At 47.4% G+C, this 115,700-nt stretch overlaps 5 protein-coding genes across 16 annotated transcripts; 2 read left to right on the top strand and 3 right to left on the bottom strand.

The window, feature by feature from the left end:
* Positions 1–1,927: 1,927 nt before the first annotated feature.
* Positions 1,928–33,496, bottom strand: MYBPH (myosin binding protein H). Its single transcript, XM_072844893.1, has 14 exons — positions 33,250–33,496; positions 23,938–24,629; positions 22,534–22,595; positions 12,567–13,045; positions 12,194–12,328; positions 10,125–10,292; positions 7,401–7,489; positions 6,212–6,407; positions 5,733–5,872; positions 5,426–5,585; positions 4,452–4,588; positions 3,826–4,012; positions 2,642–2,683; positions 1,928–2,057 (listed from the first exon to the last, which is right to left on the bottom strand). Exons 4-13 carry the CDS (start codon positions 12,847–12,849, stop codon positions 2,673–2,675), a joined length of 1,506 nt encoding a protein of 501 aa, XP_072700994.1. The 5' UTR covers positions 12,850–13,045; positions 22,534–22,595; positions 23,938–24,629; positions 33,250–33,496; the 3' UTR covers positions 1,928–2,057; positions 2,642–2,672.
* Positions 26,487–39,708, top strand: DENND2D (DENN domain containing 2D). The gene is made up of 12 exons (XM_072844894.1): positions 26,487–26,624; positions 30,163–30,347; positions 30,884–30,996; positions 31,110–31,179; positions 32,313–32,390; positions 32,486–32,626; positions 34,560–34,708; positions 34,861–35,038; positions 35,549–35,590; positions 35,969–36,059; positions 36,510–36,749; positions 37,940–39,708. The coding sequence occupies exons 1-12, from the start codon at positions 26,570–26,572 to the stop codon at positions 37,999–38,001; spliced, it is 1,404 nt and encodes a 467-aa protein (XP_072700995.1). The 5' UTR covers positions 26,487–26,569; the 3' UTR covers positions 38,002–39,708.
* A 4,260-nt stretch (positions 39,709–43,968) lies between these two features.
* Positions 43,969–113,090, bottom strand: CEPT1 (choline/ethanolamine phosphotransferase 1). 4 transcript variants are annotated; one of them, XM_072844899.1, is made up of 9 exons: positions 112,771–112,911; positions 73,392–73,793; positions 69,496–69,643; positions 68,356–68,497; positions 61,009–61,093; positions 48,017–48,148; positions 46,993–47,151; positions 45,638–45,763; positions 43,969–44,889 (listed from the first exon to the last, which is right to left on the bottom strand). In XM_072844899.1, the coding sequence occupies exons 2-9, from the start codon at positions 73,785–73,787 to the stop codon at positions 44,773–44,775; spliced, it is 1,305 nt and encodes a 434-aa protein (XP_072701000.1). In that variant the 5' UTR covers positions 73,788–73,793; positions 112,771–112,911; the 3' UTR covers positions 43,969–44,772. The 4 variants fall into 4 exon arrangements, with proteins under 4 accessions (XP_072701000.1, XP_072700999.1, XP_072700996.1 ...); XM_072844898.1 differs by lacking the exons at positions 61,009–61,093; positions 112,771–112,911 and adding exons at positions 52,936–53,020; positions 112,961–113,090 and having other exon boundaries at positions 43,983–44,889; XM_072844895.1 differs by lacking the exon at positions 61,009–61,093 and adding an exon at positions 52,936–53,020 and having other exon boundaries at positions 43,983–44,889.
* Positions 75,656–90,926, top strand: DRAM2 (DNA damage regulated autophagy modulator 2). Of its 3 annotated transcripts, none has more exons than XM_072844900.1 (9): positions 75,656–75,713; positions 79,170–79,267; positions 81,734–81,891; positions 82,669–82,736; positions 83,290–83,429; positions 85,972–86,149; positions 88,969–89,051; positions 89,821–89,913; positions 90,588–90,926. In XM_072844900.1, the coding sequence occupies exons 3-9, from the start codon at positions 81,761–81,763 to the stop codon at positions 90,693–90,695; spliced, it is 801 nt and encodes a 266-aa protein (XP_072701001.1). In that variant the 5' UTR covers positions 75,656–75,713; positions 79,170–79,267; positions 81,734–81,760; the 3' UTR covers positions 90,696–90,926. The 3 variants fall into 3 exon arrangements, with proteins under 3 accessions (XP_072701001.1, XP_072701003.1, XP_072701002.1); XM_072844901.1 differs by having other exon boundaries at positions 75,687–75,713; positions 79,170–79,236; XM_072844902.1 differs by lacking the exon at positions 79,170–79,267 and having other exon boundaries at positions 75,667–75,713.
* Positions 100,951–113,095, bottom strand: LRIF1 (ligand dependent nuclear receptor interacting factor 1). Of its 7 annotated transcripts, none has more exons than XM_072844885.1 (4): positions 112,961–113,095; positions 105,597–107,112; positions 103,753–104,031; positions 100,951–102,488 (listed from the first exon to the last, which is right to left on the bottom strand). In XM_072844885.1, exons 1-4 carry the CDS (start codon positions 113,023–113,025, stop codon positions 102,024–102,026), a joined length of 2,325 nt encoding a protein of 774 aa, XP_072700986.1. In that variant the 5' UTR covers positions 113,026–113,095; the 3' UTR covers positions 100,951–102,023. The 7 variants fall into 7 exon arrangements, with proteins under 7 accessions (XP_072700986.1, XP_072700993.1, XP_072700990.1 ...); XM_072844892.1 differs by having other exon boundaries at positions 105,597–107,104; positions 112,961–113,085; XM_072844889.1 differs by having other exon boundaries at positions 112,875–112,995.
* Positions 113,096–115,700: the final 2,605 nt, after the last annotated feature.

Raw genomic sequence — 115,700 nt, 5'->3', positions numbered from 1 at the left:
AATGGCAAGGACAGGAGCAAATCCTTCCCTTGGTCCTCATTGCGATGGAGGGGCCCTGAACACCCTCCCAGCCTCCATGGGGTGAAGAACCCAAAATCCTTTATCAGTAGTGCCTGAGAATGCTGCACACCTGGGCTAGTGCAGAGAGGACCCCCTTCCCCCTGCCCATGGTCCCTTTGCACAGCAGGAGCTTGGCCTTGGATTAGGGCTGCTGTTTACCAAGCACAGGTCTGATTCCCACTTGCATCTTATTTCTGCAAGAGGCTGCTTTCCTGGAACTGATGCCTTTGCCTGATCCTTGCTAAGGTGCCCAGAAACCTGACAACTAGGATGCTCATAAACTAAAAGGCATGTGAATGATTGCTTTCAGAAAAAACATCTAGTGGATTTTTCCACTCCATGCTCTCTGGACCTTTCCCGGGGAGACCTCACTAAAAGTGGATGCAGTTACCCACCCCAGTCCCCTGTGGGTTTACAAACACAGTCTTTGCCCTGTAGGACTGCATTAAGAGTCTGGAAAGGGCACAGTGTGCAGCATGACACAGTCTTGGAGATGCTGCTTCTCCCTTGTGTTAGCAAACCCCCAGCTAACACAGCTGCTCCCAGCCCCTGTCCCCCAAGGCTCCCACTGGCCAAAGCCACATTCCAAGATGCCAGGGACATTAAGGGGGCCAGGACATCCCCATCAGTGTCCAAGGCCAGGGGTGAGCATGCCAGGGGAAGACCTGCTAGCTGGACTGCAACCTCCACCTTGGTGGCATCATCGCTAACCCCAACCACCTCAGTAACTAGCCTGACCATCAGCTGGGATAAAAATTAATCCGACAATGCCCTCTGATGGTGGAAACAATGTCTGGTGTGGACAGTGCTGAGCCCCTGGGAACAGCAATACCCCCATGGACTTCAGCTTGGGCATGGAGAGTAGGTGACGGGGGGCAGATGGGGACAAAGCAGAGGGGCTGCAGGAGAGATGCTGCAGAGAGAGGTCAGCTATTTTAGCCATAAGCATTCCCTGGCTTTGCTCTCCAGTGGCACCAAGGGCGGGCTGGGCTCAGATCTGCAGATGCCCAGGCTGGCTTTGCACCCACATTTGCAGTGCCAGGGCCTTCTGGGCTATGCCTTTCTCAGGGCAGGATCTGGGTCTGGCCCCATGACCGAGCTGGCACGCGGCTGGGAGAGCTCCTGCCCTCAGCCATGTGCCAGACTCGTCAGCCCAAGAGGGAGGTTGTGCTGGCGGAGGAGGTACACCGCACTGCTGACCCCTGCTTAACGATGCGCTTAGTCAACTTGATGGATCTGTCTGGGCTCTCTGTTAATAAAGAGCATCTGACCCGAGCTGTCTCAGAGCTGTAAGTAACAAGTCATCTTTCTGCATGTGAGCTATCAGTAGCTAACGGGGCTGATTCCTCCTCCTCCGGATAATGCATCGCCCTGTCCTGCCCCCGCCGTCTCATGCCGTGGGGAGGGGAAGCTGGTGGCAGCGCCTGGATGCAATGGCTGGATCATTGCATCACTGGCGTGGATAAAGAAATTGTGCTTCGATGAAGAAGCATCAGCATGCCACAGTTTTGATGTCGTTATTTTTTTCCCCCCAGCCAGAATCATTCTCCAGCTCCAGAAGGAAACTTTTCCCCATCCTCCTCTTCCTCCTTGTTGGGTTGCATCTGGTTTAGTCATCTTCATATGTGTTTTATAAAGCTGGTCCTTTCTGTCCAAGCTCAAAAACCATATCCTCCACCCATGGTTCAGTGGGATGCTATATGAACCCGTAGCATCCTTGGCAGCTTTCTCTCCCCTCTACCTCCTCCCACCCAAGGCAACCCCACAACAAGCAGGACAGAGTGGTTTGGGGTTTTTTATTAGGACCAAAGCCCCTCAAATGGGCTTGTTTTATTGTCACAGCTAAGGACACATTCAGAGAGGTCCATGCCATGGCAGGCTGAGGTGCAGGCCCCCCCAGAGCACTGCCAGGGAGCGGGCAGGCCAGCAGGCAGCAGAGGCCATGGCCAGGAGCATCACCATGTGCCATGCTACCGCACAGCAGCTGCAGCATCCACCTGGGGTAAAGGAATGAGATCTGAGTCCTGTGAGGGCACCACTGCCAAGAGACCAGTGGTCAGGGATGAGTTGGGAAACCACGTCCCAGCCATGGCTTTAATGCAAGACAAACCCAGCCCAGCTCTTCCACCCTCTCCTGCCCCACAAAATTCAGGTGCAACCCTTTAACTCTGCTCTTCCACCCCACAGCCTCATTTCACACCCCTTTATACCTGCCCCCAGCCCCAGTACCTGCCTCTCATGTGCATCCAGCCCCTGGTGCCCCAGGTCTCTGAGCCCTGCCTGCAAATTGGGGCTCTGCCTGCCGTGCTGCCCATGCATCTGCCAGGCACACCAGCCTCCACATGCATCTTTGTCCTCCTGGCCATATTTACAGCCCTCCCTCCGCCTTGCAAAGGGGCAGGCTTCTCACAGGCTCTGCAGCATCCCACCCCACCAGTGTATCTCCAGCCATGGGATGAGTAAGACCCAAGCTGGGGCTCCATCAGCAGGTGACACGGGCTCATCCAGGACACTCAACGCACTCCACCCCCGATGAAGTGATGCACCCTCCCTCCAACCTGCAGCCCCAACCCAGACCTACCTTGCTCTTTGTCTTGCCTTCTGATCTGTCTTCACTGGGGCACTGCAGGAGACCATGGGAGATATAAACCCCTTGAACCCCTCTCGTCTTTACTTCCCTTTTGACTTCCAAAAGTGAGCCAGGGCATAACCAACCTGCTCACGTGCGCACACCAACGTGCACCTACGCACACCATCTCTGAGCACACGTGCTCCGAGCAATCATGCATCACTGCCTGCTCCTGGCCAGCTTGCCCCCAATATCCCAGCCTGGGTGACTCCCAGGTGCTTTGTGTCCCCAGCACAACGACAAGCTCATCCTCCTGAACGACTTCACTGTGCTGCCTGCATGGCTGCACTGACAGCCCTGCCTGCAGGGCAGCGTGGCCGGGGCCAGCTGGGTCAGTGCTCGCTGCACCGCCTGGAAGCCCTGGCACCAGCTGCCGCAGAGCCAAGCACCAACCCCATGCCACGCTGGCAGCCCTGTAGCTTCAGCAGGGACCGAGGGTACCGGGCACCTGCTGGATTGGAGCCCTGTCTGCGTGGGAAGTAGGGCAGAGCGTGTCTCGGGGCAAGTGTGTGCTGGGAAGCCATGGGAGGAGAAATAATAAAAACGACATGTGTCTAAGGACACACCGCCACTTGAGGAACATGCGCATAGCGTGTGGGCATGCATCCTCCTGCATGCCGAGGTGGGTCTGCAGGACGCAGGGCAGGCGTCTGCGGGGAGCAAAGCGGGGCACCTCCATGCAAGGGCTGGGTGCTCTGCTGAGGCAGGGAAATGTGAGCTGGAAAGTCTGGGCAGTTTCCCGAGACATAAATCAGAACAACCCAGGTGCAAGTGGAGGGGGTTCAGCACAGCCCCCACACGCATGGCTTGTGGATGGCTTGGGACACAAGTGCTGGTAGATGTAGTGAGAAGCAAGCGATTGTCCCAGCCTCCACCAGCACCGCTGGTCCTTTGGCTCTGCAGTTTCTGGTTTCTTCCCCATTTTTGGCCATGAATGAGGGAAGGTGATTTCAAGATGCTTCAAGACCATAAACCCAAGAAGCTTGAAGCTCCAGCTCCACAGGGCTGCCCAGTGTCCTTAGGCCCCCCCATCGCCAGGATCAACACAAAACAGGGACAAACCACACCACTGTGAAAGTGGGACAGGAAAAGGCAGGCAAGGAGACCTGCTCGTCTATCTCCTCAGCCAATCTTACCTTTCACATCAAGCTTGCAGTCTACTGAGGCTTCCCCCAAGGGGTTCACAGCTTTGCAGGTGTAGATGCCCCCATCGAAAGGGCTGGGCTTGCGAATTTCCAGGGAGCAGACGCCCTGCTCTGTCATCGCTATGTATTTGGGGTCTTCCCGTATCTCCATCTGATTTTTCATCCAGATGATTTTGGGCTGGCAGGCAGCAGGATTTATTTAATTGTTTAAAGCATGGAGAGACATGAGAAATCTAACTGGCCCCAAAATGCAGCCACCTCCCTCTGCCTTTGCCTTGGCCCTGCCTGAAGCTGGTGGCCATGGTGGGATTCACAGTCAGAAGTAGTCTGAAGAGCTAAATCTCCCATTCTTGAGCCCTAACCACTGTTCCACACTTCCTCCCCCGGTGCAGAAGGAAACAGGACGTGGCTCGAATTAAGAAATGTCTCCCATCTCCATGCAGAGACACCCCAAACTTGCCCCAGTTTGACTCAGAGGGCAGCTGCAGCCCCCTAACCTCATCCAACCCTAACCCAACATGACCAACCACCTCCCAACACCTCCAGCTACTTTGCAAAAACCCCACTGGTGGCTGCCCACACGCTGAGGCGATATTGTCCATGGAGGAACCACTGACCTGCGGGAAGCCCCGGACGCAGCAGAAGAGATGTGTGCTGTAGCCCCGTGTGGTGGTTCGGTCTGTCAGGGGCTGGGTGAACTTTGGAGGCTCCATCATGTCCCGTTGGGGGATCTTCTTTGCCTGGTAAGCAGTTTCTAAGAAAATAATTAATTCTAGGTTGAGGCAGAGCTCAGGCTCCTGGGCTGACCAGCACATGGTCACAGGGATTCAGCCCAAGGTATCCCAAAATACTTCTGCTCCCTCACATAGCAGGCCAGTCAGCATCTAGCCTGACCTGAGGACCTGGCCTTCAGCTCAGACCAGCCCTGTCTATAAATCCCTTGTCATCCAAACATGCCATGTTAGTGCCCAGTCCCTGCAGGGGACAGGGGAGATGCCAGTCAGCAAAGCAACACCGCAATGCATGCTATGTGCAGCAGGTCAGATCCAGGCCAGGCACCTCTCTGGATCTCCTACTCCATCCCCAAAATTCAGTGCACAGAAATAGGAGCTGGAGGTAAGCTCTGCAGCTGGCAGAGACCCCAACTCACTGTGTGCTACCAGGGAGAAGGATGGAAATAGATGGAGGGAGAGCAGTGCTGAGCGATGCTGGTTTGGAGATTTGGCCCTGAGATGGACCACTGCAGGGGTCTCTTCTGCTGGCCCTGAGCTGCAGGGCCAAAGCCAGGGCTGTTCCTCACCCCTCCCAGCTCCTGCTTCAATCCCACCCCAGGGATGTCCACGCCTTGATTGCTCCCAGGGGGCTGACCATGGCACAAGTCTTCCTCAAAGGAGAAAGGAGGTATAGAAGGAGGGCAGGGGACCTCTGGACCTCTGCCTTGGGGATGCACAGCCTCACTCCTGCAGGGCTCGTCCTGGGGACCAGCCCAGCAGCAGCACCACAACACTGAGGAAGCCCTACTAGCCCCAACGGGGACAGGACCCCTCTTGCCCAACCACCCAAAACCCATTAGCCAGGGCCTTGTCCCCACTTGTCTTCTTGATGTGGGCCACCCCAGAGGTGACGGCTGCTTTCTCGCTCAGCCCGCAGGCGTTTTCCGCGAACACCCGGAAGGAGTAGGTATTGCCAATGATGAGGTCAGAGATGGTGCAGCTGGTGCAGGTGCAGCGCTCCAGCGCCGTGAACCATTTCTGGAAGGAAAAAAAAGAGTGCTGAGGAAAAGCAGGCTGTCCAAAGGATGGAGAAGGCATGGGGGGAGACAGGGGTGTGCAGCTCCCCTCTCCCATCAGGGCATCCCCAGCAGCAGGGCACAGGGGCCCAGGAGTGCCCAGACTCACCCCACTCTTCTTGTCTGACTTCTGCACCATATAGCCCTTGATCTCAGAGTTCCCATTGTCCATTGGGGGAGTCCACTCCAGGGCCACGTTAAAGCCCCACACATCCACCAGCTTCAGGTTCTGCGGGGGGCCCGGTGGCTCTGCAAATGCAAACCCTCACAGGGTGGCATCCTAGTTTGCTCCCCCCACATTCTGTGCCTTGACCGTCCCTTGCACCTTGCTTTTAATCTCTTCTCATCCTGTTGCAGCACACAAGGAATGAGAAGCTGCGATGGGCATGGGCTGGCAGAAACCCTGCATCCCCAACCAGAGGGGTTCACTTCCATGATCCTGGAGATGACCTCACTGGAAGAGGAACCCCAGGGTCCCTTGCCTTGTTGCTGGCCCTGTCCCATCCCACCCAGAACAAGAGCTACCCCCAAGCAAGGGGTAGAAATGAGCCCCAGAGCGACCCTGCAGGGTCCCATCCCCAGCCTTACCAATCACTCGGATGTCCAGGGTAGCCTTGTCCTCCACTCCATTTATGCGCACAGTGAGCTCGTACTTGCCCGAATCGCTGCGCTGCGCCTCGCGGATGTAGAAGATGGTGTCCTTCTCTGTGTTGCAGATCTTGATGCGGCTGATGTCCAGGGGCTGGTCACCCTTGGTCCAGATCACCTCGGGCTGCGGCTTTCCCTGGAGCAACCCGCACAGGCAGGTTAGGAGCCACTTGAGTGCACGGTCCCAACAGGTCCTGCTGGGAAGGACGGGTGGGCAGAGCCGCCCCGCTTTGTGCAGGCAGCAGTGGCCTGGATATGGCCTCTCCCATCCAGCAGTCCCTGGGGAAGAAACTACAGCCGATCCCTGGCAGCCCCACTGATGGGAAGCCATCAGGCTCCAGGGATGATGCTGGAATGTGCTGGTCCCCCAAAGTCCTCATGGAGCAAGCCCAGCTTTACTTGCCTAGGGCATTGCAGGCAGAACTGTGCTCCTGTTGCCCAGGCACTGAGCCCAGGTTCAAGCCGAGCAGCAGGGGCTTGAATTCAGCATCCAGGGCCAATTCATGCCTGAGTATGGCCAGCGCAGGCTCCCAACCGCCTACGAGACATGGCATGGACAAGTCCCTCATCTCAGGGGCAGCTTTCTGCCTCTTGCTTCCCTCTGCTTGGCCAGCGTGTTTCAGGGCTGGTTTTCTCCATCCCAGATGCTGTGGTGGAGATGCTTTGGTGATGCCCCAGACAGCATGCGATAGCTCAGTTGAGGAGAGGACCTTCAGCTTGGCCCATCAGTGTCAGCATTGCTCTCCTCATCACACAGCCTTGGGGCTACCCTGCTCCAAAGGCAGCTGCTCTCCCCAAGGGGACCCCCACTGTTGTGCTGTGGGGTCCTGTGGTATGTGGCCAGATCCCTGCCAGGCTCGGCCACGAGCATGAGCTGAACAGGGCTTGTGGGCTGAGACAGCAGCAATAGTTAGCCCATGCCCTAGTGTGTTTGGGGTTGTCCCATTGCCAACACCATCACTAAAGACATAGCAGGAGAAAAATGGGAGCTAGGCAGGAACAGGAGAGAGGTTCCCACCCCATGTCCCACCCTTGGCCCCAGGCATGTCACAGTGGCTAGAAAAGTCACTGCAGAAACTAACCTGCAGTGAAAAAGCCTGGGGGATTAAATCCCAAATTGTCCACCTACCTGGAAAGGGATCATCATGTTCAGGGCATCCCCAACACGCCTGACATAAGTCTGCCGCAGGTGACGGGGCATACGGATCCTCGGGAGCTCTGCGGACCAGAAATTCATACAGTGGGGCCAAGGAAATCACAACCCCCAACTGGCTGACCCACCCCACGCATCCCCCTGCTTGGCCATCAAGAAATCCCACCCAGAAATATGGCCACCTCTTCCCTCTCATCTTCTGGACAGTGCTTGCTTCCCTGCAGGGCCATACCATCCTATCCCATTGCCTGCACCCCAAAATTATACCCATCCTTGAGATACCAGGTCACCAACCCAACGGCACCACCCCGATGGACCATTCACCCTCTTCATTATACCCAGTCACCCTCTTCATTATACCCCATTATACTTCATTATACTTCATTATACCCATTATCTCCATGGAGACCAACATGGGCTTAACCAGAAGAGCCACAGCACAGACTACATGGTAGCAAGGCAGAGGACAGCATCTCCCAGTTAGGAAATATTTCTCCCCCAGCTCAGAAAGCAGACTTCCAGAGGCACACAACCCAACTTCCAGCAAGGACAAGGCTCGCCAGATCTCCACTTTCACTATGCGCTCAAGGCCATCGAGAGACCAAGGTGGTGCATGGTTACTCACAGCAGAGCTGTGAAAGCCCCAGGCTGAAAACGAAGGCTAACGTCCCCAAGGGAACATAACAAAGATAAGCAAAAAACCCACTGGAGAATGCTGATGGAGTGTGTGTCTCCTTCCCGGGGTGAAAATAGCAGCCGTGTAACCCTACCGGCTCAGTGCCACTGGGTGATCCTTGTGGAGAGGCATTGGGTTTACGTGAGCCCCTCAAAAGAGCTGTGTCTCTGCCCGGATTAAATGTGCTGCAGCTTAGCTCTGGGGAGGGGGCACGGCCAGAATTAAACCGGGACTGAGAGATGGCTAAACAGCTGTGAGTGTGAAACACCGGCAGTGGGCTGGGGAGGGCAGGGAGATGCCCAGCAGTCCCAGATGGCCCCACCGACAGCTGAGACGGTCTCTCCTCTGCTCATGCTGCTATTCGCTTCAGGGATCCATGCGTCGATGCTGCCACTTGGGCTCATCAGTCTCAGCGGGACAGAGAAACCTGACCTCGATGGAGGAATGTTAATTCATGGGTGTTTTCCCCAGCTCACGCGTGCCTTGCTCAGCCGCAGAGGGCTGGCCGAAGCCGGTGGCCCAGGTGACATGCTGCCACGGGTGGGAAGGCATTTTTCCTGCCCCAGCTCCCTGTAGAATGCGACTCCCACACCGTTTCTCGTTTCTCCTCATCTCTCTCCACTTCCCAAACCCACTCGTCCCACCTGTTTTTAAACTCTCTGCCATCTGTATTGTTGCTATTTAAAATCCCTTGTGATGCTATAAATGAACTGGTGAGAGGTACAAAATGCAGTTCCCGAATAAAATGTGAAGACCAGAAGGTAACAGATGGGGCAGAGAGGAGCAGACTCGTGCACCTGACACACACCAGTGGAGTGGACATGGGGAGCAGAGGGACACTGAGGGCTAATTTGTTCCTCAGCAAAGCCAAGCAGTGTGCACAGGGCTGTATTTCAAATGAAATGCAAAGGTAGGCAAGTGCTGTTTGCTGATGAAGAGTTTCAGTTAGCAAAAAGTAAAGAGAGAAGAAAAAAAACACACTAGCGTGGAGCAAGAGCAAGTTGTGCATGGGTCTTTCAGCTCTTTGGGTTTTATACCTCTCAGCTGGTATACGTGGCTGGGACAAAGCTCAGGCAGCAGGGACAGGGGGGTTGAACTGGTGGGTGCAGCACGGGTCTAGAATGGGAAACACGAGCTGTGCATTTGGCATCTCATGCCAGTCCCCCATGCCTCAGTTCCCCCAGCCCTACAAGGTATGGTGGGATGCCTTTGAGATCGGGAGGTGAACTTGACAGCAGACACCAACCACTAAGCCACGTTCACCTCCTCTGAGCAGACTGAGAGGACGGACCCTGCAGGACCCTTTCCAGATGCTGACAGCCTTCTCCAAGCCTTTTCCTATGAAAAGCTGATGGTTCCTGGAATAACTTTTGTTATTATTATTACTATTTTTAAGTAGCTGAAAAATCCAATGTGTTCTTTGAGTAATAGGAAAACTTGCACATTAATAATTCCTTGTAAAGGAAAAATAAGTCTATATTTGCTGTTTGATAAGTGAAAACCAGCCTTGCAATCATACATCAGCCTCAGCACATTCGCAGCACCCCAGGAGGAATTCGAGTCTTGCTAAGCATGGGAACAAGTCATTCATTAGCGAGTTGAGCATGATTAAAGTTCCCATGCTCCAGGCTACCAGCTCTTGACTTTCCTTAGCTAAATAAACAAAGCTGTCTGATGTGTATGTGATGGCATATTGGAGATGTAAGCATGGCCAAGGAGAGGAGATGTGCTCAAAGTGAGACTGTTTCTGAGCTCTTGAAATGAAATGGGAAAATGTGACTCTGCATTTTGAGTCCTTCACCCCCAAAGCTTCACCATCTGCAAGATCAGCGTCTTGAGGTCGGAAAGCTACTCCATCCCACCGCAAGGGAATTGGACACAGTTATTGAGAATAACTTCTCAGTCAAAGGCTGGATTGCAACGTGTGAGAGGGCAGAGGCTGCTCAGGCTGCAGGGATGGACTGTGATTCCCTCGTACCGCTGACAAAGCACACGGGAATTATGCACACAGGAGCAGTACTTACGGAGGATCTCTCTGATAAGGACTGGCTGCTCCAAAGTAGCTGGGACACTGGCACCACTGGCGCTGACAGCCTTCACCCGTACATGGATCTTGTCACCAGAGCCGAGGTCCTGGATTGTGTACCGGGTGGAAAGAAAAGGCTCCTTGTTCGCAGCTGTCCAGTCTGTACCTACAATGAACCCAGCAGAGCGCTTCAGGTGTGCAATGGACAGACAGACACACACCCCAAACAGCAGGATCAAGCCACCAGGGATGAAACCCAGAGGCAAAGAACCCCTTCCTTGCAAAGGCTAAATGATTTGGGCCACCAGCAGAAAAAGGTATCTTAGAGGGGTATCTTCGTACCCCACTCTGCCAAGGAGCGTGGGATACGAAATGCTGGCAGAAGCTCAACTGTTGAGCAGGAGGCTATTTGCAAGTAAGAAAAGGCATTAGACCAGTAAACATGGTCACTGCTGACCTTCCAGGTGCATTTCTGGAAGTAGTTAAGATCCTTTGACCACTCTGCCAGACAGTCTGCTCCTCTTACTGCCCCAGGATAACTTGTTGGGGCTCACCATGTTCCCCAGTGCATCCTCCACATCGGGCAAGGTCTGCTCATCACCTGCCACCAGCCAACTAGACCTCTCCAACTGTTCTTCCTGCTTGGAAGGGGCATCTTGAACTCACCCCACAGCCAAGATGTAGAATCCCTCCCACACCAGCCAGCTAACACAGCTTTGCAATGTACCGAACCTCTTAAGAGGTTTCTCCGTTAGAAAACAGACTGTCCCGGTCACCAAAGGACTGGGTGTCCCAGGCAGGCAGGTAGAGCAACCTACATGTGCCAGGGTTTGCTAAGCCACCATGTGCACCTTCAAAACAAGGTTTTCATGTCAATGCTGTCAGACCAGCCAAATCCCACCAGCTCCTCTTTCCCTTCACCGCTGGCATTATTCAAACCAGCCCTCACTCAAATCTCACCATATTTTAGCCAACCAGGGTCTTGCACCAGCCCAAATACAGCAGTCATGGAGCCCATGTGGTTATCACTAGCGCTCTCCTGTCACCCAGCCAAGCACAAAGCAAGCTAGGAGAGCATCCAAAACTGTGACCTTTGGGTGGCTGTCAGCCAGCACCCTCCAGGAATGGCTGCATCTTTCCTTGTCCCACACAAAGGCCTCCTCATGCATCCCATCCAGCCTTGGTTACCTCCCCAGTCCCCAGCCCAATGATGAAAGCCGCCCACAGCAAAGCATGTGTTGATCGTGCCTGCCACAAGCTAAACAGCCAAGGGTCATAGATCAAGTTCCCCAAGGCCCACGAACCACCTGGGTCTCCCAAACCACTCCAGTCTCATGCAGCACCCAGCCCACCAACCCCAGCCTCCCGTTGCAGATCCCCCCAGCCACACAGGTCATTCACTCTCACCCCAAAGTCAAGCAGGGCTTCAAGAGAGTGCCCAAAACACAAGTCTTATCCACCTACCCCATTCCACCAACCAGCAATGCAACCAGAGAACCACAGATAATTGTTGCCACCCACCAGCCCACCTCTATCCACCATGGCCATCCTCCTTCCAGGCATGTCGAGCCCCATCTTGCTGGGGCAAGGCTTGCCTGCTGATGCATACCAGCCCCTCTTGTGCTACCCAGGATCCTTTCCTCCCTCATCCTCCCACCTTATCCCCATTCCTTCTGCAGTTCATTTTGGGCAAACATGGGAGAATTGCAGCTTCTTTCTCCTGAGGTCTTGCATCACCATCCCAGCCACAGGTCTCTGCAGAGCTGGAGTTCATCAGAGACCATCCTCAGTGGGTATGCTGGTCTCTCCTCCACTCTCTAGCTGGACATGGCAGCGACTTTAAACCCAGTCCAGCCCCCTGCTAAAGACATCACTACTATCTGAAGCCAGTGGGAAGCCCCTCTCCTCCATGGAAAAAAAATTACCATTTAAAATGAACCCATTTGGGCAAAGAAAGGGAAATGGTGCCCAGGGAAATGCGCTGCCAGGTTCTGCCTAGCTCCATCCCCACCTCTGCAGCAACACACCATCTCTCCATGCTTATGAGGCAGGAAAGCCCAAGCCTACTTCCATCTTTGCAGATCTCCACCACGTATCCATCCAGGCCCGACCGGCCAGTCTGCTCCGGGGCTTTCCAGGTCAGCGTAACTGAGTTTTCGCTCACTTCTTCCACAGCCAAGGACAAGGGGGAGCTGGGCGGCTCTGTAACAAACCCAGTGGTGAGGACAGGCTCTCGAGTACCATGGCTGTTGGAGGGCAATCACCCAAACTCCATGCTGGTCTTCAGCCCCCCCCATCCTCCTAATCCCCCAGCCCTATCCCATTGCAAAAATATCCTCGATGACCTCATCTCCCCATCCCTTCAGCCCGGCACCCCCACATGCCCCCTCCCAGCCTTGCATATCTCCCCTCCCCACTTCATGTCCGGTCCCGTCCTCACCTGCCTTTGGTTTCTCAGGCTTAGGTTCAGGGGCTGGGGCTTGGGGTTCAGCTGGGGGAGCCGAGGGACCTTCTTCAGCGGCTGGAGTCGCTTCTGCCATGGGGACGGGAGCAGGCTCGTTGGCGGGGGCTGTGGTCTGCTCTGTGGCAGGGGGATGCTCAGGGGCCGGGGGCTCTTCAGCAGCTGGGGCTGGTGCTGGTTCTTCCTTTGGGGTTGGCACTGGCTCTTTCTTCCGAGCCACCGGATCCGGATCTGTGGCCGGAGGTGTGGTTTTGCCGGTCATTGCTGCAAAGCCTGGGGGCTGGGGAAGAGGATGTTTTGGGGTCTCTGCTCTGGGATGTCCGCTCTGTTTCGGGGTCCCTGCTCCAGACCAAAGCTCTCTCCTCCAGATCTAGGATCTCGACTCCGAAGCTGGGGTCCCTGCTCTGGACCAGGCGTCTCCACTCTGGACGGACAGTCTCTGCTCTGGGACGGCTGTGCTGGGAGGGGGGAACCAGGTCACTGAGCCAGAACAAGGGCTGGGAGATTTTTATACACTTCGGCTGGCACTTGTCACCTCCCTGCAAACCAATCTGCCTGCGCAGGCGGGGGCCGCCAGGAATAGCCACCCGGGACCTGCACATTCAGCAGTACGCCCTTACCCCCTCCTATGAGACTGCAGCACATGGTCCCGGCCCCCCCGCCATCCGCCCCGGGCTCGCACGGGACTGGGCAGGCCAGGGCCAGGTCACCTTTCTTTGGTGACATGGCTCCTGTCCCCAGCACCAACACCCCTCTAGCTAAGGGCTTCTCAACCCCCCCACTGCCACCTCCTCAGCCACCCACTGCCCCCCCAAGTCCTCCCCTTAGCCTCCCCATTGACCCTGCACCCCACATGCCTTCCCCCAGCCCCTGCATTAACACCAGACCCCCCCACCCCCATACTCCCTGTTAATCCTGCATCGACCCCCCAAACCCACCTGCTCCCCCCATGTCCTCCCCCAGCCTCCACCTCAATCCCAGAACTGTTGAGGTTGGAAGGGATCATCCTGGGATCATCTGGACCAACACAGCTGCCTGTACCCCTGACCCACGTTCCTGGAGAAGATTAATCACTGGCCAGCCCAGCACCATGTTCTCCAGCCTCTGCCCTGCCCATATGACCAGGACCTTGTCCATGGAGTCTGGTCACCCCAGGACTTGTGACCCACCACCCTTCTGTTAGCCCCCAAACTCAGATTCGCCCCAAAGCCCCCCCACTGACCCAGGAAAGCCCTGTGAGTCCTACAGGACGTAACCCCGCTCACCTCCTGCCTGTCCTTGTTTCCCTCACTTGCCATGCTATGCAATGAGATGCTACCAAAAAAGTCTCCATAACCTACGGTCTAATTCCGTAACCTTCCTCAAATTCGGGTTGACAGAGTGTTTTCTCCTGTTCCCCAGCTACTTGCATGTCTCCAGGGATGCTGCTATGGAGGAACCAAGCAAGCCCAGCTCTCCTAGGTGTTGGTCCAAAGGCTCACGGTTTTGTGGTCCCCAGGAAACACCTCCAAAGATGGACATCAGGGTCAAGAGGCATCTCTGAGACAGCCAGAGCATGAAGCTATGCACTCTGACAGGGCCAGATGATCTGAGCTTTGCTAACAAGGGGGTGGTTTTCCAGGTGGGGGGAGCTGTGGTCACCCAGGAAGGGGAGGGAGAGGAGAAAGACCAAAATCCATTGGCCAGGCTGGTCTTTAAAGGGATGGTGACATCCCAAAAAAAAGCCACAGAGCTCTGAAGGATGCATCCCAGCTGGAGCAGGAGCCATGGACCCGGTGGGAAGAGGGGATGGGGAGAAGAGGCCAGGGCAGCAATGCTGACTCTTTGGACCATCAGGGTGTCACAGAGGTGCTGGGCTTGGCCAGACACCAGGCTCATCTCCTGGCTGCAAGACAGCAACAGGCAAGCACTGACGGTTGCATGGAGGCATCGCCCCAAGGACCCCTGCCCATGGTGCTCTACACAGACAGACAGCGAGACGTGCAACTGCCGATCTCCAGAAAGAGCACAGAGACCCCACACTTTCTGCTAGCCCTGCTCCTCCTGTAAGCTGAGAAGAAAGCTCATCACAGCCACCAGCCTTGCAAGTCACATGGGGATCAGGTAACGTGAGAGCAAACCTGGTCCCCCATGGGCTCTGATCCTGCCTGGAGGCTGCAGCCTGGCAGCACGACCCTCCTGCTCCAGGGAGGGATTATTTTTTCTCTCCTGGTTATTTCATAAACAGCGTTTGGCAGCAGGACGAAGCCAGGACACCAAGAGATGGTATCAGTATCTCAGGGAGGGCATGTTTCCTCCAAAACTATGTGATAACCCAGATGTTCCTCGATTACTTTCGCCAGTGAGGAGCAATAAAGTGAGGAGCAATTATGACTAATAAAGGCTCCTCCTTCCCCAAAATACCTTTGGGATGCCTGAGGGATGAGATCCCTGAGGCAGGAGAGGGTGACATGGGGCTCCCAGCCGTTTTTGCTGCCTGCGGGCCTTGGATGGGTATTGGCAGTCCCTCCCGCTCCGCGGAGCAGCTTGGAGTGGCTCAAACTTGCCAAGTGGGTCACAAACCAGAAAATTTTCTGCAGCTGCTCTGGCAAAAAAGAAGACAGCCCTGCTCCCCAGCGCAGTGATGTAAGACTAGAGGAGACTGTCCATCTCCAGCTGCCTTTGGCTCCCATGTTTTGGGTATTCCCCATGGTGGGTCTGGCACCTAGAGGGGAGGATTGGAGAAGCTCTGTTTTCCCAATACCTTGACCCACAGGGATTTCATCCTGTCCTGGATGATCTTGGCACCTCCTTGACCCCTCAGCATTCACATGGCCCATGCCTTTATGACTTTTTCCATCAGCTCACAGGTGGCCACCTCCAGACTCCCACAACCATCAACTCTGCTCAGAAGTCTTCCATGTGTCTTTCCCAAAGGCAATCGTGATGTCTAATCTAAACCAAAAATGCTTTGCAAAAAGTGGGTTTCTTCTGATTATGTGTTAAGAAAAGCAATTTAAAGAGCTCTGGGAAAAAAAAATCAATACCAAAACTCTAGTTCATAAGGAAATGAGCACTCAGATTTCTCTCCTATTTCAATTCGGGTGAATGCAGTTGAAAATTAAACACTGTCCCCAGGAAAAGAACATCAATGCAATTATTTCGTTTGAAGTTCTTGATTTGAACAAAACTTGAGTTTTTCAACCTGCTCGATGACGTTTAGGTGCTGTTTTCTCTGTTGACTCACAGGATGACTCATAGGTTAAGAGCAAGTGAATCAACATGGTTTATCATCCAGACTTATCTGGGCCACGTTACTGTAGTATATTGGCATCTTGTTTATTCGCACATTGCCAGTAAGACCAACGTACGCTGAGCAAACCCAAGCATGGAAACACTACGCTGTCTGCTGTAGATGACAAAGACATCGTGGCACGTTGCCCAAGTCCAAAGTCAAAGGGTTTCCCTTAGGGACCAGATTCGGGAGATGAAGGTTTCGTTACCCACTGCAATGGCTTCACTTGTGGATGCATGATGGGGAGGGAGAAACTGCTCCCATGGCGTCATTTCACCAACAAGGACGGGAACAGGGTGTCTCAGCCCCCCGACTTTGGGGTGAGGGAGCTAAAATGAGTCTGGCATCAGAAACAAAATGAAATGCCCACCGGTGTGATTCCTCCACCTCGGCATGAAAACGAAGAGCACACCGAGTGGGCTGGGCTGGCTGTTCCTGCAGGCAACTGGGAGGCTTGAACATTAAAATTTTAGTGATAATTTAAATAGCAACACATTTTTTTGCCTGAAACTCCAAATATTTCAGGATTTAGCCGAAATACTGGGTATTCATGTTTTCCAGTGAGAAAAGATCTCTTCCCTACAGGAAGCAGATATTTTTTATAAATTGGTTTTGACTCACATTTCCAGCCCACTGCACCATTGATAGGTTGCCTTACTTATCTTCCAGGTAAAATAAGGTCTAAATAATGAAAGCCTCATTTCTTCCTCAGATTGTCCTCATGCCACTGTTATTCAAACCCACCAACGATGCATCATAGTCATCTTTCAGCTGACCTTATTGACAGGACCACATTGCAAAGAGATAAATCTGGCTGTACCCCAAAAGCATCGGGTCTACCCATTCATCCAGATTTGCCAGTTCAGGAAATCGCAGCATTGAGGACCTGCCAGGTGGGACGGGGGAAAGCCTCGGCAGCAACGTTCCCCAACACAACAGCTGATGTGTTGGTGCGGGAAGACAGAAGATGCCTCCGACAGCTGGGGCAAATCCTGGAGGCTTTCAGAGATTAGGACCAGCCCTAAAACAGAGCTCCAGGATTAGGCAGGAGGTGGTGAGGTCTTCCCACTTGCACATCGTAAAGCAAAGCAGAGATGCTAAAAGTCCAGAATAAACGAAGGGCTCCTTGAAGCTGTAACATCCTCTGCGCTTGTCCCCTCTTGCCCCTGTCCCCATGAACGTCTCTGGAAAGCCCGGTGGGCTCTTTGCACTCCAGGAGGACTGTGAAAGCAGCAGGGTGGATGTCACACGCTGTTACCTGGGCCACCACTGGTTCTGAGCACGGCATCATGAGGTCCTTGGCACAAGCAATATGCTTCACCGGGGCAGAGGAGAGAGCCAGGCTCCAAGGGATGGTATCATGGGTGTCAACAAGGAGCAGTCACCCATAGCCTGTATCAGGGTGGGGAAGGGGACACACAGGACTGACAAGGTCCCCACTGCCACCCCTCAGTGGGATATATTCAAAGCTACCCAACGGGAGAGAGCAGGAGCCATCCCCACCTCCCTACAGCCACATCCAGCCCTGCACACATTGTGTGGACGGTGAGTCCACGGCAGGCACCGCAAATGGCCGGAAAAATGCCCAAACCCCCTGGACTTCAGCAGAAAGGAGGTGCCCAAACCCCTTTTGGGGAGGATATTGCTGCCAGTTACTGATGTGGCTGGAGGTGGTTTCTGTGTGGGGCTGTCCCCTCCTTTCAGCTGCTTCCCCGCTCCTGCCATTGCCTGTCCCCTCTCCGGGGGGGTTAAGTCAGACCTCCAGAAAACCAGGGAGGTCATATGGAAAACACACAGCAGCCGACCACAAATGCCAGCAGGGCTGAGGCTCGGGGCGGCTTAGCGCCCTGCCTGCCACATCACATCTCCCCAGCTCCCAGCAGCATTTCCAGCCTCCGTGTCACCATGATATTCGCAGCGTGCTGAGTCAAGCAGCCAGGGCAGGCGGCAGGTGGGCTGGGATGCAGGCAAGCTTTCCATTTTGTGTGTCGCACACAAGCGGACACTTACTTCACCCCGAAGCAATGACTGCAGGCAGGGGGTCCCAGGGCCGAGCTGGGACACAGGCTTGACCCCTCTCTCAAAGCCCCCAGGGTAGCGCCTGTTGTGGTGCCGCCCTGGGGCAGGAGTTTTAAGGAAGTATTGCTTTAAAATGTCCTTGTCTGGTCTAGAAAACACAGCCAGGCAAAAAAGAGGCATTGCCAGTGTGATTCAGGGTGTCTCCAAGGGCCTGTTGGGCACCCCTTGCCAGGCGCAGAAGTGGGGTTCATGCAGCCCAGCCACACGCTCCAGAGTTATCCCCATTGCATGGGTGCACATCAGCTCACACCACCAGCACTCAGCATCACCACAGTTTGATTCACTGAATCATCAATAGCCCTTTCTTCTCCAAAAGGGTTATCAAGCATTGGAACAGGCTGCCCGGGGAAGTGGTTGAGTCACCATCGCTGGAGGTAGACGTGTAGACATGGCGCTTAGGGACACGGTTTAGTGGTGGACTTGGCAGTGTTAGGTTTATGATTGGACTTGATGATCTTAAGGGTCTTTTCCAACCTAAATTATTCTCTGATTCTATGATCAGTCAGGGTGAGCAACAGGTTCACTCACCACCAGGTCCCCTGGCATCGGCTCGCAGAGCAGCACAGTGGGTGCCTCGACCTGCAACCTGCCCACTGGCATCAGGAGCTGCTGGATGCGGGCAGGACTCACGGATGCAAACACCCAGCACCAACGGCCCCTTTGGGGTGTTATTTTGGGGCTGTGATGGGATAATTCTCCTCTGAGCTGTCAGGGGGAGAGAAATAGAGAAACCCACGCAGAGATGCCCCGATTTTGTCCAGTGCCTCGCTGGGAGCTGAGCCAGGGAGCTCAGTGCCAGCTCAGTGTCCCCTCCAGCCTGGGGACAGCACTGCAGGGAGAAAACCATCATGGAGTGGCATCACCCGCTGCCCTTAGCTGAAGTGGTCCCCGCAGCACTATCCATGGGGCCACCGCACATCACAGCCACGGCATGAGGTGGGCAGCACCCTCCGAATCGGTAGCTGCACCTGGGGCCAGCCAGGACAGGATGTGACAGGCTGGCAGAAGCACTCACACACCTTGGCACCGCATCAGCCACCTCCCACATCTCCAGCACCCAGAAGCAATACCAAACCCGGGGCATTGCTCTGCCCTTGGTGGGTGTTTTTACCAATCCTGCCCTACCTCTGGGGCTGCCAGCAGGAGCTTACCTAGGACAGGCAGACAGAGAGCCCGCTGGGGCTGAGCCCGTGCCAGCCCCGCTGTCCTCAGCCTGCCGGGGGTCACCTCTACCAAGGGCTGGGGAGAGCAGCTGGGGATGCCAATAAGGCTCTGTCACCACCTGCACTGCCTGGTCCCACTCTGCGGCAGGGAAAGGCTGCAAACAGCAGCTTGGGTTTTCCCTTCTGCATTAAAAGCCAGGTGCTCAGAAAGCCCAAAAATGTTGCAAGCCGCCTTTGCTATTTTATTCAGGACACATACACAGGGGTTGCACCCGGGGGACGCAGCTACACACCTGACTGCTTCTGGTGCCGAGCTGTGGCAACCCTTGGGCCAGCAAGCGGGGAGTCGGGAGGCTCTGCAAAAGAATGGGGAGGAAACAGCCCAGCCTTGGGCTCCACCAGCACTGAGGGCAAATTTCTTTATCATTTAGTATCAGCAGGGAGCTCATGTATTTGCTCTTTACTGCACAGGGGCAGACACCACTACCCAGAGCCCCACTTCGCTCATCTCCATGCCCACAGTCCCAGTCAGCACCTAGTGTCCCAGTTCACCCAGCAACCACTGGTCCCCAGGACAGTGTCTAGCCCTGATGTAAAGACTTCAAGGCACTGAAAGTCCTGCCAGGGTGCACACGCCGTTGGCCGGTTACACCCCAAGTACACACTTCTGGTCTCACTTGACTTTCAGCATCCCCTTGGGTCTCCTTACGTGCATCAAGGAGGCCACCTTAGGTGTCCTCAAGGCCATTGCTCCTCTCCAGCCTCCAGTCCCTCCTGCAGGATCAACACTGAGGGCTGGTGTCTCCACTTCCCCTCCCAGCTCCTCCCTCATTTTCTCACAGTCCTCCTTTCCTTGCCTTAAATGCTTTCACTGGCACCCTCACCTGCCTCCTTTCCCTCTGCTCTCCCCATCCCCTCCTATCTGCACCCTCCAACCTCCTCCCCACCTCATGCAGAGTCCTTGCAGGACACTGCCGTGCTCCACCCCACCGCAGCCAGAGCAGCCAACAGCTTGTTTGGCTGAAAGCATCACAGCAGATGGGGACCAGCACGATGTCCTGCAGCCAGACCTGTCCCAGCCCTGGTGGCACTGGGGCAAGCTGTGTTTCAGATGGGGCAGCCGATATCCCAGTGAGGTCTCCAAGGCCGGCGTGGTGGTGGCTGGCACCGCAAGGGCTGCCTGTACCCTGCCATGTCCGAGGGGTTTGCAGAGGGCTGTCCCTTCCCAGGATGCTCTGAAGCAAATGGGATCTGCTCCCTTAATGGGGCAGCACGTCCCAGACCCACCCCATGTCACTCTTTAACCCAGGCACCTTGTCCCTCTCTAACCCAGGCACCTTCGTTCGGGAGCATCCTTGCCGTGCCTCCCTCCCTGGAGAGTTTGCTGGATTGCAGGGGCTATGAGAGGGGTTGGATCATCCCCAAATCCCAGTGACTCCCTCCAGGCCCCAGTAAACTGGGAAGACAAACTGGTTTGTCGTTGTCCAACCGTGGCCCAGCTGCACCCTTCCCTGCTGCCACCAGGGAGCATCATGGGGACATTTAATCAGGCTGTCCTCACCCTGGGTCCATCTGAAACCCTCCAGATACTGTGCCAGGCTTTGGGAAGATGCTGTTCCCTTTATGCCTGGTCCTTAGTGTCCCTGGTGTCCCCACAGCCAGATCTGACCCAGCCTTGCTTTGGATGCACGGGCTCGACCCGCTGCAGGGTGCCTGCTGCCATGGTCAGGGCACCCAGCTGCTTCTCCCTGCCCTGCCCTATCTCTGCTGTCCCCGTGAGGCACAGTGTGACAGCCTGGAGGAAGCATCACCCCAAAGCACCTCCAGAGCAGCTGGGCCAAGACATGGGCTTCAGAGAGCAAATGGGTTTTGATCTGTTGACCCAATAACCTGCAAAGGGAACAGCCATGGAAAAGGACGCTCCATCCTCCTCCTCCTTGTCCATCTGCATGTCAACGCAGGAAGGACAGTCTTGTATTTTTGCAGGGGAAGGCCACCACCTCCAGCCTGTTGTGGCCAAGGGCCAGTGAGGGCCAGGGCTAAGGCTGGCAGTAGCTTTTGCCACGAGCGCATGTGATGGGCTTGTTTCCATCTCCTGGGGGTTAGGAGGTGGCAGGGATCCCAAAGGATCTGGGGACAAGGTGGAGAGATGGGGGGTTCTCGTGCCTCCCAAGTGCTGGCCCTTAGGAAGGAGGAGGACTTCGCCAGCAAACAGCGAGGCAGATGGAGAGACCATCCCCACCACCTGCTCCATGACGGAGCCCACCCTTTCCTCAGGCTGGAAATGCCCTGGGATCCCACCGGGTGATGGTGGCTGGAGGTGTCATTCCTGCCTGGCACCTGTAAAGCCCTCAAGGATCCCATGGGGTGGTAAAACACTGCAGGAATGTGAAGCGACGTGCAGGGCTCTCACCCAGTCCTGGGTGCCACTGAAGGTGAGAAGCTGATTTAATTTCACAACCTGCAAAGCCCCTGGGGAGGTGGACACAGCCGGGCCGGGCACCAGGGCTGGTTATTTTCTGTCCCTGGCAGTGTGACTTGCAAAGCAAAGTGTCAGGGCTCTCCGTGAGTTCACATCTTCCTGCAAGCCAGGCCACAACCCTCATCCCACCCCACCACCTGGACGAGGAAAAACGCCCTTGGTGGTCCCTTTTTTCTGCTGCTCATGACCGTGGTCACCTCTTCCTTGAGGGGCACAGGAGAAGCTGATGTCCTTTTGCACCCCGGCACGGCAACCAGGAGCGGGGGGGGGACGGAGGGAGCAGCCAGCGACCAGTTATCTGATCCCGGCAGCTCCAGTGTAAACTTAGCATGGCCTTTTGGAAAGTACTTGCTGTGGCAAAACATGCAGTAAATCACTGTTCTGAATGCCAACAATATTTCGAGATTAGCAAATCTTACAGAGCTCCTTGGGTTAAAGCTTGGTTTGGGGTCGTGGCTTGCAGCCCTGCCAGTGTGACTGGGGGGCTCTCGCCACCCCAGTACCCCTCAGCCCCCAAGGATTGCACTGACCTGCAAATGCTTCTTGTTCTATGGAAGAGATGGGGCAAGGTCTGGGGTCAGCACTGGGCGTAGGGCTGCAGGACCCCCATGCTCATGTGCGTGCCCAGCCCGTGCTGCCGAGGACCAGGACCGACCCTCTGATTTCCCTGCCCTCTCCTTCCCAGCCTGCTCAGCCCAGCTTGGAAAATCTCCAGTTTCCTCCTTTTTTTTATCAAGTAGCAAAACCAGCTCCCCACTGGCTGCCCTGGCCCTCTCCAGCATTGTCCCGCGCTCCCCAGGGCGAGCCACCGTGACCCCCAGCACCATCACCCCGGCCCCCAGTCCCCAGTGTCCCCAGCAGGTCGCTGAACCACAATGCTTCAGAGTGGGGATGCCCAGGACTTTGCAAAAGCCACTCAGGAGGCTGGAGCCCCGTGCCACCACCTACCTCCAGACGTGCCATGAGTTTTCCAAGCTCAGCCAAGGGCTAATTCTGCACCAGGGCCCTGCCTGTGGGACAAAGAGGAAGGAGAAGCCCTTTGAATTGAGCAGAAAAAGGGGCAGCAGTACCTGGGAGCCAAAACCAGGTGCATCCAGATGGAAAATCAGCCATAGGCTTTGCAGGTGATTAACCCCTGAAACACGTTCCCAAGGCCAAAGTGGCCCAGAGCCGGCATTTTAACCCAGGACGAGTCACTGGCTCAGTATGGGAGGGACTGGGGAAAATCCTGTGCTACACCTGAGGCTGGGCTCTGCGGCTCGACCCTTTCCATCTATGGATGCCCGCTTGCCAACAGCGATGCCAGCCTGGCCAGGAGCCTGTAAACTGAGACGTCTTTGCACCTCCTGACCGTCAAACAGTCTTGGAAAGGAGCAGTTTCCCTGCACTATATTTGCAAGGAGGACGCAGCCCAGCACCAGACCTCCCTGCCCACCCAGTGCTGCCCAAGCCCCTCTGCCGAACACCACCTCCAGAAATCCTAAAGGTGGATTGAAATGCTTGGGATTAAAACCATTGGGTGGAAGGAAAAGTGGCCAGATTAGCTTTGTTTTCTAATCCCTAGGAGTTTTGCAGCTCCCTCTGCAACCACTGGGCAAGCAATGGTCCCTAAAGCTTTTTTTCATGCAAAAATGAAACCCCAAAACCTTTGGGGTCTGTGACTTGGACTTGGGTTCTGTGCACCCCAGCAATTGGAGCAGGGAGGGCTTTGGGGGATAGGGGATGCACCTTGCTAAGAAGCCATGATTTTGGTGTCCCATAAGGATTGACATCTCTTCTCCTTGCCCAGTCTGGGACTGCTTTGCTCCTGGTCATGGGCCAGAGTGTCCCAGCTGGCTCTCAGCCCCCCCTGTCCCAGCAGGTCCCCCTGCACCCACAAGCATCAGGGGGAAGAGGAGCAGGCAGAGGATGTTACATGGCACCCCGTTTTGGGGAGCTGGGAGTGATCACCAAGCACCGAACAGGGCAGCAAGCGAGGCATCAGTGGCAGGAACGGTGCAAACACAAGTGAACTGAACCCGCACATCCTCGGCCCGAGCACAAACCTCCCTGGAGCTGGATAACCGGAGAGAAAAGCCGCTCCGGAGGAATGTCCCCTCTCCCACAAGGTCTCCCAGAGACGTTTCTTTGCTCTAATGCTGCCATCCAGTGGGAGGAACTCCCTGGCATGGGAAAGGCTGGAAACAAGGGCCTTGGGGTCCCCAGCCCCAGTGGGGGGGCACCCACCACCACCACCAGCCTTGGGCTGCCCTCGGGGACCTCCCTGCCAGGGATGCTGCCAGCAAACCTGAGCCTCCATCTCCAAGCCCCAACCCCAGCCTGGCTGCGATGAGCAAAATAAAAACCGCTCACATGCCGCATGCTTGAGCTGCTCCAGCACCTAACACCCTCCCGAAACGCAGCACCCAGCGAGGGGACGGGGAAGGGGTGAAGATGCACCGGGATGAAGCAAGGGGCAGCAAGCTGAGCCTTCCTCAGGAGGACGAGGCAGCTGAGGAGCTGCGGTGCAAGCAGGGTCCCAGCAGCGAGAACACCCCGGTCCCAGTGCGATGCGGGATGCTCACAGCGGTATCCCCCGGCTACGGGATATTTGCAGTCTGAACACACCACGCCTGCAGAAAGCCAAATTCCAGCGTGTATTCATCAGCACTGGGGCTGCAAGGAGTCAAAAAAAAACAAACACAAAACTCCCCGAGCTTGGTTCAGGAAAGCGAAACGACTTTGGCAGCGGCAACAGAGCAGCATGACGGCAAGTGTTGCATCCGCGGTGGCCAGCAGCCCCGAGGATCCCACAATGTGCCCGTTTGTTGTCCCAGTGGGCGGTTGGCTTCCCGCAGAAAGGAGCTTTCAGTAGGAATATTAAAAGTTCAACCTCTTTCAGCAGCGCAAGGTTTGCTGGATTGTGCGACGGGGACAAAGGGACAGTGTTTCCTCGGGAGCGGGGAGGTTTTGTGGCTGGGAACACGGCTCTTTTCTTCCCTGCACAGAAGCCGTCTGAGCAGAGTCAAGGCATTATCGAGGCAGGATCACAGTCAGAGACTTGCCTTAAAGGGAGAAAGCAGAAAAGATTTGTGTATATGGGAAAAAAAAAATCAAAGAATTTGGGGATTTCTTTTGGCTGAAGACAGCAGCTGTTTTGCCAAGGTGGCTCCAGTTTCCAGGAAAGCAGGGATTTTCCTCCAAAATCAAGGGGGAAAACCCCTTTTTATTTTCCTTTCGTGCCAAGAGGAAATTTCTCCTGGGAACAAGCCCTGTGCACAAACAAACACGCTGCCCTCTCCTCTGGGAAGCACAAGTGCTCTTCCACCCCCTCAAGATCAGCCAGAAACCATCCCCCGGACAAGCAATTCCCTGATAACCCCGACGAGGCAGCAGCATCCCGGCCGGGTCAGAGGCACACGCCCCATCGGGGACATGTTTCGAAAGCATCCGCCACCTCTGCAAGCTGGCAAAGGCCATTTCTCCTGGCTGCAAACTGCCCTCGAGCTCCAGCTCACACTCAGGGAAGGGAAGGGGATGGGAGGTGTTGCAAAAAATGAAAGGAGGATATTTGGTGTAGGAAATCTGATCTACATCTGCAAACAGCCATGCTCCAGCATTAGGGCTGAGAACTGTGCACAACTCATCACACCTAAAGTCCTCATGACCCATAGCTGTGCCCAAAGCCCCTTCTGTGTGTGTAATTACTGCATAAGCACTGCCTAAAAATGGCAGAGGAAATATTAGGGGTGTGGACAGGCTAAGGATGGGAAAAGGGGATTTCTTTTAAAGATATCGCTGGTTTTAAAGACACTTTCCTCATTGGTGGGTCTGGAGCGGTAAAACCAACCGGCAAAGCCAAGCAGCTCCGCAGGCGTCCCGGCTGCGTGCCCGGGACAGGGTGGCTGCCATATCGCAGCGCTAATGAACTGCTCTCCCTTCCTGTAACGAAGACGGACGGCAACCGGCCTTCCGAGCCGAGAGTTGGCCAAGGCACCTCTGAGTCACTCTGAGAGGGGGAATAAATCTCTGCTCGATGGAGAAACGCCAGCCCGAGGGAAAGCACAACCCGGCCGGCGTTCCCAAGCAGAGCCAGGACAAGCTCGCAGCCGATGGCCGTGGAAATGAAAGCCTGGTGGCATCTTCAGGGGGCTCAGCGGACTTCCCACCATGTTGTAGAGTGGGAGACCCCGCTCTAGGTTTTCTCCGTCCCCTGGAGGGGACAGTTCAGTGTCACCCCCGGCCCCGCAGCGGCTGCGCTGGGCACCGTCCCTGGCACCAGCGGGCTCCAGGGGAGAAAAGGGCTTGGAGGAGGCAGGGAGGCCAGAGCAGGGCTCAGGCAGGGATGCTGGAGGTTTGGGGCAGGGCGCTTTGTCCCCTGTGGTGTAGGGCGAAGCCACCCCTTGTCCCCGGGGTCCCTGCCCCGTTTCCCGCCCTAATCCGGGTGCCGGAGTGGGGGTGCTGGGCTGCCTCCGTCCCCGGTGCGCCCAGCTCCCCCTCTGCCCAGGGGTGCCCCTATGCCCGCCCCCCCCGCGGGCAGCTCCCCCCTACCCGGGCTGTGCCCGGCTCCCCACCGGGATGCCCGGTCCCGTGCACCGGGATGCAGCCCCGCTCGCCCCCTCCCTCTCCCCGTGCCCGGTGCTCCCGGCACCCCCGTATCCAGATCCCTCCCGGGACCCGCCGTGCCCGGTGCTCCCGGCTCCTCTGCACCCAGGTGCTCCCGGCTCCCCCCTTCCCGATGCTCCCGGGCCCCCCCATGCCCGGTTCTCCCGGCTCCCCGTGCCCGGTTCTCCCTGCCCCCCGTGCCCAGGTGCCCCCGCTCCCGGGGCGGGCTCCCCGGCCGGTGCCAGGTGCGGCCCGGCCCCCCCGCTCCTCCTCTCCTCTCCGCCCCGTCCCGTCCCTCCTCCCCCGGGAAAGCGAAAGCGCGGCGGGCGGAAGCCGAGCCCTCCCCGCCGCGCCGCGCCGCACCGGGGCCGCACCGGGGCCGCTCCGCGCCGGGGCCGCCATGGCTTCCATCGGCAACTTCTTCCGACGGAGCCTGCGGCGCTCCGGCCGCAGAGGTGAGGGTCGGGCGGGGACGCCGGGGAGCACAGCCGCGCGCCGGGCTCCGGGAGGTGCCGGTGCCGGTGTCGGTGCCGGTGTCGGTGCCGGAACCGGTGCCGGTGCCGGTGCCAGCCCCGGGGCCGCGGCTGCGGGAGCCGACGGCTGCCGGCGGAACGGGGACTTTCCCGGGCAGCGCAGCGCGGCCACGCCGAGTGGGACCGGCGGTACGGAGACGGGCACCGGCACCGGCTCGGTCCCCTCCAGCCCTGCCCGTACGCGCTCGCCCTGCGGAGCCCAGCTCGGGCCGCCTGCCCCCGGGGCTTACCGCATGTCCCGGGGCTTGCTCCGTGCTCAGGGGCTTACCCCAGCCCCCGGTAGTGCCCCCCATCTCCCAGGAGCACCCCCATCCCCTGGGGGGTTCAGCCCATCCCGGAGCTGCAGCCCGTCCCCCGGAGCCTACCCCGGCCCCTGGGGGTTTCCCATCCCCATCCCAGGGGCAGCCCCCCAGGCTCCCTGTCATCCCATCCCCGAAAGCTTTCCCAGCCCCTCGCCCACCCAGCACAGCGTCGCGGGGCGCACCGGAGCGTGGCATCGCGGGCATCGGCGGGGGCACGCTGCCCCCCAGGCAGGTCAGTGCTGTGGAGCCTTTAGAGGACGGTGCAGAAATCGGTCCTTTGGGATTTGTGAGCTTTTCCAAGATACAGGATGGATCATCGGAAAAGCTGGCCTGCCACGCTTCAAGCCACAGCAGAGCAGGTTGGGGCAACCTGTGGATTTGGGGAGCTCACTGCAAGCCCCCCCTTCAGGTCTGTTTTGTGCTGGCCGGCTCTTGCTCTGGGTGTGATACGTGTTTTTCCGAGCTCAGCAGAAAAGGTTCGATAAAGCAAAAGCCATTTCCTCTCTGCTGGAGCAGGTGGGTGGCTGCACGGTGCGGGAAGCAGAGCTCCCCCGCAAACTGTCGTGCCAGGCCAGGAGATTTCAGCGTGCCACAGCCCAGAGCTTTTCCAGGAGGAAAGAAACAGGTTGTGCCACATCGCAGCGTGGGTCTGAGCGCAGCCCTCAGCTGATAAGAAAACCCCGGTCTGGTTGCGGAAGCTGGTCGTGCAGCAAAATGTCTTTTTCTTTTAACACCAGCAGCCCCGGTGCCATTTCCTCATGGGCCAGGGTGCACCCCGGCAGCCTTTGTCCTCTCCATGCCCAGCAAAGAGATGGGTGAAAATCCACAGCACCAGCAGCTGCTTTCCACCCAGGAGCTGCGTGAGCCCCGACGGCTGCCTGGCTCGTTCCCCTCCTCACAGCAGATGCTCCCGCTGCCGGGGGGGGCTGTGGGGTGGTCCCCAAGTCTTCCCCACTTGGGCTATGGGAGAGTCGTTGGCCGAAGCTCCTGTGACCGTGGCTTGTGTCCCCAGGACACACGAGGGACTGCAAATCCTGCCAGTTCTGGGAAGTGCTGGGACCTCTGATGCCACATTAAACCCATCCAACGCTGCACGACAGTGCATGGCCCCGTACGTCCCCAGAGCTCGTCTTCCAGCCCAGGGATGGGTATCGTGGTCTCAGAGCTCTGCTTAGGCTCTCCCAGCGAGGGCTTTGCAACCAGACCTGGCGCAGGGGAGCGCTGCCGGGTGACGCCGCGCTGTCGGCAGGTTCACTGCGCTGGGTCGTGCTTTGGGCAGGTGTGTGGGTCCGTCTGCGAGAGGCAGACCTGCAGCCCGGCATGACCAGCCTCCCCGGAGTGGCAGGTTTTACTGGGGTGTTTGAAAATGCCACGGACACGATGCAAATCCAGCCCTTGCTTGAGAGCGCATCTTGTGTTCTCTGAAATGCAGGATGGGACTGGATAGGCAGGATTTAACCAGACTATCACCTTACCCTGGCAATCTGCGATGGGAAAACAACCGACAGCAGCGTCCAGCAAGGATGGGGGATGCCAGCAGCCCTCCCTGCTGCACAGCCTGGTTCCCTGGGGTCCCCCCAGCAACAACCTCCTGCCCTGGCCCCGTAGGTGAGGTTGGACCGCTGAAGCCATTGCTGGAGCATCCCAAGGAGGAGCAGGAGAAGCAAAGCACATCTTGTCGACCTTCTTTCCCTGGCCTGGAACACCTTGCTGGGCTGTCACATGGGTGATCCCCACCGAGGACAAACCAGAGGTGTCTGCAGCCGGGTCTCGTCCTCGGGATGCTCCTGGGCTTTCCCCTGCTGCAAAGGGGCCTCTTCGGGATGATTTTCACCTTGCCAAGAGGAAGGACATGGAGGTGGAGCGGCTTCGGGGTGCAGGCGGGGGCGGCTTTGTGCATCTCCCCACCCTGAGCTGGGAAAGGGACATCCCGTGATGGGACTGTGAGTGTCACCTCCTCAGATGAACTTTCTGCTCCCGTCAGCTCCCGATGACCTGGAACGAAGGCTGGAAAGGTGTTTCCAGACTAAAGGAGGTGGCTACAGAGCCAGGGGGATACGCGGGGTGGGGTGTCCACCAGCACTCGTTTTGGAGGAGGATGTTGCACACGAGGAAGAGGGATGATGAGAGCCTTGCCCCACCAAGCTGTGGCACAACCAAAAGAGCCCAGGGCCAAACTCCAGGATGCGGGGAAAAATTTAATCCAGCCACGTTATTTTCCTGCCTGTTATTCCTAGGAGCAGCTCAAGCATTTTCTGGTCCAGTTCCCTGCCGTAATCAGAGCCAAGACCAAGCCCGGGACAGTTTCAGTGCCAGGAACCGGAGATTTAGAGTCGCAAGGGGCTGCTGGGAGAGGGAAGAGCTGTGGCATGGCCTGGCTGCAGCCTCCTGCCGGCATTTAACTCCTGTCCTTCCCAGCCCTCAGATCTCGCTGCCCCACCATGATCATCCCAGGGCCCTTGGAGATGTCAGCTTGGGCTCTTTTCATTCTTATTTCTAGTTTTTCGGGTTGTGACAGCTGATGCTTCCCAGCTGTCCTCCCCAACCAGCCAAACAAGAAATGGGATGTAATCTCAGGGAATTGCTTTGCTTTGGGAGCTGTGGTTTAGGGAAAACCCTCAAGTACTTCATTTGCAATCAGCAGTTCCCAGGACTGAAGACATCTGGCAGGGAGAGGTTGGGATTCATCTTGTTGGAGCCTTTGGAGGTGCTCAAACAAGATCTGTGCTGTTTGTTCGCTGTTTTTTCCCCTAAGGGAATAAAATTAACTGCTATAAAAGCATTCCCACACCTTCCCGCAGATGCTTTCTGCAGAGACCGTCTGCACGCTGCCATCCCACATGCCGGCTTAGCTCTGGGCGTCCCTCTGCCCTCCCTGCGATGGGGCAAAGGAGGGCTGGGGGTGTCTGACAGCACTTTGATTTTCTCCAAAAGACTCATAAAAGCCATTTCTCTTTCCTTTCCGTGTCCTGTGCCCGCATGTCCCCAGCTGTGCACTGTCAGGGATCAAAATACCCTGTGCACCAGGTCCCGGTTCCCTCCAACTACTTGGGCTGGTTCATGTGCAGCTCTGCATCTCCTCTCCTGCCATCAGGACACCTCCTGGCCTTTCATTTCACTCTGCTCTGGTTTTGGGTTTTTCTTTTTTTTGGCTACAGGAGGAAAAGAGGAGGCCTCTGCTGCAGAAAACAACCCCTCACGGGTGCCACAGGGAAAACCAGGAGAGCGGCACTCCGTCCTCTATTGTGCTGGGCAGTTTTTCTTCGAGTACCTGGTGGTGGTGTCGCTGAAGAAGATGTCAGATGGACGTTATGAACCCAAGATAACCTACCAGTTCCCAAAGGTATTTAGTCCCGTGTTTCTGGGAAGATGAGTTTTCCGAATTTAGAGGAAAAGGGGATGTTGCTCTTTCCCCATCACCAGAGCTGGGGGAGGAGAACAGAAAAATACCCCGTGCCCCGGAGTCGCAGACCCAAACCTCAGCGCTTTGCCTGCCATGGGTTGGGGTTGGTGGGACCATCTGTCCCTCCCTGTGGTCTGAGCCCTGGGCCACAAACCCCAGGAGGAAAATCCCAGGGTGCTCCCTAGTCTCCTGTCCCAAAAAGGGAGACCACGGCAGCAAACTCACACCTTGGGGAGGTGGCACAGGAAGAGACCCCCTCTTTGCAGAGGAGCCTGGGTGCCTCTGCTTTCCCCCACTATCCATTGGGTAAAAGAGTCAAAAATTGGATTTTTGGGAGATGTTTGTCCAGGGATGTGCAGGCACCGTCCACTTCAGTCTGAGCCGGGGGTTGCTTTGGGACACACCCCATTCCACCCCATCCCCTGGGGCTATGGGCACCCTCCATCACCCTGACTCTTGGCATCGCTTCGTTCCAGCGCGAGAACTTGCTGAAGGGCCAGAAGGAGGAGGAGGAACGTCTCTTGCAAGCCATCCCCCTCTTCTGCTTCCCCGATGGCAACAACTGGGCCCCCGTCACTGAGTTCACCAGGTACCTGCCCCACTGCGGGGTCTTGGCCGTGGTTTCCCACTCCGTGCTGTCGTACCCCTGAGGGCTGCGGGTGGAAGAGCTGTCCCGTCCCCATGCGTTGTCTCTCCTTGCAGCGAAACCTTTTCTTTCGTCCTGACCAATGTGGATGGCAGCAGGAAGATCGGCTACTGCAGGCGGCTGCTGGTGAGCATCCCACCGCCCGTACACCCATCGGTGGTGGCCGTGCCACCCCATCCGCGTGGTGGGACACAATGCCTTCTGCCATGCCCGAAGTACAACTCTTGGGGACGTGCCCTAGAAAGCCACTTGTCTTGACAAAGATGATGACAAGCAGCAAGTGGGTGCCCAAAGGGAGTTTTTTGGAGCTTTCTTCTGCTGGGGCATCAGTTGGATGCTGGATGGAGGAAAGCAGCATTTGCTTTTCAGGGCTGGCCTGAAATGCAACCAGGAGATGCGACGGTTGGGAGGTGCCATTCCCCGTACCAGTGGTTGCTGCCTCCCCACCGATCTCCCGCAGCTTTCCTGTCTCCTTTCCCTTGGCCGCAGTGGTCAGGATGGCTGCAAACCCCACTCAGGATCAGGATGGGGATGTGCGTGTGCCCATCCCGGTGCCAAGGAGCTGGGTGCCCTCAGTCCTGTCCCCAAAAATTGCTTCTGAACAGTGTCTGCCTTTCTCAACTCAGGGATTTGGCCAGCTCGGGGGCTGCAAGGTGCAATGGAGGTCTTCCTTGGCTGCTGATTTACGCACAGCCTGCTTAAATAGGGACATAAAGCCACAGGGCCATATGTCACAGCTCGGTGACTTGCTGGATCCCACCACCCTTTCATTCCTTGGCAAACCTGCCCACTTCTGCATCCAGGGCTGAGCTCTGGCTGTTTGAACTGGATGTCTGGAGGGCTGAAAGCGCAGAGAGCAAATGGACCCAGAATAGTCCAGTAGGAAAGAGAAAAAAGCCTGGGCACTCATCCTGATGGTCCCTGTTTCAGCAGGAGGCAGGACTGGTGGGGCAGGTCCTGGTGGGGCAGGACGTCTCGGAGGACACAGGTCTGGGGGGCAGGAAAGTTTGTGAATATGCCAAAGGCCTTTGCACCAAAATGAGTAACAGCTTTGGCATCTGAATTGCCTTCTCCAGGCACCCTCTGCTTTTACAGCATCAACTGCATCCTTGGCCTGAGCCCCAGCTCTGAAAATCCCCCAGCAAGTGATTGGGTATTTTGGGGGGGGCGAGTGGGGCCAGGGGGGATCCCTGGGGAGAGCACAGAGCTGCTGCAGTGGGGCTGGGAGATGCTCAAACCCTTTTCCCATCCTCTTCCAGCCATCCGGCCGTGGTGTCCGTCTCCCTGAGGTCTTCTGCATCATCAGCTGCCTGGGCTGCTTCGGGCTCTTCTCCAAGGTAGGGATGTGGTGGCTCCGTCTGGTTCCATGGTGGCCCAGGCAGCCACTCCGTTGCCTGCCGGGGTTTCACAGCTCACTTTTTTTCTCCCCCAGATCTTGGACGAGGTGGAGAAGAGGCGCCAGATCTCCATGGCAGTGATTTACCCCTTCATGCAGGGCCTTCGGGAATCGCCCTTCCCAGCTCCGGGGAAAACCGTCACCATTAAAAGCTTCATCCCCGAGTCAGGCACAGAGGTTGGTGGGGTTCTCAGGAGCTCAGCAGCACCTCCTAGACTGCTCCAACATGAGGAGCCCAGGCTATCTCTAGGAGCATCCTCCACACCTGCAGCACCCATGGGTGCTCGCTGGAGCAGTGGGTGGTGGGTCGGGCTGCCAGGGGCCTCGTACCCTGGGAACATGGGCACCGCCACCTCCCTCCTGTCCAGGAGCAGGGCAGCAAGCAGTGAGGATGAGGATGGAGCCCATCCCCAGGTGATGCCCCATCTTTGCATCCTTGCAAACCAGCATCTTTGCAGCTCCATCCGCCTTGAGCTGGAGCTGCCAGCACAAAACCTCCCCGGACGCCGTTTCTTAACACGCCGGTGCTTGCACAGCCTTTACGTCAGAGCGGTGCATCACGCTGGGGCCGCGGAGCGGGGCTGGCTGCACCCCGCTTGTGAGCCGGCGTTCGCACGTCTGGGTGCAGCACGCGGGGCCGTTGGGGTGCGCAGTGGCGCTGGGGCCATTGCGGGGTGTTGCAGGCTGCAGCTTCCCCTCCGCACCGCAGTGCTCAGCCCTCAGCCTCGACACCCGCCCTAGTTTAGCACCACGAGCAGGCAGCCGGCGTGGCGCAGGCATGCGGCAAGCCAAGCCCTTACCTGTGAAAGGAGATCTGATACGGGCACGGTGCCCACGGGGCTCATCTCGCCCACGCACGGCCCGGGCTCGCACAGACAGAGCTTTCTCTTTTGCTTTTTCTTTCTTTTGTGGCAAAGCTGGGGTGGAAAAAGGGGGAGGATCTGCCTTGGCACCAGGCAAAATAACCTCAGTGCTGAGCATCCCAGGGCTGCGTCCTGCCAGGGTGGGTCTGAGAGCAAGATTCCTCCTCTCTAGTGCAATTTAGCAGCTGGCTATCAAATTGCAAGAGATTTCTTCATCCAGGAAGGCTTGTGCAAGGGCTTTGCAGGTTGCTCAATGCTCTGGCTGCGGGCCAGGCTGCAGGGAGCGCAGCTGGGGGTGATGGGAGGGAGGATTTGAGACGAGGAGGACGTTCTTCGAAAGAGCTGCACTTTGGGGCTCTGGGCAGGGGCTGGAGCAAGCCAAAGAGATCAGTGAGAAAACAAGGAAGGGGTGAAAAATAAATCTGGAGTACTGCATGAGCTGGGAGCCGGGGATCGTGCAGGATTTGTGCTGGAAAGGGGCTGCGGAGCCCAGCCAAGTCCTGTGCTGCTGGCTGGGAAGATGCTGCTTGGCTGGAAAGGCAGCTTGGCACACGGAGGAAGGGGATTCCCCCCACCCACCCACCTCGGTAAAGCTGGGGAGAGGGGCCAGGACTGTGTCATGAGCTGCACAGTCCTGTTAACCCTTCAGTGGTCACCGTCTCAGGGCTGCTCACAGCAGGGCAGAGGTATTGACCGGGTTTGGGAGACTCTGGTCTGGGGCAAAGCCAGCAGAATAGGCAGACCACCTGCAAATATCCATTAGATAATTCACTTTTGGGCCATCCTAGCTAGGATGAGGTGAGCTGGCCCTCCCAGAGAGTCTTTTGAGGAAGTTTTTGTGGTTTTTATAGTATGGTCACATATGGTATGGTCACACAGTCACAGTATGGTCACAGTATGGTCACACACGAGCTGTCAGACGCTACGGTGGGAGCATGTCCCTGCCTGTTTCCTACCAGGGACTTGTGAGAACTGCAGAAAAGAGGCATTTTGGTTAAAAATCCAGTGCCACAATAAATAAACCCCACAGCGCACATCGCCGCTGGCTTCTTCTGCATCCTCAGTGCTGCACAGCCCAAATCTCCAGGCAGGACAAGATGAGGTTTGTCCTTTGCAGAGGGATGTGATGCAGATGCTGCAAACTCTGGGTCATTCATTGCTCCCAAGTCACCTTCTCAGGGTGCCAGGGTGGCGCGGGGGGAGCGTTGCACCTCCTAAGCCGGGGTTTGGTGGCTCTCCCTTGGCAGCTCATCGAGCTCACGCGGCCCGTGGACGCCCACCTGGAGCACGTGGAGTTTCAGGCTCTGCTGCAGCGGCTCAGCCCCCACCTCATCCTGCACATCTTCGCCTCCGCCGTGTTGGAGCGACGGCTCATCTTCCTGGCAGAGGAGCTGAGGTGAGTCCTGATCTGTTTATTTAAAAATAAAACAAAAAAAAAACCCTTGAAGGAGCGCAGGACACAGCTGAGCTCAGGGTGGGATGTTCCCTCCAAGCAGTGAAATCCTCTTTCCTCATGCAATGCCACCACGATGGCTCCTTGTCCCGCAGTGTCCTGTCGCAGTGCATCCACGCAGTGGCTGCTCTCCTCTACCCCTTCACCTGGGCTCACACCTACATCCCCGTGGTACCCGAGTGCCTGCTCGACACCGTCTGCTGCCCCACGCCCTTCATGGTCGGCATCCAGATGCGGCACCTGGAGCGGGTCCTGGACCAGCCGATGGAGGAGGTATTTCATCCAGGCAGGGGAAAGCATCTGGATGGAGCCACCGTTTAGTCCATGACCCTGGCTTTGCGTTGCCTCCAGGGCTGAAGGCTCTGGTTGTGCCCTTTTCCCATCCAGGGAGGCTGGAGATTGGGGTTTCTTGCATGTCCCCTCCTGTTGGCACCTGGGGCAACACCTCCACGTCCCCCTGGGTGCTGCTGACCACCCCAGGACCTGCAGCCCTGACCCTGGGGGCTCAGGGAGCTGCTCTTGGCCAGGCTGGCTGTTGGCATCATCCCAACCTTGCAGAAGTAGAGAAAGGCTGCGTGGGGACAAGCCACCGAGCCTGGGGCAAACACGGTCCCTGGGCGGATGCCCTGGTCCCCCTGCCCAGGTCCCTCCAGCACAGAGGGACCGATCCTTCTCCTGCCGCCCTCGTGGGCTGCGGACACAGAGGTCTGATCGTAAAAGGGGTGGTAGGAAGCCTGGCTGCCTTGGTAGGGCTAAACCTGGTTGCTCTCTGCTCTCTTTCAGGCTCTGATAGTTGATCTCTGTGAAGGGAAGATCCTCCGGGCGGTAGGTCCCCCCGTGCAGGCTGTGGGGGTGGGGCTCGCCTGGCCTGCGTAGCCCTGGGAAGGGCCCCTTTCCGCCTTTGGTCCCAGCTACCTGGCGGCTTTCACATTTTGGGGGCAGAGACATCTCGGTGTCACCCATGCAGGGATAATGTCCCACAAAGGGATGGCTCCATCTGCTGCATCTCTTGTTGTGAGCTGGAGCAGCAGGGTCCGTGTGTTGGGCATCCCACTCCCAGCATCACTGCAGCACCCTGCAATGATAATTAATTAATGAGCTCTGCAGAAAGCCCCACTGATGGGCTGCACTGACCGTTGCCCGTGGCCATCTGAGCCGGGTTCCCACCAGCGCCGGGTGCTTCACAGCCCCGTTGCCTTCCAGGTCGGCGATGAGGAGGAGATCTTGCCCATCAAGCTGCAGAATGAGATGCTGACGTCTCTGAACAGGCACAACAACAACAACAACGTACACAGTAAGCACGTCTCTTTATATACGGTAAAACGGATGCAAGCTGCCTTCCACAGATGGCCAGATTCCTCAGCAAAATGGTTTTCCTAAAAGAGACCTGGCCTGGGATGTTTCTGCCTCAATTTGCAATAAAATGCAGCCACAGGAGAGAAATCCCTTGGCCTTTCCCCTGTCCTGAGAAACATGAGAGCAGGAACAATTAATTCTGCTAAAAAAAAAATCAGGTTTTGCCAATATTGGGCCTGCAAAGACACCACTCCTCTGGAATGCAAACACAGCCAGTTCTCCCTCAGCAAAATTAGTCTGATCGTCGTTTACTGGCAGAGGGAGGTTTTAAGCAAATAATTTCTCGGGATGCAAACGGAGACTGTGAATGGGCCAGGTTAAAACAGGTCTGTCCTTTCTATGCTCAGAGGTCCCATCCCCACCTCTCACGCTCCATGTCCTCTTCCAGCATCCGAGCAGGTGAACGCGCTTGTCTCTGAAGCCTTTGTGCAGTTCTTCGTCCGAATGGTTGGCCACTACGCCTCGCACATCAAGTGGAGTAAAAACGGCTCGGGCACCTTCCAGGAGCGAGCCTTCTGCAAAGCCATCACCTCCAAGACCAACCGCAAGTTTGTGAAGAAATTTGTGAAGACAAACATGTTTTCCCTATTTATTGAGGAAGCAGAAAAGAGCAGGATCCCACAGGAAGGTAAACAGCCCCATTTCTCCTGCCCTCTCTGGTCGGATGAGCTCTGCAAAGTCCTGGGCTATTTGGTTAAGGGAAAGAGATGCCCTGTGCCCCGAGAGGGCTGCAGCCTGAGGCTGAGGATGCTCAGGGCAGCGAGTAGCACCCATTTGCTCTCAACAGCCACATTTCTCTGTCCCTGTCAAGTGATCAAAAAAAATCCCTGTGCTCATTTTAGATCTTGTTGCTTGACTGGGGATAGGGCAGGCTTACTGAGGGCTCAGTGTTTAGGCAAACATGCCAGTAGCAGTGCAAATATTTGGCTTGGATGCAGGCAGCAGCTGGGAGCTGGCTCCTGACTGCGCTGCCTGTGAGCCCTGACTCATCTCTGCCACCGGCTCGGGTGCGGACCCGTGGCGGCTGGGTTGGTCCTTTCCCCTTCCAGGGGATTTACAGAGCACTGGGCAGAGCTGAGCCTCCTCCCAGCCGGACGAGGACAAACAGGGGTGACAGAGGTTGATGAAGCCACCCAAAACATCTCCGGTGGCCAGAGAGATCCTGGCCCGGGACTTGCCACCCCCAAGGTCTTGCTGCACTCAAGAGAGCGTGCAAGAGAGCGCCGTCGTCGCGCTCTGTCAGCGACTGCCGCGTCGAGCAAAGCAAACATCCCCCTGGATGGCACCACATGGCAGCAAGCAGCAGATGGTGCCCGTGGTGGGTCCCTCTCCAGCCCGTCTGCAGCCTGCCCAGGGGACTCAGGGCCCGGCACTGCCTCGGTTGCTGCTTTCGCTGCCCTTTTAGGTCAGAATTTGTAGAGCGGGCATGGACCTGGGTCTGCCCCGGGGTTGGGAGGGAGGGATGGCACAATCCCAGCTGGCTACGTCACCTTTTTGGCTATTCTGATTCCCAGGGTCTCCTGCTTTCTCTCTTCCTTGCTGGCTGGCAAGGAAACACAAAAACTGAACAGAAGCAAACATGTGGGTTAAAAACTTATGCTAACCCAGCATAATAAAGCCCATTTTGGGTAGGTGAGAGGGATGGGTGGAATTGCAACAACCCTGATTTCACCTGGGTCCTCACCTGGGTGCAGTTGTCCATAACCCAGGGTTTGCTCCCAGGGTGCACACGCACTCCCCAGGACTCGGGCTGCGCAGCCCTGTATCCTCCCCAGCCCGAACGCTTGCATTTCACTAACGACCTTTTCTCATCCACAGCATATTTCCAGCGGAAAATAACAGAGTACCACGAACAGAAGAAGCACCGAAGGGACTCCTGAAGTCCAGCCTGGGAACACGGGAGCAGGGCTGGGACCGAGCAGGTCCCTGCCAGCAGCACCACGCTGCGCAGACTCGACGCGTGCCCCGTCCAAGGGCAGAGCACGCCGGACTCTGCTGGATCTGTCCAGCGGTTCCTACCCATCTGTGACATGAGATGCACGGGCAGCACCGAACACCAGTTTCTACCCTTTCTTTTTTCCTCAGGGCATCATTGCACTGGAAAACGCTTTTGCACAGAGCTAGCAAGCAGGCTGTGATTTCTTTTCCAATCTTGCTAGCAACAGGGACAAACTGTGACGCACAGTGCCGGGCCCTGAGCAGAGTCTTTGGCCCCATCAGGACCTCACGCAGCGAGGGAGGGAAGCCAGGGAGCTGGCTGCAGGACAACAACAGTTGTAGAGTAATTGTTAGAGGAAAAAAAAAAAAAGGATGAGTAGGAAATAGTGTTATTTCTAATTAAAACAAACATAGGTTTTGCAAATAAGTAACATCCTATTGAATAAGTTTCTGAGGTTTCTATTATTAACAACTGTTTCACTTTATTTTCTACCAAGATATGCTCATTGTTAAATACAGGCGGGAACAGTCACGGTGGATTTCGGCGGTTTCCTCTATAGCGGCTGTCTGCTTTGTTGGTACCACTTAGAGCCCAGTTTAGCTGTTTAAAGAAACAAAAATATTCTTTTCCAACACGTTATTTATTTGTGCTGTAAGCAAACTGTGAAGGCCACAGGGCTGTGTTCTGTAGTAGAGGGAAAGGGCCAAGCAACAGCTTTGGGTAGGGAGGAAGTATTTGTTAAATCCAGTAGTAAAACATGTCGACATCCTCCTTGTTTCTTGTTTTGATGCCAACTTCTCTTAAAACCTTGCAGTTCATTGAAGCACTGTCTCTGAAATTTGATGCCTGCAGCAGATTTAAAGCTAAATTATGGTTCTCCCCCTTTCCTAACACACTCATCCAGGGAATAAATATTGCAGCAGGGGAAGCTGGTGCTGGCTGCAGATCTGCCTGGTTCGTCCCACACAAACCAGGGCCAGATACTTCTCCCAGCAAGAGCTGGGGTCGAAGGCAGAGCTTCATCCTCCTCTCTGGCATGTTACAGCCAAGCTGCCATATCACTCGGTACCCACTAGACGTGCGCACACATGCAGATGTTATCAAAAAATATAGTTTCATACAACTTTTACAGTGGTATTGAATGCCACAGTGAGAGATTTTACACAAACGCTAAAAAATAATCAGGCTGACTGCTAGACAGCTTTTGCTTTCAGAGCTGTTGAACATAACGAAAACAAGACAGATGTAAAGGGCATTTATTTTAGAAGTAACTATTTGTGCAGTCACGCACATATGTGACACACACAGTTAGACGGAGGATATAAACTGAACAGCAATGAAACGCTCTAGACCCGCTGAAAGAAAATTGTTGATTTTTGTTCAGCCCCCATGTGTGTTTGGAGGTGGGAACAAGAATTGTTAGAAAAAAGGGGATTTTTGGCACTGTGGATATCTTCTCTGGCTCCACAAGTTCCCCCTCATGGGTAGTGTGTTACAGGTTTAACTACAGGAAATTAAAGGTTAGTGGTCTTTTTCTGGTTTTTTTTTCATGTTTTTTCTGTTTTCATTTTTAAAAGTTCACCTGCCAGCAGAAAACTGTGTGTGTGGAAAATCAAGGGCACCTATCAAGAATTGTCCCTTTTGAAAAGACCACTTGCCTCCCCCTTCTCCTTCATTACCGTTTTGAGAAGACGATTTGTGGCCTTTTTGGTTGTGAAGCGTAACACCGTCTCATTGAGAAAAATGGGAAGTGGTCCTTGCTTTGGCAGTAGCTCTTTAGAAAAGAAGAATTAGAAATCACATAAGGGACTGCATTGTGTGGTTGCTTAATTCCTGCCAGAGAAAAATATAATAGAAGGTTATTCCTTAGCTGCTGAAAACATACACAAAAACTGATCCTTTAATTAAAAAAAAAAAGTTGTTCAACTGTGGCCAGTGCTATAGATGTCAGCAAGGGTTAACTACAGCAAGTTAGAAGGGTTGGTGCTACCTTTCCTGACCTGAAATACCTGTTAAGTTACTTAAAGCACTTTTCCTTTTAGCACTGTTATGGAAAAAGGGACCGAGATCCATTCCCAGTGACCAGCCCAGAAAAGCATCCTTTGGGAAGCACACCAGCTCTTAGCTCAGCTTCTCAGTTGGCTACAGGAAGACAAAAGGAACAGGTACAGAGTAACAGGAGCAAGCAGGCACTTTTCTGGCACGAATTTCTCTCCCCACCATTCAGCAGCAGCTTCAGAGCTGCAGGTGGTGGCTGAAGATGCTGGAAAGAAAACAAGGCCAGGGGCATAATCTACCCCAGGACCCCCAAATCTCCCCCCACCCTCCTCTCACATCTCTTCCCTTCAGTATGCTGTTACTGTTCCTGACAGCTCTGTCCTTGTTTCCTAAGCCTGTGTGACTGAAGTCATTCCTGATCAGCAAGTTTTAAAGGTTTCTTGAGTTGGGTTGGCCTGAACATTGAAAAGCAGCTTGATATTATCATGCTTGCTTACTCACCTGACTGGTGCAATGTGGCAAGAGCTTTAACGCCCTCCCTTTAATGCCCAGAGGACGGACAGACTGCATATTGCAAGAAGTATGCACATCCCTACAATCAATCAAGATCGGTGAAGAAAGACACCACCATGCTGAAAGGGCAGATCCTGAATAAAACACCCCATTTATTTCTTTGAACTCAGTCTGCCTCTCTTAAACCACCTGCTTGTAGGTGGGGGCACTGTGTCTGCTGCTAGAGACACCGGGGTAAACTCAGCTGCTGTTTGCGAGGAGCACAGACACATCCAGCTGGGCTCAGGTCACATGGCAGCATCTCAGCAAAACTTGCAGCGTATTTTTAAATCCTTCTTCCTGCTCAAGATTTGTCTAACACTTGATCTAAGACTACAACAGTAAATAAAACAGTGCCAGGAAGTTTCCCTGAACTGGAAAGTGCTCATTTATTCTGCTAAATTGTTAACATAGTTCCCAGCATAGTATTAGCCAACTCACACTCGTACAAACAACTCCCAGGCATGGTTTGGGAGTCAGCTCAGGAATTGCTCCCGATTTGTAGTTCAATTCCTGCTATGCAGCTGCCCTGCTTGGAAGATAAGTTTCATGTTATGGCATGTGGCACCCTCTGCCAGCTGGCCTCAGCAACAGCAAACAGTCCTGGGCATATTGAACCTACCAGGGTCAATGCAGTCATTATTGCTAAGTGCTTTCAGATCCCTCCAGAACAGTAACAGGCACAGCTCCTACCTCAGATCACTTCCCACCTGGCTATAATCTCTGAAAATTGCTGCAGTGTTCACGTCCTGCTCTCTGGAAATGATTAAACTTCTGTGCAACTCCATTCTAAGCTCAAAGATGGGGCATAGCAGCACTGGATGTACCTGGTGCATGCAGGGTACGAAGGAAAGAAGTATGAAACAAAACTGACACTCAGATGAAAGAGAAACAGACCTGTCTCTTAACCTGTGTTAAACTCCTTGCCAAAGCAAGGAAACTCCTTTACCAGTTCGTAGAAGAGGAGGCAACACTCCAACACCAAGTGGAAATTTTCAGCTTGCCTTTGCAGTTTTATGGGAAAACTTGCTTAACAGACAATGGGTTGTATTTGTTTTGAACGGCTCAGACACAGGTGTTCCAGGAAGCTCAACAGGCTGCTGTTGCAAAAGCTCTTCCTTCCAAGTGTCTTCTGAACGCAACAGAAAGTGAAAAAACATGTCATAAGATCAGGCTGAGCCCACGAAAATTCTGTTCCCCTTCTCCACTCCTTGAGCAGCCTTAGCTCTACAAGCATATCCACAATAACCTATGATCACAAGACAGTGCTGTAACGTACAAGTGTCAGGGGAAAAGTTCATTTATTCCCTTATTTATTACAGGCATTTATACAATAGCTATATCCATAGCAACACTTTATATGGCTTGGATTACCAGCAGTAACTATTCCCTGATAACACTGAAACTATCAGGATAGAAATGGGAATTTTTTCCTGGCTGGCTGAACATGGAGGGCATTCAAAAGCTCAGGAGAAGGTGCCCTATTGGACTTCCTGAACATCAACAGGCTTTAGACACGTTTTGTAAATGAAAGTTAGGTCCTAGACAACCCTTTAAAGACTTCAGTTCTTCACCAGTCTCAAGTACCAGTGACAAATTCTTTGGAGCAGCTTAATCTTAAAACCCTGAATACTGAGAGCACGATTCTCCTTGTTTGCATCTCTAGAAGACCACGTACACTCCAGGGACTTTCCAAGCAACTGAGTTTTGTCCCCACTTCATGCTGATGAAAAGCAGCACATGGTTTGTGAAAGGGGAGACAGGCCCTCGGCACCTTAAAATCCTTCCAGTCTTTTGCCTTGCAGACTTTGTCTTGCTCACCACTTGAAGGACAGCAGCAGAGGCTGGACTATCTAGATCAAAACTTCACCCAGCTGAATACAGTTACAACCAAATGAACTAGTCATCTAAATTCCAGTTATATCTAAAACTGATAGTATAGAGAGAGCTGCCACCTTATTCACCAGAGATGCTGCCAGAACCAAGGCACTTGGACTGTAACATTTCCAGGACACTTAAGAGCTCTGCCCCAGGTATGTGGTCAGGATGCAGGAACCAAACTCCCTCAGGCTTCAGCCTGGCAGGGACCCTCTGGGAACCCCCGATACAAACCCACAGGGCCAGGTCCCCCAAAGAGCCCTCAGCTGTGCTTGCCATAAAATAGCTGCTCACAAGCATGCAAATGCCTGAAGTTCGAGGGCAAGGTGGGGAAGCCTACATAAATTTCTCCTCATCCTGAGGACGTTCCTCCTTTCCCCAGTGCCCCAATCCTGAGGGACGACCTCCAACTCACTTGCTGAAATGGTATCACCCCCCAGGAAGGAACCAGAACCCTTCCAACCAGAGAAGACAAGACAGAGCACGTACACACGCTAAATGCTCAGCCGGAGAAGTCAGCATCTCAGTTCCACTTCCTGCAACATCTCAACCAGGGCAGCCCCCGTTCTTTCCTTGCAGACACAAACACTTCAACAACTGAACTACAGCCACGCTCCTCCCGTGTTCTCTCTCTAGCCCAAGCAGTCCTGTGTCTCTGCAAGGACACAACTTAGGAAGACTGACCTCTCTGTCTGTGATAGCCTGACACTGGGTACTGTCCCAGGGAGGTGGAAGAAGGGGTTTAAAAGCTCTCTGGTCACTGAAGGAACTGAATTTTCTTTCCACTTCCTGAGCATGTTTTCTAATCACTAGGGTATCACAGGAAATACATGTCATCACTTCCTGTGGCCAAGTGGGGTTTTGATTTATTGTTCTTGGGGTTTTTTAAATTTTTTTTTTTTTTTTTTAAAGTGAGCTGTGCTTAATCCCTTCAAAGAAGAGACACATGCAGATGTCTACAGGTACTGCTGAGGCTCTGGGTTCCCAGTAGACAGAGGCATTTGCTTACCATCTCGAGTGAGATGCTTCACGGTCAGGGGGCTAGGATTTCCACCACCAGGTTCCTAGCATTCCCCACCAACTGTCTCCCAAGCAGCTCCCCGATAGCCACGGCAGATCCTGCTCTGGAGACACTCCCTTTGCTCTGTACAGCAAGCCTAGGGTCTGAAGTTCCCCTCAGTGCCAGGGCCTGTGGCACACATTGCAGCACTTCACTACCGTGCAATTAAACCCTCCATTAAATCTAACTTAGCCTCCCTGATGCAGTTCACCACGTTTAAAATGGTATTAAAACAACAGCAAAAAAACCCCAAACTTACTGCATTATGTAGCAGAGAAAGCTCTTGGAGATCCTGGAATGACACCACTATACACAAAAGCATTAGAAAACTGCTTTCAAAATAGCAGGCAGGATTGTACTTCAGAAGTCCAAGTAGGACAGAGCAACACAAACATCTGAAGACAACTGTTGCTCTCAGAATTCTTATTTATTAAGAGCAGAAAGGAAATTTTGCTTAAGTTTTATACATAAAAAAGTAAACAGTAAAATTCTCTTTCTATAGTCTTTCCACTGAAGAAAATTGAGAAATAAGTTGTCTTTTTAGATAACGTTTATTTAAAAAAATAAAATTAATTGACAAAGATACCACACTATTTTGCATGCCGGTCATCCTTTCTGCTTGCAGAACCCTGTTCAACGCATTATTCTTTAGCAAGAAACCACTTTATCAGCAACGCATAAGCAAAAGAACCACATCAGTCTGGACTCAAACCTTGACAGCTGCTTCAGCTACACAAGCTAGTGCGATATCTCTGTTCTTACCAGCTCAAGTCTTTAGTAAATAAATTTCAAGTGGACACTAAACAAGTATTTCACTAAGAGATGATGAAATATTAAAATTAAAAGCAAGTCGTATTGCAGCTGTAATTATACTACATTAGAAACTTCAGTTGTTGGGGATCCATTCACCATATATAGATTATTTTGTAATCAAGGTGTAATTACAAAGACAGAGCATTACTCCCTGCATGCTTTCCTGGGCTTTGAACCAACAGAGTTGACTACATGTAGAGTTGACTAGGGTGTACTTGGAATTCACTCTCTCAGGCAGGAGACTAGTTAAGGAGTGTTACTGATAACAAAGAATAAAAGTTATACAACATTGATTATTGTAAATTACTTTGTTCTTATCTGCTTTTTGCCTTAGTCTCCTACATATCTTCACATCCGTTCATGTAGAAAACCAGCTCTTTCTTATTTCTCCTTATGGTGACTCCCCGTTTACTAATGGTGATTAGAATGCGTGGAGGACTTGATTCGGAATACGTGGATGTGCAGATGGGCAGCAATCTGATTGCACACACTGACACAGTATCGAAGCAAATCAAAGAGAGAAAAGATCTGCCAAGGGAAAAAATACACACATTTAGATCTATGTTTTCATGGAGTATAACACCACCCCCATACTTCAGAATAAAAGCACTGGGGTCTTCTTTTCATGAACTAAATCTCCAGCTCTGTAGGAATAATCACTCAGTGAAGAAAGAGTTTCTAGGCATGCTGGGCTTTCTTCTGGCTTTGTAAGAATACAGACTCTTAATTCTAGAGTCAGAGAGATGAAAAAAGTTATAGTAGCTACGCAGATACTGTGAAAAGCCCCATTAACTCTGAATGGTGATAACCATAAATTATCAATTTTATAAAAGGTTAACACTGTGTTTTTGGTAGATAACACTTGAGTGCTTGATAAGCACATGAGTTTAACTTAAGATATTTTTTCCTAATGGGTGCTGCTAGTAATGACAGGCATACATGCTTTCAAGAGCTTAAGGTACAGCCATACTACACTTGCACTGCACATAATATATTCCCTTGCTAACAAAGACATCAACACAAATCCTCAAAATATTCTATTCTAAGCTTTGAATATTTGCTACATTGCTTTAAAACTGTTTAAACTATGCACCAAGCAAACCCTGTTTACTTCTGTTTGCATGAGGTCTATTTGAAATCAACTCGGTAAAGTAGGTTCGCAGTCCCATCGCCTACTAGGTGAGTCAGCTAGGTTTAAACACCACAAACAATATTTGTGAAAGAGCACACAAATGCTTGCAATGACTACCAACAAGCAAAGTGAGCCCATACTTACCAGGGCAATCCAGAGTACAATATACTCATCAATAAAGCTGTTAAAATACTGGTCCAGAAACAATAGCGCTGGGCCTATGAATGCTGTGTCGTGCAGGTGCATTTCGCTTTTGGTCATGTGTGCAACCTACGTTAAAAAAAAAGGAAGTTTAAGAAATAAACATACGCCAGCCAAGGTAGAGTGATTTCAGAATACACAAAACCAAAAAAGTTAGTTCAAGCCACATTACTGTAAGATTTATACTTAAGTAGCAGCGCAATACTGTTTTAACCATGAAAGTCTACAGCTGTATGAGATGCCAGGTTTGCAGAGAAGTATCTTTTATTAGAACAAAGAATGTAGCTACAGGAAAAAACCTAACACATTTTCCAGCCCACAAACTTTTCCTCCTGCCAGAAACAAAACAGTAAAACGGACGTAGACTGGTAAATTTTAAGGTTTAGTTGAGCCTGGAAACCAAAATTCACAGCTGCTAGATCTTCAAAACTCAAGAGACAGTTGGTGTTCTTCTCACTCCACCTATTAGTTCCCATCCCATAAGGATCACCACCTCTCTCCGGTTACAATTTGATGATCGTGTCTTTTCGTGCTCAAGTGTGACCATCCCACCTCCCCCACATGGACAGAGGCTGTCCTACGCCGCATCCTTACTTTTACCAGCACAACTGTTGATGTGACTGCGTAATAAACTGGTCTTGGTAAGAATAACTCCCAATGGAAGAAAAGTTTATGTCCAACACTGATCCAGTTCATGTGGCAACGCAACATCTGCCTGCAGAACTGAGATGGTGTGGGGCAGCAGTTGTTTAATCCCTCATTCGCTCCCTATTCAACAGGGGCTCCTCTCCCGATAGCATTGCCATCCGTTCCCTGGTACAAACCTGTTAATAATTTTAACAACTATTTCTCTCCAATTGCTTAAGTTAAACCCTCAGCAACTGTCCCAGACTTCAGCAGCTCTGTCACCTCCTCTCCTTCTCCCAAACTTCCCTCCCCTCTGCATCTGAGGGGGGTTTTGGCCACCTCTGTTCCTGCCCAGCTCATCAGCCATCTGTACAAACACACTGCAAAAATGTGAACAAGCAGCTGGGAAACGGGGAGAAACAGAACTGTGGCAACTCTAAGCTGTGCTGGCACTGACTGTAACCATGGCATTAGCTTGAGGTTTACCACTCCCCTTTCAAACAGAAGAAAGGCTCTGCTGCACCTCCAAGCTACTGCAAATCAGTAACGCACGAGTATCACTTCAGTACACAAACAGATGCAAGTTAGTCAATGGAATAACCAGAGAACTTTAAAATCTACAGAAAGTTTTACTGCAACAACAAGAAACTCGAAGGTTCTGGTGCACTTACCACTAGTTTATTTGTTATCTTAGCAGATACAAAACCAAAAGTAAGTATATATAAGCAGGGGTGCCTTTCAAAGAGCTGCACAGCAGATTTCTTGTAGATCATTGCAGCCAATGCAATCACTGACCCAATATGAAGAAAAGGTGAAAGGACGCTCGTTCCCTACAGCAAGATTAAAGTCAAAGCATTAGGTTAACAAAACGTGCATGTTGCAAAGAAACCTCAATAAGCCAAACACTCACGTGGTATGCAATGGGTGGTTTCTAATTACAATCACATTAAAAACACATCTTTCTGAACACTGGTACTAACAGCAAAATAGGATGATGCAACTTGAGTGAGCATCAGCTGAGAATGTGGTTGAACCTTTCTTGTGCTGGGGGAGAAGATAAGGTTTTAGGCAGCAAGAAGTGCACAGTTCTGACACTTGTCACACAGGCAGTGACTAACACTGTTAGCAAGTGTTAACAACTTCTACCGTTTTTTCTGTGCCAGCTAGAAAGCAACTAAAACAGCCTTCTAGGTAGCAAACAATTATTAGGCCAGTGTAGGATTGCTTTTTGGAAAACTCCCAGGGCTCCAGAATGAATCATCATCTTCACTGAAACAGAAGGTACTTGTGCAGATACCTCCACCTGCACTTTTCACTGCTAGTGAGTAATACAGATCTTTTAGAAGGATCAAATCCATAACCAATCTTCTTGACAAATTTCATTCTGAATGGATTTTTGCACTGGATTTTTCTATGAACTCTTTGGGGGGGTGTATTTGTATAATCTGTTTTATGTGATTAATTCAAAAGCAAATATCAAAGTACCATGAGCACTTTTAATCACTCAAAAATTGTAAAAGTCTTCATTCCTAAAGCTACTATTCTTATGCAGACAATATTAACTTGTTTTTCCCAAGCCAGCAAAGAACTAAAAGGAAAATATTTCACATGTAGGAGGTATGTTAAATAAAAACTAAAGGCATGGCTGAAAAGCCACGGAGTGCTGGAGGGTAATCAGCAGAACAAAGTACTTACTGCTATAGTGGATCCATTTTTGCCAACTCCACCTGTGAAGATCACACCAAAGTAGTTTGTACAGGAGAATATGGTTCCTGCGACAGTACAGAGAGCCGGGAATATTTTCACCTGAATATTCAGTATTGGAATCTTAATGGAAGAGAGACAAGAAGTTAAAATATGCACAAGCAAACTAAAACTGCACTGAATACTTCTGGTGCACTCAAACACTCCACTTTCCAACACCACATTTGCTTTTCTTTCTCTGCTATACAGAGATTTAAATTTTTACAAGGCACAGAGAAATATGTATTTTTCCAATAATCCTTCCATCAAGCTTCCCATAAAGCCAGGCTTATCTTCAGTTACCTGAAAAGAGCCATCAAAAGCAGAGAAGTGGGCAGAAACCAAGAACTTGCTAGCTAAATCACCCAGCTATCACATGGAAGAGAAATGCAGACATCTTTCCTGAAGCTGGTTGTAAAACTCACAGCTGCAGCCCAAGATCAACCTGGGCACAGCAAGAGCCATTGGAGATGATTAAACAAAGCCCCTTAAGAAACTGGATACTACCTTATGGGCAAGACAAAGGAAGCAAACAGAGATCAGACAAGTCACCTCAGGGTCAGTGAGCCTAGGAGAGCAAGCGATGAGGTTGCTAAAGAAGTGAAAAATGAGCACGGGTAGCTTTGAAAGAAAGGCAGTAATTTTCTTCATTTTTTAAACAGTAGTGTTTCAAGCAGATCAGGAGAAACTAGAAGTAAAGAAAGAGTTTAAATCAAACCACAGCAAATGTCACAGAAGCAAGTGTTTAGAGAGAACTACCCAAAGCTTCCCAACTTTATCTATACAATTACAAAAGAAATCTTCACAGCCTCTTAATTCAGGAACTGCAGTCATAGCATTCAACTGCATAAACACGGTTGGCTCCCCAGCAGCAAGGAGTCCAACTACATACAGAAGCCCAAATGAGGTCAACTTGTTTCTTTTTTTTTTTTCAATTACATTCTCAATGTAGCTTTCAGCAGGTAAAGATCATTAGTTTTCTATTGTGTTCAATAACTTAATCTCTCAATCTTTTCAGGGCACAATTAAGAGGCAGAGCCAGCTTTAACTCTTCATGCCTTGCTCTTAGGCAGCCTACAGATGAGCACCCAGACCACCTCTCCAAATCACTGCCCTCCAGGCTTCTGGCCAGCTGGCATAGTTTCATGACACTCGAACATATTTCTCCCTTGCTCAGGCTGCACTGTTAAGTCAAAAAACATCTTCTGAAAGATCATAAAGAAAGAATAATGACAAGTAAACAAAAGGCGTACATAGCCGCAGACTGGAATACTAACTGTAATCATTCACTAATGTTACGAGGCACAGGACTTCTGAAGGTCTCTCCTCAGTCTTATAAAGGAAGGTACCTGTGCTGCCCTCTGCTTCAGTAACGATACTATGGTATTTAAAGAATGGAGTGAATTTGCTCTTCTACAGGAAGAAGAAAGCAATGGCAAGCTTCATATAGGAGTCAAAAGACATTAAGCTTGACATTTCCCAAAGGCAACAGGAGTTCGCTGGGAAAAACACCCCATGAACTCCAAACTACTAGCAACACATCTGAAAATGACGCTCAGGAAAGGCCAAAGGATGAGACCACACTGTTATAACATCCAGTTTGGCTAGTTATGCTTTAACAACACTCTTCTTGTTGCTTCCACTGTTAGCTGGATTAGTGATCAGTATTAGACTGCACTTATCTGGCAGAAATAATTAGCGGGAAACAAAGCTACATACAGAAATTCGGCAGAGGAAAATCAAAGGAGAGGTATAAAAAGGCAGCACCTGCTAAATTGCTTCGCATACAAAATGGAAGCAGCAAGGCCAAAAGCTGGAAGCAGCAAAGGCAAGCAAATAGCACGGAGAAAAAAAGGAAAAAAAAATCTGAGTAAAGGGAGAGAGGGAGCTGTACTCAGAAATCTTCCTACAAAGTGGCATTGCAGCCTCTGACTTTTTAAATAAGAGGACACTACAAGGCAAGCCACAAGACCTCCTTGTCTGGTATTCTGTATATCTCTACAGTCCATGCAATTATTCTGACCTTGCTGGTAACTGCATGCGTTTCAGCAGAAGTCAGATGCATGCAGAACTTCACAAGACTATGTCAATAATGCAGAGAAGTATCACAAGCCAAATCTTTTGCAGGTAAATTATGTTCTCTGTTAAACCCTTTGAAGTTGATTACAAGAGAAAGGCTACACTGCACGGAAAGCTTCCAAATACAGATACATCCTGGTAAAAGGAGCATTCCAAATTTTGTCTGGGAAAAAGCCATGCATGTTAATAAAAACAAGTGGCAGCAGGCAAAGGATGGATTAATGAGTTCTTGCCAGAGCCTGGATTAAAGCAAACACAGAATCATTTGCCAGAAAATTAACGCCAGGCCTCCAGACTAGATGCCGTCAGAGTTTTGTACAGCATGAATTGGGATTTTAAAAAAAAATACATAATTAGGAAACAGTCAGGAAAAGAGCACAGCTAAGGGCTCCGGGAAGCAGCAGTGAAGAGTGTGTAAGAAACTACAGATTGTAAGCGGACAGAGGCACTCCCTCCAGAAACTCTTCTTGGCTAGCTCCTAGTCACAAACACCACAGCCAGCTGGGCAGCTCATGGGATCCTGGGAGTCCTTCTCACAAGGCCGGATCCCAGCTGTAGTTTGGAGCTGTACGTACGTACGCTTCAGTCACATCTGCAAGAGGAATAACAACTCATAGCGGGCCAAAACCAAGCTTGCTTTATATTCATGAAGTGTTTGTGCTTTTAAAGATCACATTGTGGAATAAAACTCAAGCAATTGCAGCACTTTTCTCACTTCAAACAGAAAAAACCCTCTATATAATCAATGCATCACATAAGTTGCACCTAAGCTTGCTCAATTTACTCACATTTTCCAAATGAGGATCTCAGCTGCAGTCATACTCACCATCCACCAGAAATTACCAAGCTCCAGGAGCCTCGCAGAACAGCATTTTAACACACTTTAAAGAGAATCCACACTGACAGAAAGAAGGAAGCCAGTACAGGTACCCACCGTTTCACAGAAAAAAAGAAAGCTAATGAAAGCAACAATTGACAAAATACACAATTCTGCATTTAGCCTATTCAGATTGTTTTGCTTTTCGCATGTTAGCATAAGAGAGTGGAATGTTTGAGTACACAACCACATTTGATTCCATTATTTCCCCCCCCTAGATAGAAACAAACCAAAAATACCAAACCACCAATTTGTCTGTCACATAAAATATTAAAGGATTGGGGAAGGGGGTGGGGAAAGGAGGGGTTGCGTGATATATTTTGCTCTGCAAGTAGTAAATAACATTTATCTCTAAAGAAACACAAATCTCAAGTTGAATGAAAAAGGAAATTTCCTAATTGTCATGGGAAACCTGATCAAGTTTGTTCTCTGCAGAAATGCCTCCATTAATCCAACACTGGACTTCAAAATAGTTTAATCTTTTGGGAGCTGACTTAGCCAAATGCTGCTGCAACCCAGAACTTCTAATAGATTTCAAGATTTTGCTGAAAAAGGTTATTTAATAGGTTACTTAAGTTATTTAATAACAAAAGAGAACAATTTCTAAGGTCACATAAACATCACCTTGCACTGAACTGCACCAGAGGTTGCTGTGGCAGCATTTTTTCCTCATTTTTTAAAAAGGGAAAAAGGAAACCGAGAACATGAATTGGGAAATCCCTATTTGTAATCCCTATTTGTAATGCAGAATAATCGCTGCATGGGGATGTTAATCTCTCTGGAAAAGTTTGGCACCAATAAGCTGACTTGTAGCCTCATTTTTTTAGAATTAGTTCTATCCACACTCATTCTCTTTAGATGGTATTTACTTTGCAGTTTACATGATTAATTGGGGCAGTTGGGTTTTTTAAGCCTGAAAGCATATGTAGCAAAATTGGGGTAGCCAAGGTTAGCTTTTTTTTTCCTAGATACTCTCCACAATGTTAGAGGGTTCATTTCTCTAGTTATATGAAGCAGATTAGAAAGTCATCAATTTGGGGTGACATGTTTCAGTAATTTTTGACCATCTCTTGGTTTTATTGCAAATCAAGATTTCTTTACCCACCTTAATAATTGCATTTATCAAGTACACAAACAAGATCAATACTCAGGAAGGAAAACCTTCCAGGAAATCAATGCTTTAGATGTTATTTCGAGAAATTTGTTATATTTACGTATGCACATATCTGCTTTTCTCTGGGCAATGCTATTTCAACAGCACAACATGGCTTCAGTAACTCAAACATAAAGTCAACTTAAACAGCCGCCCATAAACTGCCAGATGACATGGCCTGGCAAGCCTATATAACAAATGCAGGATCTATATGCAGCCAGCCCATGATAGTCAGCTTGCTTAATTAGGATGCTCACTGCTAAAAAAAACCAAAACCCACCAGAAAAAAAAAAGGGATCATTTCTTTTCCCCATACAGATAAGAGTTGTCAGCCACATTCAGGCCAAATTATCTACTGATGGTTAGCAACTGCTCTCCAGAAGTTTCCCCCATATCCTCAATCCAATTTAGTACTCCTCCGTGGCTGACCTAGCTTGTTGCATGAAATTCCTTCAAGTTTTGGCCAGCTCTCTCAAAGGAAGCTGGACTTCAGTGAAGGTACATTTACATTTGTGCAATGTTTGATAACTTTCTACCTGCAAACACAAGATACAAAATAGCAGCTTGTTTTAATAACTCTGGTAAAACCAGAATGCACAGTTATTGACATGGGATCTATACTCAAGAATACATATTCCCATTTAAGAGGAAAAGTGAGACCTTCCCCTCACAAATTAAACTGTGCTACTGTTTGCAGGTAGTTCTTCCAGGTGTCTACTAGATTATTAAAAAGGGATAAAATAAGAACATGAACAAAATTACCAGAGATTGCCAAAAAGGTGGTCCTCCAATCACTGCCAGTAAATGCATGATTATTATGAAGATTTGCACTTCAGTCACATCAATTCTGATTAGGTACAAAAAGCCAAAAAAAGCAAAATTATTCAAAGCAATTTCAAGTCAGTTAGTTGCAAGCTCAGCAGCTCTCCTCTATCATGCACAGTATAAAAACTCCAAATACTGAGAAACCAAGAGGCAAAATTTATAAATAATTTAGAAAGCAAAAATATATTTTAGTTTTATTGTTAAAAGTAAGAGCCATGCTGTACTATACTTTTTGTTTTATTTCACAGTGCAATAAAAATCCATTTTGTCAAGAGGAACAGTTGGAACTCTTCTTTTAACTGAAAACTGTCGGTTGCAGAAATAAATATTCAGTTTTAACCTTGCCCACCAAAAAAAAAAAGAATTTATTTCAGATGGTGAAATTCAGGAAAGATATTTTTAATTCCTATTATATTCTTCCCTATTTTATTCCCTATTATATTTTATTTTTATTTTATTCCCTATTATATTATATTTATATTTAATATAAATATTCTCTCTGAATAGCATCAAACTTTTAAAAAGAAACCAATGTAAATGTTATAGTCAGCTGCATTGCTAAAGGTTACACAATTCAGTCTCCAGCATGCAGCAAGAACAGAAACCACTTCTGGTTCTAGCATAGCTCGTATGTTTTGTAGAAGGGCAAGAAGGAATGGCTTATAGAAAAGACAGTTTAAGACATTTTAAAGAGCATGCAAAAGTCTTGGAGCTAGCAAGAGGGAAAAACAAGGCCATACAAATCAACTCCAGAAACAGAAGTAAAGAAAAAATACAAGTGAAATACAAAGAGGCTGGACTTGCTGGTATATAACATGAAGCCATATAATACTGTCTCATACTGGAGTACTGTATCAAAAATAATCCTTCGAGACAGTTTGAAATATTTATGGCATATTCCTTACCTCCAATAATGCAATTCTACCTAAAGTACTCAAAATTGCTTCTTGTGAATACATGCCTTGCTGTTACACAAATACAGTTGGTATTATCAGCTGCACAGGCGTCAGGGAATAAAGGTTCAGGGAGGTTTTTTGCCTGTCTGCCTTAATTATATGGTCTTTTAGCTCATTTAAGTTTAATATCAGATCAGCATGCCACCAAGTTTTCTCTACAGCCTTTGTTCCAGCTTTGGAGTGGATCCTCTCATTTGAGCATCTCCAGTCTGGCCAAAATATAATTTTGTTTCAGCAGCAGATCAATATGCACAAGGGATAATTACGAGGCTGCATCTAATTTCCATGTAGAACATCCCCCAAAGCATAAGAAAGCAGAAGGGCAACAGTACGTGGTATTCAATGCAATCTCTTATCTTACGATAGATTCTCTAAGTGCTGGCTGCTGCTTTCAGCAGGCTGTAAAAACACTGCGTCCATCTCCCACTGTGCAACTTCACCTTTCCATCAGCCAAGAGACTTTCTCAACAACTCCCTAAGAGCAGGACACGCACCTACGGAACAAACAGCAGAAGCAGCACGTGGCGGCACCGTCGACAGCAGGCAAACGGGCTGTGAGGCACCCAAGCCCCGACTGCCGCAAACTCCTACTGCTCGCTCCCTTATAAAGTAAATAAGCTGTGAAGCAGCAGAGGGGAGCATAAAGGATAAAGAAGATGGGAGCAGCCACACCCATGAACTAGCCAGACTCAGCATACAATGGGGAAGTTCAGCCAAAGCTGCCGGAGGAAAGCTAGAGAAGATTCCAATAAAAGACAGTTTCCTTTGGATGTCTTTGCTTCGTAAATTTTCTTCTCACTACACCAAGCATGGAGAGATGAGATACACAGGAAATAACCTCAGGGATCCTCCTATATTCTGAGTTGCTCAGTAACAATCCCGTAAATTAATCAGAACTGGCTTGGGGAAAAAAAAAAATCAGTTTCCACAAAGAGGAAATAATGTTCTAAAAATCCTTATTTTCAGTCCTCATACAAACAAATTGAGCCATTGAGCTACCTTGCAAGAAAAAGCAAAAATGCTCAGCCATGCAAGAAGAGATACACAAAACATCTGATTAAATGCAAATTGCTTCCTCCTAGCTTCTGGAGTCAGCATGGAAATGTTTTCAGTGTGTCCAACTGAGGAAGGGCTGAAGCAGCTCCACGAACCCGCACAGGTTAATCAGGAATGCATTTTAGCCTATTTCACTGCTTCTGTCAATGACCTAAAAGAATATAAAGCAGTGGAGAAAACTCACAGAAACAGTGACTAATGACTAATGTAAGTAACTCAAGTTTATAGCTTTCCTTGGACAGTAAAACAGGTTTCTTCTGGCAGCAGTAATCTTAATGCAAAATAAAGTAACGTCACATACTTAAAAAAATTTCAGATCATAAAAGACAAGGTATCCTGAAAGACCAACTTTCACAAAACTGGGAGCCCAACCAAATCTATGGAAGCAGTGCCTGGATTCAGGTTAGGGAGACAGTGTTTTCTTCTTTACACAGCCATGGTACAACCTTTGCTCCATTGCCTGTAGTTCTGCCCACCATGACTCAAAATAAAAATGGCATCAGGCAGCTGGAAAGGGGTCAGCAATGAACTGCAAGGAGATTTGCTTAAAACTCCTCCCTGACTTATTATAAGAATCTCATATTGCAGAACAAATATGAGCCTTAACTTCAATTCTAAATAAAGAGAAGATTTTTAGCACTGAAGGGCTCCTTAAGACAGAAGACAAAGACAGAAGACCAAATGAGGAGAAACTAAACACCTAAACTATCACCTGAAGTAAAGCATAAGTTCTTAATACCAAGGATGAAAAAGGACTGGGAACGTCTTACCTACAGGGGATTCTCTTATCACCTATACTCATTGAAATCACTGTTGGATGACTTTCTAAAAGACACACTCCATAACTGCAGAGTACATGCCTGATGCTGGAATTATCCAGTGATTTTTTTTGCAGAATGTCAAACGGCCACTAGTTAGAAATCTAAGAATACAGGAATCCAGACAGGCAGCTCCTCGAAGCTAGACCACAAAAGGGAACAACATTTGGAAACAGAAGCTGGGTGAAAGGGAGAAGAGGTACACTGTTCCTCTATTCATTTAACCTGAATTTAAAATGACTGTGCAACTACAGCATTAAACTGGACTAAATCCATGCTGCTGCTAAAGGAGCAGTCATCCCGGCTTCTCTAAAGACCAACCACTTTCTCCCCCAAAAACCAACTGCTCAGCCCCACTTCCTCCCTTGTGCCAGCTCTACAGTCTCATGCCATCAACTGCATTGGGAAATTGGCTTCGCTAAAATGACCCAAACAAAAAAAAGGAGAAGAAAAGAAAGGTTCCTGTCCCAATTTCTAGCATATAAGCTTTCCTTAACCATTTTGTGTGGCCTCATGAATGATGCAAGCACAAAGGAGAGGGCAGTGGAAGGTCTGCACTGCCTCTTTTGGCAGCTGAACAAAACTGTGCTGAGTCAAAGTGGCTGTGCAGCTACAGGCTTAGACAAGGGAGTAAAAGAAGTAAGTGGGAATGAGTTAAGGCTTCCAAATGCAACACAAGTGGACTGCTATCAGTGTTCATAACAGTCCTAAACAGCCCTTAAAATGTAACACAGTAAAAAAGTGAAAGAATGCAATTAGAAAACAAAGCGACAATGGTTTTGTCAGGAAAGATACTGAGCAAAGGTAACGCACAGCACTACCTGGAAAATGTTAACACGTCAGGCAGTCTAGAGGACGTTCGTTCCTACACTTTAATGATTAACTTGTATTTATGAATTCCTTCAAGATAAAATGTGCTAGTAATAAAGATCCATAAATTGCCTCAGTCACCATATTGTTTTTAAACTCTGGTAGAACTGGGATGGTACCTTAGTAAGATGACAAGACAAAAGCAGGGCTGCATGGAAAGCTGCTTGCTCGGTTTGGACGCAGACTGACTAAAGCCTTTCTGCACTACCCACGTCGGCCTTTTGAGGAAAAGCATACATAGCTTGCTTTAGTGGCTAGGGAAATTATTTGCAAAGCAGGGTGGTAACATTCCTGCTTAAAAATTACATAAATAGTACCATATTTTTTTTCCACACACAAAGTTCCATTGCACATCAGAGTGCCTCTTCCTATGGTAAGGACTGTAGTGGAGTAGTGGATCATTTATCAGCTAATAATAGACAAGCATTTTTAGCTTCGATACAAAGAGGTAGGTACCATGAGGAAAAAACCCATAGCATTGGGAAATCAGAAGTGGGGAAAGGCCCTTTTGTACTGCAGACGCCCCCGTTTAATTACGGCATGCAAGCAGCAGCCTGGTACCATAAGCAGACCTGTAGGAAAGCAAAAACATTTCAAAGCAAGAAGGAAGCCAGCCAGTTCAAAGTCTGATTCTATTTTCTCCTTGTGTTTGTATTTATTTACTCATTTAAATGCTACATTGGACATCCTAAGAAAAAACAAATGGAAGGAGCTAGCGGCATGAATTCTGCAGCTCAAGAAAGGGGGTTTCTTAAAGCCTCTTAACTGGGATATTTTCAGCAATCACTTGAGCCACACTTCCCCTAACCTGACAGTTTTTTTGCCTGATGTTTCCTGACAAATTGAGTCACATCAGCATTGCCCAAACAGTTTATGTTGCTAGGATGATGCAGAGACACAGTGCACAGTGTGTGGCGGATCCCTAATACCTATGAAATGAAGAAAATGAAACAAACCGTTTCCCCCAAGGTATGCCCACACTACAACAGATGGACATAAAGTTATTGTAACAGTTCCTCAACAGACACAAAGCAGTCTAGTTCCAAAGACCACTTCTTCAAATAAACCAGGGACTTTTTCATCTTCTAGAAAATAAACAGAAGACCCTGAATTGAGTCTTTAAATCACCAGGAACATACAGGCAAAGAACCAAGGAACAAAGATCAGACAGTGAAGACAAAGCAACAAAGAACCTAGACTCGATAGTTTAACAAACTAAAGATGCCTAGACAGAACATCTAATTACAAGGCTGGGAAAAACATTGAAAATGACCCTGAAAAATACTGATTCTGCAGCAAACTGATGTTAGGAAAGAATAACAAACAGCAGCTCTGCAGAACTGAAGACAGCAAGCAGGGACGAGGTCAAACAATGTCACACTGCACCAGCTACCTTTGTGAACTAAAGACTGTAAACAAGAATATCTAAGTGTTTTAATTCAGATAAAGTTAGGGAAGCATAAAAGTCGTGAGGTTTTAAATGCACATTTCATCCCTCGCTCCCTATCTGCCTAAATTCACAAGACAGGAGAATGCCTACAGGGCTTCAAAAGGCATTCTCCCATCCTTGCAGCGAGGCTGCCGTGGGTGTTACTGCACACACCCGCAACACGTTTCCCTCTATTACTCTGTCCTTCCTTCTTGTGCCAAACTTGAATACAGATTACTTCCTAGTTTTCAAACTTAGGTCTTCTGACATAATAGAAGATTATCAGGAACGGTATTATTTTAACATTTTATTTCCTATAAAAGTCTGAGTATTTTCCAGATTCGTTCATGTTAAACACCTTCATTTGCGATACCTCTATGTAATATGCATTGTGCTAAACTGTATTAAAGCTGCCCACTTTTTGTCTATGGAAAATGCCAAAGTGTGAGGTGTTTACAAGCAAAAGTCACATTCCACCAGTACAAGTACTGAAGGGTGACACTGCAGAGCTAAAGGAAGAGGGATGCTGGGCTGAAGCTCTTCAGGATTCTGCACATTTACACTTTTTAACTTGATTCCCAAAATCTTTTTGTTTTCCGTTGGTTAAAGCCTTTTAAATAATTTCTCCATAGGCTAAAGGCATAACCAAAATTCATTAACAATTTAAGAAATTTTTTTCTGCTCCTTGCTGAATAAAAAGCCTTACTACCCAGACATGTAAGTACAAGATTTATCTGTGCTGCAAGAATCGCAATCTGTTCACTTAGTATTTTGCCAGATCATGTAGTATTTTCAAGACTACGTTATTATACTTTCTCACTACAAATGTTTGTCACATGAAACAGCTATCAGATGAAAAATAGCAGCATGAATAGCTATTTCCTGTAGCTTAACCATCTCAGAGATGGTGCAATATGGAAATAAAAAATCTATACCACCTGACCTCAAACTGCGTAAAGGCGGCGTGATGCTTTGTGTGTTCCGAGTAAGTGACTTAGAAGCAGCAGCATCTTTACTTATTAGTTAAGACTAAAAATGAAGATTCTAGAAGACATCTGAAACTACATATGCAAGAATTTAAGACGATAATTAAATCTATTTTGTAATTCAGTATGCCTAAAAACTGGTTAAAATTAGCACGCATGAGGGGACTTGTCGCAAGCAAACACTTGGCACTCTGTTACGGGCACAAAAGTGACAGAATGGTCTGCCTGGCTCATCCGCTACACACCAGTCCTACCAAACACTGCATTTATTTGTAAAACAAATTTCTTCTTGAACAGCAAAGGCATCCTTTCCAAGGGTGGAGACCGTAGGTGGGGTCTACAGTCCGACATCTCCATCAGCTCCAGGTCACCTGTGCAGAGGCTCAGAACTCCTCCTCTCTCCTCCATTAGATCGCAATTTGTGCTCATCCATTTTAAACAATTTGCTGTCATTACAGAATTTCAGTTGCTTCCTCTCACATAACTGTCATACCAATGGGTGACTTCGGAAGTCTCCAAATGTTTCGGTACTAAGGGATTTTTGGTTTTGTTTTGGTTTTTTTTTTTCTCCCTAAGTGACTTCTCAGGCAGAGTCACAATGCTATTATCACAAGCAGCTAAAAATCTTGATTAAGCTCTTCCTTCCTTTAAATTATTGCTTGCTACATTACCATTTCCTGACACTAAGTATTTCCAGCCTTTCACAGACTGTCAACAAAGTATTTAAAAATTATGTCATCTGACTATCTTCAGAGCACGCCTAACTGGCACTTGGCTTAAATTGTCAGATGCAGCCAGTGGATATGACATACACCATGATTTACCCGATTGCTGATATTGTTGGATCTAAAGTAGAGCTGGTAATTAAGGACTCTTTCTAATAGCCTCATGAAAGCAGAGATTGTGCTGAACCATTACATGGAAAAAAACCCAGAACAGCAGCATAATTTGCATGAATGCAAGTTTAACAAAGGGTATGTAAACAAGCCACCAAAAAACCCCACCCCCTCAGTTTTATTTAAAATCTGATGCAGTTCTAAGAAGGCTAGCAAAAAGCTATTCTTATATGCTCAAATATTTCACGGGAAACTCCCGGCTAATAATCCAGCAACTATGAGAAATTTCGAAGAACCCATCTTACTCACTTTTAATGATACCATTTTATTGGGGGGATGAACCACTGTATTAAAAAAGCTGAAATAAGGAAGAGAAAGTCCTTTCTAAAGAGTAGTAAGCCAGAGTGGAGAAGGATATATTTAGCACAGACATAAGGAAAAGCATTTTAAAAATAAAGACAACCAGGAAATGAAGTTACTTGACGATGAAGCTACAAGCACAGTTAAGCAACTAGACTACAAGGATGAAGTGGCATAGTTCAAAACAGGCATTTTTAACCAGTAACTGGTGACTTTTTAAGCTATTGCACAGTGTACAGTTCCCTGAACTAGCCAAGCAATTCTTTTTTCTGGTGGAAAGGTGTTTATACAGCAACAACAACAAAAAAATTCTACAACTTTAAAAAGCAGTTCCAACAAAATGACTCTACACCCACACTTATAGAGCTGCTTCCACAACCCTGGTTATCTTTTAGGTCAAGCCAGAACTGTGACAAAATAAAAAGAAATGTTTAAAGCAAACTTTTCTGATTAACAGGCAGGTTTTTTCTTTGTTTTCAAGTAAAACATGATGCTTTCAAAAAAAATTTATTTCCAGTTAGATCAGATTTTTACTGCTCATTCATACTTTGCAAACATTTTTTTGCCACGTATTAAAGCACTTGTGAAATACCCTGAGAAAGACATTTTTCATATACCAGTTACTATGTGCATGACAAAGGTGCTGTCTCTGCTTAGTCCATGCCATTGCTTGCCAGGTAGCATTAACGTTTGCTTTACCGTATAGTTCCAGAACCAGGGCCCCAGAGTTCCTGTGAGAAGCTGGATTGCTATTGTACAGAGCATAGACTCCGTAACATCAAATCTACGTGCGAGGGAAAGAAACATTTCAAAACATTTTCCTGAGCACTTCAGTTAAGTGGAACCATTAGAACAGATCTTCAGTCACAGCATAAAGAGCAAAATCCAGACAACTACTGTGCAGCATTGACATAATTGAAAGGGTAGGTCACAGGAAGGGAATTAATGACCACAAAAAAAATGAGAGTGTTAGTGAATTAACAAAAATATTGTAACCCACATAGTATTTTATACATTCAAAACTCCATTCAGAGCTTCTACAGTTTACAGTACCACTCCAACACACAGGCAAACACAATCATCAGTACATGCATGAGGAAACAAAATGAAATTCCTTGCTCCAAGTCACAGCAAATAAAATTCATAATCAAACACAGTTCAGGACCTCTCATCTCCCTACCCTATGCTCATATCTCCAAATGACACTGAATATATGAATTCTTCATCTTTAGATGTTACTGCCTGTTTTTTGCAGAGCAGAAGCGCAGACTGCATCTTCAGTTTGCCACCTCTGAGGGAAAGCAAGGAGTTACACCTCCCTGCTCACACAACTCCTTGGCTTTTTGGCAAATAATGCTAAAAGAAGTCAAGTGAGCTCTGGACCCCTATTCAGTGGCAATCGAACTCTGTTCTGTATACATTTATTTTTTCACCCCTGACAGAAAGGGATGAAAAAAATATGCTGTAGCCAACAGAGCCACAGCTACCACACATACTCCTTCTGGTAAAATGCAGATTTATAGCATTTTATAACTAAAGTATTTTAAAATGTGATCAAACTAAAATTACATTAAACCATCTAGTTAAAATATTTCAGCAATAACAGATTCAGCCATAACAGAGATCCTGTTTATTGCAGTGCTTGTCAAAGTATGCTTGGAACAGAAGCATGCAGACTGCCATCCAGCAACATGTCGATTGATTCAAAAGTACACCAGAGAAACAAAGTCTATCGTGATCGCCCCGACAGAGCTTAAGAAGTGCAGTTGCATGCCTGGCGAGAGGGTACACTGAATTTCAGTCTGATAAGCCTTCAGAGTTTAATTACCACAGCACATAATACAGTATATATTCAGTATTTTAGGGAATACAGGAAGAGAAAGTCACATACACAAACAACACAGGTAACTTTGGTACTTTTGGACAGCTGCAGGTTCTTTTCCTTTTTTTCCTCCTATGTTACTCTAAGTGATATTTGTAATTCAGACATGGATTCATTTTTTAAACATTATCCAGGAAAACTTAAGAGGGGGCCATCGACCTCGGCATGTGCTTAACTACTTAGATGTTGGCAGTGACAAGTCTTATTTTGTATGCTGTCTGCTCTGCTGGGTTCCCTTGTCAAGCTGGTGAGAGTCTTGACCCAATTAACATGCAATTGATTAGTCATGCATCCAGAATATACTCTTGTCAGTGCTAATTTATTGAGCATATTCCATGTGCAATTCTTAAAAGGTCCTGTTTAATTAAACAAGCCATTAGACTTTACAAGGGCCACCACTGAATCAAGTTTCAGAGTTTAGAAACAGCTGCAGTCAATTCTTTCCTTGTCCAGAACAGTGAACCGAAAGGATTTAATTCAAAGTTGAGAGATTTCCTGAGAAAGTGAACCAACCAAGAACAACAGGAAACAGATACTTAGACTGGAGATTGCTCTGAAATCAAGACAATCACTACCTATTCAGCTGATCTAATACAGCTTCTTTTTAATATTGGGTGAAAGTAAGCGGGGGATTTATGTACCTTCCTCCTCCCCAACACACAGAATTCCTTGCAACAGCCCCACGTAGCAAAACACAGCAGACAAGAAAAACACTCTTGCCTCATCAGAAAACAGAAGTTATGAGGCTGGAAAACTCAAGGGGATACGTCTACTATTTAATACTCTGCACAGCAGCACTCTGGTCTGAGAAATGATGGTTCTTCCATCTGTCTTATCCATATCTACCAAGCATGCAAGTGGGATTACTCAGGCTGGGCAATGAACTACAAATCTGAGCATGAGACAAAGGATTGTTTTCTTAAGGGAACCACTGCAGCAAAAAAAGAATGTTCCATCATCACAACATGAGAGAAAAAAGGCTAAAAGTCACATGCTAGAAGTCCAAATGCTTCATTTCAAAGGTTATTATGGAGTTTAATCTCAACTCATTCCAACCCAGCATTTTACTTGGACTTAATGAAATACAAATAGCATGAATAAAGCAAACTGTACAGAAGAAAGGAAAGCGTAAGCAAATGAAAACTATTCCCAGCTACAGGAAATTCATATTGAGGTAAAAATAATATTAAAAATGAGCCATAAGCTTTTCTCCTTTCCTTGCTGTAATACACTTAAGATACGTAAATTTTTCCTTTTGCTGCTCATTAACATAGATTAAAAGTTGTACAGGTCAGATAACGAAGTGAAGCATGTGGCTGTTATGTTGAACCTCACTATTTCACAGAGCAGTAAGAACATCTTTCAATGATAAAGGCAGAAAAATCAGCAGCAGCATCTCTGCACACGACTGCTTGGTTCCTGGTTTAAAACACTGTTACGGGACTTGTGAGAGGGAAAGGAAGAGGAGGAAGAGGATCAAGATGTGGAAAACCCCCTCATCATTTACGTCAGCCCTCAGCAATTTCAGCTGTATGTATTAATGCTGTAGCAAGGCACTTATACCTAGTTCTGAGACACACACCAAGCACTAGAGAAATGCTGACAGGTGGCAATGAGTGCCTGAAGTATGCAGAAGGCAGCAGGTTGCAAGCAGCAAACTTGACACCTACCACAAGGGTACTTCAACATATACTTCTTGCGAGCGTAGAGAAACTAATTTCCCTCTGACATCAAGAGAGACTCTACTGAGCTTCAAACTTTCCTCTGCAAATAACCAAGGTGTTAAAAGTTCTTCAAGAAGTGTTGGGAAAAACTCATAAAATTGAAAGTTTTAAGCCCTATAATCATGGAGATTACTGCCTTATCTCCTACCATAATCCTGAGATCCTGAAGCTGTTCCCAAGAGCAAGAACTCAAGGTGCTAAACTTTGACTTGGAAGGCTTCCATCTCTGTATTTTGATATTTGGTGTGAATTGTCTACCCAAGACAACACACTAACTCCTTTTCTGCTAACTGCTAAAGAGGAAGGCTTCATTTTAGCTGCTTTCTGAAATATGGCCTCATTTACTAATCTCTCCTTTATACCTCAGTGGTAGTACTCGCAAGAAGGCTCTGTTAACCAAATTAACCTTCTTCCCTTCCTAAACCAACCCATTACCAAATGGGCTCTTGCTTATGTACAACTGCTACAGTGTCACTGAACAAGAATGTTCCCCCAAATTCTCCATCATTCCTCAATAATGGCTGGTTTGTTAGGCAGCCTGAATGCTTTTGCTTTCTCTAGGGACTATTATTCAAACAATGAAGTAACATTTTTAACTTTTCAGTTATATGAAAGCTGGTAAGAACGGATCCTTCCTCTCAGTGTTTACTGATATGCCTTTATGAAGCATCCTTAGAAGCTAATTTCCATCTCATTGTGTGTATATATATATATACACACACCCCCTTATAATTTCCACTATCACCAACTTTCCATATTTCAATTAAGAAAGGTTGGGATAAACCAGATAATGCAATAACTCATAGGAGAAATGCAGCAACACCCTCACATCTCTGGGTGGACCCTTGATGAGTGCCCACTGGGTTTTTAAAGTACGACTTAGCACTTGCCCCAGTCCCGCATGGCCAAGCATACAAGGTCTTTACCTGTGCAGTGCTGTGTCTCATGTCTCTTAAGACAACACTCCAGTTGCAATGCGGAACCCAGCTCAGATCTGACAGAGACTAATAGCTCTAGCTTCACTTCCAACTATTCTGGATTTGAGACAGCTCCTGCAGAGCCACACTGTCTGTGCACTGACCTTGCGAGGTCAGATACAGCACTGAGCCTGCATAAACACAGACATCTCCTAATACACTTCCTGAAGCCAGAACAGTGAGCAGGTGCAGTACTGAATCCAAGTGGAGTAAGTTTGGATCTGGAAGAACCGGAACTAGTAATCACAACTGGGCTCCAACTAATGGCAGGCAAATTCCCTTTCAGGGTTTGTGCACCATATTCCCTCATGATTCCAGTTTCTGCACTGTGTTCCTCAAATACCATATCTGCTTCCACATGTCCATGTGGAAGTCCATTGGGGCTTGCCACGTTGATTTGTGTGATATGCAGAAGAAAATGTACTTTTTCCAAACCAGAGATGCCGCAGTTATGGCACAGCTGTACCCATACAAGACTAAGCCTGAAACAAAGCTCAGTCTGTATTGCAGCACAGCAAGTCCGCAATCCAGATAAACCAGTTACTGTGCTGAAAAACAGAACAGGAGAACAAAGTATTTGGACTGCTTTAATATTGAATGTTTTCCTGCAATTCAGAATCACCTTTTTGTTTCTTCAAATGTGCAGTATATTCCTGCTCTTTCACGAGCCCATTCCCAGGTCAGGTGTTTGTTCTTTAAACAAAACTTCTGCATATGATTTATCCACGCTGTGCCCTGCTGCCTTTGCAGTGTTAATGTTACTTATAGTGACTTTTACCATAGCCAACCCAACTTGCTTTGAGACACCTCCTGCTTCCTCACAGGGAATTTTTAAGCAATACTGACCTCTAGCTATTTTTTTGAGCTATTTAACCAACTTGAGTTGCTTCTTGAAAAGTCTGCATCAGCTGCCAAGATCTAATAAAATTATATGATCCTTTAAAGATGGAGACAGATCACAGGACATTAGCATCTTGACTGATTATTCTACAGTCCTGGAGTAGCATAGGGCAGCTCTCCGCAGTTGTCAGTGGGAAGAGAGAGAACCAGCACAGCTGATGTAATCAGTAATTGGGCATAATTAAACTAATAGTTTTCCTACTCCACCTGCAATACTCCACAGGAATTTAGCAGAAACGATCCCACTTCCTCCTCCCTCAGGGTGAACGCTCCTGCTCTGCAGACAGTCGGACACAAAGCTGTGCAGAGGCACAGCTTTAGTGAATTGTCAAGGCTGGTACAGTGACAGCATATACAAATCAGACATTCTGTTCCACAAGCATACACTTAATTTGACACACTAATTTATCTTAATTTTTTGAAGACAATGGACTTTTTCAGCAAGCAAAGTTGATTATACATTTGATGTTCCAGTTTGAGCTGTGTGGAAGGAGTAAAATATTAATCTCGCCCTTTAGCGGTCTGCTGCTCTTCTGAGCTGTTTCCCATTTGCTTATTGAGTTGATCTCTGTAATGAAATACAATTCCTTGGACATAATCTCATCACAGAAATACAATAAGCGATAACCGACTGCATGCTCTTTCCAGCTTCTTTGGAATGGAAGGCAAATTAGGAACGCTGTCACTTTTCCTAAAACATCACTACTTTTCACAGCCCCCTCAGCGTATTTCTGACAGAGTTACTACGTAGGATAGGCAGACAGGAAAAAGTTACTGTGCACTAAGACCTTCTCAGCTCCTTTCAACAGCTGTCTCCGATTCCACTTATTTGGGAGTAAGAATACCTAAGCCTGTGTGCTCCACTGAATCTGAAAGGGTCAATAAAATACAGACTTTTTTCCAGTTTTATGATCGGTGAAACAAAAGCTCCAGAGAAAACTAGTAGCAAACAGCGAGAATCAATTAACTGCATAAATAATCTCAGACTTTTTGCCATAGAAATGGACGTCAGTTTATGGCAGCCTATTAACCTTATGACACAGGGTAAATGAAGAAACAAATGTGTTTACTATACAGTGCTGTCCATTATCTAAAATAATGATACACACACATTTGTGTGCTTATTGCCTTCTCTAAATTAGCTATGTATTGGTGGATCATCAAATTCTCATGATATAAGGCCACGCAGAACAATAGCATCTGCTACAAAATGCTGTCTCCAAAACAGAAAGACTCCTCACAAAAGCAAAAAGCAGCAGTTAGTGAATACCAGGAGTAATGTACACATTTGTCTGGAGCACAGCAGCAAATTGGATGGGTTTGATACTTGCATCTGTAAAGTCAAGCACATGCCAAGGTTGGGGTTGTGTTCTCTGATCGATAACAGGAAAACTTAAATTATCAGGGGCCTGTAAAGTTCAAAGGGAGCTAAAAGCATTCAGTGTTGAGACCTTTGGTACAGCATGGAAGTCAGAGGCCTAAAACAGTACAAGATTTGAGCCAGATGTCTTACCTGAAAGATTTAAGTATCAGAGAATTGGCTGAAACTATCCTACCTGCTTTGGTGTAGTCAGGATTAGAATAGGGGTCTAGATTTTCTTTTTTCCTTCCTCCAATGGACACTGAAAACTGCTCCAACATCTTACATTTTTGAGCAGAAACAGAGAAGTTTCTCAAGAGAATCTGCATTAGTATTCTGCCAATAAGAGCTGTTATAGACAAGAGGTCCATAATTGTACTGTTTTAGCAACATCTGGGTATCCACAGATCAATAACAATAGACTGTAAATAAACAGCGCATTGTTGTAGCATTTTTTCAAAATCCCATACAAACTAAGGGCAAATTTCAGAGGTTTCCAGGTGCAAAATCATTCTGCAGTATATTTACTTGAAATATATTTGTTAGATCTATGAATGAAAACATAGAATAAACATACTTTTCCACATTAAGGCTAGTGAATCCCACAGCTCACCGAGTCCTTGTGTGCTGTTTCCCCACCTACCCTCACCCAGCGGTAAACAGGACTTTAGCTGTTGACTTTCTTGGCATTGCAGGTTTGGTCCCATTATTGACAGAACCACAGTTTACGCTAAGAGGGATTCAGAACTTTGAATTGTAGGCACCATGTCAGTGAGCACACTATATTTTACATGTTATGCTTAAGAGTAAAGGTTAACTATACAGCATCACAAGTCAAGCAAGATCAAGAGATAGGTAGTTAACTGAATACTAAAGCCAGACTGCCACCATCTGACAAAAGCATTCCATTCTTGGGGATGAAACACCAGGTACTTTTCCTTATTTATTTAGGTTTAAATCACATCAAAAGCTCCTAATTAACTAATATGACAAAAGGATATTTTACCACTCCTAAAACAAGCCAAGTAACATTCAGTATTAATTGCAGATCCAATAGGTAACAGCTGCCACAAGCTCTAAGTGTGTATGTATGAATATAAACAATTTACTACTGCTCTAAGTACCTGAACTACAATCACATAAAGTGCAACTTGACAGGAAAGCAGGCTCACTTTCAGTTTTATTTTCAGCCAAGGTACTTACATGCCAAAGCGCAACGTTCCAGAGACGTACGTCTGCCAATGCGCGCAGTAAAACATGAATGTTCCAGCAAAACAACAAAAGAACATCCAGTCAGGGTTCGTTCCCAGCTGCACAGCAATACAAGTTCCCAAAACCACAAAGACTGCAGAAGAAAATGAGTCACAGAGTAAAAAGATAAAGCGTGTATGCGTGTAAAGATCCTTACCAGAAACAAATCTAACAAAAGGACCCAGAGAAGGAGAGACAGCGTGAAGGTATCCTGATGTGTTTTATTTCAGACATAAGAGATTAACACTTCCATTTTAAAAAAGTACAGACTGTAAAATGTATATTTAAATTCACACCAGTTATCAGAAGTCCTCAATATTGAGGGTTTCAGTCTCCTGCATTTTTATTTAACTTAATGGGATTAGACATCAAGGGACCTGAATGATTTATGCAACTGCAGCCTGCAGCCAGAGTTTTGGCGTTTTCTCATGTATCCAAGATTTGCTGGACATATTTTTTCCCCATTTTCTGAGTTTTTATTATGCCATTAAGAAAATCCAAAGTCTGTCATTCAAGATTCATGCTTCCCACCCCCCCTTTAAATACATGACTTATAAAGTATTCATAAAAAGATAAAGCATAAGAGCTTTAGAATTTAAGTAACCAAAAGCATCTGACCATTCTTTTGCAAAGGGGTTAAACTTCAGGCTGGTTCAATGAACTCTACCTACCTAGAAATGAACTGATGTTGCTGATTCTAACCTTAAACTCAGACTTCTACTGTCCCATTGTTTAGGCTTCATACCTGTCTTGCAATCGCTCTATGAATTCAATCTAAAAATAATATAGAAGAGCATTTTGACAACTTCTTACAGAAATTTTTCTAGAACCAAGACTCTGATAAAGCATACACAGAAGGCTGCTGGCTCAGATTGAATTAGTCACATGCTTAATTCTTTTTTCAGTGTAATAAAGAGAAGATGTTTGGTTGATCAAGAGTACTGTCTATGGAAAGAAGGTTGACTGAAAAGCTATACATTCAGCAATATCAGTTGTCCTCTTCTTCAGTAAAGAAGCATTTTTCTGTATTCCAGATTTGATCCCTGAAATAGAGTCATTTAATCCTCATACTTCAATTAAAAATGACAATACCTGTGGAAAGTGAATCACAGCCATGATCAAAAAGTTCTCCTAACGGAGTACTGCTATTTGTCCTTCTTGCTTGTTTTCCATCTATAGCATCCAGAGACTGGTAGATGAAAAGGCCACATGCACAAGCAATGTATGCCCAGGGAGGTGCCTAAGAAAGAAAGTCAATGAAAGTAAAAGATTTTTTTAAACCTTAAAAACAAACAGAAAAAAAAGCCTGAAGCTGAACTCTCTTACACTCTCATACAGTAGTTTTTCATTTGCACACAATTCCTCATCACATTCACGGACCTTTCAGTAGCTGGTCCTTGCAGGGACAGGCAGAGGCGGTTATGACACATGAAATGTAAATAAAACTGTGACAAGAATTACTAGCTTAGGATTAACAGGTACAGCACATTTGCTAAAGCAGCAAGCTGCACTGTGCATCTGAAAAAAATTAGAGTACTACATCTGCAAAGTGGGGCACAATTAAGCTCATTTTGCTTCTTTTTCCTGTAGGGGTATATGTAAATTGTCCAAGTGATTTAGAAACTGGAAAACTTTTTTAGCCCCCAAAATGTGCAACTGTGTCACAAACACTGAGCTCATCTTCACAAGACCTCAGTGAGGTGTCACATACTAAAACACTGCCAAGTACAGGGTATGACCAGGCTGCAGCAGCATTTGAGAACTATGTCATTGCAAAGGGCTCAAACTGTTAGAGTTCAAGTTTAGCTATTACATTTTCTGAGATCTGTAAAGCTTCAGTGCTCTGCAGTACAGCACCTCCACCACCAATTGTTTTTTCTATTGCTAGGTAACAGCAGCTTTGCCCAATCTATGTTAATAACCCTTAATATTCACATCCTGTACAGCAATTTATTCCTACAGAAATACAAATGATACCAAATCCCTGCTAGACCAAAGACTACAATTCAAGCTTTTTTCAGTATTTGAAGCATAAACCATCATTACCACAAAAGCCAGCGGGTTACCATTAGTCTGTCTCAGTTTACACATCCATAAAACAGCTGTTATTGGATATTTTGCAATCTTCACATTTGACACACTTTATAAAAGTGAGCAGCTCTGTTTTACAGACCACAGCAATAAAGTCCAAATGCAGCTAAGTAGCTTAATCAAGCTGACTGGCCTCTCATAAAGCTCTGGAGTCCAGCTCCTTTTGGTCTACCCAGCCATGACTCATTTGTAGCACATCAACTTAAATATATTCTTTCTACAGCTTGCATTGTTCCTGCTACCGCATTTTACTAAAACAGTTCATTCTGCCTCAAAAGCTGGCACCATGCTCTGCTTTTAGGAGTGTATCTATACAACCGTCACAAGAAGAGAGGTAAGGGAGAAATGTGTCACCCAGAAGCAGAGGATCACATTTAGATAAGGTGATGCTACAGAATTCCATCCCATTATGATATTTCTATTCCTTATGGATAGATTTTATATATGAGGTTTAAGTTATCTTTCAGTATCATGCAATTTTTCCTCTATAAACTTTAAAAAAAAAAATCAGACTGCCGGCTCCTCTTTCTTAAACACTACTTTCATTACCAGTGTAGGTGTTTCCAGTTAGGTATTATTTGTATCTGCGTAAGATTTCACAGCTCCCTCTCTTATCCAAATCTTTTTTTTTTTTGTAAAAACAAAAGTTCAGGTACCAGTCCATTGCTCAGCACTTTGCTAGCTGGGGTCTCCCCAGCTAAGCAGGCAGTAGAACTATGCGTATCTCATTTTCATTTGGCTACCACTGAAGCTGTAAGGGAGAGCTACATCCCCTTGGCTACACCTTTCATCAACAGGAAGAGACAAGCGGCTTTTGAAAAAAGCAGAACCAAGACTGAGCTACAAGGAAGAGACAATTTACATCTGAAAGCAGTAGTGCTTTCAGGAAAAAAAAAAAAATCAGTTTCTGGAATTTCAAAGCCCCATTTTCTTCCCCAGACAGCTACCTGACACTTAGAAATCACAAGCTTACAGTTCCACCACTGAGATGGCATCCTCCTTGTCGTGCCAGCACATGGGGCTGCAGTGCCATATGGCAGATCAGATCAGGCTGAAAGCTACCTCAGCAGAAAGTTATTTTTCAGCTAAAGCGAGAAGACAGTCTCATTCACTTAGCACAAAGTAACTCTGAAACCATTAAACACGAAACAGTGTTTTAATACAGCAGACTACAGCTAACACTATGACGTTCTGACACCGACTGTAGCATAGTGCATACTTCAGTTTAATTACCAACCAAAATACAACTGTTCTCTCAATTTTAAATCATGCTCTGGTTCAGCGGCCTGTACCAGCTGCTAAGTTCCTGAAATACAGACAGGTTGAAGTCTCTCTATCAAACTGAATTTCAGAGTCTCAGCCCCCACATAGTACTGCTATGGGAGTACGCGGCAAGTTAAAACCAAGTTGTACAACAACGCCATAGTCTGAAAAAGGAAGGAGCTGCTCTAAGTATTCACTGCTCAAACTTAATATTCACTTTTTATCTTACACCTGCCAAATTCCACAAGTTATTGTGAAACTATCTATTTCAACAGCTCTCTAAAAGAGGCAAACATCCCCTTACTACGTCAGGTGGAACAGGGATGCACAACGGTGAATGTGCCAACCTACATGGGTTTTTGAGAGTCTGGATGGAAGCAAACTGATGCCGCTTGACTACGAAGCATCCTCCCAACCTCAGCTGGGAGACTTGGTTATGAAGGAGCGCAGATATTTTAAAAGCTAGAACTTGTGAGACATTCTCCAGCTATTTGATATGCAATACATTTTCTGTACCATACGATTCCCTTTTTCAGTGCTTATAGATATAAGCAGCTTTTAATATTCAACATTCAAGTGACAAAACTTTTCCAGTGCACAAAAAATGAAAGTCTTCAAGTGCCTTACGAGGTAATTCTAGTGAGAGAGAAAAGTCTTTGAAACTAGTAACTTGAAGTGCCTTGTAAAGACTTTTGTACCCATGCAACCAGAAATTACAGGAAGTTAAGATGGTTCCTCCTGAGGACAGGTCAGGAGCTTTTAGTGCATTCAGACCAAAGAATAAAACTACTGACTTTTATCCAGCCTTCTCACAGCACAGACTCCTCAGGCAGCACGCTGCTCAAGACAACAGCTTTGTGTTCCCGCAGCTCATCACACACTGTACCCGAGGTCCTGATCTGAGCTGCCGGGTAATATGAACTGCCAGGGCCCACAAGGGACGAAGAAAGGTGTTCCTTTATTTTAGTAAGCTGGGTTTAAGTCACACCAGCCACAGAGGCAGCAGCCAGCCTCGATCTCCCAAGCTGCACCACTTTGGAGCTCAATCCCTTGTCTGAGCTCGAGTTCCTCGCTGTGTTGCAACTCTAGCTGGGCTCGCAGGCAGACTCAGCTTGCTGCCAACCGAGTCACCTTGCACTTGTTATTGTGTGGTAACTCTGGATCAGAAAGTTTAAGGTGACTAACCCAGTCACAAGCAGAGAAAGAAAACGGGCAAAAACTCCACATGCCATGCAAGACAGCTGCAAATCCATTTCTTAATTGTCTGCACATGCACTCAAGCCTTGTGGGGCTGCAGCTTTCTTGCAGCAGGTCCTTCACAGCTGCTACCAGAACAGCTATTTTGGTTCTAGATCCCATTTCATGCAGTGCACATTAGCCAGAGGAACTGCTGTTTCACTCAGCAAGCAGCATGCTAAGCCCAGAATCCATATGTGCTCTTTTTGCATGCAAGCACTCACACAGAGGCACACACATTACAAACATTTATAGAGATTAGCTTCAATGTATGAGAACTGTGGGCTGGTCAACGAGAAACAGTTCTCCACAAAGACAAGAACCCACCAGAGAACACTGCCAGCTGCTACTAGGTGACAGTAGCTATGAACAAAGATTGTCAGAGGTCCACAACTTACCTGTTCCGTAGCTGTTGGGCAGTAATATACTAATAGCAGGGTTGTAAATATATTTATTAACAGTCCAATGATGGTGATCAGATTCGGGGCAATCCAGGCTGGAACTCTTCCAACTAACCACTCCCAGTAACCTTGCATTAGGGGTTCAAGCAGGGATCGTCCAGCACTCTGATATTTGTGTTCTTCTAACCGTTTCAGCTGGTGCTTTGACAAGGGAGGTGTAGGCAACTGAACTAGTTTGCTTAACACGCATCCAGCAGCGGGACCGTGACCGCAGCCCGCGGGGGATTCCAGGTGCGACTCCCCACATCGCCTCTTTATATTTCGATGCCCACTCATGGATTGGGCAGCCTCAGAATTTTTATTTGGCAGGTAGCAGCTGTTACGGAGAATCATAAGATCCTGCAACATAAAGGGTTGAGACATACTGAAGGTGAACAGCACAAATGAGATTACAATAGCAAAAGTTTCTAGGCACTGCTCTAAGGAGCATTTCATTTGCCATCAGCAGACCAATAAGATTTTATAAGAGTTCTCCCTTAGAAAAGACAGATATTTGGAGAATTGCCAAGGGAAAGACAGGAAACAAGTGTTCTCAATGCAGTTATAAAATGGTAAGTTGCACTTGTTTACTTTCCTTGCTGCTTACTGAAGCAAATATCCTGCAGCAACCAGCCTAAATATCATCAGCAGTAGAAACTTACACCACATCACTGACTTATGTTACAGACTCGGGCACAGTCAGTCCCCTCGCATCTCTCCCATAGGAGAGCTAGTTGTATGTAACCAACGTACACCACTTTAGCTTATCAACTGATGGCACTAAAGATTTCTCTGTATTTGCAGTGTTTTTAGTTTAACTGGTATGAAGAAGCTTTGTCTCTTTGGTGAAGCTGAACAACCACCTAAAGGCAGCTATAAGCATTTTTTTTTTCAGATCGCTGTTCCTTATTTCAGTTTTGCTGTGACTTTTTTCTTCTCCACATTTAACCCACTTCAGGTGAAAGCTCATTGTCTATTCAGCTTTTAAGATATGCAAGAAACATGCAGGAGCTAGGGAGCTTTAGCTGGTCAAAGACAGCCTACAGACACCAGCATGAGGCAGTCATGAAAAGAAAACACAGGGTCAGGAACAGTGTTTCCAGTGCAAACAAGGACCCTCGCAATGCTCCATCTCCCTTGAAGGCGGGTGACCAGAAACACGTAACTCTTCACATGAACTAGAGGAAAAGCAGTAGAGAAAGGAGACTAAAAAGAGAAGCTTGCTATTTATCTACGAGAGCTAACCAGGGAAAAAAAAGAAAAAAATCTAGTTGTGAAGTCTAGCAGAACAAAGCTAGAGAGGGAAGATAACAGCTACCTCTAAAGCCATCAGCAATGCACATACCATAGAGGGAAAATAAGCTATGTAAATCAAAGGTCAATACTGGCATAAGAACAAGTGCTCTCATTTCCACACCTCACAGCTTAATTAAGGCAATATCCAACAGTGAAAAGCCAGCCTCAAAAAGCCCTGTCAGTGGGAGGAGAGGAGAAAGCAAGCAAACAGGGCCTTGCGTATGCAGGACCTTGATAAGTTTGGGAGCAGGCAGACTTGCACCCATTCATTTATCAGGAAACCAGACTTAGTCACCTAGGAGGCCCCTGCGGGTGTTGTCCTAGATGACCAAAAAATTAGTTCCAATGCAGAAAACTATATGCTTTTCCTCTCTTCCTGAAGCATTGCTCCCGCCAAGGAGAGAAAGCAACCAAAGACCACCTCGTCCTCCAAAACAAACAACCCCACACTGCCCAGCTTCCGCAGGACTTTCACCCGGGCCTGGCTGCTCGCCCGCAAATACCCAGGGGAGGGAAGGGAGGACAAGGGCACCTCCCGGCCCAACCAACGGCCTCGCCCCCAGCCTGAAGGAGGCAGCCGCCGGGGCGGCCAGGACCCACCCGCACCCAGGCCGGGCGGGGGTACCCCAGCCCCCGGCCCAGCCCGCAGCACAGGCCCAAGCCCGACCTCAAGGACCTCCCCCCTCACCCACACGACGCCCTTCTCCCTCAAGGATCCCGTCCCACCCGGAGGGAGCGCGCAGAGCCGGGAGAACAGACCCCCGCCCCCCTCACCTCCCGCCCGCCACCGTGGAAATGCCGGCATTTACCTCAATCTCCCCGCACCGGGCGACGCTTTTACGCCCCGTTTGCGACGGCCGGAAAGGAGGTGGGCGGTGGCAGCGGCGCGCGCCGGGGGCGGGGAGGGGCGGCGAGGGGCGGGGTGGGGCGGCGAAGGGCGGGGCGGCGCGAGGCCGCCGCGGGGACGGCGCGGGAGCGGCTGAGGTAAATTGGGGGGTGGGGGTGGGGGGAACGACGGGACTCACCGCGTGCGGCCTCCCCTCCCCCCCGGGTTCTGCTCCTCCCGTGGCCTCCCCGGTTCTCCCCTCCCGCCTCCCTGTCACCCCTCAGCGACCCTCCGGTGTCCCGTGGACTCCTCGGTGTCACCCCCGGCCTCCCCCTGTCAGACCCGACCGCCCTCACCGCTGCCCCCCTGCCGCGCCTAACGACCCGCCGGCCGCCCTGGGAGCCCCCAACGCCCCTAGAGACCCCCGTTACCTCAGGTGTCCCCCTCCCTCCCCTAACAAATCCCCCACCGCCCCGGTGACACCCCCCGCCCCCGTCAGCCGTAGTGACGCGCCATCACTCTTCCCTGCTGCTCCAGTGACCCCCGATCACCATCCCCGTGGCCCCCCATCGCTCCCAGTGACCCCATCGAGCCCCTCAGCCCTCTCACCTCCCTGTGCCCAGGTCCCTTACCCCCAGGGCTCCCTATTTCCCTCTCTCCATCTCCCCTTCCTTCCTGCCCAGCTGCTCTCCTAAACCTTACCGCCATCCTGGTCCCTTTTCCCTCTCTCTGACCATCCTGAGCTGCCCCCCACACACCGGGTGCCTCCAGTCCCTCTCCGTGACCTTGCGGTAGCTTCGATTCCCCAGCTGTAACATGGGAAACTGTCTCCCATGCTCTGCTTTGAGTACTCGCGTATTTTTAGCTGCTTTTCTCCGGTTAGACAGGTTGGACTGACAGGTAGCGTGCGTTCCTCCTGGACGCTGAGCTCCTCAGTCAGCTGTAGCGACAGGCTGGTATCGTGGTATGCTATGTTTCTAAAACAGGTGTTGGTACATCCTTATGTCATGGTATCTTGTGCCTGGCTCTGTTTGGTTTGGTGCTGTGCCATTCTGCTGCTTCCCCAGCTGGGTAACAGGGGCTTAGCGAGGGCACAAAGATCCTCGCCTCAACTCTCTGGAAGCTGACCCCCATATCCAGAAGATTTAATAGCAACTTTTTTGGTGTCTGTACCGAGAAAACACTCAAAATGAGTCATCCGTCATTACACTGCAGTGGGAACAACAAAGGTGACACATTTCCTACTTTCTTACTTCGAGTCCTTTGAGGATTAACAACCTTTAACCGTTGTTATCAGTTTGACCCTGACAACAAGTTGCGCAAATGAACGTGTTCAAGCCTGACTCATCCCTATCCAACCTTCGTGTTTACTTAGGGATGCACATGGCAGATTGCTTTGTCTTTCTTCCTTCAACACAGTGTCTGTTGGAGTATTTGCTGGAGAGAAAAAGGAGCATCCCTTAGTACAGCTTTATCTCTGCCTGTCTTGCTGAGAGAGCAGGGAAGAGGCAGGTTCACAATCAGGGTATCAGCATTACTTCAGAAATTTCCCTTTTCCACACGTACTTTCAACCATCTTCTCAGCATTATCATTCTAGCTAATGTTAACCTTCTGCTGTTAATGGTCTTGGCCACCTTTCGTTTTCATTTTTAGTTTCTATTCTGCATGCTCAAGCATGTGCAGAATGCTGCAGCACACTTCCTGCCTTTAAAAAAATACCTCAGAGATGGTTAAAATTTCCTTTGCTTTTGAAACACATCCTTGACTTGCTCTTGATAATGATTTAATAACGTCTATCACAGGAAAGGTGTGATACTCAATTTGGGGCTTAAAAACCCCCTTAGGACACGGAAGTGCCTACAGATGAGGATAAATGTTTAAGAAAGTCATAGTTACATTGAAAAGAGAGGCTAGCCATTGCCATTATATAATCAGTTGGCGAAGGACCTTGTGAAAAAACAAGGAGCTTGAGTGCGTTTTCCTTCTCACTGTTGAAAACAATAGGACAGGATGAGGTGTTAATAATAATTTATTTCAGGACCTTCCAGCTGGCAAATTGTGAGGCAATTCCATCCTGCCTCCCAGTGATTCGAGGTGCCTCGTTATGCGCCTGTGCTTGCCCAGACGCTCCACGTTCAGAGCCCTGTGAGTTGGCAGTGTGTGTCTGCAGCACTGCGAAGTTTGGATGGCCTCGAGTAGACAGTGCCATAAATGTACACGGCGCTTTGCACGGAACAAAGCCTGTGTTTGGTATATACAGTCTGCCCACATAATAGCGTGAAAAAAGACTTGATTTCACTGAAAAGATTTAAACAGGAAGATGAAGGGAGATGATAAGAATGAAAGGGAGATGATAAGAATGATAAGATCTTGACAGAGCTAAGAAAGAGAATTTAGTGGGGAGAAAATTTACAAAACAGTTTTAAGCATAAGGAGAGTTTCTCAGGGGTCTGTGAAAGTAAGAGGAGCAGAGCTGCCGTTTTCTGACAGAGCCCAAACCAGCGCTAATCCCCATGCCGCTGGGATGTACCAGCCTGCAGCTATATTCACAGTAAGAAGTTGTGTCTCACCAGAGCTCTCAGGTTGCAACTGAAGCTACCACACTGCTCTTTACGCCTGACCACATGAAAACGATCGTAATTTGTGTCCAGGCCTTAGCTTTGGGCTAAGTGACAGCATAGGTTGCAGAGATGCCCGGTCTTGACTGATCGAGGGCTTCTCTGCAGCAGGGCTTGCTCTGGAGCAGACATTGCTGATGAGCTGCCTGTGTGGACGCATTTATTATGTAATAAGAGCAATATCCAGGGGGGAAATTTGGAATAGCTGTTCCACTTTACTAACCTTGACTTAGTCCAGGTAAATTAGTCTGCATACGCATGCAAATACTCCCAACAGGTGGAGAATCTGCATTGTCTGCGAGCCTTACCCGCGCATAGCTTCAGTCCCACTGCACCCACGTAGCAGCGGTACCCCAAAGCTGTGTCTGACCAGCCCCGAAACGTTGCAGACATCTGTGCAAGCTTATGAATATCGCCAGCTAACAGGAACGCAGCACAGTGTCTCCTCTCTGACGCCTTTGCCAGTGTGTGAAAACAGCAGCTGCTCATGTGAAGAGAAGACAGGAGTTGTGGGATGTCTGATTAAATTCAGGTTGCTTCAGCACCTATCCTGCCACACATTTAGTGCAGCACCAGCATCGCATTGGGATGCCCATCCACAACGAAACGGGAAGACTCCATGTTCTGTCCTCTTCCTTACGTGAAAGCAGGGATCGTAGCCACTGGTTTTAATTGCATTAAAACAGTTGCATTCATTTTTTTTCTTGAAAGCTTCTCACTTCAAGTTAAAACTTTGTGTAGACAAGTCCTATAAACCAAAGTCTTGAACGCCTGTTTTTCTGCATTTCTACCATCCCACCATACACAAGCTTCACTCCTTAAACCACTTGGAACATAGGAAAAACACATTGTGTCAGCCCAACAGTCTGTCTAATCCAATGTTCAGTCAGCAGCAATGCATAGAAACAGAAAATGCTAAGAAGGAGAACAAATAATATAGAGTAAGAGGTATAGAAGTACCTCACATTTTGATTATTTTCCTTTATATCTCAAAGATTTAGAAAAAAAAAATGAAGATACTCTGGAACTTCCCCAGAAACATGACTTTGGATTCCCCTTGAGGTGATGTTTCTTTTAATGCCTTTGTTCTCAGGTATGTGGCATATTGGTTTGTTTGTTTGTTTTGAGGCAAAAATCTCTTAGCTCAGAAATAAAGCGAAGGCACTGTTAACATTTAAATGCTAAAGGAAAAGTAAAATCTAAGCATCAGACTGACTGCTTGAAGTTTTGAATTACATGCCCAGGCACATAACTTCTATAACAGAGAACGCCATGCAAAAGATGCGTTCCTCTTTCAAATTCCCCATTTCTCTTCCAAATTACCCATACGAGAGATGGGATTGTGAAGGTATAGTCAGTACTATTTTTACTCCATTACAGTCTTAAAATGAAAGTCAACATTAGAGAGTAAATGTTATGCTTAGCTTCAAAATGAAAGCTTAAGGGTAGGAAAGCAAGCAACTTTAATTCTATCACTCTATTCTTATTCACTACATCTCCCTTTAGTCACCTTCATCTGCTACCTGACATCTTCCTTACAAGCAGCTGAACCTTTAATTTCATGAGGATGTAATTGTACATTCTTTTCAAAGGGGTATCAGTTAGAGTTGGCTTTTGTCACCTCCCAGGAGAATGCCAGAGCTCATTTGTTCTTTTCTGACCCGCTAATACTCTAGGCTTAAAAGCAGCACAAACACAAGTCACCAGTTTCTGGTAAATGAGCAATTCTCATTATGCATTGTTATGCATTATGTGATGAATCTATCAGCCTGCCATTGGGCAGGCTCTCCGAGACATGCGTGCTGGCAAAGGTCAGCAAAAAGATATGACGAAGGTCTGCCCGTGACTGAATGCCTGCTGTGTGCAGTAAGTCCATGTCAGAAGAGTGCTGAGGTCTCCTAAGTGAGATGCAAAGGAGTTGATCAGCTCTGATCTGTTGCAAGATTCACCCACTTTAGTTTCAACTTCTTTTTTCCTCCCATGAGACTTTCTAGTCTTGGTGCTTCCTATCTCCTTCTTCCTTTTCTCTTGATCCTTTCAGTCTCTCATGCTCTAGGCAATACCCACCTCCTAAAACCTCTCAGTGCTGCACTTCTTCCTATTTTGTCTCAACATTATTTTGCTTTTCTCACGTACCATTTGATCTTTGCCTGGATGCCCTTGGATCTGTACTCTTTATTATTTGCTCTTCACCTTTGTCCTGTTTCATATTCCATTTACAGTCTCCAGTTTCAACTGTGCTTAAATACTTTCTGTACTCTTCTCACCGGTGTAAATGTAAACAAATGCCATCAGTAAAATGGCATAAAACACAGGGACAAGTATAGCTTGGAGAAGAGAAGGCTCAGGTGGGATCTCATCTCCCTACCTGAAGGCAGGGTGCAAAGAGGACAGAGCCAGGCTCTTTTCAGTGCTGCCCAGTGCCAGGACCAGAGGCAGTGGGCACACACCAAAACACAGGAGGCTCTGTCTGAACATAAGAAAGCACTTTTTCACTTTGAGGGTGACTGAGCACTGGCACAGGTTGCCCAGAGAGGTTGTAGTATCTCCATCCTTCGGAGATATTAAAAAGCCGTCCTGCACAACTGGCTCTGGGTGGCCCTGCTTGAGCAGGAGGTTGGGCAGGGTGACCTCCAGAGGTCCCTTCTCACCTCAGCCATTCTGGGGTTCTGAAATCAGCTCTGCTTAACTTTGTATGTGAAGCTGATAGAAAATTACTTCCCTCTAGCAGCGAGAGTAGAGAAGAGCCACAGTTCTTTCTGTGTGAGCTCACCAGGGTAGCACAGCTGCACATTATTGCTCTTAGAGAGACAGAGGTAGAGGCACAGCTTTGCTGTCAGGCTGGGACTTCCAGAACTGGATAGCACGAGTACAGAGTTAGCCATTTCACTCCACTGTAAGTGGACCTTTTCCTCCCACCTGTAAAAACAAGGGAGCTGCTATACTGCCACCAGGAAAAAGTAGCCCTTGAGTTTGAAGGTTGTGGGTGGTAGCACTCAGCTCTTGCTCATAGATATCCATGAGTTTAAGTGATTCTTATAACAGATGCCGAGTACACCCAGCATGACAGGTAGTAAATGAGTGCAGATATTAAAGTAATTTTAGGTCATTTTCTCCCCGTCTGCCCAGTTGATTGTTAATGGAATTTGGAGGCTCCACAACAGCCACTATCAGTTAAACTGTCACTACTGGGACACGTTCTCTATCAGCCTCACTAATTCTAACATGGTGTTATGACACAAGGGTAAGAAGAAAATAGAGTCAGTTATTCACAGTGACCCGTTTGACCTTATTCTGGCAGCAACAAATGCCGAGACATGTAGTAAAGTGATGCTACCAGTTTCTTTTCTCATTGTCTTCTAAGAATTTCAGAATTAACATTTCTAGATGTTATTTCTGCTTATTTATGATTGCTCTCAGTCCTGTCCTGCAAACCCAAAGTGAACATTTGACTTCACGGCACAGAAGCAATGTCAAATTGCTGTACTTGAAGCAGCTTGCCTCAAGAAAAGCAAAACCTTTGAGAAATCTGTAAACCTTTGTATTTGATTCCTCACAGCGTTCACAGTTAGAAGTCAGCACTGACATGTGGTGGTTTCAGCAAGGCCTCTCTTTCTTGCCTGTGGCTTTGGTTGTTTGGTCAGCTGCATCTTTTGTGTTTTCATACATTACCGCAATCGTCCTGCACCACGTCGACCCTTTGGTGCCCTACATCAGGTCAGTGACGATCACATGCTTGCTTTGTGAACTGTACCATAGTATCAAATTGGCCTCTCACTCCTGTGAATTTTTCCCCAACTCCAAACTTTAAACAGCAGTTCTTACCCAACAGCTCCAGTTCCAAAGTTACTAGCTGTTCACAGTTAGTTGTCTGTAACTATTTAAAGCTGTCTATTTTTGTGCAAAAGTCTAACCTTTAAGCTGTGGCTTTGTGAACGTATCCTCAAAATGATGATGAACAAGAAAGCTGCGGGTGCATCTCCAACCCTGTGTTCAGAGTAAAGCATCTTGCTGTCACCTGGTTTGGTTGCACCAGTAAATCCGTACTATAATCTATATTCCCAACTGCATTGCATCAAGGCTGTACATGTGACCTTAGTTTGGGTCTTTCAGTTTTCCAGGTTCTTAATTTTTTCCAGTTTTAATACTCTATGCACCTTTTATGGACTCAAGGTCAATATAAAAGGAATAGTTACACCAAGTACGTTAATTCCTTGTTCTAAGGATAGCATGTCTTTACCATGCTTATTTCTACAGCTCTAAAACTAGCACAGTATAGTTTGAGTAATGAAAGATTCAGTGAAAAATATCTGGAAGGGGTTGGGGGAGGGGGGGGAGTGTTGGTTTGGTTTTGGTTTGGTTTTTGGTTTGTTTTTTTGGCTTTTTTACAAACCTGTTTCTTGTGGTTCCTTTGTAGACTGAAATAAGTACAGTTGTGTTGCAAGTACTTTTAGTATAGATAAATGGAGTGATACGTATCTATACCTCTTCCAGTGATACAGGGACAATACCACCTGAAAGATGCTTGTTTGGGATCATGTTAAACATTTCGGCTTTCTTGGGTGAGTATAGAAAGCTGTCCTTGGCAGACTGCAGGCAGTTCTGGAATGCACACATTTTTAAACAATTTAATTTCCTTATTCAGATCATTAGACAGCCCATAATTCTCAGTCAAAAAACTACATTCTAAGCAATCAATCTTAATTCTCTTAAGCAATTCAGAGGAAAGTGTATGTCAGGGCTGTTATCCACAAAGCCAGCATGACAACTGCAGATTCCAGAAGGCCAAAAATGTGTTTTAAAAAAAACCAGACTAGTAAAAGAAATAGAAATGCAAATTCAAGGCAGTCACCTTACTTGTGCTGTGATTATGGAGAGGGGAAAAAACAACCCAGTATGTCTTTCAAATGGAAGAGATCAGATAGTAAGTTGACTTGTTTGCCATTATATTTTTTCAGTTTTGGCTTCCATATTCTCAGCTTTCCTATTTCTGTGTATCATAAGACAGTTTTTGTATTTTAAATAGTTGCCTCTGTCACTCAGCAACTTCCCAGTTAAAAAAGGACACTACTCATCAGCTGAAAATCTTACTGCATTTGGGTTCTTCACTAACAGGTATGGCTACCATCTATGTCCGTTATAAACAAGTTTACGCTTTGAATCCAGAAAAATCCAAGATCATCAAGCTTAATAAGATTGGCCTTACACTAGGACTGATGAGCTGTTTTGGACTTTGCATTATTGCAAATTTCCAGGTTTGTGCTTTGCTCGCAATGTTCTGAAGCTGTCCAGAATCGTGTGTGTGTTTGTTTACGGAGATATCTGAGAAAATGGGGATTTTACTGAAAGCAAACCTTTTTGGGGCAAACCTGTTTTTTGTCAAATTCCTTACAGAAAACTGTTAAAAAATTTAAGCTTTGGTTTATAATTTCTTACTTATTTCTTATTTGCTTTATCCACTGGGACTTGTGAGCAGCCATTCATGAAATTTCAAAATATTAAAAACCCCACAAGTTTTGCAGAAAGCAAACTCATCTTGGATCTGCTCACAGGATATCTGAAAGCCCTAGCTCCACATTAAAAGACCACAACTATATTGGTTTTTGACTCAGAAGAATCAGGTATCAAATAGTCAAAAATTGTTACGACTAGAAGTAAAGCCAACAAAAACACCCAACCCCACAAGAAGTCCAGCTCTGAAAAATCTGCCCTCTTAGGTATATTTTCCTTCAAACCTGTGCAATTCTTGAAAATACTGCAATGTTAACCAACTTTTGAATTTCTCCATTCCAGTGTCTCTATTTTTTTCCTCCCCAATACTTCCCATCCCCTCCATAAAAAATAATCTGATATTCTCACATATCACACCATCAGCAGGACCGCATTCTACATCGTTGGCCGTTACATGCAAGACAGTTGTACAATTGCCAGCCTCATCATATTAGTTACCTGCTGGATTTTTTGGGGATCTGTAGTGGTGCCTTCAGCCACTAGAGGCTGCAGTGTCACCTTGGTCTGCTGCTGGATTAGGGCCAAGGAAAAGCAGAGAGGAAAAGCTCCTGGGAAGCTCCACCTTATTCCCTTCTCCTTTTCCCCTAGCACAGCTCTCCAAGTGCTTCAGCAGTCCCTCTTAGAAACCTCAGCACACTCACTTTGGGTTGTTTTTTTCTTTTTTTGAGGCCTCAATCTATTTACTTTTTTCTCGAGCCCTAGCTATACCCAGAGGTCACAGCCTCCCCTACCACACCCACCAAGCAAAGGCCTCCAGGCTGTGTTCAGCTCCATGATTTTCCTCCACCACTGGTCAGGAGAGGGTATGTCTACTTTCTGTAGATTTCCAGATAATCAAAATAAGAAGGTGCATGTTAATTTGTTAACTAGTTTGTGTAACATTTACTCTTGAGCAAGACAAAAATTAGGAGTGCTGGACCTGCATATCCAAGTGATGCTAAGGACTGGTTGAGGGCCACCCCAGAGGCAAAAGGAGCTAAAGCCCCCTGGAATCCAGTAGTTACTGAAGACAACTGAAGCATGAAAATACACGAAGAGTGTTTTCGGGGATGTGGGAACAGCCATCATGCAGAGAGCTCCAGGCAGCTCTCACTGCTGGGAGTCACAGCAATAGCACAGGGCTCATCCTCATGGGAGACTTAATTCATGCTGTTCAGCCAGTGCTATTGCTTTATTCTAGCTGTGGCTATTGATTTCCTCTCATATAGGGCAAAGATTTCTCTCTGATGACACCTCATCACTGAGCAGCACATGATTTTGGAGCACACGCCTTTGCAACATGGTTATTCACTATTTAAATATAAATTCCCACCTCTGTTATACTGTGGACTTTGTTATACTTTGTGTACTTCAAATTCATTTGTGCACATGGAGATTGTGAGGAAAGGGTGACTCCAATTCCTGATCTTAAGAGTTACTCAGTAAAACACAGACAGTCTCATGCTTTAGGGCATAAAAGATCACCTGCATGATTGGAGTGCCGGGAGGCTGCCAGGCCTTGCATTGCACAATTGACAAGATAACGCTTTTTAGTTTCTGTCTTTGGGTACTGTGCTTAGCCAGGGATGAGAGGAAAGGGCTGAACACAACGTGATTTTTCAGGGCATAAATTTTAAGTTGGGTTGTTTTTCTTGGAATAACTTCTAGTTTTAATGTTTTTTACTATTTGACAGTTGATTCTCCTATAGCGGGGGTTTTTTTAAGTTAAGAAGTATTACTGCTTGATTCAATCTTGTTCCCTCCGAGTATTCAAAGATACTAATTTGACATCAAGGCTTATTCAAACTAGAGTAATTCAGAGAAGCGCTAAACCTCGTTATTTTTAATCCCATTTTGGGTACTAGAACTGTGTCATTTTTATCCCGTCTTGCATTATCTTTCATAGATGTACAGATTCCTGGGACAGAACTGCCCAGGAGATAGCCTGTTGCCACTCTCAGTACCTGCAGGGATTCCTTCATCCAGTTTCTGTATTACTGTCCATTATGGCTAACAAGAACAGCTCTTATTAATTCCTGTAGTTAAGATATAGCTGGGACCTGTAACTTAGCCACAAGAACTTAACAAAAGCAGCAATACAGAGGGCTGGCAGGTGCTGGCTTCCAGCTAACTCTGTATGGGGTTTCCAAGAAAAACCTCCTAAGTACTACCATGTTCCCAAACTGCTTAGCTTGGGATGTGAGAAGGTAATTGAGTGGGTGGAGTGCCAAAGGTTTACAGAAGAAAATTGTTCTCAGAGTATAAAATGAAACCATGTTCTGTACAAGCAGTGCTTTCTTTCCCTAGAAATGTATTCTGTACTACATACACGTGGTTGGAGCCTGCCTGACATTTGGAGTAGGGGCCATTTATATGCTGGTTCAGACCGTCCTATCCTACCTGATGCAGCCAGAAGTTCACAGCAAAGACATGTTTTGGATCCGTCTGACCATGTTACTCTGGTGTTGTTCAAGCATTGTGAGCAGTATCCTTTTGCTATGCAGTGTCACCATAAAACGGAGCAGCCTTTGCAAATGACAGTATTTGCACCTACATTAATTTAACCTACCAATGTGAAAGGCCGTGCCACAGAAGGGCTGTCATCTTTACATGCACAGCCTGTGTCATGCTATCTATTAATGTTCTGTATTGCAACCTGGCAACTTTAGGAAAAAGGTTAAGCCCACAAGTGAGTCGCTGGATAATAAAAAAAGGTAAGAGGGATGGTTACCACCCTTTCTCCTCTCCTTTCCTTCTGCACATCAGAGATTGAAAATGGCAAAACAAGAGTTTATCACAAAGAGGTCTGACTGTAGGTTATGAAAGATGGGGAGAGAGAAGAGTGCTTAAGAGATGGGTGGTTTTAATGGGGGAAAGGAGCCAGGTAAGAAATAAAAGTGTCTGTTCCCCAGTGACAGGAATGCTGCAGCAAGTTTTATGGTTGGATACCACTAGAAGAGCAGTACAGAATGTAGCATAAGAGGAAATACTACTAACCTAACCGCGCGCAGCAGTGCTGCACTATGCCAGCTGGCTCCCAGAGCAGCTTGACAGTGCTGGTATTTGTCAGAGAGACAGTTCTGGAGCATATTGCCAAGGTTGAGTCAGAAGAGACATCTGTCCTCCGATCTCCTTCCCTGCCCATCCTGCAGTTCAAAAGACAAGGCATTTCTGACCAGCATTCCCTACAACCTCCCCTCAACTCTGGAATCCACCATCTCCCTTAACTTTGAATTCTGAGCGCTGGAAGCAGCTGTGGGTTTTACAGAAATATGGGCAAACCCATCCAGAAAGAGAGGCCTTTTTGCTGTCCACAGTCATTTAGCAATCAGGAAACTGAACCACAGCGGTTCCTCTGCTCACCCCAATGGACCTAAACATTGTCTTTTGAAAATTATGACCCAGTTTTGAGTCAAACAGGACTACAACACTAAAGCCTTCGAATTTACATTCCAAAGACATGAGTGCAAAAATCATTGCTTAAATACTGTCCCTTCTGCAGCTGAATCAAGGCCACCAATTTAATCCTCACCAATTCCACTTATTTCCAGGCAGGCAGCCAAAACCAGCACTAAACCATATGCCCCATTTCCCAGTGATGGAGCATCTCGCCGAGTTCCTGCTACTGCAAGACTATATAATCCATACTAGTCAGACAAGAAGCGATAGTCAGGGCACAGGCTGGTTATCTGTAAAGGAGCGAGAAGGACCCTTACCTGCTGAGGAGGCCTGACACAGAGGAAGGAAGTCACCTGTGAAACTTAGAGAATCGCCATCCCTAGCAGGAAGTCTTGGTGCTAGCAAAGAACGAGATTTTCAGCTTTGAACAGTTAGGAGCCAAATACAATTGGGGAAGACTAAAATGGAACGATATGAACTGCTGCAAATTAAGAGCCTTTCACAGTCACCAAAAAACCCACAAGCCCAAAATCTATAGAGGTTTTTAAACCAGTGTGGTCTAACCAAAATTAGAGAGAAGTAAAGACAGCTGTGGAAATAATGATATATACATACCTATGTATGGAAGGGGAAGGAAAGGGAAATTATCAGAGTATTTTCTAAATTAACAGTTCATAATGTAATAAGGGAAAGATGGTAACAGGCAGAAGTCTGTGGCCATAGGTGAAATGGTTGTAACTGGTGCTGCAGGACAGAAGGAAACCTGAAAATGCTCCTGATGCTCTGCTGGAGTGAAACAGCAGAATTGCCAACACAGAAAGAGGAAAGCAGTTAATTACCTGCTCTCTAACGAGGGGAGGATGGGAGCCAGTTATTTTTGTATCTCAATGATTAAATTCTTTCTATTGCAGTAGTAACTCAGCCAGGTAAGTAACAGCTACTAAAGCTGTACATTTTAATTAGCAGAGAATTGGGTATCTTGCATTCAGAGCAGTAACCAGAGCTCCCTGGACCACTCACATCAATTTTTTAATAAGCTTTGGAAGTCTGGGTTTTCAAAGACATGTTTGTGCCAGTAAGTTCAGCCCTGTTCACCACCAAAATTAATCTTCCACATCAGGAGGCTCTTGATGTTTAATCTCATTAATGATTGAAGAAGTTAATATCTTAATCCTATGAAAATCAGCTCTTCTATAACTTAATGCTCCAAGTTTCATTTATAAAGGCAGTAGCACTGATGTAGCGTACGTTCCTTCTGTAAGATGTTGAAAAAAGTGACATCTCAATCACTCCTGAAATAACCGAGGTCTCTGATCCAATGAGGACTCCTTGTCATGTGGGGTTTTTCCTTGGCTGCTGTACCAAAGTGGTTATAAAACCTTGAGTGAACTAAGAGGGAACCAGGAAAGCTAATAATCCTCTCTGGTGCAAATGATACAGTGTTCCAACTGTAACCCACATATCAAGAATTCAAGGTGGTTGAGAAGTTGAAAAGCAATCGGAGAAAGGTCCAGACACTGTTAGCTTGGAAAATACCACTACAAAAATTAAAAATGCTAAGTAAGTATTCACATTTGATCATAGTTTAAGTGCTTTTATAAGGACGCTATGTTTGATCAAGGAGGTATAACAAGATGCATCATACAGAGAACAGAGATAATCGATTTAGATTAAAATTAACCTTTTCACGTGACAGTAACTAGTCAGTTGGAACAACCTACAGGTTGAAGGGAACGATGTGAAGTGGTCTGCGTCACCATTACTGTTCATTATGCTGAGGAGACCTTGTGGAAAACACGCAGAGCTCTCCTTACAGCCTTAGCTTGGCACAATCCAGAGCCAAGTCTGAAATTTCCAAGTTGCTCATTCTTTGTCTTGAATCTTCCTTAACATATTTCTTTACAGTGTTTGTTTCCTCAGTTGTCTTATACAGTGGCCTGTATGGAACAAATCTAGTGCAGAAATTGCACTGGGACCCACAGGAAGAAGTAAGTGATTGAGCAGAGAAAATAAGCAGAGAACAAAAGCCAGCTACATTATTTGCAGTGACAAACGCATCTGGGCACTTACTGCAGTTGTGTACGCATGCTTGGGATGGGAGAGCACAAGTGAGCTTTACCAGTTGAGCCAGTATGCAGCTACTTGCTGAAGTACTGCTCTGAGCAAAACAGTTGCAGCTTCAAGCGTTATTTTAAATTAATCTCACTCATGGACAGTAATTGAACTGCCTCAACAAGATATCAAACTACCAGCCTGTCTGGTCTGTGCTGGTCAGTGATTCCCAGTCACTGTTACACAGTAACTGTAAAGAATGAATCTAATCTCACATGCCAGGTGGTAAGCAGGCTGGTTTGGAGGGCTATGCCCACCTCTCCCTTTATTTAAAGCATAAGGAGCCTCTTGGAGGTTTGCTTCCATCCAAGGGATGGCCTGGACCCTTACTTTTGTAAAGAGGTTTTGCTGCTAGTCGTGCCAAGCTCTTGACTGAGCCTTCAGGTTTTGCAGGTGGCTGTTAAATTCTTAGTGGGGGTCATCCCAGTTGCATGGAGCTGGTGTTTTCCTGGCCCTTCTCACTCTGCTGCCAAGTTCAGCACTTTATTCTTAGAGACTCCAGACAGGCTAAGAAATTTTGCTCTCTGAAGGGAACAGCTGTGGATGCGGGATGTCGTATGTGCAAGCCATCCTTGTGCCATTGCAGGTTCAAGAGGAGCTTTTCACACTGATTTTTTTTTCCCTCCCCCTCTCACTATTACACAGGGCTACACAGCTCACATCATCAGTACCGTCTCAGAGTGGTCATTAGCGTTCTCCTTCCTCAGCTTTTTCCTCACCTATATCCGTGACTTTCAGGTAAAATGAAGTTAACGTTAAGTGCTCTGCTTCTCCAAGCTCTAAATAGATGCAGGATGGGCTGCCTTATGTTATCAGTCATCAAGGCTGGAAGACTTGTAGCATAGAATCATAGAATCGTTTAGGTTGGAAAAGACCATTCAAGATCATCAAGTCCCACCGTTAACCCAGCACTGCCAAGTCTACCACTAAACCACATTCCTAAGTGCCACATCTACATGTCTTTTAAATACCCCCAGCAGTGGTGACTCAACCATGTCCCTGAGCAGCCTGTTCCAGTGCTTGACAACCCTTTCGGTGAAGAAATTGTTCCTAATATCCAACCTAAACCTCCCCGGCGCAACTTGAGGCTGTTTCCTCTTGTCCTAGCATGAACAGCATTAAGCAGCCCTCTCTTCCTCCATAGGATCTACCCCTGCTGTGTTAACACGTGGACTCCAGCATCCGATGAGCTTTAACCAGCTTCACTTGCCAGCTCAGCCACAGTCACAGGGGAAGTTTCCTATAGGATCGCAAGGCAGATGATGGAGTCAGTCCAGGAGAACAGCTTGAGAGTCAGGCTTATAGTTCCAGAGCCAACCTGCATTTTGGCGTTTTATCTGACTACTGAAATTGCCCGTGCTGGGACAGCAACCAGCCTGCTAACTTGAATTTTCTTTCTTTTTGCTATATAGAAAATTTCCCTGCGTGCAGTTGTCAGCTTGCATGGACAAACCCTTTATAACACACCGCAGAGCTTTGCCACCAATGAGCAGACATTGCTGATAGCGGGGAGCATCTAATGAAGGCGAAGAGAACATGTTCTCAGCATAACTCAGGAATTTAAAAGCAATAACAGTTGATATTTCTAAGCATTTATTTTATATAAAAAAATGTATGAAGTGATTGTATTGTACTTGACATAAAGGGCTTTGCTATTAACCCACACAGCAATGCAAGCGTTGCCAGTATTGTAAACAAGCCTGTAACATTTCTACATATGCCAACATCATGAAAGAATTAAATGAAGGTTATTAGAGGGTTGTATCTCCTCATCATTTCCACCACACCCGATTTGACCTCCCTCAGCCCCTTGACCCTGCTCTCTCCATGTTCCTCAGGCCAAGACCTTTTGGATGCACGGAGCCCCCAGCCTAGAGCTGGGCTCCAGCCTCATCCTTCAACACCTGCGGCCCCCTCCTTGGGCAGCTGGGGCTGACCCATACCCTGCACGCTGTGGAAGACCCCAAAGCCCCCTCACCCTTTGAGTGACCCATAAGGAAAGTCCTCTTTACACCACAACTTCCTCCAGAGGACAGGAGACAGCCAATAACTTGACCAGCTCCCCTCTTGCTGGAAGGGCAGCCATGCGTGTGCTCCTGGAGGGGAGTCACACAGAGCAGCAGCAGGAACAGTGACCTGCACAGGCTGCTCCAAGGTCAAACCACTCTAAAATTCCATCCTTCCTTCCATCCCTCTTCCTGGCAGCTGTTTGAGCCGACAGGCAGGTGCATCCAGTAGTCTGCTTGCAGTGTCCCTGTTGCGCAGGCCTAGGAAGAGTCAGGCTGCGCAGCCTGTGTCCTGCTCGCTCAAGGGGGAAGCGCCGACTTAAACAAGCGCAGAGCATGGCACGCGTCCTTGCAGCCCTGATGTCCCCAGTGCTCCCCTGAGACAGTCGCCAAGCCAAGAGCCAGCTGCTCATTCCTCCTGCTGCTTCCAAAAGCTGTCACATGGTGCGTGCCAGGGGGTTTATATGGAGTGTTTTCACAGGGGCAGCTTCCCACACACGGTCGTCATGTCCAGACCAAGCCAGAAGCCTTAAAAATACACACTCGCCCTAGTTCTACCAACATATAGCTAAGTAAAGGGATATTTGATTATGCACAGACCTACAGAATACATTATCAGCAGCTGCCTTTGAGCCCAGTTTAGCAGGAATAGCTTGGCTTCCTTCCTAAATTATTGTTTAAGTCTACAGCTACATAAGCGCTAGCATGTGTTTCCTCCCACACCAAAACATCTTATGCTGGCATCTTCCCTTCCCTGGAGGGGCAGGTAAAAGACCGGAGAGGAATTTAAACCAGAGGCCTCCTGGAAATCAACCACAGCTGCCCTGGACAACTTCTTTATCCCAGATTAAAATAGGATGTCTTCATCGCAGTTGGGCTTTATTCGCACTTGCAGCCTGGTTCAGCCCAGAGTTCAGACAGTTCACGTGGTGAAAACAGGCTTTGGAGCCAAAAACCTGCCAAACTACTGAAGCCAGTGGAGTAAGAGGACAAGTAGACACGAGTAACATGGAGTCACAGACACCCTAAGGGCTCTACGGCTCGGGGAAGATTTCCTCAAGTATTCTGTTTTAGCTGCCGATAAATCCCTAAGGATCAGAGATCCTGGAGAGCTGCACACTTGGCTACACGCTCTCTAATGAGGCAATACGCAAACTCCAGCTTCTGGTTGACTGCTACAGCCTAGAAAACAGGACGTTTCAGCTAGCAGAAACCCCTTTTCTGTGCCTCATTTAAGTCTCATTAAGCAAATGGCTTAACCAGGAGATTGACACAACAGTGACGTACTGCCTTGGGTTTGCAGAGCCCCAGTCCCTGCTGGGAAGGAGGGAGAGAGCCCTTTTCCTCGTACAAAAGGCAGAGAAACAAAAACCTCCCTCATGCAGCTTCTCAGGAAGGCTCTAGTAGGACCCTGCTTGCTCACAGGGCTTTCCTCTCCTTCCCCTTAGTGCCTGGCATCACCAGCCCTTCATCTCTCTCCCATGGATCACTATCAAGCACAGAGAGGCTGTTCCTGACACCAAGCACCAGTCAGGTTGTCCCCAAGAGCAATTCCTGCTCCAGAGAGCCCCAAATTTCACTGTAGTAGCAGCACTCTGATGAGCCAGCCAAAACAGACCGCAATCAGGAGTCGGAGCTCTGGGAAGAGCTTGAGTTCTACCTAAAACAGCACATTCCTGAGCTTGCAGTTCAAAACCCACAGCCCCCCACCAAACCACCCCAAGGCTCCCCCACCCAGCTCAGCACCACTTGTTGGGTTTCTTGCTCATTTGCAGATCCACAGAAGTTCAGCCTCAGAGCAGCAAACTCTTCTCTGTTTAACAAGCTCCCCAACACAAGGAAAACCCTCTTCCTCCTCACTCACCCTTTACCAAAGGGACAGGGATGAGCAGCTCCGTACTCCTGACTGACTGCTCCAGCATCACTTGACCCCATAGCATCAGTGCCCCTTCCTCCCCCTCCCCTGCAGTCCCACCAACACAGAAGAGTGCTCCTGGGCCTGGGCCAGGTCTTAACTCTCCTGCTAAAGACTTTGATGGCCAGTCCCCCTGCAGGAAGTTGGGCACAGTCAGACTGTACTGGCTGAGGAAAGGCTGAAGGCTCAAGCAGTCAACCCAAGGATCTGCTTCCCTCACTGCTACTGGACTTACAGGTCCCTGAGGGCATTAATATACCTTAATTGCCCTGACCAGCCTCACCTGCGACCTCCTCACACCCTTTCTGCCCATGGCCCAGGAGCTCCATGTAAGCCCAGGCTCGAGCACCCAGTGCTGGCCTGAGCTATGTTGGGGGTAGATGTGCCTTCCATTCTGCCCCTGGCTTTATTTTATGGACAGACATCGGACCTAGATTGTAGGTAACTCTCCTCCAACCTGATCTCCTCCGTGGACCTCAAATGTGCAGTCAGTCCTGTCTCCACTCCCATCTCCTGCTGCTCCTGACTGAACATCTTGGATGGACCCAAAACCTCATTCATTGTGTCACCTTGCCTGGGGCTGTCTATGGACCCTGTCATCACCACCCTGCTCTGTCTACCTGGCCCAGCTCCCTGGTTGTTGAGGGCACCGCTTGTGCCCAAGTGACCCCCAGCTCATCCTTCCTTGGGGAGTAGCCCCACTCCTGCTGCTCCCTGAGAAGTTCAGATATTTCAGTCAACTCCTATTGAGTTCATCAGCATTTCCTCGTTAAGGAGTGGCTGCATTCATACTTCTTCTCCTTGCCAGTTCCTCTGAACTTGTTCTTCTTCTGCTCCTGGCTGACTGCAGTAAACTTACAGGCTTGGGCTAGAGAAACTGCCACCTCGATGACACCAGTGTCCTCTTGTGAGACCATAACTGAAAACAGGGCTGACTTTCTCACCTGCTTGGTGTGCAAGGTGGCTCTAAAGCATTACTCCTGAAAGGAGCCCCACACCCCACTGCAAGGACAGCAAGGATGGAGGCATCTGTCAGCAGCTGAACACTGGAGATGAAGCATGCCAAGGAATCACAGCCCTCTTGGGAAGACTGACAGGAACGCTAACATAAGACTTCTATTAAAAATGGAGAAAAACCTGCTAAATGGCAACATCCAGCAGCCACTCAAATTCTTGGTGAACCCTCATCCTACCACCTGGACAGCTCAGGTTGTCAGATTGCGTTAAGCTTAAGCACCGCTTGTCAGGTGTGAGAGGTGGAGTACCAAAAGAAGCATGTATTTCCACCTAAAGCCAAATGGGAGGCTGCCAGCTTGGGGGGGGCAGCTTTGGTGAGAGAGAAGAATGTGCAAGAAAGATGTGGTAAAAATGTAAAGAAAAAAACCAACAGAGAACATGGCAAGGGCTGACTGTTATCTTCAGAGTAGCATGAGAAGATGGGGCAGGAGCTAGCTAGGAGCTTGTAGCGTTGTAGTCTAACAGGAGCTGGTGGAAGGCCAAGGCTTACATAAAGCTGATAAGGGATTCAGGCTGGAAAGCGGAACGTCTAAACAAGAATTACTGTCCTTGGGAGAAAAACACATCCTGGAGAAATATGTAAGCTAATCAAAATGTTTTGGGAACTATCATCTGAAACAACTAGTACAAGTGTGACAAGAAGCACCCTCACGCAAACTATCCTCATTATAATACTAAAAGTCACACCCCTCAAGCTGGAGACCCGGGCCCAAGCAGAGAGCCCTCACCTTTGAGCGTGCGCAGAATATTAAAGTAGCACTGTAGCTTTAAGTTGAAATAAGAGAAATGTAGACCAATAGAAAACTGCTTTGTGTAATTACTTATGCATATGCATAACTAGACTGTATAAATACTGCACCTGTATGACCAAACTTTGTGCTAGCTTTGTGAAGCTACCACCTAGCACCCACCTCTGCGCAGACATGAAATAAAATACCTCTGCCCTGTGTGTATATTGGCGTCTCGCACACCAGGTAAACGACCTCACAGCTGTGGGATAACAGTGTTACGGAAGGGAACTGTTCCAGCTGACTCATCCTTTATGCATTGAAACGAGGTCTTCATGGGTTTATTCTTTTTTTAAATTATTATTATTATTTAAAGAAAAATATTTAGGAAGTGAGGCCATCATCAATTAAAAAAAAAAGAAGAATTAAAAGGGTTAGCCCAAAGGGCAAAATCTACGCAAGTCACTGGAGACCGCTTAGAGAGCAAATGCGTGCTGCCTAGCCCAAAAAGACTTGGAGAGGGAGGGGGACAGCCAGCATGGCTGAACTGGGGCTATTAGATGTAGGAAAGAAGCCTTGGATAAATTGAACTTGCATCCAAATAAGCAGGTGACTTAAGGGACAACAAATGTGTTTTCAAACATCAGGAGGAAGTAGGCCAGAAGGTTTTTAAGATCAAGATATAAAATGAGTCTTCAAAGAAAAGTCTATCAGAAAAAATTAAGATATTGGTATCCATGACCACCACAGAAGAGCTCACAAAGGTTCCCATCCTTTAATCACAGGGAACTGACAGATCTGTCTGAGATGTGGGTAAGAAGTTTCAAAACAAACTGATGAACAGCAATGAGTTTAAGATTATACTCTCATGTTCAAACAGGAACCCTAAAGGAATAAAAGATGAAACAGCTGAAATAAGTTCTCATTGAGAACTGCTTCAGTACTGGAGGACAGGAGAGTGGCAAACACAACCCCAACTTTTTGAAGCGTTCCCAGGGATGTCTATGGAGCCATAAGAGCAGCACTTTCTTGTCCATACCAATAAAATAGGTAGAAATTATAATAAAAATAGAATAATGGAATAGCAATGCTCGACTGTGTAGGAAAATGTTGTGACATTGCAGAACAATGTAGTAAATTTCAATAGTAGATCTTATTGGAGAAGGTGATTTTATTTTAAATTAAAACCCTCTCTCACGCTCATAACCGCAGGCAGGTACCAAGGTAGGTGTCCATGTGGTCTGGCCAGTAGCTCAGTGCCAAGACACCTGTATCCAGGCGGTTTGTCAAGTGCTGCTTGCTGTGACATGGAGGATGACACCAGCTTCCAAATCCTCCTCACATCTCCTGGGAGGTTCTGACTTTGGCAACTACCTCTCGGCTTTGAAAGTACCTTTTCACACCCTTTAGGAGCTGGCAGATTGATCTTTTTTGTCTGTCCATCCTTCCCCACTTGTGTGAACCATCTGGATTTACTTACTACCTTCTTCCTTCTTGTCTGGGTGTCTTGTGACTCCTACCCTATCTTCCCACCATCATCTCTTAAAGGCTTGAGTTTTCATTTTAAGCTGTTGCCTTTTTTTTAGACTGTCATTAGTTTCCTGAGCTGGAAGTCCTCAGTAGCTGCCAACAGATGTGCTCGGATCTTGATGACCTGCTAATCTCAGCGCCATCAACCACTGCCATTCTCACAGCCCTCCTGCCGCTCGTTTCTTCTGCTGCTCCCATGGCTGTTCATTCTCTCTCCAGACTGGTCTTCTCTATTACAATTCTCTACAACCGAATAAAAGTCTCTGCAGGTTCAGTCAAGACAAGATCTGCCTCAAATCCAGTATCATTTCCCAAAGGAATTGGTGTCCTTGTAAACAGGGATCTATGGTCAATCATCCACCTGGACTTCCTTCACCACAGTTTTACAGAAACCAAGCTGCTATGGCAAAAGCGGGACTGTCCTCAGCTGTATAAATGGCTGCTTTAAAGAGAAGACAGGCTATTCAACAGTCAGTTTCTCAATGAAAGGAAGAAGTCCCAGAGACTCCTCTTGGAGCTTGTACTCTTCAATATTCACAAGTCTTTTAGAAAAGCAGGCGACGAGCAAGATGTCAAAGTTTGCCAGTAGCATAGCTCTCAAGAAAATTGAAAAATGCTTCAGAAGGTTCGCATAATACCAAATAACTGAGCAAGAAAACAGATTATGAAATTCAGTGCAGACGAATGAAAACCCTTGTGTTTCCATACACAATAATGAGCTCTGAATGAGCTGTTCAAAGAGATCAGCAAATTTAGTAGATCAGTCCACAAAAATATCAGCTCAATAGTAAAGAGCCATGGAATACAATAAATTATTAGGGAGGTATAGAGAGCAAAACAAAAAACATCAAAATGCCACTGTAACTCCATGATGCAATGACATTTTAATCAGTATAGTGGTTTTGGTCCATCCACCTGAAAAAGATTATGGTGGAACTGGAAAGCTATGGAGAAGGGCAAGAAAAATGGTCAAGAGTTTGGGATAGTTTCTGTTCAGAGGACGCCTACACAGAATTTCCCAGTCTAGGAAAAGAAAGACTGAAAAGTAAGATGAAAAAAGTCTACAAAATCATTTTTTGCTTGGACACGGTGACTTGAGGACTGGTTACAGTCACCTCAAGAAGTTAAAAGAAAAATATAACAGACAAAGAAAAAAACCACAAGGGGTATTAAACATAAAGATACCATGTCTTTTTCAGAGCTATTGTAGCTGGAAAATGAAAAGTACCAGTGAAGTCTTGCGTATGATCATTATGTCTTTGTACTCTTTTCTAGGCATCCACTATCGGTCTCCATTCTGATTTCCTTCCGCATGTTGGTCTCTGCTGGAGACACAATGATGGGCTGGATGGATCTTCAGACTAATCCAGCACTGACTACTTCTGCTTTTATGTCTTGCTTTCGAAAGCAGCGCCATCTACCTTCCCATTTGCCAGAAGCGCTCTTCGGACTTGCACTGTACCTGTTCTACGCCTCCCACATCCACAAGAGAAGGACAGGTAGGGCTCTGCCAAATTCAGCCTCCCACTGCCGACTGTGCCATTGGAAATCGGTCACAATTTGTCCACTCAAATCATGTAACTGTAGGAAATTCAGGGTTACTTCCACACTGTCCAAAAGTTTGAAAGCTGAATCTGCACATCCCTGATAACAAGTATGTGCAGATTAACTCATTTTCTAGTATTTTGGCACACCTCCACCCCAGCAGCTGACTGCTGGCTTGCCAGGAAGAAACTGGACCTGCTGGACACCAGGGTGCCCAGCTTCCAGGTGGCCTCTCAGAGGCTGGGACAGACCTCTGTGAAGATTTGTGTCCTCATACAGAAATGCCAGTGCTGTGGTGGGTTGTCCTCTAGCTGAAAAGTAACACCTTTGCACATGGTAGTTCTGTCCAGATACTCCAAGTCACCAGATTAGGTTGATGTTGGCAACTGGCCCAGTATTGTCTTTGCTTCCCAATCTGTTTTGTCCAGCACTCACTGCCACCTTTGCTCTTTCGACCCAGAAATTCCTAAAAGGTCTTCTACTGACTCTTCCTGAATATTTGCTTGAAAGTATTAGTTTTAATTCATAGCCTAAGTCCATGGTTTTCATATTGCTATGTACTTAACACAGCAAGCATGGTGTGTAACTGCAACGCCCTCTGCCATCCAAGGCTGCACACAATGATGGCTGCCAATAACTTTCACTTCTGGGTGACAGCCAACGTTCCCAGGACTCTAGTTTTTCTGTCACAAAGAAATTCTTAAAAGATCATAGGAGTGCAAGGATGAACAGTGCAGAAAAATAGAATCTGTGCTACAGATAATGTGTCAGGATGAGGAGCAGTTCCAACAACCTGCAAGGTCTTGGGCTGTTGGAAGTCCCTTTGCTCCTGCTGTTGGCGCAGCCTTCCTACATCAGCACACCAAGTGGCTTCTCTTGGCTCTCAGTGATCCTTTCAACTTTGCATTGATGTTGTTCCAAGAAAGACATCTCTTTCTCTTCCACAGATGGCTTGGCTTTGTCTTTCTGAATTGCACAGTGTCTTCCGTTACTAGATCGCAAGGAAACAGCCCATTCACTTTTTTTCCACCAAATCCTACTGGTCACATTTCTTCAAAACCTTGAAGTGAGGATTCTTCTCTGAATTTTCAATATCTTATCATTGTCTCTAGAGAAAACTCAGGCTAACAGACAACTTTGCTAAGGTAAAAGAGGTTCTGGAAGAAAGAAGGTGGTGTGTCATAGAATGTCAAACCTGGAATCCTCCCAGTGAAAGGAGAGGATAAGTGAACTCGGCGTCATTAATTTATTTGGAGATTGTTGGAAAATAGAGGAAATACTTTTGTCATAAGACAGTTAGGATAGGCAAGGGATGTCTTTTGGAAGAGTATCACAACAGGTGACTGCAGCACCAGATACAAGACACAATACTGCTTCAATCTCCTTTCTGATTGTTGTCCCGTCATATTGGGTCTGGCTGGGATGGAGTTAATTTTCTTCATAGCAGCCCATGCAGTGCTGTGGTTTGGATTTGTGAGGGAGACAGTGCTGATAACACACCAGTGTTCTGGCTATTGCTGAACAGTGCTTGCACGACATCAAGGCTTTCTCTTTCTCACTCTGCATCCCTCCCAGCAAGTAGGCTGGGGATGGACGAGAAGCTGGGAACAGACATAGCCAGGACAGTTGCCCCAAAACTGATCATATTCCATACCATATGATGTCATGCTCAACAAACAAAAGCTAAATGAAAGGAGGAGGATGCAGGGATGTTTATGGTTACAGTATGTGTCTTCCCAAGTAAACATTACGCACACTGAGACCCAGGAAATGGCTAAACATCTGCCTGCTGATGGGACACAGTAATGAAATTCCTTATTTTGCTTTGCCTGCATGCAGCTTTTGCTTAACCTGTTACTGTCTTTTTCTCATTTCACAAGTCTTGCCTGCCTTCTATTTTCTCCCCATCCTGCAGGAGAGGGGAGCAAGCAAGCAGCTGGGTAGGTGCTTGGCAGTTGGCCTGGGTCAACCCATCACACCCACATACATGCGGGGAATATTCCCACCTTTCACACAAAGCAACTGCCTCCTCACTACTGTTTATATCTGACAGGCAGGCTTGGCCAAACTTACACCTCTTCTGCACTTTCTGGAACAAGCACAGATGAGACTGCAAACAGACATCTTCCTCACTGGTATCATTGGCTGCTCAAAAAAAAAATCATCTCCCTTAAATTAGCCTCTTTGCTTTGCACATTTACCAATAAAGGATACAGAACATCTGTGCACACCTGCTCCATAAGCAACTCAGCCTCACTGTCAGGCTACAGGATACAGGTCACTAGTCCAACCAACACAGTCCTTTCCTCAGGTGCTCAGCTGTCTTGCATGTGCTCCTAGCTCTGTAATACCTGGGCTGCATAATAGCGTAGGTCATGAAGCCCAATTCATTCACATCATTCTCTCTGCTGCGCATCAGCCCTTCATTAGGTGTCTGTTTCCCTATAAACTATGGGATTTCTGCCCCAAAACGCTCACTCCATATATAGTGAACCCATGGATGCCCATGATAGTATCACCCCTACTTGCTTGCTCTATCACAGGCACTTGCCTCTTATACAGTAATCTCAATCATTAAAGAGTTTAGTTCCATTATATACCTTCCCTCTTCACCCACCATTGCATGTTTGGTGTATCATCTTCTCCTACACTTGCTCTATCTCAAGCTCTTCAAAGCAGGGACCATCTTTTTCTTCCCTTGTAAAAGGCTGTCCTGCCTCTCTAATCCACTTGAGTTTTTCACACTGTCAAGATGCATATTAATAAGGAACACAGGGCTGATACAGTCTACTAGGCTCTCCAAAGATATATCTCCAAAGCAACACCCTTCGCCAAAACCCTATACATACACTAGGTGTCCACGTGGCAATAGAGAAAAACCTTGCAGATAAAAATTTGATTAAAATACAGAAAATAAGAATAGTAGCAAATAGTGTCCCATGAATGGAAATCAGCAATCGAGTTCTACAGGGATCAGTGATGTTGAATATAACCATGAATGGACAAGAAAAAAACAATGACAAATTGTGTTGGCAAAAGTTATTCATGGCTGTAACAATAAAGACTGAAGAACAGCAGAAGGGCCTTACAAGATTCAATGACATGGACAACAGAGGGTAGTGAAAAGCGTCCATACAACACATGACACAATATGTTGGGAAAATACACTACAAAGATCTCTAAAAATGATGATGGCAAAGACAGTTTGAGTGCACATTCTCTCCTACAATGCAAAACTAAGGTAGCATCAAATGAAGGTAGCAAGCGACATGTTCAAATAACGACTGAACAAATTAATAGAAAAGATACTAATCAAGAATCATTAAAGATACCACCCCTGGATAAAGAAATATGCCTTGTTTTCTTCAACAAGTTATTAATCAACATAATTCTGTTTAAAAAAAATACACACACACACACACACACACCCCCAAATAACCCCACAACCAAACTTCAACACTGCACAGCTGGCAAAGGCCTTATAAAGGCTTACAATAATAACGGTAAGAGACACGTATCTAGATAACTGTAAGCAGGTGTTTCTAGTGCTTCCATCTTCACATCTTTAGGAGGTTTTGTATAAATATCTGCATTACTACTGCCTAAAGTCTAATTCCAGATCACTTAAATAGCATTTATTAAACACTGACCACTGACCTTTTATGACAATTGACAGTTCTCAGGAATTCACAAAAGTTGTCATGCACTATAAAACATTAGGAAAACAAAAAAAATATCTGCAATTGGGGTTTGCAATTTACATTCAGTTTCTAAGAGATAGGCCATGGAATTCCAAAGTGGGAAAGTTTATTTGCTAGGACTAATACAGAAACCCCTCAATTCAAAATATAGGTAATACACTAATAAAAATGCCTATCTTCTGCATTCTTTGATACATATAATGTCCCAGAAGCAGAATTTGATGGTCCAAGTCTTTTATTTCTGGTATTTAGCAAGAAATCTATGCTGTTCTAAATACACACATACTGTAAATCTCACTAAGATCTTCCATCTACCAGAAATATTCATGTTCATTTAAACAAGGAATTTCTTCTTGAAGCCACCGAAATGAAGACTAATATGGTCCAGACCACCAGCTTCAGTATTTCAGCTTTGCTGCATTTTTCTACGCATCTCTTCAAGCGCTGCTTCTCGTTCTCTTAAGAGCTGTTTAAGTCGCTTTATTTTTTCATCCCGTATTGTTTCATCCAAGTCTGGGGGAGTCAAAGGGAAAGCATCATCTCTGAAAGAACCTTCAAGAACTGAAGTATCATCTTCGCTAGACACTAAAACTGGAATACTTGAGTCTGTAATGTCACTATACTGAGAGTATGGGTCTTGCTCAGAGTCCCTTCCTGGAGACGATATAACAAAGTCTGTGGAAATACTTTGCTGAGGTAAGACTGGTGGAGGTGAAACACTTCTGTTAAGTAGACTGGAACTTGAGCTGGTATTTTCTGAACTTGGACTTGTTTCGTTGACTGAACTTTTCCTTCTCTTTCCACTGTCTGACAGTGGTGAGGATTTTATTTTTCTTTTCTTAGTCAAATCCTCTTCCAGATCCACAATCATCTGTACAGTCAAGAAACATACAAAATAAGCTTCTGTTAAATTAAGCATCTTTCTACATTGTAACATCACAGTTCACTAAGCACAAATTACAAGTTATTTGTTGCAAGCTTCTTAGAATTACTATATGGAAGATGTTTCTTTTAGCAATTTGGACTTCTGCCTTTCCTGTGCATACCTATCATCTCCTGTTGCTGCTTAGTTCTTTAACTGTAGTGTAAGACAAAAACTTTCTATCTAACTTGATGGGAAAATTCAAAACATAGAAGAATTCTTCATGCTTACATTTTCAAAAAGCCCAAACATTAGCAATAATGTCCATTACAAGACTGCATTCCTCCCAGCTGTTTTGTTATTTAAATGTTAATGTACTTTACCAAGAGCAGCCAGTAGATCTGCTCAAAGCAGGGCTCTTAACACAGAATTATTAAAACCTGAGAAAGCCTTTGACTGGGTAGAGTAGAATCATACAAAAGAAAATTTAGAACACTATGGCTGAACAGAACTAGTTTGGATGGACAAAATCATTTTAATGCATTAAGATGGAAGCCCTTACATCAAGGGAACCTTCCCAGAAGCACCCAAGCAAGCTCCTAGCCAATGACAAAGGACTAAGTTTATAAAGACTCTAAAGATTAGACTCTAATGATTAGACAGGTAACTCTAACGATTAGACAGGTACACAGGTAAATTTCTTTTCATAAAACCACAGAGGACTAAGTGGATATCTTTCTTTGGAAGTCAGCCACGCCTAGTCATGTGAGTGAAGTGCCTTGAAATAACAGCACTTGACTGATTTCAAACTCAAGGGTAAAGCCTCACAACAAATTATTCTTCTATTATTCTGCTTATATCCATTGCACTACTGGATAAACATAATTGTTTACAGAAGGCTAAATATAAATCAGGATACAGAGGTATGGTTTCTATTCCAATAAAGACTATCCCTCTGATTGTTCAGCCACCACTACAGGGTCCAGTCTTCTTCAAAGCATTTGTTCTTCAAATTTTCTCCAGTGGAACCCAGAAAAGAGGATAAAAATTCTTAGCTGGTACTCAAGTCGTCCTGAAATCACACAACTCCATTGCAGTACACAAACAAGTTATAGGAACAATTCTCACAGGGACCATAATAATTACTGACTTGGCCTGATGAATCCAGAGGCAGGAGGGTGCAAATAAACACGCAGCTCTATATTCACTATACATATGCTGCTTTCTGAATATGTTGCAGTACACATTTTAGCGCTGAAAAATTTCAAGATACCTTTTCCTCTTTAACACATTCCTGATGTTGATTTGTTATTTCCACATCTAATGATGATGAACTGCAAGAATCATTCTTCTGTTTCAAGCTGTTACTGGAACAAACCCTTTCTTCCGGTTTCTCACAGGAGGTCCTTAATGGTATTCTCTTAAGGTAGACTCTCTCCTCCTTAGACAGACCAAATTTTTTCCTTAATTCCAAGTATTGTTTCCAATGTGGCTTCTCTTGGTGTTTGATTTGAATAACCTTTCCTGGTGAATCCATCTTTTCACACTGGATCTGAAATATAGAAACAGTGAGAGCGCCATCAATCACACTCTCTCTCTCACTCTCTCTTTCTCTCTCCATACACATAAACTAAAAACTAGTTACTAGAAAGACAGGTGAACATTTGTTTTGTCTGCCATTCTTCAAGAGTTACATTTAACACAGATAAGCCAATTTTGAGAAATTATACACATATTACCACAGGTCTAACACTCTTGTTAGTTATTTAAAACCTCAAGTACATTGTGGAACATCCAGAAAATGCACACTCCAACTAGTAAACCACAGAAGTAAAAGAAGCAACAAGGGTGATTTTAGAATCACCTGTTCTACACAGGAAGATGATGGAAGATCAGTGTCTTTACAGTGTCACTTTCAGACTGTTGAATGCATTTCGTATTTGCATTGTGGTTGATAATACTAACAAAGCACTATTAGCCATCTAACCTCATTGTAACCTGAGCTGTTTCTGATCTTCAAGTTCAATCCCACATCAGTATGTCTGGCAATCCACAGGCTTGCAAATTTACGGACTAAAAGCAGCAAACATTTGATATGCTATTTTTCACAGAAGTTAAAGCAAATGAGAATGCTAACACTTGGCATCACACAGCACTGAAGAAAAAACAGAGTATATTTTAACTGTTTTTCAGGTGAGGAACAATCAAAAAAGAGGCCCTACAGTCTGTTGCAATAATTAAACGTCTAAAATTTGCACAAATATGCTTAGCTGACATTTCTCTTCTGCCTGGTCAACACAAGCAAGTATAAACTAGCTTCAGAATTATTTTTTTATCTGGAGGCAAATTCCTTCTGGCCTCTTGAGCAACTGAAAACTTGACCTACAATCCTTCATGGGTAGAGTTTGTGGGATTTGAGGCTAAGGACTTTTTACATATTTTCAACGTTATGATCTTAAAAGAATATGCAGGTCCAGCCTGAAGGGGGAAAGCCATTAAAGATCTCAAGAGTTTCTTCTGCCTGACATTAAAGCATGAGTCAAAGGAGGTGGATCCATCACCATCATGGCATGAAAGGAAGGAAACGCAGCTCCTGCCTTTGGCTGTCTGAGCTAGCAGAGACTGGAGCTGACTTAGTGCAACATGAGAATTTGTCTCTGGATGACAAACCCTGCTCTTCCACCTTGCTTTCCTCTTGTGTAGCTGCAAACTTCTCTACCTTACATCACACCTACAACACAGCCAATGGCTGTGCTGTGAGAATGTGGCATCAACAACACTAGAAAGCAGATAGCTCCCGGAGGTCAAATAATTTAACAACTTTCCTATAGTTTCAGTTGTTACCAACAATTTATCCTGTGAGGAAACAAAAAGTCATCTTTTCCCTGCCCCTTTCTTTCCTTTATGCATTTTCTCACTTGCATAGCACAGTCTTATTGAAAAAAAAAAAAGATCATTTATTGAATAGAACCACACTTTAGATCAGCATTTCCAGTGACAGGATATCTGATTACAAAAATCTGTGAACTTTATTAATAGCGATTTTATTCAAATAGAACCGGACCATATAACAATTTAGCAGAGACCAAGATGGGCATGTTTATTGGAGAGAGTTACCTTTTGCCAGTCTTCACTGAAAGCACACTCTTGCTTAGACTGAGGTAAAACAGCACTTGCTGCATTGGGGGAATGAATCTTTTCTTTGCCATTTTGGCATACATTTTCCTGTGTCCCTACTGCTGTAATAGGGGTCGCTCCACTTGAAATGGTCTCGGTGAAGGGCAAACTCTTTCTCTGGTTTACAGTGGAATTCTGCTGATTAGCACTTGATGTCACCAGAGCTGCAGGTGCAGATTTTAAGTCATTCCTTAAGCCAGTGGGTGAAAGATTTTTTGAGTTTGTACATGGGTTTGGATCTTTCTGAGACAGCACCATTCCTTTGCTTTTTGACAATACCAGATTCACTACTTTATTGGTTATTTTATTGACTGCAGTAGAATCAATTAACTTGGATGTATCCTTTTTAAGTGAAGCATCAGAAGAGGAAGATGCTTGTTTGTCAGCTTGGGCTGACAGAACATCAGAGCCTCTTTTGGTCAACAAATAGACTTTCCCATTGTACATGACCAGAGCATTATCTTTAATAGGTGCGATTTTTGTTTGGCTTCCACCAGGACCACTAGAACAGAGTGGTAAAATATTTGCAGAGTTAACTTCTACATTCTTCGTGTCTGATAAAGTTTTCAAGATCTTGGAAGCCACATTATTTGATGACTTTACAGGAATAAGGCAAGGCGCTGATGACTGTGGACTTTCTTGCACAATCCATTTCATTGGAGTTTGCTGGCACTGCTGACCATCAGATGTTACTGTCTCAGGAGAAGAACTATTTCCCTTCTGTGTAGCTGTCATTATTAATGTTTTTGAAACTTCTGTGGCAGGTTTTGGGCAAATGGCTTGCAAACGCTTGGGAAGTACTGTTTTCACTGTGTTCACTGGTGACACATAAATAACAGTTGGCATTTTTGTACTCTCAGCTCCTCCAGACACATTTGTTGCTGCAGCTGCAAGTATTTTTTGCTGTATTGCAGGTGGTAAAAAAGAAGCTGGGACAGATTTCACTTCTGCATCAGCTGGTATCTGGAGGTGGTGGCCAGAGGGCAGTACTGGAGACTTCACAGTAACTGGAAGACTTTTTGCGTTTACCAACATGTATGCAGTGTTACTCTGGCTAGATGAACTTGTTACAGCAATGTTCTGCAAAGACAGTCTATCAACTGAAACACAACTGCTCTGTATGCTAGCAGCTGATTTTGGAATTAAGCTTTCTTTTTCAGAACCTGTCCTAACACTTTCCTGTTTGTCTAATGTCCTTGTAAGAATAATCTTTCCAGGATCAGGAGACTGAAAAACAGGTATCTTAACAGATGAAGGTGCAGTAGTATTGGCAAGCTGTGTCTTAAAAGTAAGATGGACTGGACTAGAAATATTCCCTTTAGAATTATTTGGCATGGCTGAAGACTGAACTATTGGCACAAAGCTTCCAGAAGATTTAGAAATTGGAAGTAATTTCAGAAGGTTTTTTCCATCTGGTCCCGTCGTCTGAACTACTCGGTACATACAGCCTGCAATGCTTAACAAAACAAAGAAAAGAGAAAAGAAAAAGAAAAACGAAAGATAGCATAAGTGAACACAGCATAGATATTTTAATTAATGTGCATCAGTGAATTGTATACCCAGCGCTGCTACACCTTAGAAGCAGATTAACTACCGAAAAACGCCAGAGCTAATCTTCAGGAACTTCACTGGCAAAAGCCATACTGATCTACTTAGTGTACATTTTGGGTTAACATTTCAGAATACCACAGACTATCTGAAAATAATGTCCAACTTTTACGTCACAGAGTAGGAAGAAATGGCATTCTTTTCAGATAAAAATAAGTTAAAAGACCCAAGAAAACACCTTACATTATCCTCCTCTTCTATTACAGGGCCTTTCATTCTGAAAAAGAAAAATGTTATCTCTAGATTTCACAGAGAAGCCATATTTTTTGCTTTCCCATCTCCTTGTTACTATTAATACCCCTACTGACTGCTATAAAGTATGAATTTCAGGAAAGCTTCAGGAAAATACAGGCAGATTAGTTGCATGGCAAGATGGAAGCAGAAATTACTTCACGTACATACAAAAAAGAAATTAAGATGCAGAATACATTTACTTTGTGGAATAGGATGTAGGGTGACCAACTCATATGCCTACATCTCACCTGCCCGCTCATTCTTTACGCAGATAGAGACTACAAAGGTGGTCATCTTCAAAGAGATGAAAAAAACCCACTCAAATGCTATCAAGGTACATACGTTTATGAGAACAGAAGTCTAGCTCTAGGAAGGAAAAAGCTTCAAAAATTAGGAGGAATACACGGAAACAGCACCAGTGAAATCTGAAGAGTAAATACAGATTTTTTGCAGGTGAAGACAGGAACTCAAAACAAAAACCAGACAGATGGAACCTTGTCAAACCAAAAGTTAGTTGTGACTGCTTCAAATGCCAAGATTTTTCAAGTCCATTGCAAGACAGAGAATCTTTCCAACTTCAAGCGAGTTTGCCCAAATGCAGGCATCTTCCCCAAAGAACTCTTGGACTCTCAGAAGAACAATCTAACGCCCAAAGCACTGCAGAAGCAACATGACATGTTGAGAGACATATGATCAAAACAGAGTTTCCCTCACTAGTAAAGAAGAGACCAAATGAACTGGAAGTAGGTTTCATGATCTTGACATCAGATCCAGAATGATTAAAAGGCAAAGCTGCCAACTCCACTTTCAGTCACCAAGAGCATTCTAGCTCTGTCCCATTGACCTTCTACATCAATAAATGCATTGAGAACATGGACATGAGATTACTTCCCAGTCCCAGTCCAGATGACATCAGTATTGTGTTCTGTTTACTGTCAAGTAGTTTTGAAACACTGGCATTTTTTTCTGGCAGTGAAGCGTTACAGTTTGGGCTTCCAACTCAGCTTGGAACAGAGTGACTAGGAGATTATCATTCATGCGTCCCACCGTTGTATCTGCTCAAGAAGTCAGTCAAGACTTTGCCTTTTCCCATCAAGTGAGAAGTCACAAGGATGCTCTTCACTCCCAGAGTTGGACAGTTCCTGCTACAGTCTGAGGGGTCACGTTCCCCTTGGTGGTTGACATAAATAACCATGCAATTGTCTGTCTAAAACATAAAGGCTTTAGACACGCAGAGCTTTGCTCGCTGCAATCTTAGAATTAACTGCCACGTCCAATATTTTAGTATAATGCCTCATTTCTAGCCATACTGTGTGAAAAAGCAGACGTTTATGTGATTTATCAGTGCAGTAGGCAGGAAATTCTGCAATACTTTTGTTTTAAAAATAACGTACTGAAAATGAAAACATGGGCAATACCACATGGTTCCTAGTGGAAGCTGCCATCAAAGGTTTTAGTAGTAAAATAGAGTTGGATGTTTTGGAATCAGAAATGATAGTTGAGAAGAACTAGCACTGATGGGTAATGATCTTATAGAAATATTTTTTCTTAAACAAAGAGCAACTACAAATATTTGTATGTTTGAACTTAATTAAAGCAGAACAGCCTCACTTTTGGAGTCACTTTAAACCTCCTAGGACGACTGATAATGCAGAATTAGGAAGACTAGCACTGAGCTCCTGGAGAGCTTTTTGCATCTGTATCTGTTATACGCTTTGAATCTCTCAATGCTTCTTTAATAACCCCGTGATCGACAGTCTCAACTTTTTTTCTCTTCTATATAGAAGGATTAATATTCTGAAGGCAAATTCAGAAGGAAATTTTCAGCAAGTTCCACAGACATGGAATTGCTGAACCACTACAGCTTTTACAGAGCAAACAGGCACTTACCTCCACTCAAACTAACTAGCACTGCAAATAGGCATCAAAGGGCAGAAGAAACCTCCAAAGAGGCATGCTCCTCCACCTGTCAAAGCAAGGGGATACCTCTAACTTTTGGGCAAGAGGAGCAGGAGCAGATATGAGAGAGAGGAAGCAAGAAAAACGAAAGAGAAAGAGAGAGATGAGATAGAGGATGCATTTGCATGACTATTTTCTTCAGCAGCAATGCCCGTTTCCAGTGCTCACCTCCACTCTCCTCGTTTCTACCTTGAGTCACTGTTCATCTCCCTTTCGATGGACTTAAAAAAAATGGTTTTGACACTGTGCTACAAACAGGATCTTTTAAGTAAGCTGAGGAAGAAACCTCCTTTAAAAAACAGTTTGTCTGAACTCCAGATCATTCTGCTTTTCATGATTACAGAAGACAACCGCAGCTTTTTATCTTCACACCCTATGCAAAAAGAGCAAAAAACCCCTAAATTACAGTTTTCTGGAGAATAACATTATTTTATTTAAAACAAATAGCAGGTACTTACAGGACTGCAGAATTACAAAAAGCTAAAAGATAGACAAGAAAGAAGGAAAGGAAATGTTCAGATGAGCTATTGAGAAGTTATATGCACAACATACTTACTCAAACATCTATGAAAGAGGAAGGAAAGATGTCACTGTCAAAGCTTTTAGATGCTTTTGCTATCTCAGATAGAAGTTTAAAATGCTTTGCTGTGTATATCTCACAACACTAAAGACTTTTCCAGGTGATACAAAGAAATAACCAGGACTGACGTTTCATGTTACCAAAATAAAATAAAGCATTTTCAGCTTTTTCACACATTATTTGTGATGAAGAGGAGAGCTAGAAGCTATTATAATTCACTCTGCAGGCCATTGTTTCTTTGAAGAACATGTTTTAAGAATCTCTTAAGAAGAGTGAAAAAATCTTTCCATCAGTATTCACCTTTAAGAGCGTCAGATGAATTTAGTTTACAAACAGGCTAATTTATTTTTCTAAAAAAAAATAATAATAGGAATTCTGTAAATCATGCCAAGTTGTACTTGGGGATTTTCCCCTTAATTACTGAAGTAGGGTTTTCTGCTCTTCATCCTCCTTCACTTCCCTACCTCGCAAATATAAGCCTCCTCAAATCTCACATATTAACACGTAGAAATACTTCTATTATGATACTTTAGCATGGCCCAAGGCCTGAATACCAGAACTTGAGGACAATAAGCTCATGGAATTAAAAAAAAAAGTGGTGGACTGGTAGAAATCTTATCTAATGTCACCATAGAAACTATCAAATTCAGGTAGTCAGCTTTCTTTAAAAAAAAAAACCAAACTCTGTGACATTCACAGAGGGAACTGTCAACGAGATGACATTTTTCTTGACCAAAAAAGGTCATTATTTCTTTAGGTAAATAGTCTGCACGGCAATATTGAAAGCTTCCTAGCTGACAATGGAAATGGCATTAAGCAAGCTATGAAAGCAGAGATAATAGAAAGAAACAGGAAGATTTATTTAAGTATTTCTATCAAGCTAGAAAAATGAAAAGAAGAATAGCCTACGCTTCCCTCAGTTGAAACAGAATTCCTGTTTGCTTCACTTACACGATCAGGCACACCAATTTTATTGTCTGAAGTTCTCATCCCATATTGTTTATTACTCTTACTAAGCAGCAGGCTCAAATAACAAAATACTGAGTATTTAAAAAGTCATCTTCTGTCCCTAATGTCTGCATTAACAAAAATACTCTCAGAATATTTTCAGTAAATAAAACCATTCGCCAAATCCATTGCAACCACCAGGGCACCCCAATACATTACTGCAACAGAAATCATGATCATGCCATCTAAAAAATCTATCAGTGGAGATAAAAAAGACAGAAGGACTTGCTCAAACTTCAATTATACTTCAAAGCTGTCAGAAGAAACACTCCCTTTTGGCAGAAGCAAGCTACTTTTTAGTCTGCCTTTACTCCCAGCTATTAGTTTAGAGACAACTTTCATCTTCTATGAATATGAATAAATCAAACAGGGACTACAAGCCACTACAAACTTCAGAGAACCAACTTCATTTATTTTAATGGGTTAAGTTGAATCCAGGAAGCGGTAAAATAACATTTATTATAAATTGGAAGCGTACACCGAGGAACAAAGCAAAATTAATTGATTGTAGTCTATATTTATTTTATATAGCCATATCCCATCCATGTATTAGCTGAATATTGTAACAAAATATTTTTTGTTATTATTACCTGACAGAAATCTGGACATTGATGTTGAGTTTGCATACAAAGCTTGGATTCCTGCCCAGAATTTAGGTCCAAGCCATTCCTAATGGCTTGGGGTTTTATTGTAATCCAGAAGCTTTCAACAATGGCAGAAGAAACATTTTCTCTTTGACAATAATTTTGTACGGAAACACTTTCACCCATTGCAGAATACTCCTGGGAGGATGCGTAATTATTCTAGGATGCGCTAACTGCCAGGAGATGGTCTCTGTGCTTTATCATAAACCACAGCTCTACCGATCAACAACCAGGTCCTCCTTCAGCCATAAAACCTTTGGCAGAATTGCAGAGAACGTCAACAGCGCCAAAGCTACGTCCCGCGGCTCTAACAAGGTAACCTGAAACTCTTCACCGAACAGATGCAGCAATCAGAGAACTCCAGGAAGATGAGCAAAATGCATTAGGAGCCAAACCACGACTCGAGCAGTCAGCCCCTGCTGAGCTCCTGCCAGTTTAAAGCCGGAATGTAAACACAGAGTCTTAGGCAGCCTAGAAAATTTCCTTGGCACGATTAGAAGCAGTATCACCCAGCTCACATCGGGTCTACGGCTGCACGTTTATGTTGTACTTGAATTAGCAGGTTGGTGTAAAGCCGCTCTACGACTGTAAAAGGTTATACACCTGCATCTCGCATCCCTCTTCCTTTTCCCGAGTTCCAGGCCGCCTCCAGCACAAGCCTAACCGCTCCGTGACTTCACTGGCCTCACGCACACACAAACCCCTGACGGCGAAGGAGCAAGCGACATCATGCCAGGTGAGCTGGGCGAGCACACCGCATGCCGGGGTGGAGGTGTGAAGAGCTGGGAAGGGCGCGGGTGCGGCAGGAGGAGGAGCCGAGGCACGCCCTCAGCCCGCTTCCCCCGCCCGCCCCCCCGACGCCCCCGTCCTCCTCTTCAGCCTCTCCCCTGCTCTGCCGGCAAGGGCGGTGCTCCCCCAGTCGACGCCCCGACACCGGCGACGCCTCGCCCCTTCCCCGCCCCAGGAAGGGGGCGGGTGGCGGAGCCGGGCCCCTCCCGCGCCGCCGCTTCGCACCCCGCTGGGCCCCAAGGCGCACGGCGGGGCCCCGCCGAGGGCGGGAAGGAGGGCAGCGGGACCGTACCTGGCGGGTCTCTCCCTGCTCGGCCGTGCCGGGCGCTCCCGAGCTGTCCGGAAGAACAGCGGTACCGGGGCGGCGGCCCGTCTGCGGAGGCGCTGCTCGCCTACCTCAGCCCGACGCCAGGAGGGGGCGAGCGCCGGGCCGGGCCGGCCCTCGCCGCGCCGCACCGCGCCGCCCGGGGCCGGGTACTCACAACTGCGTGGCGCTGCCCGGCCGCTCCTCTCGGCTCCGCGGGGCCCCCAGCGGGCGGCTGGACATGGCGCGGCGGCGGCGGGAGGGGCCGGGCTGCCCCGCCGCGGGGGGCGCGAGCGCGGCACCGGCGGCGGACAACGGCCGCGGCGGGCGGGCTGGGGCGGGGGCGGCGCGTCACTTCCGCTCGCCCCGCCTACCCGCCCCGCCTCTCCGGCGCTCGGCCCCACCGCCCACAGAGCTCCGCCGCCAATCGGTGGCCACTTCCGCCCCGGCTACTTCCGGGAGAGGGAGGAAGTGGAGCGCGGCGCCGCCGGGCGGCCGCAAATGGCACAGCGAGTGGCGGCGGCGCTTCCGGCGGCCGCCGGAAGTAGTTGGCGGCGGTGAGGAACTGCTTCCTGCTCGGCCGGTTTCGAGGCTGGAAATGGCCGGTTTCGTCGCCAGCGGTGGCCCCGATGGGGCGAGGGGGCAGCCCCGAGCCTGGCCTCCCCCCGGCCATCGCCCGGTCGGGCCCTGGGGGTGGATGGGGCTGAGCCTCCAGGCCGGGCCAGAGGCAGCCCCAGTGCTGGGCCCCAGCCCAGGCAGGAAGTGACACTGCTCCAGCCCCTTCCCCACAGGGACCCTGTCCTTGTCCCCACAGAGACCCCAGCCCCACCCCATCCTCACACGTTTGGCCAAGGCGCTCCTCAGCCCCCGCAACCAGCACTGGATGTCGCCTCACGGGACCCGTCCTCAACCCATGTCGCCTTCCTCGGGGCCTGCGCTGCACATGTGCACTGTCCAGACTGCTGGTGCCCCCAGTGCGACTCTTCTGCACAAAGCCAGGGAGTAAGGCCATTGTCATTTTCTGCTGTTGAGTCACACAATCACAGAATCATGGATTGGAATCCCAGTTGGCTGAGGTTGGCAGGCACCCCTGGAGGTCATCTGGTCCAACCCCTCTGCTCAAGCAGGGCCACCTAGAGCCAGTTTCCCAGGACTGTGTCCAGACATTTTTTTGAATATCTCTAACGATGGAGACTCCACGACCTCCCTGGGCAACCTGTGGCAGTGCTCCATCACCCTCGCAGTGAAAAAGTGTTTCCTGATGTTCAGAGGGAACCTCCTGTGTGTCAGTCTGTGCCCGTTGCCTCTTGTCCTGGCACTGGGCACCACTGACGACAGCCTAGCACTGTCCTCTTTGCACCCTCCCTCCAGGTATGTACATACATTAATAAGATTCCCCTGAGCTTTCTCTTCTCCAGGCTAAACAGTCCCAGCTCTCAGTCTTTCCTCATGAGAGATGTTCCAGTCTCTTCATCACCTTCATGGCTCTTCATTCGACCCTCTCCAGTGTGTCTCTCTTGTACTGGGGAGCGCAGAACTGGACCCAGCACCCCAGGTGTGGCCTCACCAGTGCTGAGCTGAGGGAAGGATCACCTTCCTTGACCTGCTGGCTGTACCTTACCTAATGCGGCCCAGGATACCACTCACCTTCTGTACAGCAAGGGCGCATTACTGGCTCATGTTCAACCTGGTGCCCACTAGGACCCTCAGGTCCTTTTTTGCCAGGCTGCTTTCCAGCTGGGTGGCCCCCAGCATATACTGGGGGGGATTCTTCCCCAGGTGCAGGTCTTTGCTCTTCTCCTTGTTGAACTTCATGAGGTTCCTCTCAGCCTACTTCTCCAGCCTGTCAAGGTCCCTCTGGATGGCAGCACCACCCTCTGGTGTATCAGCCACCCCTCCCAGTTTTTGTCATCTGCAAATGTGCTGAGGTACGCTCTGCCCCACCATCCAGAACATTAATGAAGATGCCGAACAGGTCTGAACGTAAGCTCTCATGCTGTAGGCACAAATGCTGTTACTTTATCACCATCCATATTGAGCTGGGCTCCAACACATTTTCTAAAGTGTCACAGTCTGTTTGGATCTCTCAAATTCACAGGACAACATACTCTGTGATTTAAACTTTATTTCATGAGCTCATTAAGAAATACAACAAACAAACACAGCTCAGTCCCCTTGGCCCAGACTAGTCTATCACGTGAATTCACTTATTCACCACTTGAGTCATAAGGTTTCATAACTTATAACCCATAACTCTTAATTCATGCACTTATGAGCCAAAAAAAAAAAAATTAATTACCTAGCCAATGGTGAGAGTGCTCATCCTTTCTCCTCCGTCACGGTGCAGTGTCCCTTGTATCACACTGGGAAGCATGAAAGCGTCAGCAGTCCAGCTGCTGTTGGATCTGCCTCAAAAGCTTTTGGTGTAAACTAGCAATTTATACATTCCAGCTTGGAGGTTTGGTCTATACCATTTCCATAAGTTAGCAGATTCTGATGAAACTGTCAGACAATCGACATGCAAAGGTGATGGCTGCAGGAGACAGCAATCTGCAGGTGATCATGGCTGTATCATGGCCCTTTAGCTCTTTCTGGCCACCCGTCCTGCCTACGTCGTGCTCTCGCTTTGACCTAATGGCGCTGCTGCCAGCATACATCAGGCCTTAGCATGAGCTGTGTTAGCCAAAATCTGAGCAGGAGTTGAGTGAACAGTCACATGAAGGCAGAACAGAGCTGCCCAGGCTCCAGTGTATTTTCCCCCAAGTCCTTTGGAAGATCATCAAAATAGCTGCCCCCAGGACAGCATCCAGGTAGGCTTTCTCATGTGGCTCATCTTGCCACTTCAGACACAATGGTGGGAGCAAAGCTTTCAAAGCGGTACCAACTCCTGTGGCACTTACGCATCCTGCCATGGGTGG

The sequence above is a fragment of the Ciconia boyciana genome, chromosome 23, assembly GCF_034638445.1.
Source record: "Ciconia boyciana chromosome 23, ASM3463844v1, whole genome shotgun sequence".
Taxonomy (NCBI): Eukaryota; Metazoa; Chordata; class Aves; order Ciconiiformes; family Ciconiidae; genus Ciconia; species Ciconia boyciana.
The sequence above is the reverse complement of the archived record's forward strand: the minus strand, read 5'-3'. Positions and strand labels throughout refer to the sequence as shown.

What these genes read in the sequence shown, in the direction of transcription:
- DRAM2 (XM_072844900.1), top strand. Translation starts at nt 81,761, where the DNA reads ATGTGGTGGTTTCAGCAAGGCCTCTCTTTCTTGCCTGTGGCTTTGGTT. An exon ending in TTGTTCAAGCATTGTGAGCA is followed by an intron (nt 86,150 to 88,968) that starts GTATCCTTTTGC and finishes ATTTCTTTACAG; the next exon opens with TGTTTGTTTCCTCAGTTGTC. An exon ending in ACTGGGACCCACAGGAAGAA is followed by an intron (nt 89,052 to 89,820) that starts GTAAGTGATTGA and finishes ACTATTACACAG; the next exon opens with GGCTACACAGCTCACATCAT.
- CEPT1 (XM_072844898.1), bottom strand. Translation starts at nt 73,787, where the DNA reads ATGATTCTCCGTAACAGCTGCTACCTGCCAAATAAAAATTCTGAGGCT. An exon ending in GGAACGTTGCGCTTTGGCAT is followed by an intron (nt 53,021 to 68,355) that starts GTAAGTACCTTG and finishes GTACCTAATCAG; the next exon opens with AATTGATGTGACTGAAGTGC. An exon ending in TTGTACTCTGGATTGCCCTG is followed by an intron (nt 44,890 to 45,637) that starts GTAAGTATGGGC and finishes TTCCCTTGGCAG; the next exon opens with ATCTTTTCTCTCTTTGATTT.
- LRIF1 (XM_072844885.1), bottom strand. Translation starts at nt 113,025, where the DNA reads ATGTCCAGCCGCCCGCTGGGGGCCCCGCGGAGCCGAGAGGAGCGGCCG. An exon ending in CCGGGCAGCGCCACGCAGTT is followed by an intron (nt 107,113 to 112,960) that starts GTGAGTACCCGG and finishes TGTTTTGTTAAG; the next exon opens with CATTGCAGGCTGTATGTACC. An exon ending in AATGTGTTAAAGAGGAAAAG is followed by an intron (nt 102,489 to 103,752) that starts GTATCTTGAAAT and finishes TTGACTGTACAG; the next exon opens with ATGATTGTGGATCTGGAAGA.
- MYBPH (XM_072844893.1), bottom strand. Translation starts at nt 12,849, where the DNA reads ATGACCGGCAAAACCACACCTCCGGCCACAGATCCGGATCCGGTGGCT. An exon ending in CCTGGACATCCGAGTGATTG is followed by an intron (nt 5,873 to 6,211) that starts GTAAGGCTGGGG and finishes TTGCATTTGCAG; the next exon opens with AGCCACCGGGCCCCCCGCAG. An exon ending in AGTCAGACAAGAAGAGTGGG is followed by an intron (nt 5,586 to 5,732) that starts GTGAGTCTGGGC and finishes TTTTCCTTCCAG; the next exon opens with AAATGGTTCACGGCGCTGGA.
- DENND2D (XM_072844894.1), top strand. Translation starts at nt 26,570, where the DNA reads ATGGCTTCCATCGGCAACTTCTTCCGACGGAGCCTGCGGCGCTCCGGC. An exon ending in GCTACTGCAGGCGGCTGCTG is followed by an intron (nt 31,180 to 32,312) that starts GTGAGCATCCCA and finishes ATCCTCTTCCAG; the next exon opens with CCATCCGGCCGTGGTGTCCG. An exon ending in AAGGGAAGATCCTCCGGGCG is followed by an intron (nt 35,591 to 35,968) that starts GTAGGTCCCCCC and finishes GTTGCCTTCCAG; the next exon opens with GTCGGCGATGAGGAGGAGAT.